Source organism: Bombina bombina, chromosome 6, assembly GCF_027579735.1.
Source record: "Bombina bombina isolate aBomBom1 chromosome 6, aBomBom1.pri, whole genome shotgun sequence".
Taxonomy (NCBI): Eukaryota; Metazoa; Chordata; class Amphibia; order Anura; family Bombinatoridae; genus Bombina; species Bombina bombina.
The window spans coordinates 877,419,043-877,563,221 of record NC_069504.1 but is presented as its reverse complement, the minus strand read 5'-3'; the positions used below and the strand labels follow the sequence as shown (position 1 = coordinate 877,563,221).

Genomic DNA, 144,179 nt, shown 5'->3' with positions numbered 1-144,179 from the left:
TCCTATATATATCTGTATATATCTATACCTATATCTAATCATATAGATATATAGGTATAGCTATATGTTGTGCCAAAAAAAACATCAGATATATGTAGAATTATTTATTTATGTATGTGAGAATATTGCGCAAGAGTGAATCACGAAAGTAAAAAAATAAATTGGGTGTTTATGAGTAATAAGCCAACAGCATCTGATGCTAGAAGCATTGCCATTACATGCAATAGCATTAGTATAAATATTGTGATTACAACTGTGTTGTATGAAAGGAGAATACAAAACTAAAGTAAACATTATCTGGATCTTGCACAAAACAAATGTGCTGAGTTAAGTGAGATCACATGTGAAGGGGGAAACAGAGAAAGGCTTCTGGCAAAAAGAAAAAACAAAAAAAACAAACAAAATGAAAAAATGTCACATGAGAAGTTATTGATGTAAAACAAACAAATCAGCAGGACAATGAGATGAGCCCAAAAGCAAAAACTACCCACAGCACTCAGAGGCTTCCAGTGCAGCCCCATAAATTCCTGTAGAACAGGAGAGAATTATTATTATTATTTTATACTTTATTTATAAAGCACCAACAAATTCTGCAGTGCAAAAGATAAAAGTATGGTGATGCAATATTTTTAAAGAGACAGGACAAAATGTATCTAACAAATACAGGAATAATTGAGGGCCCTATTCTCGTGGGAACTTACAATCTAGAAGGGTGAGAAACAGGAGGTGGGGACTGGGGATTGAAGGGTGAGAATGATGTTAGTACAGAGTTAGATGAGGACAATTATTAGGTAAGTAGAATTAATTTGTTACTGAGTTGGGTGGTGGTGAAAATGTAACTTTTTACCTCCAATGCAAATACCGTCTATATTACCCAATAAAGCACTTGCAGTGCCTCCCCTTATTTGTTGGTCCATAGTACCAGCTGTCCTTTGTCAAGTCTTGCAGACTGAATATTTGATACAGGTTATCTATAACTCTATAACTACCCTGTACTGCTGATGTATTTCCTACCACTATTAAATCCTATTATTCACAAGCAGTGGACTCATGAGACAACCATCTGGTAGAATTTTCCATTTAAACTTGGTTTTCTGGAAATACTTTTATATAAAATGATACATGCAAAATAATATAATGATATATTGAGCCCATTTAATATATTTTTGCCATATTTAGGAGTTATGTAGTTGGAGCTCTTAACTTAAAGGGACATGAAACCCAATTTTTCTCTCTCATGATTTAGAAAGAGCATGCAGTTTTAAACAACTTTCTAATTTACTTATATTATCTAATTTGCTGCATTCTCTTTATATCCTTTTCCGGAAAAGCATATCTAGATAGGCTCAGTAGTTGCTAATTGGTGGCTGCACATAGATGCCTCTTGTGATTGGCTCACTCGTGTGCATTGCTATTTCTTCAACAAAGAATAACTAAATAATGAAGCAACTTAGATAATAAAAGTAAATTGGAATGTTGTTTAAAATGGTATTCTCTACCTGAATCATGAAAGACAATTTTTGGGGTTAGTGTCCCTTCAACCTTAAAGGGTCAGTCTAGTCAAAATTAAACTTTCATGATTCCGATGGGACATGCGATTTTAAACAACTTTCCAATTTACTTTTTTTTCATCAAATGTGCTTTGTTCTCTTTGTATTTTTTATTGAAAGCTAAAGCTAGGTAGACTGATTGGCTAAAATGCAAGTCAAAAGAACTGAAATAAGGGGGCAGTCTGCAGTGGCTTAGATACAAGGTAATCACAGAGGTAAAAAAGTATATTAATATAATTGTGTTGGTTATGCAAAACTGGGGGATGGAGTAGACTGTCCGTTTAATTATTTTATAACAAATGTTTACACAAAAATATTTGATGTTTCCTGGCCAACAAAATCAATGACCAAGATGATGCAGTTGTGATATTTTATAATTATAGTCTTTCCATTGCCCCTAGAGAGACTGGACTGCCAAGGCCACATTGGCCTACCAGGATACCAGGTTATTTCCCGGTGTGCAACAGCAGCTGTGGCTAGAAAGCTACAGCTTAAATTGGGGATTAATGGATGCAATTGGGTTGTAGGGTGCCTATATAACAACAATCTGGCACTTTTTTAATACAAAACTAATATCATATAATTCTGAAAAAAATATTGGAGGAGGGAGTATCACAGTAATCTCCTTTGAGAAAAATGGGGCTTGTGCATTCTACTTACTCTACAAAAAATAGGGCAGGTCTCCATATTTTCCAGGGCTACTTTTCATTTCCAGTCCGGCCCTGTAGACTCCATTCCATAGAATACAGGGTCCTAACATAGGTACATTCTGCATATTGATTGGATTATCAGAGTGGGATCTTATTTCTATGTCTCAATACCCTCAGCAAGGACTTAAAGTGATTGTAAACCTTGTGTATACCACAATGCATATTTGTCACCCCATAACTAGCATATTTGCATGATTTTTATTTTATTTTTGACATTTATTTAAAAAATATAATACATTTTCTCACCTGTCAATCAATGATTCCCAAATTAAAAGAGGAATAGCACAGCGCCAAAGGGAAGAAGTATACACGCTCACTTCTAATATGAACAACAGCCTAACAATCTTGTTCTAAATAACAGTACACAAAATAGATTGAAGGAGCGCCTCAAGATGAGGCTTAAGTATACTCAGGAGAAGCTAAGGCCCCTAGTTATCAAGCCGTCAACCTCAAATACGCTGGAATTCCGCAGCGTATTTGTGACGAGGCTGATTCGCCTTAGTTATCAAGCCCTGCTGCCCAGCAAAAGTAGAATTTTGTGACGTAAGCTTCGATCCGCCCGGCAAAGTCTGACACAGATCGATTCTTACGTCACTCCAGATGTTCTGAACGCAAGTTCGGCACAATCTGACTACTTTTGCTAGTTATCAAATGGAGGCGGCGGATCCCATAGGAATCAATGGGAGTCTGACCATAGCGAAAGTTCATGTTCGCTGCTGCCCGATATCCCATTGATTCCTATGGGAGCTGTCTACACCTAACACCCTAACATGTACCCCGAGTCTAAACACCCCTAATCTGTCCCCCCCTACACCGCCGTAACTAAATAAATGTATTACCCCCTAAACCGCCACTCTAATAAACTTATTAACCCCTAAACCGCCGCTCCTAGACCCCGCCGCAACTATAATAAATGTATTACCCCCTAAACCGCCGCTCCCGGAGCCTACCGCCACTCTAATAAACTTATTAACCCCTAAACCGCCGCTCCTAGACCCCGCCGCAACTATAATAAATGTATTAACCCCTAAACCGCCGCTCCCGGAGCCCACCGCCACCTATATTATACCTAGTAACCCCTATCCTGCCCCCACTATACCGCCGCCACCTATAATAAATTTATTAACCCCTATCCTGCCGATCCCGGACCCCGCTGCAACTAAATAAATTGTTTAACCCCTAAACCACCGCTCCCGGACTCCGCCGCCACCTATATTAAACTTATTAACCCCTAATCTGCCCCCCCTACACCGTCGCCACTTATAATAAATTTATTAACCCCTATCCTGCCCCCCCTACACCGTCGCCACCTATAATAAATTTATTAACCCCTATCCTGCCCCCCCACACCATCGCCACCTATAATAAAATTATTAACCCCTAAACCTAAGTCTAACCCTAACCCTAACACCCCCCTAACTTAAATATTAATTAAATACATCTAAATAAATATTATTCTTATTAATTAAATTAATCCTATTTAAACCTAAATACTTACCTATAAAATAAACCCTAATATAGCTACAAAATAATGAATAATTATATTGTATCTATTTTAGGATTTATTTTTATTTTACAGGCAAATTTCAATTTATTTTAACTAGGTACAATAGCTATTAAATAGTTATTAACTATTTAATAGCTACCTAGTTAAAATAAAGAGAAATTTACCTGTAAAATAAATCCTAACCTAAGTTACAATTACACCTAACACTACACTATCATTAACTAAATTATTCCTATTTAAAACTAAATACTTACCTGTAAAATAAACCCTAAGATAGCTACAATGTAATTAATAATTACATTGTAGCTATTTTAGGATTTATATTTATTTTACAGGTAACTTTGTATTTATTTTAGCTAGTTAGAATAGTTATTAAATAGTTATTAACTATTTAATAACTACCTAGCTAAAAGAAATACAAAATTACCTGTAAAATAAATCCTAACCTAAGTTACAATTAAACCTAACACTACACTATCATTAAATTAATTAAATAAATTAGCTACAAATAACTACAATTAAATACAATTAAATAAACTAACTAAAGTACAAAAAATAAAAAAAAATAAGTTACAAAAAATAAAAAATAAAAAGTTACAAACATTTAAAAAATATTACAACAATTTTAAACTACTTACACCTAATCTAAGCCCCCTAATAAAATAACAAAGCCCCCCAAAATAAAAAAATGCCCTACCCTATTCTACATTAAAAAGTTAACAGATCTATTACCTTACCAGCCCTTAAAAGGGCCTTTTGCGGGGCATGCACCAAAGAAATCAGCTGAGCTCTTTTGCCTGTAAAATAAAAATACAACCCCCTCAACATTAAAACCCACCACCCACATACCCCTACTCTAATCCAAACCCCCCCTTAAATAAACCTAACACTACCCCCCTGAAGATCATCCTACCTTTAGCCGTCTTCAGCCAGCTGACCACCAATGGAACAGAAGAGGACATCCGCAGCGGCCGAAGTCATCATCCAAGGAGCGCTGAAGAAGTCTTCCATCCGATTGAAGTCATCATCCAAGGGGCGCTGAAGAGGTCTTCCATCCGATTGAAGTCATCATCCAGGCGCGTCTTCAATCTTCATCCATCCGGAGCGGAGCCATCTTCAGACGAGCCAACGCGGAGCCATCTTCTTCCACCGACGACTAGACGACGAATGAAGGTTCCTTTAAATGACGTCATCCAAGATGGTGTCCCTCGAATTCCGATTGGCTGATAGGATTCTATCAGCCAATCGGAATTAAGGTAGGAAAAATCTGATTGGCTGATTGAATCAGCCAATCAGATTGAAGTTCAATCCAATTGGCTGATCCAATCAGCCAATCAGATTGAGCTTGCATTCTATTATAGGGGGCAGTATAGGGGGGCAGGATAGGGGTTACTAGGTATAATGTAGGTGGCGGTGGGCTCCGGGAGCGGCGGTTTAGGGGTTAATACATTTATTATAGTTGTGGCGGGGTCTAGGAGTGGCGGTTTAGGGGTTAATAACTTTATTTAGTTGCGGGGGGCTCCAGGGGCGCCGGTATAGGGGCTAGAACAGTGTAGTTTAGTGTGAGTGCTTAGTGACAGCTTATCAATAAAGCTGTAGAAAAGCCGAAGAGCAGCGAGATCGGATGAGTGATAACTATCACAGTCCGCTGCTCATCGCCCCGTACTTGGTGCGCAACTTTTTGACAGCTTTTTTGATAACTTTGGCAAGATTTTTCAGGTCCGCGGCGGCGATGGTAGGCGAGCTTAGGCGGGCGTATTGGGCCGGGCAAAGGCAGGTAAGTAGACACGTTGATAACTAGAGGCCTAAGTGTCAAGTGACATAAAGTGACAATGTGAAAATGTGTTAAATACGACGGGAGTAAAGTATATAAGGAAAATATAATTAATGCTTAAAGAACAAATTGATGCAAATACGTACAAATAAATAAGTGAAATCAGAATAGCCAGTGGGGGTTAAGCCACAATAAAGGAATTGCAGATAAAATGCTGATATGAGGCAGATAAAAGAACAGAAAATATTAAAAATACATCAAATAGATACAGAAAACTTCAATGCTAAAAACAGATAGAGCAAGATTGGCCAATCTAGACAAGTCCCGAAAAAAGGTGCACAAATATTTAAGATGTAGATACAAAGAAGGGGGATGAATCCCAAGTGAAAAATATTTTTGCAAGTTCCCAATGAAGCGAGTCCAAGAGAGTGACGGGTCTGATGCGTCTGGATAAAAAAGGTTCTGTACAAAAACAAAAAGAACTTGGGCTGGTATGTCGTTAGCAGCAAACAGTCTACGCGTTTCAGCCTACCACAAGGCCTTTATTAGAAAAGACCTGTCAACTGACGCGCCGCTAGGGTATTAGACCGGACTGTCCAGTATTTCAGGTTACTGCCTGGTAATTTTATTTTTAAAAAACTGGACATAGCCTTAGGTAGTTAATGTGTTTGCTTTTGAAATATTTTAAATGTTTTTACTATTTAAGTTGCTTCAGCCGCATCCGGGCTAACCTACTACCCAGCAGAAGTAACCCAAGCCCATTAGCCCAGCCACTGGCACCCCTTCTAGCCCTAATGAGGAGTCACTCGTCTCGCTGATCCTGATGTGCAGTGCCCCTCAGCCTGCGCCATTGTTCTGTCGAGAACTCCAATTCATCGAGAACTCCAATATGACGTCACTTCCGGAAGCAGATTACACTAATTGCCTCCATTGCGCATGTGAGCGCGCACCCAAGATTTTTCATCTGAAAAGAGGCGGACCCTTGGGGAGAACTTATAGAATTCTCCAATAAAATTTAGTGCGCATGCAGAATTTTTTATGATGCTGAACAAAGCCAGACCCTTCAGAGGAACTTATCGAGTGCTCCAAGAACAGCTAGTGCGCATGCGCGCATTTTCTTAGAAACATGAAAACAGTAGGGAGCTGTGGGTTAGCGCTCTGCTAGACAGCAAAACTAACTGGTGTTTTGAGATAATATAAGGCTGATTGGCCTGTTAAAGTTGGGAGGGGTAGTGTACAATAGGGATTTATTAAGCACGTAAGTAAAAAACCCAGTATGTTTAGATATAAATTACTAATTTATTTTATGGTAAAATTGTTTAAAGATAAAATATCCACATAACCTAAAAACCCAGCGTTTAGACGTTGCGTATATACAAGAGACCCATTGGACGGGGTCTCGGGCCACCATGTTCCATCCCAGAGATTTCCCGATTCGCTTGTCCTCTACCTTCCATAAAAAGGCCAGGGGGGTTACTGTCTTAATTGGTAGGCATGTCTCCTATCTATCTTGAATCTGATCCTTCAGGCCGGTATATAATATGCGTCTGTCAGCTGGATAACATCTTGGTAACTCTGGTAGCTCTGTATTCTCCTAAAGTCAACCAAACCCGCTTCCTCAGCAACCTACTAAGTAAGGTGAGCCGACTTAAGCAAGGGCATGTCATTATAGGGGGAGATTGCAACCTGGTGTGGGACCCGAGCAGGGATAGGAAGTTACAGAGGGGGAACCCTCCTCATCGTGGGGAGGAGCACTACTCTCATCTCTTTAGAAATGTTGTCTCACAGCACTCGTACCATGACGTCTGGAGGGCCCTGCACCCTGATGTTGACGACTACGCTTGTTACTCACCCCCTACCCAGTCTTTCTCAAGAATCTATTATTTCTTCTGCCACTCAAGGACGTTGCAGACGGTGGCGGCAGCTAGGATCATACCTTGTGTATGGTCGGATCACGACGCAGTGATTGTAGACATCACCTTCTCTCCCTCTGGGGAGAGTGGACACTCCTGGCTCTTACCGGAGTGGCTCCTCGCGGACTCTCAGGTCCCTTTCTGGATACGAGAAATAAAGAGGTTCCTTAGCATAAATGACATGGGATCCATATCAGCACTAACTTTGTGGGCGACGCTTAAGGCCTATCTTCGCGGACTCTTTATGCAAAAGTCTTCGGAGACCAGAAAGCTCAAAGGGGCTAGCTTAGCCCAACTCTATCATGATTACACTATCTCCAGGAGTCAGCTTAGAGAGCCTAGATCGGACTCCCTGATAAGGAAAGTCCATGCTCTTAAAAAACAGATCAAGGCTTGCGAGCTCGAGAGGGTACAGAGAGGACTCTATTTTTTGAAACAGAGATACTACCACAAAGGGGACAGAGCGGATAGGCTCCTGGCCCACAAACTTCAACAGAGAACCCTACTAAGCAAGATAGCTTTTATCACAAGAGACAATAGAAAATTCTACTCCCCTAGTGATATAGGAGATGTTTTTGCCGACTATTACAGCGGTTTATATCAGATATCTGATGACCCCTGTTCTCACTTTGTGCCAGCGTCCGCTATCCCTGAGTTCCTTAACAAACTCCAACTGCCACGGGTTCCTGAAGACCTGATGGACCTTCTCGCTGCGCCCATCTCGGCGGAGGAGATTGAGACGGCGATTAAGAGCCTCAAGGCACACAAATCTCCAGGGCCAGACGGGTTTGATGCCATGTTCCATAAAAAATTTGTGGCTCAACTGTGTCCTATCCTTACCCGTGTGTTCAGTGAGGCCATGGTTGCTGGTAGGTTCCCCCAGGATTTCTTGGAGGCATCAATCATAACTATACCCAAGCCTGGGAAGAACCCTGAGTTCTGTGAGAGCTACCGCCCAATATCTCTCATAAATGGCGATGTAAAATTATACGGGAAAATTCTGGCCTCGAGGCTAAATAAAATCCTCCCGGTCTTGATCCACCCAGACCAGGTGGGATTCACTCCGGGACGCCAGGGCTCAGGCAACACTAGACGTCTATTGAATATTTTCTTTGAGACTGCTGCACTCGGGATCCCACTGGTTACCCTGTCGTTAGACGCTGAAAAAGCATTCGACAGGGTCCGGTGGGAGTACATGGTTGAGGTCTTGCGTTCTTTTGGGTTCCCTTGCGCTTTCATCACGGCGGTAACGGCCCTATACTCGGGCCCCTCTGCTAGAGTGAGAGTATTGGGGTTTGTATCTAGAGCTTTTAAGATCAAGAATGGCACGAGACAGGGGTGTCCTCTGTCGCCGCTTCTTTTTGCCCTGATGATGGAGCCTCTCGCGACCAGGCTCCGGGCGACCCCCTCTATCCAATCCCTGGTGCTACACAATATCCCGCAGGTACTAGTGCTATTTGCGGATGACTTGATGATATTCCTGGCTGAACCGGAGGAATCCCTTCCTGAATTATTCAAAATATTGGCAGAGTTTGCCAACCTGACGTATTATAAACTTAATTATACCAAGACATAGGCCTACGCTATAGGCTTATCTGAAACCACACTAGATACCTTGAGAGGATCTTACCCGTTCAAATGATCCATTGAGGGACTAAGGCACTTGGGGGTTGTGCTCTCCCATAATCCCAAACAAATTGTGACCGCAAATTATGGGTCCCTTCTCAGAGAGTTTCAGCAGACGGTTACTGGCTGGAGGGTCCCAGAGGTTTCGTGGACGGGGAGAGTCGCGGCTGTGAAAATGCTCTTGCTGCCAAAACTGATCTATTTCTTTAGTTGCCTTCCGGTTCCGGTCCCGGCGTATCTCCTCAACCACTTTCAGTCAATCTTTACGAAGTACGTACGGAAAGGACGTCACGTGAGGCTTCCATTGACCCAATTACAAAAACCAAAGAGGTGCGGGGGCATGTCTGTGCCAAATATCTCATTATACTACAAAGCTGCTATGCTCTCGCATATAGCTGCTTGGGGGGTGAGAGATTGCTCCTCTGGGTGGTTCCAAATAGAGCAGGGATCGCTGCCCGCTGGAGTAGACTTGGCCGATCTTATTTGGATCCCGGACCATGCAGAGGTGCTGAGCGGAATTCACAACCGCATAATCAAGACCTGCCTGAAACTCTGGAGGGAGCTGAGGTCACTCGACTCGGTCGCTCCGCACCCCTCCCCAATACACTCCATTAAGGCTCTATTATATTGCCTCCCTGACTCCCACTCCAGGAAATGGGAGGCCTTAGAGATCAGGCTATTGTCCGATCTGTACCGTGGAGATGTATTAGCTGTCCCCCCCTTCACTTACCCGACAGACAATTTCCCTAGAGAGTTACAGTTTGAATACCTTCATCTGGTCTCACTTCTCCTGTCCTGGGGATTTCCGAAATCGAACATGCGAGTCCTCACCAGGTGGGAGAGGAGATGGTTGGGGGGCAGACCTTTGAGAGGTTCCCTGTCGTTCCATTACAGAACTCTCCTTAACTCCCCTCACTTCATGAAAACTCAGTCTACAGAGGATTGGTAGAGGGATTTGGGGGTGGTGGCTCCAGATGGGAAGTGGCAGCGTGCTCTCCAGGATGTCATTGTGGCGGTTTGATGTTCTAACTTGTTTGAATTATATCTTAAAATCCTGCTTAGGTGGCATTGGGTCCCGACCAGGTTGCGTAGAATATACCCCTCCCGGTCAGCCGACTGCTGGAGGGGCTGCGCACAACGCGGTACACACCTGCACATCTGGTGGGAGTGTCCCAAACTGAGACACTTTGGGGCTCAAGTGGCGGAATTGCTCCAGAGGTTGGGTCTCATTGACACTCTCACTGGAGATTTGGCGCTCTTTCACTTTGGGCTGCAGAACCTCCCAAAATCATCCCGATTGCTAGGCGTTATTATTCTCCTGATGGCAAAACTTGTTATAGCCAGACAATGGGCGAAACATACCCCTGTCACGCTGACCCCAGTTCTGGAGTCCCTAGACTACATTAAAAAAATGGAAGAATACGCGTTGAGGGTTGAGGGTCGCTACGATTTCTACTGTTCTATTTGGTTTGCATGGGAGGAATATAGAAGGGCGAGAAATATCGGCAGTTCGGCGGGAGGCTGGGTTGAAACGTAGTCCCTAAGAATGAACTGGGTTGGTGGTGGCCCGACTACTCCTCTAACCTTGCTGGGAAATTCTCCTTTTTTTTTCTCTCTCTCTTCGTCCCTCCCTTTTTCCTCCCCCGAGCCCCACTTCCTAACAGTAGTTCTTCGGGTTATCTACCCCCTATTACCTCGATATCTCCATTAGATGTTTTACACTTTATAGTTCAAGATCCCACATCCTGTATGTCTTGGATGATGACATTTATGTAACACTTGGTTTCTGTTTTATATGACTCACAATGAGAAACTCTGATTCTAAGAATTCTGTCTTCCGCTGAGTACCAGTTACCAGATCCCATGAGTGGATCTACTTTACATTGTGGACGTTTGAATATTCTGTTATTTAACAAAACAATGAGCCATTACTAAGGTCAATACCATGTTCCCATTACTGTTCAAGTGTATACATGTTTGTATTAAGGAATTAATGTCATGTACTATTATTCGAGATATTGTCCTTCATACTGTGATTGTAACTCTGACTTTTTTTATTGCCTCAATAAAAATATTTAAAAAAAAATAAAAAAAAAATTATCCACATAATTAACATGTATAGTGCCGGCACTGTAAAATATAAAAAGCATATAAAAAAACATATATAAATATTCAACACATAGGTATTAAAAACATATAGAAGTGTTTGGGATGCGTATAATAACATGACACATAATGTGTAAACACCGGGCCCGTCTGCTTCTCACGAGCTTTACCCTCAGGCCGAGCTTGTTACAATATTAAGCTGCAAAACCACTGAGCACTCACAATATTTATTATCAATGATTGTTTATTTCTCGAAGCTACTTCGTTTTTGCAAATGTCCATGTGTTTTGAGCTAATTTTACTCAAATTACGCAAAATTACAATAAGGAAATCAAATACGGTGGATACTTGCTGTGTTTTTACTGTTTTACAATATGTTTTATTAAAATTGTATGAGAAGCAGATGGGCCCGGTGTTTACACGTTATGTGTCATGTTTCTAAGAAAATGCGCGCATGCGCACCAGCTGTTCTTGGAGCACTCGATATGTTCTTCTCAAGGGTCTGGCTTTTTTTAGCATCATAGAAAATTCCGCATACGCACTGGCTTTTATTGGAAAATTCGATAAGTTCTCCCCAAGGGTCCGTCTCTTTTCAGATGTAAAATCTCGGATGTGCGCTCGCATGTGCAATGGAGGCAACTAGTGTAATCTGCTGGCGGAGGTGACATCATATTGGAGTTCTTGATGAATTGGAGTTCTCGACAGAACACCGTGCGTACTGCCTGTGTGTGTCGGATGCCCGCTGTCACGTGATGTCACGACAGCGGGCTGCGCTAGTCTATGCTGCTGCTGATCCTGGGTGACTGTGAATTCACTCAGTCAGAGCCAGCAAGCAAGTGCAACTAGCAAGATAGGACCTACTGTCTGGGGTCCTGGGATCTTTAAATAGTGCCACTGCCAGCCATTGCCAATAATAAGCCATTGAATTAGTGTGTCAATTGAAGCAGGGAGATCTTAGAAGATAGATCAGACTCACTCAGTCTAAAAATACAATCAACACAATGAGGTATGTCGCAGTCTGAGACTCAGACAGTTCTTTTAAAAAAATGTTATATTTTATATCACCCTTCCTTCTTCACACCCACACAATATATATATATTTGGATCCCTTTGATATGTTCACATTCCTCTAAAACAGAATTCGGGAGAAATTGAGAAAATTCTGGAGAAATTATGTAAAAGTAGTTGTTGACTAGGCTCATAATTGCAATCAAAATAAAGCAGTAGGTTACAAGGGTTTCTGTATAAAAGTAATTGCTTCCCTTCTTTCTGGCAAGGATTTATTACTATATAGTTGGCCAACAGAAGGTCAACACTGCATATGGCTCACAAGGGGTTAACAATGGTTTGACAGGGATTTATATGTGTCTGAAAGAGGAAGTTAACACTACTCTGTATGTGTATATATTGCTACAATGTAAAGTAGTGAGTGTACAGTCTGTATAACTGTGTAAATTTCCTGTCCCCTCAAAATAACTCAACACACAACCATTAATGTCTAAACTGTTGGCAACAAAAGTGAGTACACCCCTAAGTGGAAATGTCTAAATTGGGCCTAAAGTGTCAATATTTTGTGTGGCAACCATTATTTACCAGCACTGCCTTAACCGTCTTGGACATGGAGTTCACCAGAGCTTCACAGGTTGCCACTGGAGTCCTCTTCCACTCCTCCATGATGATATTACAGAGCTGGTGGATGTTAGAGACCTTGGGCTCCCCCCACATTCTGTTTGAGGATGAACCACAAATGGACAAAAGGATTTAGGTCTGGAGACATGCTTGGCCAGTTCGTCAACTTTATCCTCAGCTTCTTTAGCAAGGCAGTGGTCGTCTTGGAAGTGTGTTTGGGGTCGTTATCATGTTGGAATACTGCCCTGTGGCCCAGTCTCCGAAGGGAGGGGAGCATGCTCTGCTTCAGTAAGTCACAGTACATGTTGGCATTCATGGTTTCCTCAATGAACTGTAGCTCCCAAGTGCCAACAGAACTCATGCAGGTCCAGACCATGACACTCCCACCACCATGCTTGACTGTAGGCAAGACACACTTGTCTTTGTACTCCTCACCTAATTGCCGCCACACACACTTGACACCATCTGAACCAAATACGTTTATCTTGGTCTCATTGGACCACAGGACATGGTTCCAGTAATCGATGTTCTTAGTCTGCTTGTCTTCAGCAAACTGTTTGCAGGCTTTCTTGTGCATCATCTTTAGAAGAGGCTTCCTTCTGGAACGACAGCCATGCAGACCAATTTGATGCAGTGTGCGGCGTATGGTCTGTGCACTGACAGGCTGACCCCCCACCCCTTCAACCTCTGCAGCAATGCTGGCAGTGCTCATACGTATATTTCCCAAAGACAACCTCTGGATATGACGCTGAGCATCTGCACTCAACTTCTTTGGTCTACCATGGCGAGGCCTGTTCTGAGTGGAACCTATCCTGTAAAACCGCTGTATGGTCTTGCCCAGTGTGCTGCAGCTCATTCTTGGCAATCTTCTTATAGCCTAGGCCATCTTTATGTAGAGCAACAATTCTTTTTTTCAGATCCTCAGAGAGTTCTTTGCCATGAGATACCATGCTGAACTTCCAGTGACCAGTATGAGAGAGTGTGAGAGCGATAACACCAAATTTAACACACCTGCTCCCAATTCACACCTGAAACCTTGTAACACTAACCAGTCACATGACACCGGGGAGGGAAAATAGCTAATTGGGCCCAATTTGGACATTTCCACTTAGGGGTTTACTCACTTTTGTTGCCAACAGCTTAGACATTAATGGCTATGTGTTGAGTTATTTTGAGGGGACAGCAAATTTACACTGCTATACAGGCTGTACACTCACTACTTTACATTGTAGCAAAGTGTAATTTCTTCAGTCTTGCCACATGAAAAGATATAATAAAATATTTACAAAAATGTGAGGGGTGTACTCACTTTTGTAAGATACTGTATATATATATAAATAATGCGTGTGCCTTTTTTTCTGCCACAAGACCCTACTGTGCTTTTAAACCTGTGCTGCGCCAACCACCGGTTATCTGTTTGGCTGTCCAGTATTTTTTTGAAGGACAAATGGCAACACTACGCATTACAAATGGGCTAATGCGATGCGGTCATAGGGAAAAAAAAATAGTGATTAGAGCAGGGACGGCGGATACACGGCACTGAATTGTATGCTACTTGGCTTATAATAAAAAATAGAAGATATTTATAATAAGACACTTACTTTAAGATGGAAGTTAGTAATATTTCTGTGTTTAGCATCACTTTAAGATAAACACTCAAAAGCTTTTTCAAATGGGGTTTCAAATGGGTTTGTCAATGGGTTTGCAAACCTAAACTACAGTTGTAAATGATTTTAAAACTTTTTCTCCAACATTGGTGTGTCCGGTCCACGGCGTCATCCTTACTTGTGGGATATTCTCTTCCCCAACAGGAAATGGCAAAGAGTCCCAGCAAAGCTGGTCCTAGGCTCCGCCCACCCCAGTCATTCTCTTTGCCGTTGCACAGGCAACATCTCCACGGAGATGGTTAAGAGTTTTTTTGGTGTTTAAATGTAGTTTTATTCTTCTATCAAGTGTTTGTTATTTTAAAATAGTGCTGGTATGTACTATTTACTCTGAAACAGAAAAGGATGAAGATTTCTGTTTGTAAGAGGAAGATGATTTTAGCAGGCAGTAACTAAAATCGATTGCTGTTTCCACACAGGACTGTTGAGATGAAGTAACTTCAGTTGGGGGAAACAGTTAGCAGTCTTTTCTGCTTAAGGTATGACTAGCCATATTTCTAACAAGATCATGTAATGCTGGAAGGCTGTCATTTCCCCTCATGGGGACCGGTAAGCCATTTTCTTAGTTAAACATAAAAGAATAAAGGGCTTCAAAAAGGGCTTAAAAACTGGTAGACATTTTTCTGGGCTAAAACAATTGCTTTACTAGGCATATTATGCAGATTCTAACTAATTATTGGTATTATAATCTTGGGGAACGTTTAGAAAAACGGCAGGCACTGTGTTGGACACCTTTTTCAGATGGGGGCCTTTCTAGTTATAGACAGAGCCTCATTCTGGGACTGTATAGGGGTTAAATGTAAAAACGGCTCCGGTTCCGTTAATTTAAGGGTTAAAGCTCTGAAATTTGGTGTGCAATACTTTTAATGCTTTAAGACACTGTGGTGAAATTTTGGTGAATTTTGAACAATTCCTTCATACTTTTTCACATATTCAGTAATAAAGTGTTTTCAGTTTGAAATTTAAAGTGACAGTAACGGTTTTATTTTAAAACGTTTTTTGTGCTTTGTTGACAAGTTTAAGCCTGTTTAACATGTCTGTACCATCAGATAAGCTATGTTCTATATGTATGAAAGCCAATGTGTCTCCCCATTTAAATTTATGTGATAATTGTGCCATAGTGTCCAAACAAAGTAAGGACAGTAATGCAACAGATAATGATATTGCCCAAGATGATTCCTCAAATGAGGGGAGTAAACATGATACTACATCATCCCCTACTGTGTCTACACCAGTTATGCCCACACAGGAGGCCCCTAGTACATCTAGCGCGCCAATACTTATTACCATGCAACAATTAACGGCTGTAATGGATAACTCCATAGCAAATCTTTTATCCAAAATGCCTACTTATCAGAGAAAGCGCGATTGCTCTGTTTTAAACACTGAAGAGCAAGAGGACGCTGATGATAACTGTTCTGACATACCCTCACACCAATCTCAAGGGGCCATGAGGGAGGTTTTGTCTGATGGAGAAATTTCAGATTCAGGAAAAATTTCTCATCAAGCTGAACCTGATGTTGTGACATTTAAATTTAAATTAGAACATCTCCGCGCACTGCTTAAGGAGGTGTTATCTACTCTGGATGATTGTGACAATTTGGTCATTCCAGAGAAATTATGTAAGATGGACAAGTTCCTAGAGGTTCCGGTGCCCCCCGACGCTTTTCCTATACCCAAGCGGGTGGCGGACATAGTAAATAAAGAGTGGGAAAGGCCCGGCATACCTTTTGTTCCCCCCCTATATTTAAGAAATTATTTCCTATAGCCGACCCCAGAAAGGACTTATGGCAGACAGTCCCCAAGGTCGAGGGGGCGGTTTCTACTCTAAACAAACGCACTACTATTCCTATCGAAGATAGTTGTGCTTTCAAAGATCCTATGGATAAGAAATTAGAGGGTTTGCTTAAAAAGATTTTTGTACAGCAAGGTTACCTTCTACAACCAATTTCATGCATTGTTCCTGTCACTACGGCAGCGTGTTTCTGGTTCGAGGAACTAGAAAAATCGCTCAGTAAAGAATCTTCGTATGAGGAGGTTATGGACAGAGTTCAAGCACTTAAATTGGCTAACTCTTTTGTTTTTTATGCAGCTTTGCAATTAGCTAGATTAGCGGCGAAAAATTCAGGGTTTGCTGTCGTGGCGCGCAGAGTGCTTTGGCTAAAGTCTTGGTCAGCGGATGTGTCTTCCAAGACAAAATTGCTTAACATTCCTTTCAAAGGTAAAACATTATTTGGACCTGATTTGAAAGAGATTATTTCAGACATCACTGGGGGAAAGGGCCACGCCCTCCCACAGGATAGGTCTTTTAAGGCTAATAATAAGCCTAATTTTCGTCCCTTTCGCAGAAACGGACCAGTCTCTAATTCTGTATCCTCTAAGCAAGAGGGTAATACTTCACAACCCAAACCAGCCTGGAAACCAATGCAAGGCTGGAACAAGGGTAAGCAGGCCAAGAAGCCTACCACTGCTACCAAAACAGCATGAAGGGATAGCCCCCGATCCGGGACCGGATCTAGTGGGGGGCAAACTTTCTCTCTTTGCTCAGGCTTGGGCAAGAGATGTTCAGGATCCTTGGGCGCTAGAAATAGTTTCTCAAGGTTATCTCCTGGAATTCAAGGAACTACCCCCAAGGGGAAGGTTCCACAGGTCTCAATTATCTTCAAACCAAATAAAGAGACAGGCATTCTTACATTGTGTAGAAGACCTGTTAAAGATGGGAGTGATACATCCAGTTCCAATAAGAGAACAAGGAATGGGATTTTATTCCAATCTGTTCATAGTTCCCAAAAAAGAGGGAACATTCAGACCAATTTTGGATCTAAAGATCCTAAACAAATTTCTCAGGGTACCATCTTTCAAAATGGAAACTATTTGAACGATCCTACCTACTATCCAGGAAAATCAATTTATGACTACCGTGGATTTAAAGGATGCGTACCTACATATTCCTATCCACAAGGAACATCATCAGTTCCTAAGGTTCGCTTTTCTGGACAAGCATTACCAGTTTGTGGCACTTCCATTTGGATTAGCCACTGCTCCAAGGATTTTCACAAAGGTACTAGGGTCCCTTCTAGCGGTTCTAAGACCAAGGGGCATCCTGATTCAAGCGTCGTCCCTGTCAAAAGCAAAGGCTCATACGGACATCGTCCTAGCCTTTCTCAGATCTCACGGATGGAAGGTGAACAAAGAAAAAAGTTCTCTGTCCCCGTCAACAAGAGTTCCCTTCTTGGGAACAATAATAGATTCCTTAGAAATGAGGATTTTTCTGACAGAGGTCAGAAAATCAAAACTTCTAAGCTCTTGTCAAGTACTTCATTCTGTTCCTCGTCCTTCCATAGCGCAGTGCATGGAAGTAATAGGATTGATGGTTGCAACAATGGACATAGTTCCTTTTGCACAAATTCATCTAAGACCATTACAACTGTGCATGCTCAGACAGTGGAATGGGGATTATACAGACTTGTCTCCGACGATTCAAGTAGATCAAAAGACCAGAGATTCACTCCGTTCGTGGCTGACCCTGGACAATCTGTCACAGGGAATGAGCTTCCGCAGACCAGAGTGGGTCATTGTCACGACCGACGCCAGCCTAGTGGGCTGGGGCGCGGTCTGGGAATCCCTGAAAGCTCAGGGTCTATGGTCTCGGGAAGAGTCTCTTCTCCCGATAAACATTCTGGAACTGAGAGCGATATTCAATGCTCTCAGAGCTTGGCCTCAACTAGCAAAGGCCAAATTCATAAGGTTTCAGTCAGACAACATGTCGACCGTTGCATATATCAATCATCGGGGGGAACAAGGACTTCCCTGGCGATGAAAGAAGTGACCAAGATAATTAAATGGGCGGAGGATCACTCCTGCCACTTGTCTGCGATCCACATCCCAGGAGTGGAAAATTGGGAAGCGGATTTTCTGAGTCGTCAGACATTCCATCCGGGGGAGTGGGAACTCCATCCGGAAATCTTTGCCCAAATAACTCAATTATGGGGCATTCCAGACATGGATCTGATGGCGTCTCGTCAGAACTTCAAGGTTCCTTGCTACGGGTCCAGATCCAGGGATCCCAAGGCGACCCTAGTAGATGCACTAGTAGCACCTTGGACCTTCAACCTAGCTTATGTATTCCCACCGTTTCCTCTCATCCCCAGGCTGGTAGCCAGGATCAATCAGGAGAGGGCCTCGGTGATCTTGATAGCTCCTGCGTGGCCACGCAGGACTTGGTATGCAGACCTGGTGAATATGTCATCAGCTCCACCATGGAAGCTACCTTTGAGACAGGACCTTCTTGTTCAGGGTCCATTCGAACATCCGAATCTGGTTTCCCTCCAACTGACGGCTTGGAGATTGAACGCTTGATTTTATCAAAGCGTGGGTTTTCAGATTCTGTAATAGATACTCTGATTCAGGCTAGAAAGCCTGTAACTAGAAAAATTTACCATAAAATATGGAAAAAATATATCTGTTGGTGTGAATCTAAAGGATTCCCATGGAACAAGATAAAAATTCCTAAGATTCTATCCTTTCTACAAGAAGGTTTGTAGAAAGGATTATCTGCAAGTTCTCTGAAGGGACAGATCTCTGCTTTATCTGTTTTACTTCACAAAAGACTGGCAGCTGTGCCAGATGTTCAAGCATTTGTTCAGGCTCTGGTTAGGATCAAGCCTGTTTACAGACCTTTGACTCCTCCCTGGAGTCTAAATCTAGTTCTTTCAGTTCTTCAAGGGGTTCCGTTTGAACCCTTACATTCCGTAGATATTAAGTTATTATCTTGGAAAGTTTTGTTTTTGGTTGCAATTTCTTCTGCTAGAAGAGTTTCAGAGTTATCTGCTCTGCAGTGTTCTCCGCCCTATCTGGTGTTCCATGCAGATAAGGTGGTTTTGCGTACTAAGCCTGGTTTTCTTCCGAAAGTTGTTTCCAACAAAAATATTAACCAGGAGATAGTTGTACCTTCTTTGTGTCCGAATCCAGTTTCAAAGAAGGAACGTTTGTTACACAATTTGGACGTAGTCCGTGCTCTAAAATTCTATTTAGAGGCTACTAAAGATTTCAGACAAACATCTTCCTTGTTTGTTGTTTATTCTGGTAAAAGGAGAGGTCAAAAAGCGACTTCTACCTCTCTTTCCTTTTGGCTTAAAAGCATTATCCGATTGGCTTATGAGACTGCCGGACGGCAGCCTCCTGAAAGAATCACAGCTCACTCCACTAGGGCTGTGGCTTCCACATGGGCCTTCAAGAACGAGGCTTCTGTTGACCAGATATGTAAGGCAGCGACTTGGTCTTCACTGCACACTTTTGCCAAATTTTACAAATTTGATACTTTTGCTTCTTCGGAAGCTATTTTTGGGAGAAAGGTTTTGCAAGCCGTGGTGCCTTCCATTTAGGTGACCTGATTTGCTCCCTCCCTTCATCCGTGTCCTAAAGCTTTGGTATTGGTTCCCACAAGTAAGGATGACGCCGTGGACCGGACACACCAATGTTGGAGAAAACAGAATTTATGCTTACCTGATAAATTACTTTCTCCAACGGTGTGTCCGGTCCACGGCCCGCCCTGGTTTTTTAATCAGGTCTGATGAATTATTTTCTCTAACTACAGTCACCACGGTATCATATGGTTTCTCCTATATATATTTCCTCCTGTCCGTCGGTCGAATGACTGGGGTGGGCGGAGCCTAGGAGGGATCATGTGACCAGCTTTGCTGGGACTCTTTGCCATTTCCTGTTGGGGAAGAGAATATCCCACAAGCAAGGATGACGCCGTGGACCGGACACACCGTTGGAGAAAGTAATTTATCAGGTAAGCATAAATTCTGTTTTTTTTGTGTGCAGATATTTTCCAATACAGTGATGTCAATTTTTTTTATTTATTTTTTTCATGATTTGGATAGAACATACAATTTGCTTCATTCTCTTTTTATCCTTTGCTGAAGAAACAGCATTGCACTACTGACAGGAAGCTGAACACATATAGTTAGCCAATCACAAGAGACAAATGTGTGCAGGCACCAATCAGCAGCTAGCTCCCACTAGTGTAGGATATGTGTGTATTCTTTTTCAACAAGGGATACCAAGAGAACAAAGCACATTTGAAAATAGAAGAGAATTTAAGTATCTAAAAATGAAATTCTCTATCTGAATCATGCAGGTTTAATTTTGCCTTTTCTATCCCTTAAAGGGACAGTCAACTCCAAAAAATGTATTGTTCAAAAAAGACAGATAATCCCTTTATTAGCCATTCTCCATTTTTGCACAGCCAACATGGTTATATTAAAGGGACGCTGAACCCAAATTTTTTCTTTCATGATTCAGCATGCAATTGTAAGCAACTTTCTAATGTACTCCTATTATAAATGTTCCTTCATTCTCTTGCTAACTTTATTTGAAAAGAAGGCATCTAAGCTTTTTTTTGGTTCAGACCTCTGGAAAGCACTTTTTTATTGGTGGATGAATTTATCCACCAATCAGCAAGGACAACCCAGGTTGTTCACCAAAAATGGGCCGGCATCTAAACTTATATTCTTGCATTTCAAATAAAGATACCAAGAGAATGAAGACAATTTGATAATAGGAGTAAATTAGAAAGTTGCTTAAAATGTCATGCTCTATCTGAATCCCAAAAGAAAAAATTTGGGTTCAGTGTCCCTTTAATATACGTTTTACCTCTGTGATTACCATGTATATAAGCCTCTTCTGACAGACCCCTTATCATATGGCTATTTATTTATTATCTATAGACTTGCATTTAAGCCAATTAGTGCTGTGTCGTGCACAACTCCACAGGAGAGAGCACAATGTTATCTATAGGGCCTACATGAATTAGCAGTCTCTTGTTGTGAAAAGCTAATAAAAAAGCATGTGATAAGAGGCTGTTTGTTGTGACTTAGAAACAGGCAGAGGTTTAAATGCTATAAAGTATATCAATATAACAAGGTTGGTTGTGCAAAGCTGGGGAATGGGTAATAAAGGCGTTATCTATCTTTAAAAAAAAAAAAGTTGAGACTAAAAAAGTGGATCTAAATATTTTTAATTCAGACATGTAGTTATTAGCTAAATAAATGCTGTATTTAATATCAGAATGCTTATACTTTTGTTACATAAAATAGACTGTATTCACTAAGACCACCATTTGTGGAGACAGATTCATAGCGCAAGATGTAAGAGATTTGATCACCTGTGTATTGCCGTGTGCCTTATATCCACATTATAAAAACATGAACCATAGGGACTCCAGGCTCAAACTAAGATTTTACCATTTAGTTTAAAAATCAGCATTTATTGGCCAGAAAGTAGTCCACAAATGCATCCTACGCATTTTGTGCGCCATTGTCAGGGTTTTCCCCTGTTGTGTTTGCCATTTTACTCACCTCTCTTTCTGACTATGGTGCATTGTGGGGGATGCTGCTCACTTCCTGCACTTCCTTTTATGGCCAGACTGGTGTGCATCATCCATGTGAGACAGGATGCAGTCTCAGAATTGTGATGTCATCACTTATTATTTAAAGGGCCTCTGTTCAGTATGCTTTGCCTTTGCGCTGTCTCAGACCTGTTTGTGAGAGTTCCTGTGTATTACCTGGCTGCCTGACGTCCTTCCTGGTTCCTGATCCCTGGCTTGTTCCTGACTCCGCTGTTTTCCTTGTTCCTGATTCCGGCTCGTCTGACTATTCGCTTTGGCTCCTGACTCGGCTCGTCTGACTACCAGCTCTGGTTTTGACTCCTGGCTTGTTATTTGACTTGTGGACTTTTTATTATTTTTTGCTATTAATAAAGGTGTGATTATTTTTGCACTTCTCGTCTCAGTCTTATTCCTGGCACCCTGACATTACGCAAAGGCCATGAATCCTGATGGTGCTTATAATCCACCTTTACCTGCCATAATTTCCAGGATGGATGAACAGGATCACCGCTTGGATCAATTTGCACTAGCCCTGCAAACCCTGCTGACTCGCACTGCACATTTGGACCAAAGTGTTCCGCAAGTTATGGCTGCTCCTGTTTCCGCTGCTGCACCTATGCCTACCAGGAGCATGTCCGGTTCTGCACCTCTACCTCAGCGATATGGAGGCGATCCTATTCAGTGCAGAGGGTTTTTGAACCAGGTGGGCATTTACTTTGAGATGTTACCTCAGGCGTTTCCCTCTGACAGAGCTAAGGTGGGATTTCTCTGACAAAGCTCTTGTCTGGGCTAATCCCTTGTGGGAGACTAATAAATCTGTGATTTCAAATTACCCTGAATTTGTGGCCTCCTTTCGAAGGGTATTTGATGTTACGGCTCGCTTCTCCTCTGCTGCTAAATGACTCATGTCCATTCAGCAAGGTACAAGATTTGTTGCTCAGTATGCTATTGAGTTCCGTACGCTTGCCACAGAGGTAGGTTGGAACAATGAAGCCCTTGTTGCCGCCTTCTTTCATGGGCTCTCTGATGCAATTAAAGACGAAGTTGCTGCCAGAGATTTACCAGAGGATCTCAAGGCATTGGTGTCTTTTTTGATCCTAATTGACATCAGACTCAGAGAGAGGCCCTCTTTCAAGGAGCGCTTGCGGAAGTCTAATGTTCCGTTATCTCCTACGTGTTCGTTCCCACCCATGCCTCCCTCTCCTCCCATGCCTCCTGGTCCCGAGTCACCAGGTACTGCTGAGCTGATGCAGCTGGGATTCACGCGTCTCTCCGTGGCGGAGAGGGCCTTTAGGAGGAGGGAGGGGCTCTGCCTCTATTGTGGGTTACAGGGTCACCTTTTGAAGTCTTTTCCTACACGGCCGGGAAAAGCTCACACCTAAGGTCCTGTCGGGGGCAGACCTTGGGTGGTTTATCCTCGTCCCCGGAACCGCTTAAGGAGAAACCTTTGGTCACGGTTGTCCTTTCCTGGGTGGACTCCTCCATAGTCACTCAGGCTCTTGTTGACTCCGGTGCTGCGGGCTATTTCATTGACAGTGCTTTTGTATCAAAGCACTCTATTCCTGTTTTGCCTCGGTCCGTACTGCTTGTTATTGAGGCCATTGATGGCAGGCCCCTTCAGCCCGCACTCGTTACTCACGAAACTGCTCTGTTGTCCATGGCTGTTGGGGCTCTCCATTTTGAAACCCTCCAGTTCCAGGTGATAAACTCTCCGCATTTTCTGGTTGTTCTGGGTTATCTCTGTCTCCAAAAGCACAATCCCAGTCTCGACTGGCGCAGGTCCAAAATTCTGTCGTGGTCCCCGCAATGTATTTCCACTTGTCATCGGAAACCAGTTAAAGTCTTGTGCACTTCTTCGGTATCTCAATTGCCAGAAGAGTACCGAGAATTCCTAGACGTGTTTGACAAGGTGTGTGCCGGTACGTTGACTCCTCACCGGTCTTACGATTGTGCCATAGACATGCAACCCAGAGCTATTCCTCCTCGGGGCCGGGTGTACCCTCTGTCTGTTGCAGAGAATTGTGCTATGGAGGAGTATGTTGCTGATGCTCTGTCGTGGGGGATCATCTGCAAATCCTGCTCTCCTGCAGGGGCTGGCTTCTTCTTTGTGAAGAAAAAGGGTGGCGAGTTAAGACCATGTATCGATTATAGGGGTCTTAATCGTCTTACCATTAAGAATGCTTACCTTATTCCGCTTATTACGGAACTCTTTGACCGCCTCAAGGGAGCTACAGTCTTTACTAAACTTGATTTGAGAGGAGCGTACAATCTCGTTAGGATTAAGAAGGGCCACAAATGGAAAACAGCATTTAACACCAGGAGCGGGCATTATGAGTATCTTGTAATGCCCTTTGGCCTATGTAATACTCCTGCTGTTTTTCAGGAATTTATTAATGATGTCCTACGAGATATGTTGCAACAGTGTGTTTTGGTGTACTTAGACGACATCCTCATACACTCACCCACACTTGAGGCTCATTGTTCTGATGTTACACGGGTTCTTCAGAGACTACGTGAGAACGGCCTGTTTTGTAAACTTGAGAAATGTGAGTTCCATCAGACTCAAATAACCTATGTTATCTCCGTTGCAGGGTTCTCCATGGATCTTGACAAGTTATCTGCAGTTCTGCAGTGGCCTCGCCCAGTGGGTCTTCGGTCTATTCAACGTTTTTTGGGGTTCGCCAATTACTATAGAAAGTTTATTAAAAACTTTTCTTCCTTGGTCAAACCTATCACAGACATGACCCGTAAAGAGAATGATCCACTACATTGGTCACCTACTGATATTAAGGCCTTTGATAGTCTTAAGACTGCCTTTGCTGCCGCTCCAGTTCTGGCTCATCATAACCCTGTCCTGCCTTTCATTCTTGAGGTTGATGCGTCTAAGACTGGAGTAGGTGCACTCTTGTCTCAACGTCCTACGCCTGACGGTTCCTTGCATCCGTGTGGTTTCTTCTCTAAGAAATTGTCTCCAGCGGAGTCCAATTATGAAATTGGCGACAGGGAATTACTGGCCATAATTTTGGCACTTAAGGAATGGAGGCATCTTCTCAAGGTTACTAGCGTGCAAGTGCTCATTCTTACTGACCACAAGAATTTAACTTATCTATCTGAAGCAAAACGTTTGTCGCCCTGACAGGCCAGATGGGCGCTATTTTTGTCTCGGTTTAATTATGTGGTCTCCTACCTGCCTGGTAGTAAGAATGTTAGAGCTGATGCCCTCTCTCGAGAATTTTCACCTCTGTCTAAGGAGGAGTCTGTACCTACTCCTGTTGTACCTCCTAACCATATTTTGGCTACCATACATACTAATTTGACTTCTCCCTTGGGGGAGGAGATCCTGGCTGCACAAACCAATGCACCTCCTGAGAAACTTAGTGGTAAGTGTTTTGTTCCTGAGAATCTTTGAACTAAACTTTTGCACACTTACCACTATCCTAAAGCCGCAGGTCACCCAGGCAAGAACCAAATGATTTGGTCTGTCACTCAACAATTCTGGTGGCCAGGTCTTCTGATCAGGTTCTGATGTTGCTGCGTATGTTGTGTCCTGCTCAGTTTGTGCACAGAATAAGACTCCTCAATGTCTTCCTGTGGGTCTTCTTCAACCTATTGCTAATGGTTAGTGTCCTTGGACACATCTTTCCATGGACTTCATTGTCGAGCTCCGTGTTTCCAATTGCAATACTGTTATCCCTATGGTGGTTGACCGTTTTTCTAAAATGTCACATTGCATTCCCTTGATGAAGCTGCCTACCGCTCAGGAGCTTGCTTCAATTTTTGCCCGGGAGGTCTTCCATTTATATGGGTTACCCAAGGAGATAGTGTCGGGCCGGGGTAGCCAGTTTGTCTCCAGATTTTGGCGTTCCTTTTGTGCTCAAATAGGGATCCAGCTTTCCTTCTCCTCGGCATATCACCCTCAATCCAATGGGGCTGCGGAACGGTCTAATCAAACTCTGGAACAGTTTCTCCATTGCTATGTCTCAGATCACCACAATAATTGGTCTGAACTGTTGCCTTGGGCAGAGTTTGCTTGTAATAGTGCTATTAATGCTTCCTGCAAGTTATCCCCGTTCATGGCGAATTATGGGTTTCAACCATCCTTGTTGCCCGATTCATTCATGTCTCAGGGTATTCCGGCTTTGGAGGAGCATCTCCGGCAACTCCGTTCCACGTGGGTGCAGATTCAGGATTGCCTTCATTGTTCTATGCAGCGCCAAAAGTTCCAGGCTGATCGTAAGCATATGCCCGCACCTTCCTACCAGGTTGGTGAGAGAGTTTGGCTGTCCTCCCGCAACTTGAACCTTCATGTGCCTTCCAATAAATTGGCTCCCCATTATGTTGGTCCTTTTCGAATTCTCAGACGGGTTAATCCTGTGGCCTACGCTCTTGACCTTCCTCCTGCTATGCGCATCTCCAATGTTTTTCATGTCTCCCTCTTGAAACCATTGGTTTGTAATCGGTTTACCACTGTGTTGCCTCGTCCCCATCCTATCTTTGTTGACAACCATGAGGAGTATGAGGTCAGCAGCATTATTGACTCTTGTATGTCCAGGGGCCGTGTACAGTATTTGGTTCACTGGAGGGGCTACGGTCCAGAGGAGCGTTCTTGGGTTCCCTCCTCTGATGTTCATGCTCCCGCCTTTCTCCGTGCCTTCCATGACTGTTTCCCCAATAAGCCTTTTGTCCTCCCGCGGGGGAGGGGTCGTTGAGGGGAGGGTACTGTCAGGGTTTTTCCCTGTTGTGTTTGCCATGTGCTGCTGGCAGCTATTTTACTCACCTCTCTTTCTGACTATGGTGCATTGTGGGGGATGCTGCTCACTTCCTGCACTTCCTTTTATGGCCAGACTGGTGTGCATCATCCATGTGAGACAGGATGCAGTCTCAGAATTGTGATGTCATCACTTATTATTTAAAGGGCCTCTGTTCAGTATGCTTTGCCTTTGCGCTGTCTCAGACCTGTTTGTGAGAGTTCCTGTGTATTACCTGGCTGCCTGACGTCCTTCCTGGTTCCTGATCCCTGGCTTGTTCCTGACTCTGCTGTTTTCCTTGTTCCTGATTCCGGCTCGTCTGACTATTCACTTTGGCTCCTGACTCGGCTCGTCTGACTACTCCTGGCTTGTTATTTGACTTGTGGACTTTTTATTATTTTTTCTATTAATTTAGGTGTGATTATTTTTGCACTTCTCGTCTCAGTCCTATTCCTGGCACCCTGACAGCCATAATAGCCCTGTGTCAGTGATCCAGGGTAGGCAATGTCTACATTATTACTAGTTCAGTTAGATACTTAAAGGGACAGTCTACACCAACATTTTTCTTATTTAAAAAGATGGATAATCCCTTTATTACCCATTCCCTGTTTTTGCATAACCAACACAGTTATATTAATATACTTTTTACCTCTGTGATTACCTTGTATCTAAGCTTTTGCAGACAGCCCACTTATGTAAGTGCCTTTGACAGACATGCAGTGTAGTCAATCAGTGAAGACTCCTAAATAACTTCACAGGAGTGAGCACAATGTTATCTATATGACACATGTGAACTAGCACAGTCTAACTGTGAAAAACTTTCAAAATGCTCAGAGCTAGGAGGTGATTTTCAACGGTTTAGAAATTAGTTTGAGCCTAGCTAGGTTTAGCTTTTCAAAAATACCACCAAGGGAACAAAGCAAATTTGATGATAAAAGTAAATTGGAAAGTTGTTTAAAATTGCATGCTCTATCTGAATCATTAAAGTTTAGTTTTGACTTTACTGTCCCTTTAATAGAAATCTTGCTAATTCAAAATGGCAACTTTCACAATTTGGTATACTATAAAGTATGCAATCCAACCACAACTAATAAAGGTATGTTTTTTTATTTTAATTTGACAATTTTTGCATTGATTTTAGTATTTGGGGAGGCAAGTTAGTGAGGTAAGTGTGTGGTAATGTGTTTCGCCCCTTTCACATTCTTATAACAAGCAAACAAATTGAATATCCAATGTTGAGAACTTGCAAACACTTTCTAATTTAGTGACTAATGATTATAATGCCACTTAAGAATGATTACTTTTATTCAGAGGTCACTTGACAAAATCCTTCAGAAGTAGTAATAAGTGGGTTATATGGTGACTTCATTTGCTAGCTGTAATACCTTTCATGGTGACAAAAATAAAAGTTTAGAGATATAAGGTACCAGAGGGTGATAACCAATGTTGTCTATTTTTTATACTCTCTTGTAGTCTCTTAAAGTGCCAGCGTTCTTTTCAGATTGTTCACTGTATAGTTGTGATGTAGATGGTCAAGTGGTCGCCATGGCAACTGGAGGTGTGGCTAGTCCTCCCACCATTAACCCATTCAGATCTCCCCTTCGTATCTCAGCTACGGATAACTGCATGCCATGGTAAGAGCAAGATCCACATTATTCGCAAAAATTTAATTATTTAAAGCACAGTTTCCAGTATCAATAAATCAAGATTTTTAAATAATGTCAAATAATTCACTGGTAATGTGGGGGAAATGGTGCTCATGCATATAACAATGATTGAAAACTAAAGAGTGGGGTAGCTAGAGAAAGCCAAGAATCCCCACAAAAAACGTATGCATTGTAAGCACTCTGGGCCCTGACTATAGGCAGTCGTATCCAAATAAAGGGAAAATAAAATATAACTTTTATTGATTTGTTTAAAATCCAAAATAACATACACATTAAAAGAATCCAGACACACACTTGATGAACCTATCAAGTGATCAAGGGGGGGAATAGATATGGGTAGAGCCTTAATATAATAAAGGTAATCCTCCCCTCTAATAAAAATTTAGAGATTGACCTCTCTAAAAAATATATACGATAGATGTTTTCTATCTCACTGCTATAAACCAATTGATAAGTATGTATGATAGCACACAATTGGTCTGGTAATGCTTTATACAAGTGTCTCTCAACTTGCTGTTTTCAAGGCAATAATTTAATCTAGGTACAACAAGGTTCAGACATAATCAATCACTACTGAGAGCTTAAATACCTGGGGCAAGATTACAAATGCGGCGTCTCCCGCAAAAGCCGGCGACGCCGATTTTTACAAGGTTTTGCAATCACATAAACCGCGCGGCATATAAATGCAGCGCGTATATTTCACCCATTTCCCGCAATTTTTACTCCCATAAGCTAACATAGAACAGCAATGCAAATCGGTATTACATATTCAGCGCAAGGACTTACGTGGCAAAAATTGAGAAATTTTACTCCATTTTCACCTCGCCAGACATAGGCAGGCGCAGCAAGCCTTGCACTGAATATGAGAGCACCGTAACTCCCGTAACTGCCTGAAAATATTAACTAACACCTAATGCATGCACAATATCTATCTACCTGTCAACCGCCAATCCCCACCGCAATAACTAAATAAATGTAATAACCTCTAATCCACCAACCCCCACATCACAATCTAACCTTATAAATGTATTAACCCCAAATCCGCAAACCTGTCGCGCCACTCTAACTGTTGCTAGGGACGCGGCACCTGCTGTCTGCTCGTTGCCTAGGGGGGAGTCAGCTCCTCTCTGCGTGCAGTGGTGATATCGCTGCACGCTTCCCCATTCAGAAGCCGGTCTGGAACTCCTGTGGCGCGAATCCGGCGACTATGTAAGTAACTTCAGTCCTACCTATCACTCCCCAAGTATAGGTGTTACTTACTGTTCTCCTGGGTGTTATTGATTCTTATGCTAGACTGTTATATTGTTGCTGACCCTTGATTGTCTGATCACTCTGCCTGTTAATGCTTTAACTGCTGGATTGATATACTGCTGGTGAACTCTGCTTGTCTGACCACTCTGCCTCTTAACCCCTATTGCTCTGGATTGCCTTACTGTTGCCAAACCCTGCCTGCCTGACCATCCTAGTGGTTTACCTCTGGACTGCCTTACTATTGCCAAACCCTGCCTGTCTGAGCATCCTAGTGGTTTGCCTCTGGAATGCCTTGCTGTTGCCAGGTCCTACCTATCCAACCTTTCCCTGAACTACCTTTCTCTGGTTTCCTGCCTGTTGCCGCCAAGGACTGTCCTGTCTGTGGTGAGTGCCACTTACCCTATCTTGCAAACCTTCTCTGCTCTGGGATATTCCCTATCATTCCGGTTCGATGCCAGGGTAACAAGACTACTGGCCGAGTTTGGTTTGATAGAGGTGTATCCCACGAGCATTACAAAACCCACCACAACGCAATATACATAATAAAATAATTAACAGCCAATAGGATTCGAGTAGCTCTCATCCTATTGGCTGATTTAAATTTTTCAGCCAATAGATATTCAAGGTACCCCATATTTAAATGCGTACCTTGAATTCACTATTCAGTGTTCGGTGGCGATTGTACGAAGAGGATCCTGCATGCTCCATGGCTCTGCGGTTGCCGGTCCTGCTCCGCGCTCATCTCCGCTCCGGCTTGGTCCTGGATGAAGAAGGAAGAGGTCCCCACTTGGGAGAAAATATCGGCCGCTTGGAAGAAGACTTCACCGCCTGGAACAGGACCTTCTCCGCTGGACTTCAGCAACGGTGAGTACCTTTTTGGGGGTTAGAGTTAGGAATTTTTTTTATTTTTTATTTTTTATATTAGGTTTTAATGGGCAATCGTAAAAGAGCTGAATGCCCTTTTACGAGCAGTAAAAGAGCTGAATGCCCTTTTAAGAGCAGTAAAAGAGCTGAATGCCCTTTTAAGGGCAGTGCCCATACAAATGCTCCTTTTAAATGCTCCTTTTAAATGCAAAAGAGCTTTTAAGGGCTATTGGTAGTTTAGCATTAGATTAGGGGGTGTTTTTATTTTAGGGGGGCTTTTTATTTTCATAGGGATTAGGTTTATTTTTTATTTTGGATAATTTTGTTTATTTTCTGTAATGTTAGACTTTTTTATTTTTGGTAATTTTAGATTAATTTATTTTAATTTAATCTTAGGTTTATTTTCTAAGTAATGTTAGGATTTTTTATTTTAAGTATAATTTAGTATTTTATTATTTTAAGTAATTTGGGGTTAATTTAGTGGGTGTTAGGTTAGGGGGCTTAGTAATTCAATTAGATATTTGCGTTGTGGGGGTTTGGCGAATTAGGGGTGAATAGGTTAATTAGGGTACTTGTGTTGTGGTGGTTTGGCGGATTAGGGGTTAATAGTTTTATTAGAATTATTGCATTGTGTGGGTTTGGCAGTTTAGGGGTTAATAGTTTTATTAGGATTATTGCATTGTGTGGGTTTGGCGGATTAGGGGTTAATAGATTTATACGGTTTGTTGCGATGTGGGTTAATGGCGGATTAGGGGTTAATGCATTTATTAGGTAGTTTGCGATGTTGGGGTTGGTGGATTTAGGGGTTAATATTTTTACTATGAAGATTGCAATGTGGGTGAATAGTGGATTAGGTGTTAATAGTTTAATTACTCATATTGCATTGTGGGATGTTGGTGGATTAGGGGTTAATAAATGTATTATTATTTGCGATCTGGGGGGATTGCGGATAAAGGGTTTTTTGCGTGTCGGGTTTATTTTTGGGAGGCGGGTTAGACTTTTACGGGAGTTATATGCGCCGGCAGTTTCTAACATGCTGTAAGTCACTGGCGATTCCAGAAATTTGTATTTACGCACATTTCTGGACATCGCTAGTTTATCCGACACCGTATATGTGATACACCGATGTACGAGGTGAAATTACGGGTGGCGCAGGTTTCAGCAGTTACGCTGAAGCCTGCGCTGCATATGTAATCTCGCCCCTGATGTCAGTGGAGGAGCAGGGCTGTACCGCAGTACAAGTGAATGTAAGACAAGGGATTGAGGTGACACACATTCTTTCCCCATAAGGATAAGAAAGGTTTAATTGAAGAGAAACAAATGGAAAGACAATCTGTGGAAAGAAGAGATATTTAAGCACATGCACGAAGCATGATGATATGCCTAAGTGAGGCTAACATGTTTAAATACGGCCTATCATAGCTTCTTCTGTATCAGGATGAAACCTAAGTGTTCTAGTTTAGATTGCAAGAGGTATAGGTCAAATGACCAAAATCAAACTCTATATTGTAGGTGTAGCATAATGGTTTTAATAAGAGTTAATAAAGAAATACCTTAAGTAATAGGTTTAGTATAACACTAAATCCATATCACAGTTTGGCCAGGGGAGCCCCAAGTCCGGCCTTAGGGGCAGATTTATTAAGCAGCGTATGCTGCTCATTCTGCGTGAGGAATCAGGATTTAAGAAGCAGCTACAGCGAATCATGTCCGCCTGCCGATTGCCGAAACAAAATTATCTAAAACCCCTGCCACCATCCACATCACAGACACTAAAAAAAGCTATATACCCCTAAACCAGACACCCCCACATCACCAACACTACCTAAACCTATTAAACCCTAAACCGCACCCCCCACATCACAGACACTAACTTAATTACTAATAAAGCTATTAACCCCTAAACCACCGTTCCCCGACATCGCCGACACTAACGAAACCAATTAATCTCTAAACCGCACCCCCCCACACATTGCCAAAACTAAGTAAACCTATTAACCCCTAAACCGCACCCCCCCCCCCACATTGCCAAAACTAAGTAAACCTATTAACCCCTAAACCGCAGTTCACAAACATCGCCAACACTAACTAAACCTATTAACCCCTCAACCACAGTTTACCGACATCGCCGACACTAGCTAAACCTATTAACCCCTAAACCGCCGGCCCCCACATTGCAACAACCTAAATTAAACTATATTAACCCTTAAACCTAACACCCCCTAACTTTAACATAATTAAAATAGACCTTAATTAAAGTTACAATTATTAACTAACTACCTATTTAAAAATAAATACAAACTTACCTGTGAAATAAAAATAAAACCTAAGCTGGCTACAATATTACTATTTACTAACTACCTAGTTATAATAAATAAAAACTTACCTGTGAAATAAAAATAAAACATAAGCTTACACTAATAAAACCTAACATTACTAAAAAATAAAAAACCTACCATTACTAAAAGTAAAAAAACCTAAGATTACTAAAAAATTAAAATTACAATTACAAAAAATAATAAACACTAAAATTACAAAAAATAAAAAAGACTGCCATTACAAAAAATAACAAACAAAATTATCCAAAGCAATAAAAATTATTCCTATTCTAATACCTTGTTAAAAAAAAAAAAAACACTCTTTTACTGCCCTTAAAAGGACATTCAGCTCTTTTACTGCCCTTAAAAGGGCATTCATCTCTTTTTTGGCCCAAAGCCCTAATCTAAAAAAAAAACACCCCAAAAAAAAACAAAAAACCTAACCCCAAAATTGGTACTCACAGTTGCTGAAGTCTGGCGAAAGATCTTCATCTCAGCAGCGAAGTATCTTTATCTAGGCGTCTCCTTCTACATCCATCCCGAGACCGGCATCTTCTTCATCCCTGCAGAGGCGGAGCGGTCGATGCACGGAGGCGGAGGTCCAGACAGAGGTCCATCGGTCCGACGTGGAGATCCTCTTCATGCGATCATCCGCCGCACACTGAGGATTCAATTAGGGCTTTGGGCCGGAAAAGAGTTGAATGCCCTTTTAAGGGCAATGCCCATACAAATGCCCTTTTCAGGGCAATGGGTAGATTAGTTTTTTTTTAGTTAGGTTTTTTTTATTTTGTGGGTTTGGGGGGTTGGGGGTTTGTAAAGGGGGTGTTTGTTTTTATTTGTTTGCAAAAGGCCCTTTTAAGGGCCCTTGGTAGTTTATTATAGATTAGGGATTTTTTATTTTGGGGTGGGTTTTTTTTTGTTTTGTTTTTAAGCGGGGTATTAGAATAGGAATAATTTTTATTATTTTGGATAATTTTTTTTTGTAATGGTAGTTTTAATTTTTTTTGTAATGTTAGGTTTTTTATTTTTGTAATGTTAGGTTTTTAATTTTTGTAATGTTAGGTTTTATTAGTGTAAGATTAGGTTTTATTTTTATTTCACAGGTAAGTTTGTATTTATTTTAACTAGGTAGTTTATAAATAATTGAAACTTTAATTTAGGTCTATTTTAATTATGTTAAAGTTAGGGGGTGTTAGGTTTAGGGGTTAATATAGTTAAATTTAGGTTGTTGCGATGTGGGGGCCGGCGGTTTAGGGGTTAATAAGTTTAGTTAGTGTTGGCGATGTGGCCGGTGTATGGCGGTTTTGGGGTTAATAGGTTTAGTTTGTGTCGGCAATGTTTGGGAACTGCAGTTTAGGGTTAATAGGTTTAGTTTGTGTTGGAAATGTCGGGGAACTGCGGTTTAGGGGTTAATAGGTTTAGTTAGTTTTGGCGATGTTTGGGAACGGCGGTTTAGGGGTTAATAGGTTTAGTTAGTGTCGGCGATGTTGGGGAGCTGCGATTTAGGGGTTAATACTTAGCTTTATTTAGTGATTTACTTAATGTCAGCGATGTCGGGGAACTACGGTTTAGGGGTTAATAGCTTTATTTAGTGATTTAGTTAGTATCGGCGATGTCGGGGAACTGCGGTTTAGATTAGATTAGAACAATGAAAAATTCCAAATATGAATAATGGATCCAAAAATTTGGAAACTGATTTATTTAGTTTTGGATTTTTTTGTGATTTTCCAACTCGGAAATTCGGATGCATTCGAATCTCCGAATTGGCCAAAATTCGTCCGGAAACTAAATTTGGCCGAAACGAAACACACATGTCTAATTATGGTCACCCATCTCCCGGTTATAACATAGCAGCCAGTTACCATTTTTTTCCAGGTTATTTTACCATAAATGCTTTGCCGTTATTACAAATTCGGATGATGAAAACCATTGTAGTGACCAAGTGCGCATGCACACAAAACGCGTCTGTGTCAGATCTAGACCGCACTTACCTGTGTTTGTTTTTAGATGGAGCTTCACCTCTTATGTTCTTAATTTTGGATAATAAATTTTGAAGATTTTTAAACTTTCTGTGAACTTTCCTTTGTCGAGTGCCAGTGCGCACTACTCTTTGGATACCTATCTTACCATAAATGCTTTGCCGTTATTACAAATTGGGATGATGAAAAACATTGCATTACACTGCTCTTTGAAAGGCAATAGCATAAAGGGACACTACCACCCCAAAATATTTTGGATTAATGTTAAGAGGCATTCAATTTTATTTTATTTTGCGTTTCTGTGTTTTCTATATTAAATAGAATTTGCTCTTTTGCTATTTAGAACATAACTGTTTATCAAGATATAGTAACAGATTTTTGGGAAAATGTTAATGAACACTAGACATGTATTAGTTTCAGATGAATGCAAAAATTGCATAATTTCTAATTTATTTTGCATTAGTCAGAAAAATGATGAACACAAAAGGCAAGGAAGGCTTTTCCGCAGATGAGAAAAACTTCAGATTTCACTATTAAATAATGATTTAGCAATGTATTTTTCAGTTGCTTAATTTCTGTTTCAGCCAATAAGATTATAAGCTTCACTTTTGTTCTTGGCCAATCCTGACCCCATAATTATTTAAAAAAAAAAATAATTATGCTTACCTTATAAATTTATTTATTTCCGGATATGGTGAGTCCACGGCTTGAGTAATTACTGTTGGGAATATCACTCCTGGCCAGCAGGAGGAGGCAAAGTATAACTCCCTTACCCACAACCCCCAGTTATTCGACCAAAGGGAAATGGTGAAAAATGAGTAACACAAGGTGTAGAGGTGCCTGAGGTTATAGTCAAAAGAACAACTGTCTTAAAATAAAGGGTGGGGCCGTGGACTCAATATATCCGGAAATAAATTTATTTATTTATTTATTTATAAAATATTTTACCAGGAAGGATACATTGAGATTTCTCTCGTTTCCAAGTATAAATTTAGCAGGGAAGCATACATTTTGTTTTTCTTTCCTAAGATATAGTGAGTCCACGGCTTGAGTAATTACTGTTGGGAACCAATACCCAAGCTAGAGGACATGGATAAATAGGGAGGGACAAGACAGGCAGTCCTAAACAGAAGGCACCACCACTTGAAGAACCTTTCTCCCAAAAGAAGCCTCAGCCGAGGCACAAATATCACATTTGTAAAATTTGGAAAAAATATGTAGAGAAGACCAAGTTGCAGCCTTTCAAATTTGTTCCACAGAAGCTTCATTTTTAAAAGCCCAAGAAGAGGAAACAGCTCTTGTGGAATGAGCCGTAATTCTCTCAGGAGGCTGCTGTCCAGCAGTCTCATATGCCAAACGAATTATACTTCGTAACCAAAAAGAAAGAGTAGTAGCAGTACCTTTCTAACCTTTATGTTTCCCAGAGAAACAGACAAAGAGGGCAGAGTACTGGGGAAAATACTTAGTCGCCTGTAAGTAGAATTTAAGAGCACGTACAACATCCAAATTGTGTAACTAATGTTTTGGAAGAAGAAGGATTAGGACACAGAGAGGTAGTCTACAAAGTGGGAGAGATGACATCTCCACTAGGTCTGTAAACCAGATCCTGCGAGGCCACGCAGGGGCTATTAGAATCACTGATGCCCTTTCCAGTTTAATACGAGCAATGACTCGTGGAAGGAGAACAAACGGAGGAAACAGGTATGCTAACCTGAAAACCGACGGAACCGCCACAGCATCTATCAGAAAGGGCTGCAGATTTCTTGACCTTGAACTGTACCTTGGAAGCTTGGCGTTCTGACGGGACGCCATCAGATCTAACTCTGGCACCCCCATTTGAGGACTAAGCGGGAAAACACCTCCGGATGGAGTTCCCACTCCCCGGGATAAAAAGTCTGTCTGCTCAGAAAATCCGCTTCCCAGTTGTATACTCCTGGAATTCGGATGGCAGATAGACAGCAATTGTGGGCCTCTGCTCACTGAAGAATCCGAGTAACCTCCTTCATGGCTAAGGAACTCTGAGTTCCTACCTGGTGATTGATGTAAGCTAAAGATGTTATGTTGTTTGACTGGAACCTGATAAACTGGGCTGAGTACAACTGAGGCCAAGCAATAAAGCATTGTAAATCGCCCTCAACTCCAAGATGTTGATGGGAAGAGCAGACTCCTCCTGTGTCCAAAGGCCCTGAGATTTTAACGAGTTCCAGACTGCTCCCAAGCCCAGCAGGCTGGTGTCCGTGGTCACGCTCACCCAGGAAGGTCTCCAAAAGCATGTGCCCTGAGACAGATGTTCCTGAGCAATCCACCATGGGAGAGAATCTCTTGACGACTGATCTAACTCTACTCTCTGAGATATATATGCATAGTCGCCATTCCATTGTCTGAGCATGCACAACTGGAGAGCTCTCAAATGGAATCGAGCAAAAGGAATGATGTCCATGGAAGCCACCATCAGACCGATTACCTCCATACATTGAACCACTGAAGGATGAGCACTAGCCTGAAGAGAGAGGCAAGAGGAAATGATTGTTTTTTTCCTGACCTCTGTCAGAAAAATCAATGGAGAATCTATTATGGTCCTTTTTTCCAGATTTACATTCCATCCGTGGGAACGAAGAAAAGGGTCCCACAGCAATTCCATGAGAACAGGTCACTGGGAGCCGCAAATGGAAGGGCCACAAACTGGAAATGTTTGTCCAGAAAGGCAAATCTCATGAATCTGTGATGGTCCCTGTGAATAGGAACATGAAGATACCCATCCTTTAGGTCTATGGTTGTCATGAACTGACCCTCTTGTACTAAAAGAAGAATGGAGCGTATAGTCTCAATCTTGAAGGATGGAACTGTGAGAAACTTGTTTAGACACTTCAAGTCTAGAATGGGACGGAAAGTTCCCTCTTTTTTGGGAACCACAAATAGGTTGGAGGAGAACCCGAGACCCTGTTCCTGCACTGGAACTGGAACTATCACTCCCAGGGAGGAAACATTTTGTATACATTTAAAGAACGCCTCTCTCTTTATCTGGTCTCTGGTCTGCAGATAATCTTGAGAGAAGGAATCTGCCTCTGGGAGGAAAAGTCTTGAATTCCACTTTGTAACCCTGGGATACTATGTCCACAGTCCAGGGATCTGGGACATCTCGTATCCAGGCTTGAGGGAACTGAGAAAGTCTGTCCCCCACCTGATCCGATCGCGGGAAAACCCTTCATGCTGATTTGGAACCAGCTGCGGGTTTCTTTGATTGTTTCCCCTTGTTTCAAGACTGATTGGGTTTCCAAGAAGACTTGCGCCTAGATTTAGAGTTCTGCATTAGGGGGTCCTAACGCTGGTTTTTACCGCCCGCTGGTATTTAGAGTCAGTCATGAAAGGGTCTAACGCTCACTTTCCAGCCGCGACTTTTCCATACCGCAGATCCCCCTACGCCAATTGCATATCCTATCTTTTCAATGGGATCTTTCTAACGCTGGTATTTAGAGTCTTGGCTGAAGTGAGCGTTAGAAATCTAACGACAAGACTCCAGCCGCAGAGAAAAGCCAGGAGTTAAGAGCTTTCTGGGCTAACGCCGGTTCATAAAGCTCTTAACTACTGTGCTCTAAAGTACACTAACACCCATAAACTACCTATGTACCCCTAAACCGAGGCCCCCCCCACATCGCCGCCACTCTATTTAATTTTTTTAACCCCTAATCTGCAGACCGCAAACTGCCGCCACCCCTAACATCGCCGACCCCTACATAATATTTATTAACCCCTAATCTGCCCCCCCAACGTCGCCGCTACCTACCTACCGCTACTATAATAAAGTTATTAACCCCTAATCTGCCTCACTGCCGCCTCAAAAACCCTATAATAAATAGTATTAACCCCTAATCTGCCCTCCCTAACATCGCCGACACCTAACTTCAAGTATTAACCCTTAATCTGCCGACCGGACCTCGCCGCTACTCTAATATATGTATTAACCCCTAAAGCTAAGTCTAACCCTAACACCCCCCTAAGTTAAATATAATTTTAATCTAACGAAATAAAATAAATCTTATTAAATAAATTATTCCTATTTAAAGCTAAATACTTACCTGTAAAATAAACCCTAATATAGCTACAATATAAATAATAATTATATTGTAGCTATTTTAGGATTAATATTTATTTTACAGGCAACTTTGTATTTATTTTAACCAGGTACAATAACTATTAAATAGTTAATAACTATTTAATAGTTACCTAGTTAAAATAATTACAAAATTACCTGTAAAATAAATCCTAACCTAAGTTACAATTAAACCTAACACTACTCTATCAATAAATAAATTAAATAAACTACCTACAATTATCTACAATTATATCAACTAAACTAAATTACAAAAACAAACACTAAATTACAAAAAAAACAAACACTAAATTACAAAAAATAAAAAAAGATTAAACTAATTACACCTACTCTAAGCCCCCTAAAAAAATAACAAAGCCCCCCAAAATAAAAAAAATGCCCTACCCTATTCTAAAATTAAAAATGTAAAGCTCTTTTACCTTACCAGCCCTTAAAAGGGCCTTTTGCGGGGCATGCTCCAAAGAAAACAGCTCTTTTGCCTGTAAAAAAAACATACAATACCCCTCCCCCAACATTACAACCCACCACCCACATACCCCTAATCTAACCCAAACCCCCCTTAAATAAACCTAACACTAAGCCCCTGAAGATCTCCCTACCTTGTCTTCACCACGCCGGGTATCACCGATCCATCCAGAAGAGGGTCCGAAGTCTTCATCCTATCCGGCAAGAAGAGCTCCTCCAGAGGGTCCAAAGTCTTCCTCCTATCCGGGCAGAAGAGGACATCCGGACCGGCAGACATCTTCATCCAGGCGGCATCTTCTATCTTCTTCCATCTGGCGCGGAGCGGGACCATCTTCAAGCAGCCGACGCGGAGCCATCCTTCTTCACCGGCGGACTAACGACGAATTAAGGTTCCTTTAAGGGACGTCATCCAAGATGGCGTCCCTCAAATTCCGATTGGCTGATAGGTTTCTATCAGCCAATCGGAATTATGGTAGGAAAAATCTGATTGGCTGATTGAATCAGCCAATCAGATTCAAGTTCAATCGGATTGGCTGATCCAATCAGCCCATCAGATTGAGCTCGCATTCTATTGGCTGATTGGAACAGCCAATAGAATGCGAGCTCAATCTGATTGGCTGATTGGATCAGCCAATTGGATTGAACTTGAATCTGATTGGCTGATTCAATCAGCCAATCAGATTTTTCCTACCTTAATTCCGATTGGCTGATAGAATCCATCTTGGATGACGTCCCTTAAAGGAACCTTCATTCGTCGTTAGTCCGTCGGTGAAGAAGGATGGCTCCGCATCGGCTGCTTGAAGATGGTCCCGCTCCGCGCCGGATGGAAGAAGATAGAAGATGCCGCCTGGATGAAGATGTCTGCCGGTCCAGATGACCTCTTCTGCCCGGATAGGAGGAAGACTTTGGACCCTCTGGAGGAGCTCTTCTTGCCGGATAAAATGAAGACTTCGGACCCTCTTCTGGACGGATCGGTGATACCCGGCGTGGTGAAGACAAGGTAGGGAGATCTTCAGGGGCTTAGTGTTTGGTTTATTTAAGGGGGGTTTGGGTTAGATTAGGGGTATGTGGGTGGTGGGTTGTAATGTTGGGGGGGGTATTGTATGTTTTTTTTTACAGGCAAAAGAGCTGTTTTCTTTGGGGCATGCCCCGCAAAAGGCCCTTTTAAGGGCTGGTAAGGTAAAAGAGCTTTAGAATTTTAATTTTAGAATAGGGTAGGGCATTTTTTTTATTTTGGGGGGCTTTGTTATTTTTTTAGGGGGCTTAGAGTAGGTGTAATTAGTTTAAAATTCATGTAATCTTTTTTTTATTTTTTGTAATTTAGTGTTTTTTTGTAATTTAGTGTTTGTTTGTTTTTATAATTTAGTTTAGTTGATATAATTGTAGATAATTGTAGGTAGTTTATTTAATTTATTTATTGATAGTGTAGTGTTAGGTTTAATTGTAACTTAGGTTAGGATTTATTTTACAGGTAATTTTGTAATTATTTTAACTAGGTAACTATTAAATAGTTATTAACTATTTAATAGCTATTGTACCTGGTTAAAATAAATACAAAGTTGCCTGTAAAATAAATATTAATCCTAAAATAGCTACAATATAATTATTATTTATATTGTAGCTATATTAGGGTTTATTTTACAGGTAAGTATTTAGCTTTAAATAGGAATAATTTATTTAATAAGATTTATTTTATTTTGTTAGATTAAAATTATATTTAATTTAGGGGGGTGTTAGGGTTAGGGTTGGACTTAGCTTTAGGGGTTAATACATTTATTAGAGTAGCGGTGAGGTCCGGTCGGCCGATTAGGGGTTAATAATTGTAGGTAGGTGGCGGTGACGTTGGGGGCAGCAGATTAGGGGTTAATAAATATAATATAGGGGTCGGCGGTGTTAGGGGCAGCAGATTAGGGGTACATAGGGATAACGTAGGTTGCGGCGGTGTAGATTAGGGGTTAAAAATAATATGCAGGGGTCAGCGATAGTGGGGTCGGCATATTAGGAGTTATTAAGTGCAAGGTTAGGGGTGTTTAGACTCGGGGTTCATGTTAGGGTGTTAGGTGCAGACATAGGAAGTGTTTCCCCATAGGAAACAATGGGGATGCGTTAGGAGCTGAACGCTGCTTTTTTGCAGGTGTTAGGGTTTTTTTCAGCTCAAACTGCCCCATTGTTTCCTATGGGGGAATCGTGCACGAGCACGTTATTGAAGCTGGCCGCGTCCGTAAGCACCACTGGTATTTAGAGTTGAAGTGGCGGTAAATTGTGCTCTATGCTCCCTTTTTGGAGCCTAACGCAGCCCTTCTGTTAACTCTAAATACCAGCAGTATTTAAAAGGTGCGGGGGGGGGGGGGGAAAGCACGCGTAGCTAACGCACCCCTTTGGCCACAGAACTCTAAATCTAGGCGATTGATTGTTCCTGTTTGGAAGAAGAAGGCAGGTTGCCATTGGAGACCTTGATGAACAGAAATCTTTTTTAAATAAGCCTCCAGCTTCTTGTCCTTTGGATCCTTAAAAGAGCAGCTATCCTGAATAGAAATAGTGGTTCTCTTAGCCAGAGTGGAAATGGCCCCTTCAAGTTTGGGTACAGTATACCAAGGGTCTTTAATGGAGTTCTCGACAGGAAACATTTTCTTAAAAATGGGAGATGGGGAAAAAGACACCCCTGGTTTCTCCCATTCCTGTGAGATAAACTCCCTAGCACGGTCCGGCACAGGAAAAACCTCCGAAGTGGAAGGTTCATCAAAGAAACTATTAAGTTTGCTAGATTTCTTAGGAGTGACAACGACAGGGGAATCAGAGGGGACAAAGGGGTAAAACCTCCTTTAACAATACATGAAGGTGTTCAAGCTTAAATCTGAAGGATACCACCTCAGTCTCAGAAGAAGGAATTATACTGTCTGAATCTGAGATTACACCTCAGAAAGAAAGTCCGATGTATCTTTCTCATCAGACTTATGAGAAAGGGCAACTTGGGAAGCAGAACTGAGACAGGTACCTTACTTTCTGAATTTCTAGATTTCCTTCTTGTGTTTTCCCTGTAATCTGGAATGGCAGCTAATGCCGCAGATGCCGCTGAAGATAACTGGGCAGAAATTTCTACTTTTAAATAAACTCCACTAGGAGTTATAGAGGAACCGCAGGGCACTGCATGTGACGCCATTGAGGCTTGGGACGTAGCAGGAGAGGTATTATTTTAACAGCATCTTACTGAGAGACATTAGGCTCAAAAAATTGATCGCTTTATTTAGCAATGGTTTTCTTGACACATGAAGAACAAAATTGCATAGGAGCTGCAATTTGTGCATCTAAACATAATAAGCATGAATTCATCAGAGCAGGCTCTTGCTCCATATCAGACATGTTGTGAAACAGTAAATAAACTAGTACAGATAAGTTTCGAAGATTTTAATATTCAATTAAAATAAGCTAAGGAAAAAAATACACTTTAAATTTTATCCCAAAATATGATCAATCCTCAGCTAAAAATTATGTGAGAAAAGTTAAGAAAAAAACATTTAATAAACATCAATAAACTTCTAAAATACCCCTCAGGCAACCCCACACCTCAATTACTGAGGTGCCTTACCGCTACCAATTAAGACCGGATAACCCAGAAATGGAGAAAAACTATTTTTTCCTCAGAAACGTTATGAAGTAAAGCCGGGAATGTGACTGCAAGGAATGACGTGGAATACGGCTATATCCCAAAACTTGCTTTGCGAAGGCAAAGAGAATGACTGAGGGTTGTGGGTAAGGAGTGATACTTAGCAGTTTAACTGTGGTGCTCTTTGCCTCCTCCTGCTGGCCAGGAGTAATATTCCCAACAGTAATTACTCAAGCTGTGGACTCACCATATCTTAGGAAAGAAATCTTTTTGTGTTACTGCTGCTGTCTTGTTGCAGTAGCCCAAGCACTACTTCTTATTCAAGCTGCTGCCCATTTGCTCCTCTACTGTTCTGAAGATGTTCCCTGTAGGTGAATAGATGCATGAATTATCGGACTAAATGGAAGATTTTTTTTTTTATGATGAATGATTCATGCAATTCAAATTTTCTTTCATAAGGCGGTGAGCGTTCACTAGCCATTACACCTGGTATTCAACTTCTGCCCCTAGTGACTAGGAGTTGAATCCAAATTGTAATGATTCATGGACTCTCACCTCCATAAAAGAAATGAATTTATCTGTAAGTAATACTATATATATATATATATATATATATATATATAGATATATATATATTATATATATATATATATATATATATATATATATATATATATAAATTAAAATGCTCTATTACTAAGTTGTGCAACTGGTCAGTTCCTGTGCTGCTCCACTTTAAAACAAAGCCTGTGATTGGAGCATACATATAAATGTATGCTGACCCTAGTTTTTGGTTTTATCTGGAGCAGCAAAGCACTACGTCTGATTGCATGAGTCTCATTATATGGTTAAAAGGATGTGAAACCCATTTTTTTCTCTTCATTATTCAGAAATAGCATACAATTTTAAATAACTTTGCAATTTACTTCATTTATCTAATTTGCTTCATTCTGTTTGTATCCTTTGTTGAATGCATACCTAGATAGGCTTACGATCAACAATGCACTACTGGGAGCTAGCTGCTGATTGGTGGCTCAACATATATAACTCTTACTATGGGCTCACCAGATGTATTCAGATATCTCCCAGTAGTGCATTGTTGCTCCTTCAACAAGAGGAAATAAGGGCCATTTATTTAAAAATAAAGCAATCTAATAAGTTCTTAAAATCAAATACCAGTCTGATGTAAATTTGCCTCCATGGGTCACACATTTGTTCAGAATTGTTACAAATGTACTCATAATCTATCATTTGTTTCCTTATACTGATAACATTTAGAGATGAATTCAATGGAAATTCGACATCTGGACTTTTTGTACTGAACCCAAGGTCAAAGTTATTTGATTCATCTTTAAAGCATTTGCACACTGACCTTTATTTTTTAAGTCTGCCTTCTACAGAATTTGGAATGACTTGGTTCTGTAAAAAGCCATTACAGTTTCCTGAGGATCACTATAGGAACCTCATAATTAATCTATCAGCACCTTAGTTTGTTCATGACCCCTCCCTAACTGTGCAGAATGTAGTTTATCTGATTAAACATATTATGACCCATTTAAAGTATTATTTGATTGTATAGTGTGGCACAATCTGTTTGTTTTATACAAATAAAAGATACAATGATCTATTATGATATTTTAATACAGCATATAGCTATAATAAACTAACGGCTAGATTACGAGTTGTGCGTTAGGGTAAAAAAGCAGCATTAACAGGTCCTAACGCTGCTTTTTTACGCCCGCTGGTATTACGAGTCTGGCAGGTTTAGGGGCACCGCATACTTCTTTGGCCCTACCGCAAAACAATTTACGGAGCATACTCTTCATCTGACAACTAAAACAGAATGAAGGGTACCTTAAGTGACGTCATCCAAGATAGCGTCCCTTAGATTCTGATTGGCTGATAGAATTCTATGCAATCAGCCAATAGGATTGAGCTTGCATTCTATTGGCTGATTGGAACAGCCATAGAATGCAATGCTCAATCCTATTGGCTGATTGGATCAGCCAATAGGATTGAACTTCAATCCTATTGGCTGATTACATCAGTCAATAGGATTTTTTCTACCTTAATTCCAATTGGCTGATAGAATTCTATCAGCCAATTGGAATCTAAGGGACGCCATCTTGGATGACGTCACTTAAAGGTACCTTCATTCTGTTTTAGTCGTCGGATGAAGAGGATGCTCCGCGTCGGATGTCTTAAAGATGGACCCGCTCCACGCCAGATGGATGAAGATAGAAGATGCCGTCTGGATGAAGACTTCTGCCCGTTCTGGAGGGATCACTTCGCCTGGCTTGGATGAAGACTTCTGCCCGTCTGGAGGACCACTTCGCCCGGCTTGGATGAAGACGTCTCCCGGTAAGTCGATCTTCAGGGGCTTAGTGTTAGGTTTTTTTAAGGGTGTATTGGGTGGGTTATATTTTTTAGATAAGGGTTTGGGCGGCAAAAGAGCTAGCTGCCCTTTTTAAGGGCAATGCCCATCCAAATGCCCTTTTCAGGGTAATGGGGAGCTTAGGTTTTTTTTAGATAGTATTTTATTTGGGGGGTTGTTTGTGTGGGTGGTGGGTTTTACTGTTGGGGGGGTTGTTTATATTATTTTTTTCAGGTAAAAGAGCTGATTACTTTGGGGCAATGCCCCGCAAAAGACCCTTTTAAGGGCTATTGATAGTTTAGTTTAGCCTAGGTTTTTTTTTATTTTGGGGGGCTTTTTTATTTTGATAGTGCTATTAGATTAGGTGTAATTAGTTTAAAGATCTGTAATTTGTTTTTTATTTTCTGTAATTTAGTGGGTTTTTTTGTACTTTAGCTAATTTAATTTAATTTAGCTAATTGTATTTAATGTAGGGAATTTATTTAATTGTAGTGTAGTGTTAGGTGTTAGTGTAACTTAGGTTATGTTTTATTTTACAGGTAAATTTGTATTTATTTTAAATAGGTAGTTATTAAATAGTTAATAACTATTTAATAACTATTCTACCTAGTTAAAATAAATCCTAAACTGGCTACAATGTAACTATTAGTTATATTGTAGCTAGCTTAGGGTTTATTTTATAGGTAAGTATTTAGTTTTAAATAGGAATAATTTAGTTAATGATAGGTATATTTATTTAGATTTATTTAAATTATATTTAAGTTAGGGGGTGTTAGGTTTAGGGTTAGACTTAGGTTTAGGGGTTAATAACTTTAATATAGTGTCGGCGACGTTGGGGGCGGCAGATTAGGGGTTAATAAATGTAGGTAGGTGGCGGCGATGTTAGGGACGGCAGATTAGGGGTTAATAATATTTAACTAATGTTTTCGAGGCGGGAGTGTGGCGTTTTAGGGGTTAATATGTTTATTATAGTGGCGGCGACGTTGAGGGTGGCAGATTAGGGGTTAATAAGTGTAGGTAGGTAGCGGCGACATTGGGGGTGGCAGATTAGGGGTTAATAAATATAATGTAGGTGACGGCTATGTTGGGGGCAGCAGATTAGGGGTTCATAAGCATAATGTAGGTGGCGGCGGTGTCCGGAGCGGCAGATTAGGGGTTAATAATATAATGTAGGTGTCGGCGATATTGGGGAAGGCAGATTAGAGGTTAATAAATAGTATGCAGGTGTCGGCGATGTTGGGGGCACCAGATTAGGTGTTCATAAGTATAATGTAGGTGGCGGCGGTGTCCGGAGCGGCAGATTAGGGGATAATAAGAATAATGTAGGTGTCGTCAGATTAGGGGTTAATAAGTGTAAGATTAGGGGTGTTTAGACTTGGGGTTCATGTTAGGGTGTTAGGTGTAGACATAACTTTTATTTCCCCATAGGAATCAATGGGGCTGCATTAAGGAGTTGTACGCTGCTTTTTTGCAGGTGTTAGACTTTTTTTCAGCCGGCTCTCCCCGTTGATTCCTATGGGGAAATCGTGCACGAGCACGTTACACCAGCTTACCGCTGACTTAAGCAGCGCTGGTATTGGAGTGCGGTAATGAGCGAAATTTTGCTCAACGCTCACTTCTTGTCTTTTAATGACGGGTTTCTGAAAACTCGCAATACCAGCGCTGTAGGTAAGTGAGCAGTGAGGGAAAACTGCTCGTTAGCACCGCACAGCCTCTAACGCAAAACTCGTAATCTAGGGTGTAACTGTTTTAAAATAGTTATAACATTTCTTGTGTTTAGCTAATCATAGGAAACATTTACCATTCCCTCCCTCTGTAGATCAGAGACAGATTATCCAGTCTTCTTTATAGTAACAACATGCAGTATAGGGATAGATTTACCGATTGGCCGCGAATGTGCAGGGGGCGGCATTGCACAAGTATTTAATGAGAAATGCTTGTGCAATGATAAATGCCGACAACACAGGCATATGCTGTTGGGCACTTATCAATATGCAGCGGACATGATCCGCTTCAGCGGATCATGTGCACCCGCATAATGATAAATCGGCCCCATAGTCTCAAGCACTGAGAACGTTATGTACTAATCCCACACTCACACACATACACACACATACAAAGAAACATACATACACACACACATGCATACACACACACATGCATACACATACTCACACCCTAACACATACATACACTCACACATGCATACAGATACACACACATACTCACACCCTAACACATACATACATACACACTCACACATACATACATACATATACACACACAAACATACACCTAAATACAAACACACACATACACACATACACACACACACATAAATACACACATGCACATACACACACAAACATACACCTAAATACAAACACACACATAGACACACATACATACAAAGAGACATACATACAAACACACACACATACATACACACAAATACACACATGCACATACATACAAACATACACCTAAATACACACACACATATACAAAGACACATACATACAAACACACACATACATACACGCAAAAACATGCATACACACAAAAACAAACATGCACATACACACACAAACATACACCTAAATACAATATATATATACGCACACACAAATACACACATTTTACATCTAATAGCACACACAGGATCCTGTAATTATTACATTGTGTTCTAACTCCAATTTCACTTATTGCAGGTACAATAATGACATTCCTGTTCCACTTGATCTACAAGTCTGTCCTGCAGAGTACTAAGCAGAAACCTTGCCAGGCAACCGCCATACCCGCTCCTGTCAAGCCTGCTGAGACTGCCTCTGATCACTCTTGTAACAGAAAGAAGAAGCCCGCAAAGAATAACGGCAAAAAACGCAAATGAAGTTGCTCTCTATATTACCTGGTGTTTAATAAACTACATTTAAGTTGTGATTTGAAAATTACTTTAATGGCGTACACCATGACACCGTAATGAGGGTCTCTGGGTAAAGATTAATGATATGTTCTCATGTTGGATCACACCAAACACATGGCTGCAGTGACACAAACTATGATTAAACACATAGCCAAATTTATGAGACCGAGGGTGTGGCTGTTTAAACTGCCCTTAGAACCGATTTTAAGTATACAAAACACATTGCAGAGGTGGTAATAATCCTCCCCCTTTTGATAAAGCAGAAATGCCAAGTGACTCTGACAGCAACAGGGACTAAGACCATTAAGGTGTCGCAAATTAAAGTGGGTTTCAGAATCATGTGGAAATATGCACTCAATCTGCTAGGTAACTATCGACATTTGACAATGTCCTAAAATGGACACTGTGTTGGATAAGAGTAACAGCATAAAAACATTGTAAAAATGAGTAAGTCACCCCGCTGTGAAATTCTCATGTCTTCTTGAGGAATATAACTACCCTTCTCTTTATGGATTCACCTCAAATGGAAAATAAGTAGAATATTCTTAAACAGTTCAGTTGGACAATGCCCAAATCCCAGCAGAGTACTACTCCCAAACTGGCCCTAGTATGTTGTGCTCAAAGGAATCCACTGAAACTGATCACAATTATCTTCTTGTAAGGTAATAAGGGATTTCATTTTTTTTAAGTCTGGAACCAGCCGCTGTCTTTACCAGAAATGAGCCAGAACACATAGGGTATTCAATAGAGAAGTCAGAAACCAGGCCAAAGTTCAGTATCAGTATAGTATATCCATCCAAACCAGGTACAACAGCAAAAGGAACAAGTAGAAGAATAGCCCATAATCCATATTCATGGGTGATCAAATAACAAGGGTGAGACTTGGAGAAAAAACTAGGACGTAAGCAGGAATCAAGACCAGGAACACAAAGCAATATCAAGAACTCAAGGATTTCTAGCAGAATAATAAAGCACTTGATGGAAGTCAGCAGAGGCCTTTAAACACCTCCCCCTATGCTTAGCTCTTCTCTCCATAACCAATCCCAGCATGAAAGCAAGTAAAGCACACCATGCGTTCTCAATCAAGGTAACCCATTGGCTTTTAGTGCAGCCCCGGATACAGTCTGCTCTCACAACCTTTGGCTTAGTACACCCCTGAATCTTCACTGCCAGTCTTCTCTCCGGTTTAGCGCAACTCCCAGGTATGTCCTGACACTTCCAAAGAGTATAACGCTATTCTACTTACTTATAGCACAACTCCCAGGTATGTCCTGACACTGCCAAACAGTATAACACTATTCTGCTGACTTATTTTCCCCTTCAGGCGAATCAATCAAGAGAAGGAGAGTTATATTCCTCAAGGAGACATCAACGCTATATGACCCAAGTATGTGGACACCTGACCATCACATCTATATGAGCTTGTTGAACATCCCATTCCAAAACCATGGGCATTAATATGGAGTTGCCCTCCTTTTCAGTATTTTCTTGATATTGTTATATTTACTTGTAAAGATTCTTTTTATAATTTTATTGTTATATTTTCAATTTATGCTGTCACGATCCGTTCATCGGCGTGTCACAGCGGCTCCCAGATCTCCTCTGTGTCCTTACCACATCACGTTGCCTAGTAATGTGATGTGGCCTCCCTGGGACACGCCCCCTTATGTCACTGCCTCCTCTCGTCACTGGCTTTAAAATGCCGGCGGGAGTTTTCTTCGGGGCGGGAGTTTTCTTCGGGGCACGTTTGTCAGAAGTTTTTCCTGTTTGTGGCTCTGTGAGTTTCTGCTCTCTACTTATATTTAAAACCTGTCTGCTGGATATTGACCCTTGCCTTGCCTGACTACTCTGCTGCCTAATCCTTTAACCTGTCTGCTGGATATCGACCCTTGCTTTGCCTGACCACTCTGCTGCCTTATCCTCAAACCTGCTTAAAGGGACATTGACCTTTGCTTTGCCTGACCACTCTGCTGCCTTATCCTCAAACCTGCTTAAAGGGACATTGACCATTGCTTTGCCTGACCACTCTGCTGCCTTATCCTTAAATCTGCTTAAAGGGACATTGACCATTGTCTTGCCTGACCACTCTGCTGCCTTATCCTCAAAATTGCTTAAAGGGACATTGACCATTGCTTTGCCTGACCACTCTAATGAATCATCCTCTGCCTGTTCAACATTGTTACTGACCTCTGCATTGCCTGACCACTCTAACAGATCATCCTCTGCCTATTCAACATTGGTACTGACCTCTGCATTGTCTGACCACTCTTACGGTATACCTTCAACCTGCATAAGTCTCTTTACCTTGTACTCCCCTCATCTCAGCAGAGACTGCTATGTGACCCTGCAACACCTGTAAGCACAATTATTGCATTTTAATCTTTCCTGAGTGGGTCACATCCTGGGTTCCTATCAGTGTGCTAGCGTGTGTTTATCTTATCACTCTAGCAGTTGGGAGTAAATCCTGGACTGATTCCTTACAGCTGATAGTACAAACGGGCCATAAATGGACCCCACTGAGTTATCCATGGCCGTGGCCCACCAGGGACAATTGCTTGGATCCCATGCTACACATTTGCAATACCGAGACTCCAAACTGGATCAGATAACTGCATTATTACAAAGCCTGGTTGCTCCAATACCATCCAATCCTACCTCTTTGGGTTCACCCCCTCCTTCAGTTCCTGCAACCCAGTCACAAGGGCTACTCTGCCCTAGGATACCTCTTCCTGACAAATATGATGGAAATCCAGAAGAGTGTAGGTTTTTTTTGAACCAATGCTGCCTTCAGTTTCACAACAGCCCTGCTCTGTTCACTACTCCCTCTTCTAGGATAACATTCCTTATATCCTTGATGAAAGGAAAAGCCCTGGCCTGGGTATCCCCTTTATTGGAAAATAATGATCCTATACTTCAGGATGTGGATTCCTTTCTGTCTGTATTTTCAAATGTCTTTGACAAACCTGCTGAAGCTTCCCTTTTAGACCTACTTCAGGTAAACCAACCTGTGGCTCAGTATGCAATTGAATTCCACACGCTTGCAGCCGAGACCTTTTGAAATCAGGGAGTTCTTAGAGCAGCTTTTTGTAAGGAACTTTCTGAACGTCTCAAAGATGAGCTGGTGCATAGGGATCTCCCAGAATCCCTAGAAGATTTGATTAATCTTTGTATCAGACTTGATGCCAGATACTGCAAATGACAACAAGAAAGAGAGAGAACTCGGAAGCCTTTAACTCGTTCATCATTTCGTCTTGCACCCCGTTTCTCCAACCCTGTGACTCCTGCTTCTTCCTCTACTGATCAAACAGAACCAATGGAAGTAGGTACCATAAAATTAACAGAAACTGAACACCTGAGAAGACGCTCACTTGGCCTATGTTTATACTGTGGCCTTAAGGGGCATTTGTTGAGGGATTGTCCTACCAGACCAGTAAAAGCCAGGGCTTAACTCCAGACCGAGGGACTGAGTTAAGCCAAATTGAATTCCCTTCCCTCAATAACAAGCTCTTTGTTCCAGTAACTCTTTATCTAGGAGATCGTAAACTTCATACTCAAGGTCTCATTGATTCTGGTGCCGGTGGGGTGTTCATAGATTCCACTTTTGTAACCACAAACAGCATTCCTCTTTGTTATAAAGCACGCTCTATCAAAGTCTCCACTGTCAGTGGTGATCCTTTGGGTTCCGGACTTATCCAGTTTTCTACCAAACCACTACTGTTTGCTGTTGGAATTCTTCATTCTGAAACAATCAGTTTTGATGTAATTTCGACTCTTCAATTCCCTATTATTTTGGGTCTCCCCTGGCTCCAGTTGCACAACCCTACGTTTTCGTGGACACAAGGCAAACTTACTTCTTGGGGTTCATCATGTCTGACCAATTGTCTTCATTAATCCATTAATGTACCAGTAACCATTGCTCTCACTTCTGATATCTCTGACTCCTTACCCACGTCTTACCAGGACCTTGTTGATGTTTTCTCCAAAAGAGAGGCAGAACGCCTTCCTCCACACTGTCCTTTTGATTGCCCCATTGATCTGCTCCCAGGAGCCCCTTTACCTCGTGGCAAAACATATCCTCTTTCAAGACCTGAGAATATAGCTCTGGAAGAATATATCAAGGATAATTTGGCTAGAGGGTTTATTAGACCCTCTTCTTCACCCGTAGGGGCTGGTTTCTTTTTTGTGGAAAATAAAGATGGAGGTCTTCGACCCTGTATTGATTTTAGAGGTTTAAATCAAATTACTGTTAAAAACAGGTACCCTTTACCTCTAATCCCCTAATTGTTCACTTGTCTTCAAGGATCCACGATTTTTACCAAACTGGATCTTTGTGGCGCATACAACCTCATTCGTATGCGCAAGGGAGACAAATGGAAAACTGCTTTTAACACCCGCTTTGGGCATTAGGAATATCTGGTCATGCCATTTGGGCTCTGCAATGAACCTGCAGTTTTCCAACATTTTGTGAATGAGATTTTTTTGGGATTATTTGAATGTCTTTGTCATCATATACCTTGACGATATCCTAATCTTTTCACAAAACTATCAAGATCATGTGTCCCACGTCAGGAAAGTACTTCAACGTCTGAGAGACAATAATCTGTTTGCTAAATTGGAAAAATGTTCCTTTCACCAGAAATCTGTACCCTTCCTGGGATATGTAATATCCAAGTCTGGTTTTGGAATGGATCCAACCAAACTCTCACCCATTTTTGAATGGCCGAGACCTGATTCTCTTAAAGCTCTACAATGATTCCTGGGCTTCGTGAGTTATTATAGGAAGCTTGTAAAAGATTTTGCAACCATTACGGCACCCCTTACTTCCCTCACTAGAAAGGGAAAAGCAAAGAGTGGTCTCCAGAGGCTATCAAAGCGTTTGATTCTCTTAAAAAGGCCTTTTCTTCAGCGCCTATTCTTCGTCATCAAAATCAGGATTTCTAATTAGTTCTTGAAGTGGATGCTTCTTCTGTAGCCGCTTGAGCAGTCCTTTCCCAACGTATACCGGAGACTGGAAAAATTAATCTCGTCGGTTGTAAACACTTTGGAACTACCATCTCTTTGTCTACTTCACATCACCCACAATCCAATGGTTAAACCGAGAGGGTAAACTAATGCTTGGAGACTTACCTTAGACATTATGTGGTTCATCACCACTCCAATTGGACTCATCTCCTACCTCTTGCAGAATTGGCTCATAACGCCCGCTACAACACCTCTCTCTTAAGACAAAGCATTTGATTCTCTTAAAAAGGCCTTTTCTTCAGCGCCTATTCTTCGTCATCAAAATCAGGATTTCTAATTAGTTCTTGAAGTGGATGCTTCTTCTGTAGCCGCTTGAGCAGTCCTTTCCCAACGTATACCGGAGACTGGAAAAATTCATCCCGTCGGTTGTAAACACTTTGGAACTACCATCTCTTTGTCTACTTCACATCACCCACAATCCAATGGTTAAACCGAAAGGGTAAACTAATGCTTGGAGACTTATCTTAGACATTATGTGGTTCATCACCACTCCAATTGGACTCATCTCCTACCTCTTGCAGAATTGGCTCATAACGCCCGCTACAACACCTCTCTCTTAAGACATCTCCCTTTCAAGCAGCCTTTGGCTTTCAACCCAGAACATTTCCTCTTTTCACCCAGTCTACTGAAAATCCTGCTGCTGATCTTTCTGCTCGTAAACTATTTCGTCATTGGCAAAAGATCCGCCTACTCCTCTCTAAAGCTTCTAACCGATATAAATTCTATGCTGATCTCAGACGGAAGAAGGCCCCCAAATACCATCCTGGGGATAAGGTTTGGATTTCAACACGTCATCTTTGTCTCAAGCAACCGTCTACTAAATTGGGACCTCACTATGTGGGTCCTTTCCGGAACTTGGGTCAAGTTTGCTCTACTGCTTATTGAGTTGCACTACCAAGAACTCTCAAAGCTCATCCTGTTTTCCACATTTCTCTTCTTAAGCCTGTCACTTCTAATAGGTATTCCAAGTCTAAGTCCAAACCTCCGCCTCTTCTCATTCATGGACAACCTGCATTTGAAGTTAGTCATATCTTGGACTCCAAACTTTGTGGCAAGATTCTATACTATCTCATCCATTGGAAGGGTTACCCAGTTACTGAACGGTCTTGGGAACCGGCCAGACAGGTTCATGCTGCTGCTTTGATTAAGGCATTTCACAAGGCTCATCCTTCTAAGCCAGGTCCTGTCCCATGGAGGGGTCCTTGAGGGGGGGGTGCTGTCACGATCCGTTCATCGCCGTGTCACCACGGCTCCTGGATCTCCTCTGTGTCCTTACCACATCACGTTGCCTAGTAATGTGATGCAGCCTTCCTGGGACACGCCCCCTTATGTCACTGCCTCCTCTCGTCACTGGCTTTAAAATACCGGCGGGAGTTTTCTTCGGGGGCCCGTTTGTCAGACGATTTTCCTATTCGTTGCTCTGTAAGTTTCTGCTCTCTACTTATATTTAAAACCTGTCTGCTGGATATCGACCCTTGCCTTGCCTGACTACTCTGCTGCCTAATCCTTTAACCTGTCTGCTGGATATCGACCCTTGCTTTGCCTGACCACTCTGCTGCCTTATCCTCAAACCTGCTTAAAGGGACATTGACCATTTCTTTGCCTGATCACTCTGCTGCCTTATCCTCAAACCCGCTTAAAGGCACATTGACCATTGCTTTGCCTGACCACTCTGCTGCCTTATCCTTAAAACTGCTTAAAGGGACATTGACCATTGCCTTGCCTGACCACTCTGCTGCCTTATCCTCAAACTTGCTTAAAGGGACATTAACCATTGCTTTGCCTGACCACTCTAATGGATCATCCTCTGCCTGTTCAACATTGTTACTGACCTCTGCATTGCCTGACCACTCTAACAGATCATCCTCTGCCTATTCAACATTGTTACTGACCTCTGCATTGTCTGACCACTCTTACGGTATACCCTCAACCTGCATAAATCTCTTTACCTTGTACTCCCCTCATCTCAGCAGAGACTGCTATGTGACCCTGCAACACCTGTGAGCACAATTATTGCCTTTTAATCTTTCCTGAGTGGGTCACGTCCTGGGTTCCTCTCAGTGTGTTAGCGTGTGTTTATCTTATCACTCTAGCAGTTGGGTTAAATCCTGGACTGATTCCTTACGGCTGATATATGTTATTATTTTGTAGATGATTTGGTATAACAATTCTTTTATTATTTGTATCATGATATTATGTTATGGACTTTGACCAAATATCAGTTTCTACAATGAGTAGATTTAAAAAAAAAAAAACAAAAAAAAAACAACAAGAACATATATGTACAGTATCCCACAAAAGTGAGTACACCTCTCACATTTTTGTAAATATTTTATTATATCTTTTCATGTGACAACACTGAAGAAATTACCCTTTGCTACAATGTAAATTAGTGAGTGTATAGCCTGTATAAATTTGCTGTCCCCTCAAAATAAGTCAACACACTGCCATTAATGTCTAAACCATTGGCAACAAAAGTGAGTACACCCCTAAGTGGAAATGTCCAAATTGGGCCAAATCAGCCATTTTCCCTTCCAGGTGTCATGTGACTCGGTAGTTAGTCTCAGGTGTAAATGGGGAGCAGGTGTGTTAAATTTGGTGTTATCGCTCTCACACTCTCTCATACTGGTTACTGGAAGTTCAACATGGCACCTCATGGCAAAGAACTCTCTGAGTATCTGAAAAAAAGAATTGTTGCTCTACATAAAGATGGTCTAGGCTATAGGAAGATTGACAAACCCTGAAACTGAGCTGCAGCACGGTGGGCAAGACCATACAGCGGTTTCACAGGATAGGTTCCGCTCAGAACAGGCCTCGCCATAGTCAACCAAAGAAGTTGAGTGCACGTGCTCAGCGTCATATCCAGAGGTTGTCTTTGAGAAATATACGTATGAGTGCTGCCAGCATTGCTGCAGAGGTTGAAGGGGTGGGAGGTCAGCCTGTCAGTGCTCAGACCATACGCCGCACACTGCCTCAAATTGGTCTGTATGGCTGTCATCCCAGAAGGCAGCCTCTTCTAAAGATTATGCACAAGAAAGCTCGCAAACAGGTTGCTGAAGACAAGCAGACTAGGGACATGGATTACTGGAACCATGTCCTGTGGTCCGATGAGACCAAGATAAACTTATTTGGTTCAGATGGTCTTAAGCGTGTGTGGCGGCAACCAGGTGAGGAGTACAAAGACAAGTGTGTCTTGCCTACAGTCAAGCATGGTGGTGGGAGTGCCATGGTCTGGGCCTACATGAGTGCTGCCAGTACTGAGCTAAAGTTCAATGAGGGAACCATGAATGCCAACATGTACTGTGATATACTGAAGCAGAGCATGATTCCCTCCCTTCAGAGACTGGGCCACAGGGCAGTATTCCAACACGATAATGACCCCAAACACACCTCCAAGACAACCACTGCCTTGTTAAAGGGTAAAGGTGATGGACTGGCCAAGCATGTCTCCAGACCTAACCTTATTGAGCATCTGTGGGGCATCCTCAAATGGAATGTGAGGGAGCGCAAGGTCTATAACATCCTCCAGCTCTGTGATGTTGTCATGGAGGAGTGGAAGAGGACTCCAGTGGCAACCTGTGAAGCTCTGGTGAATTCCATGCCCAAGAGGGTTAAGGCAGTGCTGGAAAATAATGGTGGCCACACAAAATATTGACACTTTGGGCCCAATTTGAAAATTTCCACTTAGGGGTGTACTCACTTTTGTTGCCAAAGGTTTAGACATTAATTGCTGTGTGTTGAGTTATTTTGAGGAGACAGCAAATTTACACTGTTATATAGGCTGTACACTCAATACTTTACATTGTAGCAAAGTGTCATTTCTTCAGTGTTGTCACATGAAAAGATATAATAAAATATTTACAAAAATGTGAGGGGTGTACTCACTTTTGTAAGATACTGTACATAAGAAGATCACAATTACAATTAAATAGATTGCTGAAATCATTTGGATTCAATCACAATGCTTTAGAAAAACCTAAAACCACCAATAATATCTAAAAATCATTGCAATATGTATTATTAATAATTTAAAAAGGAATTTGTTCTCTTATATTTTTTTAACTTTATTTGTGCTGTGTCCATAACTTCCTGTCACGAGGAGACTGGGGTTTCTACAGGAAGGTTTATATAGATTTATGTCATAACTCTTCTAGAGTAACTTGAACTGGTTAACTATTCAGATAATGCTAGAGAGGCAAAGTCTGTTTTGCTCATGCTCAGAAGTGGCAGAATGCAAATTCCAAACAATGTCTCCTCTACATGTGAAAGTGATCATTTTGCAATAAAACAAGTAAATTGTTTGCTGTTTGTTATACAATTTTTTTTTTATGTTAGCTTTGAGTTAACATATTTGTTTTTACTTAAGGAGCACTGTTTCATATTAATTTAATTTTCCAAAGGAATAGTAAAAAGGGCAATTTTGTTGGATGCAGAGAATTCATTCTCAAAGTAATAATCAAAAGTAATAAAAAAAATTTAAAAGTGCATTTTGAAAAAGAAATAGAATACAAATAAATGTTGAATATCTCCTGTTCTACAGGAGACTGTAGTTATACAATCAGAAATATATTACAGAGAATTAATTTCAAGCTAAGATTTTCGCAATAATAATAAAAAATAAATATTGGTCTATTGTACAATCTTTTGCACACTAAATATACACAGGATCATGTAAACTATTTGAACCTGTGAGCTTACATGGAGTTTTCTCTTTTTATATAGAGTAAATTTTGTTTACATATTTTATTAGCAGTTAGGCACTTAAAGGAACATTATAGTTTAACAATGTCATGCTCTAATTCGTTATTGATTCAATCAGCAGCGCTAGTGGCACAACTCAGCTTTGTAACTTACGCTGCTGACATGTGCAGTGGTTAAACACATAGCATTAAAGGGCCGCTAGCCTTAAAAAACATGCTCTTACTAATTAGCTGGCCCTTTAAATATAAAAGGTATATATATGAAATATATGTTTAATATCATCTAGAACTGTAACTTTCGCCTAGATTTAGAGTTTTGCGGCCAAAGGGGTGCGTTAGCTACGCGTCTTTTTTTTCTAGTGCTGCTTATAAACAACGCTGGTATTTAGAGTTCTCTGAAGGGCTGCGTTAGGCTCCAAAAAGGGAGCGTAAAGGCATATTTTCCGCCACTTCAACTCTCAATACCAGCATTGCTTACGGTAGCGAGTAGCTGGAAAAACGTGCTAGTGCACGATTCCCCAATAGGAAACAATGGGGCAGTTTGGGCTGAAAAAAATCCTAACACCTGCAAAAAAGCAGCGTTCAGCTCCTGACGTAGCCCCATTGTTTCCTATGGGGAATTACTCTCTAAGTCTGCACCTAACACCCTAACATGTACCCCGAGTCTAAACACCCCTAACCTTACACTTATTAACCCCTAATCTGCCACCCCCGCTATCGCTGACACCTGCATTACACAATTAACCCCTAATCTTCCGCTCCGGACACCGCCGCAACCCACATTATCCCTATGAACCCCTAATCTGCTGCCCCTAACATTGCCGACACCTATATTATATTTATTAACCCCTAATCTGCCGCCCCCAACGTCGCCGCTACCTTACCTACACTTATTAACCCCTAATCTGCCGACCGGACCTCGCCGCTACTCTAATAAATGTAGTAACCCCTAAAGCTAAGTCTAACCCTAACCCTAACACCCCCCTAAATTAAATATAATTTTAATCTAACGAAATAAATTAAATATTATTAACTAAAGTATTCCTATTTAAAACTAAATACTTACCTGTAAAATAAACCCTAATATAGCTACAATATAACGAATAATTATATTGTAGCTATTTTAGGATTTATATTTATTTTACAGGCAACTTTGTATTTATTTTAACTAGGTACAATAGCTATTAAATAGTTATTAACTATTTAATAGCTACCTAGTTAAAATAATTACAAAATTACCTGTAAAATAAATCCTAACCTAAGTTACAATTAAACCTAACACTACACTAGTAATAAATTAATTAAATAAATTACCTACAATTAAATAAACTAAACTAAATTACAAAAACAAACACTAAATTACAAAAAATAAAAAAAGATTACAAGAATTTTAAGCTAATTACACCTACTTTAAGCCCCCTAATAAAATAACAACGCCCCCCAAAATAAAAAAATTTCCCTACCCTAATCTAAATTAAAAAAGTTAACAGCTCTATTACCAGCCATTAAAAGGGCTTTTTGCGGGGCATGCCCCAAAGTAATCAGCTCTTTCGCCTGTAAAACAAAACACAATACCACCCCCCAACATTAAAACCCACCACCCACATACTCTAACCCAAACCCCCCTTAATTAAACCTAACACTACCCCCTGAAGATTTCCCTACCTTGAGTCGTCTTCACCCAACCGGGCCGAAGTCTTCATCCGATGGGGCAGAAGAGGACATCCAGACCGGCAGAAGTCTTCATCCTATCCGGGCAGAAGAGGACATCCGGACCGGCAGACATCTTCATCCAAGCGGCATCTTCTATCTTCATCCATCCGACGAGGAGCGGCTCCATCTTCAAGATCTCCGGCGCGGAACATCCTTCTTCCCCGACGACTACCCGACGAATGAAGGTTCCTTTAAGTGAAGTCATCCAAGATGGCGTCCCTCGAATTCCAATTGGCTGATAGGATTCTATCAGCCAATCGGAATTAAGGTAGGAAAAATCTGATTGGCTGATTGAAACAGCCAATCAGATTCAAGTTCAATCGGATTGGCAGATCCAATCAGCCAATCAGATTGATCTTGCATTCTATTGGCTGATCGGAACAGCCAATAGAATGTGAGCTCAATCTGATTGGCTGATTGGAGTGTTGGACTTTGGTTTACATAGAAAATATAAAGAAGCATGTATGTCTACAGAAAGTGATAAACTAAGTATATCTGATTTTCCTTGAAGCTCAACCTTTTCGATTGTAGTTTCAAAGAACAAAACCAGCCATTTCAAATACAAAAATAAACCAAAATGAACAATTTCTCATAATTTTATAGTCTGAAGCTGGTATAACTAGTTATTTGAGTGCAAAGAGAGAGGATTCAAATGCAGATGTATTAAACCACGTGCAAAATGTACTTACAAGAAGTGCATAAATAAAATGCCTTTAGTAATTGCTGTGTCCACAGGAAAATGCTAAACAAAGCAGAGGACAGCTGGAGATCATCTTTAGCACACAACAAGTGACTGCTTCAGGGATATCCGGAACCCCCACATAGCTGCCGTTATTTGAAAACACATTAAGGTAAAGACAATTTTACAGTACACTATCCCTTTAAGAATTACTACTCCTGTGAATGTAAAGCTGGTGTCTATATAATGAGATACAAATCTTCCGAAATACATGTGAGTAAAACTTACAAACTACATATGATTAAACGAGAACAACTGAACATAAATGTCACAGCTGTATATCTAAAGAGCAGGGAGGGGCAGCACAGGGCTTGTGGGCTTATGAAAAACGATGCCTTTCTGCAGTCTGGGGGGGGGGGTACATGGCATGATTCCTTAACGTACCCCTTGAGAAGAATTGCATCTTCTCCCTGCTGTTTGTCAAATGGATGTATGTGCACAGCCTAATCCTCTGCATTATGGAAAATATTGTGTGTCACAACATTTTGTATGAATGATGGAATTGATGTTCTCCATAGGTGAACCTCCAAAGACAATAATTACAAAATATGGTGGGTACTCACACTTCAAAGAGCTATAACTCAGCTATTAGTATAATGGCATTAGATACAAAGCCCCTTATCTACCCTGGAACACACTGGAACTCCAAAGATAATCATATGAGCTTTAATAAAAACAAGAGGGCATATACACAGACTGATAATCACAGGGTGTAGTTCCGAAGCAAATAATCACCGCTTTGCCAACAGTGCGCCTGGCATAGAATTCAGCGTGTTTTACTAACAGCAAAGATAGCAGTTATGCTAAAGAAACCTGCCCTGTAGTGATAAAATCACCTGTGAAGTCCAATAACATACACATCCTGATCCAACATACGTTTCGCCGAGGTAAGCCTCATATGAACACTGTTAAGAGCTTCAGGTTCCTAGTGGCCATTGCAACTTGCTACACCCCTCAATCATATGCTGCCTTATTTATCCATGATTCCAATCCACCCTGCAATCTCAGTTACCCTATGAACTTACCTTATAAAAAATACAGAGACATTTTGCTTGGCTAATTGTAAAAGGACAAAGTTCATTAACTAGTAAGCCAATCATTTGCCTTAATGGCAGACTTATGAGCAAACCTCTAAACAATCTGTTCAAACCATGTATTAAAGGGACAGTCTACAATATCATTTTAACTTTTTTAAACTATAGATAATCCCATTATTACCCATTAACCAACACAGTTATATTAATATACTTTTTACCTCTGTGATTACCTTATATCTAAGCATCTTCTGACAGGCCCCTGATCACATGACGTTTTATTTATTATCTATTAACTTGCATTTAGTACTGTGTTGTGCTAACTCTTAAATAACTCCTCGAGCGTGAACACAATGTTATCATGGCCCACATGAACTAGCAGTCTCCTGTTGTGAAAAGCAAATAAAAAAGCATGTGATAAGAGGCTGTCTGTAGTGGCTTAGAAACAGGCAGAAATTAATTTAGAGGTGTAGAGGTTATAAAGTATATTAATATAACAATGTTGGTTGTGCAAAGCTGGGGAATAGCTAGTAAAGGCGTTATTTATCTTTTTAAACAAAAACAATTTTAGTGTTGACTGTCCCTTTAACCATTTTATCAGCAATGAACTTGATCCTGGGACACACATAAATGTTGAGCCATTATTCCAACTTCAAGGTGCAGCAGCAACAGAGGAAACCCAAGGGTTAGCTGCTAGGTTATTACTGTTTGACATCATCCTTGGCACTGTACCCATGGGACCCCTCGGTCCCTTCTGTGCCAATGTGTAAAGCTGCAATTGTATTACTATTTGTCCACAACTTGCAGATCTCTGCTATCCTTCGTCATCTCATATGCTTAACACCTACAGTGGATATAAATTCTACACACCTTTATGAAATTGCAGGTTTTTGAAACGTAAAGACTTTGCAAATATCAAACGTATGTTTATGCTATCAGGGTGGGTTTTTTTTAATTTAAAATGTCTATGGATTTTTGTTTATTGGAAGATCACATTACAGATGTAAAAATATGGCATTCAACTTGTTGTTATTTCTGTTTTTCAAATTTTCAATTTCAAAAACCTGCAATTTCATAAGGGTGTGTAGATTTTTTATATCCACTGCGTATCTCAGCTACTCCCACTAATTTCATTCTACAAGCTTGACCAAAAGGCCTCCTACAGGCTTCATGATGTAACTACATACCTTAAGGGGGCATTGGTTGATTTACAACAAACGGACCAATTAGCTAACTCCATTTCCCCTATCTGTGCAGTAGTTGCTTTTCTAAATGCAGTCTCTTCTTTGCGATTCATCTGTGCATTTCATTCTACTAACACTAGAACGAAAACCCCTCTTCCCAGACCCTTTTGCTACCTGAACTAATTTTAACCTCTCATCAAGACAACAGTCACACAGCCCCCTCTTTATGGGGTCTGTTGCCTCTTACAGCTTTGCTTTTATATATAGGAATACAAAGCCTTAGCATAGGCCCCTCCCAGAGAGTCAGTCCACCTTGTTTGTGCATTGGTTTTAAGGGTGCTCCAGTTAGCTAGAGCCCACCCTTGTATCAGTACTCCTGCTGGATCATACTTCATTGTTTAAGATTATTTTTTAGGAGCTAGTAAGTCAGTAAAATGAAACCAAGCACGTGTTAGAATGTAACATGATAATTAGAGCCTGCATCTTTAGGTAAACTTGGAGTGGAGTTTGGCCTCACCATTGTATATGAAATGAATGTTTCACTTTTATGGGATAAAATATTTAAATGCCTATTTGTTAGAGTTTGTCTCCTGAGTTCCAACTAACTAATGCTTTTATTGCTCAATGATAATAAGTGCTACGGAATGTGTTCCCATGTAAAAGATATGTGAGTGCTGTCTACAATTTTTTCTTATTCTGTATCTTAATCATAAGGGTGATACAATAAACTATCAAAACACAAAAAGACAAACACAAATATACACACATGCACAAATATGTACACATACACACCGGACAAACATATACACACATGCACCATTATACATACACTCACATACATATACATACACATATACACACATATATGCACATGCATACACACAGCACCCTCATACATACACACACTCTACGTACACACACACACACATGCATATACACATAAACATATATATACACCACCAACACACGGACCCTTGTACATACACATACCACACATATATTTACATGTGTACACGCAAACACTCATACACATGCATATACACACACAACATGCAGACATACATACATACACATACTTATGCACACATACGCACACACATATATGTATAGTTTTTGTGTGTATATATATATATATATATATGCATGCACAAACACACACGACACACACATTTACATGCATATACACACACAACACACACTCATATACATGCATATATGCACACAACACACAGACACTCATTCATACACACGTATGCACACATATATACCTCACACACACACATATACAGTATATATATATATATATATATATATATATATATATATATATATATATATATATATATATATATATGCCCGGGCAAATATACATCCTCCAGTTGCACATCTGTTTCTCATTATAACTTCTGTCATTCTTTTTTGTGGATCTTCAGCTATCCCTTTTATCTGTTGTCTACTATTCTCCATCCCCCATTCTCTCTGTTTGTGAGTCTGTTTCTCTACATTTTTTTCTCCCACTTTTTAACCACACACTCCCAGCCTTCCCTCCTCCTCTCACCCTGTATGCACAGTCACTATTCCAGAAATCTACACTCACACACAGGCACAATCACTTTCCCAGCTGCCTGCACACACATTTGCCTTTGCAGCATCATGTCCCAGACACTTTTTCTTTGTCTTATGCTATATTTTGGGATCTGTTGGGCTCAGGATTCTAGTACACAAGATGCCAACAATACCTACACCAGGTAAGTGGAATGAATGGAATGTGTGTATATATATACTGTGTGTATATATATATATATATATATATATATATATATATATATATATATATATATATATATATATATATATAGTGTACGTATTATGTCTGTACTGTTTTCTCTTGTGTAATATATAAATACATCAGTGTATAAATGTAATTGGATGAGAAATAACATCCCCTACTTAAATGTACTGATATATTTCCTGGATTTTAATAGTACATAAAACATTGCAGTTCATTTCACTCAATGAACAGAGAGGACATAATGAAAGAATGAAGAAACCAGTGACAGATTAGGTCAAGGGCTAAATGTGTTTGTCTAATTTCATCACTGAACACACATTTATAGAAACTTTGTCCTTACCAATTGGACTGTTGTTGTGATCTATGTATACAAGGTTTTTAATAAATTTTAGTGTCAGTTGTGCAGGTAGAAATCCCCTAAGTCTATAAACTACATCTGTATACTTTCATTTCTTCATTTATGAGACCTCTGCATTGTATATATTTTATCTATATCCTTTCCGAACGTTAGCTCTGCAGGTCAATGTATAACAAAGACGTCTTCTTATCTTTAAGATATATATACATAAATATATATAAATATATATATATATATATATATATATATATATATATATATATACACACACATATATATATATATATATATATATATATATATATATATATATATATATATTAATTTAATAATATAAAATATGTAAACTAAAGCTGTATCTACAATATTTTGCAGACCTGAAAAAAGTATATACACACAATATATATATATATAGATAGATAGATAGATAGATAGATAGATAGATAGATAGATATTTACACATACACAACAGGACACGTATATGCAAATTGCTAGGTGTAACTATTGTGTATATACATATATTACGCTTATAAGAATGGAGAATAAATAAATCCATCCTAAATGAACATCTGCAATTGGTTATCACTCTGGGGTTCAGCTCATCTCAAGCCTCAGAATTCCGTACATATTTTGGTTTTGCTACAACATATTATTTCCCAGTGTCATATATAGATGGGGAGCAGGGGTTTGGGGAAGGATCAGGGGGATAATGATGACTATGAAAAAAGGGAGGGAAGAAAGAAGAATTTGAATGTGGAATTGTATTTAAGAATAAATGGACCCAAAAGAAATGGACAACTAAATACTTGCTAAAATGGAGAGATTAGGTAGATAGATGAATAGATAGAAAGTCAGTCAGTCAGACAGACAGACAGACAGACAGATAGATAGATAGATAGATAGATAGATAGATAGATAGATAGATAGAGAGACAGGCAGACAGATGATAGATGTATAGATATAGAGAGATGATAGATAGACAGACAGACAGACAGACAGACAGACAGACAGATAGATAGATAGATAGATAGATAGATAGATAGATAGATAGATAGATAGATAGATAGATAGATAGATAGATAGATAGATAGATAGACAGGCAGACAGATGATAGATGTATAGATATAGAGAGATGATAGATAGATAGATAGATAGATAAATAGATGATAGATAGATAAATAGATAGATAGAGATATATGCTACTTTTCTCTTCATTGCTACTATTACATATGATTACAGAGAACCCATTTAGGCCATAATTAACCTCTGGCAAATAAATCTGTTATACACAGCTAGCTGTGTGAGTATTCACAGAGAAGTCTTTATAAGCACTTTGAGCCTGTACACAAGTCACATTGATAGGAAAGCGTTTGGCTCTAAAACCCTTCCTATGGCTTTTTATGTGTGTCTGAAGTCTGGGCTTCAGTGTATATCTTCAAAATGGTCCGGAAATATGCCTGGAAAATATCCATCACATGTGGCTCTTGATGAAGTCTGCCAAATGTATAGGTGAACAGGACTCTCTGGGGTTTAATGATGGGTTCCAGGTGCATGGTCTTAGGAATCTTCTGTCTTGTCTCAAATGAGCAGTATCATTACACATGCTAAAGAGAGCTGATCTTTAGTATAAAAAAACTTAAAGTGACAATTGACTATTTTCTACAACTAGTTCTAAAGAAAGAAAACTAATACAATATAATAAAATAAAAAAAATCTTGATTAGGGATATAGATAGCTTCCACCTAAACATTGAACACAATTTAAATAGCCATACACATTTGAACCCATGTGTAATTGTCACACCTGAAAATGATCTTTGGCATCTAAGTTGGGGTGATAGTTCCCCTCTTACGAATATTAACTAAATTGGAAAAAACACATTGTCCCTATACATCAAGGAGTATGTAATTAATTTTCCTGTATCCCTTCAATATATACATTATATGTTGGTTAGGTATGTATTTATATTAAAGAGATATAAAACACTGATATTATAAATGTTTAATTGTTCCTAGTAAAAAAAACCATATACTTTTTACAATTTATTTTCCCCCTTTCCTGTAATTTATCTTTGAACATTGTGGGTTTTCTAATTCTGAGAACTAGAAGTGCACACTGTGGAATTCATAAGCCTGACCCTGTTTCATATCGATCTCTAGATGGCTTTAGCAGAGAAAAAGATAAGATACTGCAAAAGCAATACAGTTTTTGACAGAAAATGACAGGGACTATCTGTGTATTCTCCAGTAACAATACAGGACTAATTTCTGCAAATACGGCAAATGGTGCAGGGTGTTTAGCCACCAAAAACAATTGCAGCAAATAAGATGCTAATATATTAAGAATGTTTCTATACTTGTCAGGTATGTTACTTTATTGGAAGATTGTAGAAATGTCTGGTAATTACAAGGTATTTGATATCCCTTTAAAGTTACATGAAACCCATTTTTTTTATCAAAGCGTCAACTGAAAATACTCTTGAATCCTGCGTCGTATTTGTCGCGAGATTAAACCACCGTAGTTATCAAAGCGTCAAGATCGTCAAAAGTTGAAATTTGTGACATAATATACGCTCCCACAATCTCAATCCAACGCAGATCAATGCTTGCGTCAATACAGATGTTTTGAATTCAGATTCGACTCTATTTGACCCTTTTCCAAATTTATCAAACATTTAACAGGCATGCTCGCGTCTATTCCAATTTTGACGCAACACTTTTTGCACCAATTATGACGCAAACTCCTAAACAACCCACACACTAGTGAATTTTTCAACCACTTTTGATTGGAATATGCATAATCACATGATTTATGACATCAGCCAATCTGATTCAAATATACATTTTAAACTATCACTAACGAATAACGTATGTATATGTGAAATTAGTATTAAAGATAAACACTGATGCTGACATTAGGACACACAGTGTAATATTTTAGACAATGATTTTAAAATCACCTCTTTACTGTCATGCTATTTTCAGTGTATTTCTTCCTTCTCTTGAATTTCTTTTTCAGTAAGAAATGTCATCTTATATGCCAGCTCATTTTATAACACCTGTGAAGGGGTGGTTTTTAAAACTAGATTGCAATCAGAAGGGGTTACACAGGTACAGAGAGAAAACTGTCCCAGCTCTAAAAATATCCATTGATTGCAAATAAATACATATGATACTCTGATTACATGCTATATTCACAATTATTCATGCTCAGAATAATAATAAATGTACACTATTTACATATAGTGATATAAATAAACACAGAGATATGACAGACAACATTGTTTAGAACAAAAAAAAAGAACTTAGAGACATGTAAATATGTTTGCAAAAGATTTCTGATATAACACACACACACACACACAAATATATATATATATATATACATACAAGTATGTACAAATTCTAGCATTAATAATCATTTATAAAAAAAAACATGAGATAAAATACTTCTAGAAATACAAATACACATTCATTTATGTGAAAGTATCATATAACAAATAATTATAAAAATAACTTCTATGAGATATTGTTTTTTGAGATATAAATCTATCTATTTCTTGGACATTAACAGATGAAAAATAAAAGATTAGCTTTAGAGAAATGTGCTTGTTCATGGACAGTAATGAAATGGTATAAATAAAGTTGGGAAAAACCCGAATAACCGCAAGAGTTTTTTTTTATAAATAAGTGGATCGTATGTGGATCCGCGTCAGCTATGTCTGGCCAGCGTATTGACGCCGGCGAATGCACTGAGATTGACGCTTTGATAAATATCCCCCTTAGAGAGTACATTAAAAACAACAACTTTTTTTTTTTCAAACACATTATATGGATAAATTTATAAAGTCACCTACGTATAACAAAACCACTTCTCCAGCTATGGCCGATAAATATAGAGAGAGGAAAAATAAAAACACTCTAGAAACTGCAAGATTCTTTCTGTAAATGCAAATTCTTTACGACGAAATGAATATACTGACATGCAGGCTCTGGTTGAGAATATAGCGAGTGTCTTGACACCTAAGTTGGATATCCTCAAATCAGAAATTAAACAGGATATTTTAATATTAACTGATGAAGTCAGACAATTTTTTAAGAGACTTCAAGAGGCTGAACAGAGGATATCCGACTTAGAGGATAATAATGTGACATTCCAATCTAAACTTGAAACTAATAGCATCACTCTTCAAAAAATGCAGCTTAAGGTAGAAGATCTTGAGAATTATTCCCGCAGGAACAACATCAGGATAGTTGGGCTTCCCGAGAATAAAGCAAATGAAAATTGGACAGAATTTATTTAAACAACTTTAGTTAATCTCTTGGGTATTCCCATCACATATCCTACTATTGTGATGGAGCGGATACATAGACTAGGGGGACAATCAGTTAATACCAATAGGGAACAGAGAGCAAGACCGGTTATTGCCAAACTCCTTAATTTTCAAGATAAAGTTACCCTAATGCAATACTATGGGAAAGCACAACCTATCCTACTAGGAGGTGTGAAAATTTCTCTTTTTCAGGATTTCTCTTATGAGACATCCTTGAGGAGAAGGGAACTGTCTCCGTTATTTACAAAACTTATTAATCATGGAATTCAAGCCACTTAGTTTACCCAGCTAGATTAAGAGTTACAATTAATGGTCAAACAAGCTTTTTTGAGAATCTCAAGGATGCTGAGAAATGTATGATAGAAAATTAATTAGCATAAACTGTACATATGTAAGAAATATTCTATATGTATTTTCAGGGTTGGCGTTTTCTTAAACTTTATTAAAGAGGGGGTTCCCCCTTTGTTGCGTTTATGTAAAAAGTGGAAAAGAAGTTTAAGGGTTGGTTCCATGGTGAGGGGGTTTCTGATCTTTTTTCTTTTCTTTTTTTTTGGTGTGGTTTTATATACAGTTGTTCTCATAAGTTTACATACCCTGGCAGAATATATGATTTCTTGGCCATTTTTCAGAGAATATGAATGATAACACAAAAAAAACTTTCTTTCACTCATGGTTAGTGTTTGGCTGAAGCCAATTATTATCAAACAATCTTTTTAAATCATAATAACAGAAACTACCCAAATGACCCTGATCAAAAGTTTACATACCCTGGTGATTTTGGCCTGATAACATGCACTCAAGTTGACACAAAGGTGTTTTAATGGCTATTAAAGGTAACCATCCTCACCTGTGATCTGTTTGCTTGTTTTAGTGTGTGTGTATAAAAGGTCAATGAGTTTTGGACTCCTGCAGACCCTTGCATCGTTTCTGGATTCTGAGTCATGGGGAAAGCAAAAGAATTGTCAAAGGATCTGCGGGAAAAGGTAGTTGAACTGTATAAAACAGGAAAGGGATATAAAAACATATCAAAGGAATTGAGAATGCAAATCAGCAGTGTTCTAACTCTAATCAAGAACTGGAAAATGAGGGGTTCTGTTTTATAATATACTACATTCATCTTGCCATCAATTCTGACCAAATTTCCTGTGGCTTTGTAGCTCACACATCCCCAAAACATCAGTGATCCACCTCCGTGTTTCACAGTAGGAATGGTGTACCTTTTATCATAGGCCTTGTTGACTCCTCTCCAAATATAGCGTTTACGGTTGTGACCAAAAAGCTAAATTTTGGTCTCATCACTCCAAATGACTTTGTGCAAGAAGGTTTAACGCTTGTCTCTGAGCTGTTTGGCGTATTGTAAGCGGGATACTTTGGGGCATTTGCGTAGTAATGACTTTCTTCTGGCGACTCGACAATGCAGCCCATCTTTCTTCAAGTGCCTCCTTATTGTGCATCTTGAAACAGCCACACCACATGTTTTCAGAGAGTCCTATATTTCACCTGAAGTTATTTGTGGGTTTATCTTTGCATCCCAAACAATTTTCCTGGCAGTTGTGGCTGAAATTTTAGTTGGTCTACCTGACCGTGGTTTGGTTTCAACAGAACCGCTTATTTTCCACTTCTTGATTAGAGTTTGAACACTGCTGATTTGCATTCTAAATTCCTTGGATATCTTTCTATATCCCTTTCCTGTTTTATACAGTTCAACTACATTTTCCCGCAGATCCTTTAAAAATTCTTTTGCTTTCCCCATGACTCAGAATCCAGAAACGTCAGTGCAGCACTGGATGAAAGATGCAAGGGTCTGTCAGGAGTCCAGAAACTCATTGACCTTTTATACACACACACTAATTACAAGCAAACAGATCACAGGTGAGGATGGTTACCTTTAATAGCCATTCAAACCACTTTGTGTCAACTTGTGTGAATGTTATCAGGCCAAAATCACCAGGGTATGTAAACTTTTGAACAGGGTCATGTGGGTAGTTTCTGTTGTCATTATGATTTAAAAAAGAGTAAACACAGTTGAACTATATTTCCTCTCTCATCGTGAAATATTCCCCATCCTGTCCTCTTTGATCAACCTCTGACCTACGTCTCTACACTCCTGTTATCACTATGTCCCACTCCCGCCTCCAAGACTTTGCATGTGCTGCTCCTGTCCTCTGGAACTCTCTAACCTGCTTCATAAGACTGTCTCCAACTTTGTATAGCTTCAGACACTCCTTGAAAACTCACCTATTCAGAAAGGCTAATCATCTCTCCTCCATCCCTCATCCAAACCAAACTAATACATGTACATTAACTGTCTGACTCACTGCTGCAACTACAACCGATGTAACAAGCTACCCCAACCTTATGTCTCTGCACCCTTAACCTATAGACTGTGAGCTCTCCGGAGCAGGGCCCTCTTCCTCCTGTACTAGATTTGTTTAGTTTTGTTATGTTTTGTATTTTATCACAAATCTTTGTCATTGTATACCCCTATCATTGTACCCAGAGCTATGGAATTTGGCGGTGCATTACAAATAAATGATATTAATAATAATAAATGATAATAAATGGCTTCAGACAAACACTAACCATGAGTGAAAGAAACATTTTTGTGTTATCATTCATATTCTCTGAAAAATGGCCAAGAAATCATAAATTCTGCCAGAGTATGTAAACTTATGAGCACAACTGTACAAGGTTAGAATATAGTTGAATATCATAATTTAAACATAATATCTTGGAATATAGGAGGTGTCACTTCCCCTATCAAATGGAAAACAGTTCTTACACATCTTAAAAAATTAAAATGTGATGTAGCTTTTTTACAGGAAACCCACTTAAATTTAATTGAAACTTTAAATTGAAATCCTCTTGGGATAGAGAGGTAGTTTGCTTCCCCTGGTGAGAACAGGAAAGAGGAGTAGCTATCTTAAAAAGAAAAAAGATTATCAGATACTTCAGGTTTATACAGATCCTGAGGGCAGGTATCTTCTGTTAAAATTAAAAATAGCGAATCGTACTTACACGCTATGTAATATTTACGCCCCTAATATAATTAGTCCAGGTTTTTGGGATGCTGTTCAGGTAAAGATTCTACAATGTGTGGAAGGTTTTCTCTATATTGGAGGGGACTTCAATATGGCCCCTCAACACTTCTTAGATAGGCACAGAAAAACAGCCCCTCTGATTTAAACAAAAAGGGACACCTTAGAGACCAAACTGTTTAAAAAGATTTTTTTCAAATTTGGCAGTCAGGGACATCTGGAGGACACAGAACCCCGATGTTAGAGAATTCACATGTTTATCCAAAGCACATAAATTGCTATCTAGGATCGACCTGTTCTTGGTGGATGATAAAATAGTTAAATTGCAGGTCAATTATATATACATCCCATCGGTCTCTCAGACCATGCACCAATCTCCCTATTAGTTGGCACCTCTAACCGTGCTCCTACATTTAAAGTTTTTTTTCTCCAAAATACCTTTATACAGACATAAAATTCAAGGACTTCCTTAAAAGGAAGTTCAATTAATTTTTACAATTTAACGGTGAATATATAGCTAAACCACCAGTTTTTTGGGAAACGGCTAAGGCGGTATTAAGGGGGGAAATTATAGCATATACCTCAGTAGCACGAAAAAAATATATGAAGAGAGAACAGGAAGTTTTAAACTTTCTAACTAATTCATATAATCAATACCTGTTAGATAGATCTCCAGAAAATTGTTAGATTTACAGTAGAGCCAAAAAAGAAAGAGACACCTTCCTAATGCATAAAACAACACAATCTGAGATTAGGTCTCAAGCAAGTTTTACAAGCATGGGAATTAATCTGGGAAGTTATTAGCGTCATTAGTTAGAAATATTAATAAATCCCTGGTAATTGACAGAATTCAAAATAATGGAAAAATTGTAAGATCACTAGAAGAGGTGATGAAAGTTTTCTCTACATATTATAATAATTTATACGCTTGGCAAGAACCAAATATGCTACATAGAGATGAATTCTGGGGAAAGATTTAAAATCCTACTTTAATTAACTATGAAATTGAACTCTCCTATTACTGAAATTGAAATTAAAAAAGCCATTAAGAATTTATTAATGGATAAAGCACCGGGGCCGGATGAAATTCCAAATTAAGTTTACAAAATTTTAGTCCAAAACATTGTTCCATACCTGGAAAATCTTTTAAAAAAATTTTACATTGAGAATAATCCTATTCCATCCAATTTCTCTGCGTCTGACTACGTTAATCTTTTTTTTTTTTTTTTTAAATAATTTTTTATTGAGGTTTTTCGAGTTTTACAACAAAAAAGAAAAAATGTTTGTCACAAGTACAATAAATAGATATACAATAACTTTACAAGCGGGTATATCAACGGTCACATGTGAGTGCTTATTTTGTTCATGACATTATAATATATATATATATATATATAATATTCCAGTCTCTTTCAGTAAAGTGGTTCAATTATTAGACAAAGGCCAAACTTAATAAAGGAATTATTTATTATGCCAAAAATATTATGCACAATGCATTAATAATAAAAAGTTGTTACAAATAAAATTACACACGCAAACAGTGTTTTAAAATAAAAAGGAGAAAAACAGAATTGAATACTTTACTAGCTTCAAGATCTGCGCCAGGGGAATGGCAAGAAAATGATGGCTCCTTACTTCTGTACAGCAGCTCCCCTTGTAAGAATGACAATCTTATTGTTAAAAAAAAAGATTCTTAAACCTACTTCTCAGAGATCATGTTGCTTAACCACACCCTCCTGGGCGGGCTAAGAAACCCCACTGTCTTTACAACCTTCAATAGACTAAATTTCTTGCCTGAATTTATACAATCCATTATCATTCCTGCTAGGTAAGAAATTTCTATATTTACATATTTAGAACCTCTTAGTTTTATTGGGAGAACCAGTTTGATATCAAATATGCCATAGGTTGTCATATTTACCTGCCGTTAAGGTTATAACACTTTTAACCCACATATGTACATAATATACCAATGTCCTGTCAGTGACCTGGTCAGTTTTTGTAATGAAGGGCCTGTTTTGCATCATGCATTCTATTGACAGCTTAAGCCATAAACTTTATCCTGTGTATCTCTGTGACTAAGAGCTTCAGTGATTTTATGACTCAATGCATACACACTAACATTTGGTGGCTATTTAGGGGGTTCTGGCACTTCAAAGAAAATACAAACACAATTCTTCTTGAAAACAAATAACTGTTTTGAGTGCAAGCTCCACAAAGTTAACTCCTTAGCAGCTGAATCCTGAGATATTTGTGACACACATAATGTATGATAAACTGAAATAATATATATAGAGTATAATCACCACGTTGCCATAAGAAACATTTATAAGGTTATATATTCTAGTAATAGTGGGACAAGTGTGGTTTAGTTTATGTTTGTGACTACGTTAATCTTAAAACAAGGAAAGGACCCTTTAAAAAAAGAATCCTATAGACCTATAGCGCTCCTCAATTCTGATTATAAATTATTTACCTCTATCTTTGCTAGCCGTCTACAAATTCTTCTGCCAAATATCATTCATACAGATCAGGCGGGGTTCATGCATAAGAGAAATTCTGCTGCTAAGATAAGAGAGACATTTCTAACTATTGACTATCATTACTCTTTAAAGGGATCTTCTGAGGAGGGGAAAACAAGCTTGCAAGATCTAGCGATTATATCAATTGAAACTGAGAAAGCATTCAACTCCATCCACTACGACCACCTGATTTATTTTCTACTTAAATTCGGATTTAAACAAAATTTTGTTAGATTTATTCGTAACCTGTACAGTAACTCTACCACAAAATTAATAGTGAACAATGAGTTATCACTGGATATAATGCTCAATAGGAACACGCCAAGGATGCCCTCTATCTCCCTTCCTTTTTAACATCACGATCGAACCCCTGGCTATCATGATTAGGCAATATTGGGAGGGCATTAAAGTGGGACATAAAGAACTTAAGATAGCTTTATATGCAGACGACACCCTTTTATATATGTCTAATACCAAAATAAATATCCCAAGAGTACAACTGTTTATTGAGCAGTTTGGATCTTTTTCGGGCTATGAAGTTAATGCTTCTAAATCTGAAATTTTATGGATCAGGAAAAATAGAGAATCTATTGCGGAAATTCCTTTTAAAATAGCAACTAAGTGCTTTAAATATTTCGGTATTAACATATGCCTCCATCCAGAAAATCGGTACAAAATCGGTACAATCTTAATATTCTTCCTGTCCTCGACAGAGTCAAAGAATCTATGAAAAATTGGCAGAATTTTCCTCTTTCTATATCGGGTCGGATAGCTCTGTTTAAAATGGTTCTCTTACCAAAAATATTATATGTCCTGCAAAACACCCCAGTTCTTCTAAGAGGGAAATATTTGCGAGATTTAAATACCTCAATTTGCGGGTTTATTTGGCAAAAGTCAAAACCGAGAATCTCATTAAAAAAAACTATTCTTACTGAGAAAATTTGGTGGTTTGGTGCTTCCTGATATACGATCATATAACCTTGTTTCTTTGGCTCGGATAGTGATAGACTGGATTCTGAATTTAGATTATTTTACTGATAATGACCTAGAAATTAATATGACTTATCCATTCTCTCTGATATCCTTCATACACTGCGGATCTAATTTAATGCCTAAGAGAGTAAAAAAATTTAAATCAGTATATATGCCTATTTTAACTTGGCATAAGATCCTTGTAACTTTAGCAGTTAAGCCTAATATTTCTAAATTTCAAACTATTCTCGGAAATCCAGAATTTCAACAAGGCACTCAGGCAGCTGTGTTTCAGAGATGGAATAATTTAGGTTTAAACAAGATTTCTCAGCTGCTAGAAACAGAAATCCAGGCAGTTAAAACGTTCAATACCTTGAGTCGTGAATTTAATCTCCCAAATAAAGACTTCTTTGCATATTAACAAGTTAGGCATTATATCTCTAAGATAGTCGAGGAGCACGGTTGGAGGTGGCACTGGGGTAGGATTGAGGACTGGCTTATTCTAGCCAAAAATGGAATTTTGTCTATCGTGAATGGGTATCAACTGCTTATTTCCCAAGAAGGTGAATCCGACCTGAGAGAAATCTTTCAACAATGGAGTAATTTAATTCCCTTAGAAACAGTAAATACATGTTTGGTTCAAAGGTCCTTTTGTTTGATAACTCAAACTACACTGTCTTCAACTTGGACAGAAGCACATGTGAAGTTAGTATATAGAACTTATCATACCCCAGAGAAGGGGTGGAGATGGGGAAAACTATTCTTTCAGCTCATGTCCAAAGAGTTCTTACCAAAGGGCTAATCTGGTGCATATGATTTGGGAATGCCCTAAAATCTATCAACTCTGGCAGAAAATAATATACTGGGAAGTTAAGGCACTTAAGTTGCCCATGGAAAATATTTACCTCACACAAATAATTTTCCTTTGGAAAGGGACTCAAGAGGGTCCATACAAAACATTTATTAATTTGATTATTTTAGCAGTTAGATACCTGATCCTCAGGAAATGGAAGGAAACAATTACCCCCAATATTCTGGAAGTTAAGAATTATTTGAAGAAACAGTATATACTAGAACAGTATAACATAGACCTGAATAAGTTATTTATCTGAACGAGATATTTCTTAAAAAAAAATATTTATACTTTTTTTTAAGAAATGGTCCCCATTTATTAAAAGTTTTCCCTCTAATGAAATTGATTATCTCATCTACCCTTTTAGAAATACTGAAATAATTAAATTGGGGATTTGGTGAAAGGGTTCGGACCCTTTATTCCCCCCCCCCCCCACCAATGGAATTTGGAAGAAAGTTTTTTTTTATTATATATATATATATATATATATATATATATATATATATATATATATATATATATATATATATATATTATTTGATTTAAATTATTATGTTTTTCAAACAATATTGCATTATTAAGACACTCGAAGATTTGTTTATGTGTTGTTTTTTATTTTGAAAGCAATGTATGTAACATAATGTATCATTCAAATGCTTTTTCAGTAAGTTGTTTTTGGCTGTTGTTAAAATAAGTGGAAAATTAATAAAAAAAAAGATTTAAAACCCCCCCAGAAAAAACAACAACTTTCCAATTGAATTGAATTTTATTGTCAAATTTACATTGTTCTCTTGGTATACTTTGCTCAAAAGCAGGTAGGTACACTCAGGAGCATGTAGATGTCTGGAGCACTATATGGCAGCAGTTTTGTTAACAATTTTATATTTATAATCTGTAAGAACACTAGATGGCAGTAGTGTTTTCACAAACTGCTGCTCTACAGAGTTCCAGACGTGCACTGTGAACGCTTCCTATATAGGTATTCTTCTCAACAAAGAAGCAAGTTTGATAACAGAAATAAACTAGAAACTTGTATGCTCTATTTGAATCTTTTTTTGGGCTTTGTGACCCTTTAAGTTTTAGTTAAGTAGAACAATATAGCAAAACAGCACAATATTTGTATTTATAAAAGGTTCAAGGATTAATAAACAAATACTCATGGAACTTGACTTTGATGTATTACTGAAAGAAATGGTGACATTTCATTTGTTATATGATGCAGTCATGATGTGATATTAGGATCTCTAGCTCATTGTTATTACCCATTCAAATGTGTGAACTGTTCTTTGTCTAACAGGTTTAGAATGTCCTGTAAAAGGAAAACAAAAGATTAAAATATTAAATGGTATTCCAAATAAAAAATATATACCCTAATTTGTTATATATAATATAATTATAGCATATATTTTTTAATTACTGACTAGATTGGGCTAGATTATGAGTGGAGCACTATTTATTGCTCTTCCGTTTACTCCGTTTTTATGCGCATTGGGTATCGCTCATATTACAAGTTGAAAGTAAAAACTAACCCGATGCGAGCAAAAAGCTGAAGTTAGAATATCGCAACCGCGCTAACTTATTCCCTCATAGAACATGGAACAAGAAAAGTGGGGGGGAAAATTCACATTTTCTCAAGTACACTAAACCAACATGAAAATATGAATATTTCACATTCCAATGTTCTTCACATAGAAAAATATGTTCTATTTATTCATTTATACATATTTTGTTATATATATATATATATATATATATATATATATATATATATATATATACACACAATGGTATTTTGGTAACATTTATCTACACCTATATATATATATATATATATATACATACAGTATATAGGTATAGATATATTGACAGATATATATATAGAAATATCTATTTAAAAATACTTAGAACTCATACCCCTATGTGAAGAACACTGGAATGTGAAATATTTACAGTAAATACATAGTTAAACACTTGATTAAATATGAATATTGCATGATTATGATTTTACATGTTTTCATCAACTGTAAAGGGCTCCAATGCACTTCTATATATGTCTATATAAGTGTACACATGTATTTATGTGTTTATATGTGTATATATGTATAAATAAATATGTATAAATAAATACATATGTACACACTTATGTACAAATATCATATCTATACATACATATACATATTTAGACATGTTTGTATATGTATGTATCTCTTTGTTAAAGCCCCTTGAAGTCCTTTATTTTTTCTAACACCTGAGACCTCATTTCTTTGACCCTTATAACTTTTGTACGCAATATTTTTTTTAAATAGTTTTTATTACACAGTGTTATTATGAGTGTAACTGTACTTTTAAATGTATTTTTAATGTATTTTGTAACACTTTTTATTTGAACGTAACAGTTAACAAGAGCGCTGAAGTCGTGTTATCCCGATGCGGGTTAAATTAAATTGTGCTTAAGCGATCGCTTATACTTTCAACTTGATTTTGTAATAAAGTGCTTTTTTAATTTTTTTTTAATTGATGTTCATGTGTTAAATAAACCAACATTTTTATGTGAGAGTTGTTCCTATCAACCAATGTTTAAGACACCCAGATAAATACAGTCACTTCCTGTTAGTTACCTTAAAGGGACTTTAAACTGCTGGGCCCAACCGCAATAGCGTGGTAACTACTCATTATGATATTGTATATGCAGCTCTCTTCAATTTAATTCTCCTAATTTAATCCCCTAAAGTTGCCAAATGGTGAAGCTCTGCCTCTTCACACTGGTTGCCGCCATCAGGGCGTGAAAGGGGTTACTCCTGTCAGGAGCCCACTGGGCCACGGGGCCCCATGAGGCAAGCACATCTATTATTTTAAAAATGTTATTATTTTTTTAAAATGTAAATTTTGGCAGTCACCAGAGGGCACTTTAGCAGATCGTGGGAAAAGTCATTACAAGGTGTAAAATATTAGCATTTGAGAGGATTTCTGAGTGTGCACTAAACCACTATGCACAGTGTGAGACAGACTTGGCACTTCATTTTGTACAGTATGTGCCTGAGTCAGAGGGCAAATCACTTTCATTTGCAGAGGAGGTAGGACTTACTTTGTAAATGTTTTTTATTTCTTTGTGCACTTTCGGATTATAACTTCATTGTGGTAGTTGTATGGTGGGGTCAGGGGTCCATAAAAACCCATTTTTTTAGCAATATGCAGCAGTGTGTTTATGATTATTTGACAATGCTGTAGAAATTCTATATTTAAAACCATACAGAATTGTTTCCTCCTCAATACACAAATGGTAGGAGCTCTTTTGGCAGATATGATTTTTTGTATTTATTTATTTATTTATTTATATATATATATATATATTAATTACATTCCAGTCTACTGCCTCTTTATTCAAGAACTTTCCAGATGCCAGGAGGTATTTTAGCTAAGATTTTTACATCTGCATAAAATGTTATACTCTCAGGCATCTTATCAAGCCGTCAACTTACTTGCATTCGACGGCACCAATACGCTCGCCTAAGATCGCCTAACTTCGCTGCCGCGGACCTGAATACGTTCTCCAAAGTTACCAAAAAAGCTGTCAAAAAGCCACGCACCAAGTACGGCGCAATGAGCCATGGACTGTTGTTAACTGACAGTCATCGATCTCGCTGCTCTTCAGCTTTTTCACAGCTTTATTGGTATACTGTCACCAAACACCCACACTATACTACACTGTTTTACCCCTATCCCGCTGCTCACGGACCCCACCGCAACTAAATAAAGTTATTAACCCCTAAACAGCCGCTCCTGAAGCCCACCGCCACTCTAATAAACGTATTAACCCCTATCCTGCCACTCCTGAAGCCCACAGCCACTCTAATAAACGTATTAACCCCCTATCCTGTCGCTCCCGGAGCCCACCGCCACTCTAATAAACGTATTAACCCCTATCCTGCCACTCCAGGAGCCCACCGCCACTCTAATAAACGTATTAACCCCTATCCTGCCGCTCCCAGAGCCCACCGCCACTCTAATAAACGTATTAACCCCTATCCTGCCGCTCCCAGAGCCCAACGCCACCTACATTATGTTATTAACCCCTAATCTGACACCCCCTACACTGCCGCCACCGACATTATACTTATTAACCCCTTATCTGCCGTCCCCAACATCGCTGCCACTATATTAAATTCATTAACCCCTAAACCTAAGTCTAACCCTAACACCCCTAACTTAAATATAAATAAAATAAATCTAAATAAAACCTACTATTAATAGATAAAGAATTCCTATTTAAAACTAAATACTTAGCTATAAAATAAACCCTAAGCTAGCTACAATAAAACTAATAGTTACATAGTAGCTAGCTTAGACTTTATTTTTATTTTACAGGCAAGTTTATATTTATTTTAACTAGGTAGACTAGTTACTAAATAGTTATTAACTATTTAATAACTACCTAGCTAAAATAAATACAAAAGTACCTGTAAAATAAAACCTAACCTAAGTTACACTAACACCTAACACTACACTATAATTAAATAAATTAAATACAATTACCTAAATTAAATTAGCTAAAGTACAAAACAAACAAACACTAAATTACAGAAAATAATTAACAAATTACAGATATTTAAACTAATTACACCTAATCTAATAGCCCTATGAAAATAAAAAAAGCCCCCCCAAAATAATAAAAACCCCTAGCCTAAACTAAACTACCAATAGCCCTTAAAAGGGCCTTTTGCGGAGCAATGCCCCAAAGTAATCAGCTCTTTAACCTGTAAAAAAATATACAAACAACCCCCCCAACAGTAAAACACACAACCAACCCCCAAATAAAATACTAACTAAAAAAACCTAAGCTCCCCAATTGCCCTGAAAAAGGCATTTGGATGGGCATTGCCCTTAAAAGGGCAGTCAGCTCTTTTGCGGCCCAAAGCCCTAACCTAAAAATAAAACCCACCCAATACACCCTTAAAAAAACCCTAACACTAACCCCCTGAAGATCGACTTACTGTTCTGAAGACCAACCAGGCCGTAGTCCACAACGAAGCCGGGAGAAGTCTTCATCCAAGCTGGGCGAAGTGGTCCTCCAGACGGGCAGAAGTCTTCATCCAGATGGCATCTTCTATCTTATCCATCCAACGTGGAGCGGCTCCATCTTCAAGACATCCGACGCGGAGCATCCTCTTCCTTCCGACAACTACCGACGAATGAAGGTTCCTTTAAGTGACGTCATCCAAGATGGCGTCCCTTAGATTCTGATTGGCTGATAGAATTCTATCAGCCAATCGGAATTAAGATTGAAAAAATCCTATTGGCTGTTGCAATCAGCCAATAGGATTGAGCTTTCATCCTATTGGCAATGCCCATCCAAATTCCCTTTTCAGGGCAATGGGGAGCTTAGTTTTTTTAGTTAGGGTTTTATTTGGGGGGTTGGTTGTGTGGGTGGTGAGTTTTACTGTTGGGGGGTTGTTTGTATTTTTTTTTTAACAGGTAAAAGAGCTGATTACTTTGGGGCAATGCCCCACAAAAGGCCCTTTTAAGGGCCATTTGTAGTTTATTGTAGGCTAGGGTTTTTTTTATTTGGGGGGGAGCTTTTTTATTTTCATAGGGCCCTTAGATTAGGTGTAATTAGTTTAACGCTTTGATAATTTCTTTTTCTTAGTTAGTTTTTTGTAACTTTGTAATTTTTAAGTGTAGAATTAAATAATTTGAGTAGGGTTAGGTGTTTAAATATATAATATAGTTAATTTAATTTGTAGTTTAATGTAATTTTAGTATAATAGCTAGAATAGGTTAATTATTAGTTTAATATAGTTTAATGTAATTTAGTATAACAGGGTAGATTAATTATTAGTTTAATATAGTTTAATATAATTTTAGTATAACAGTTAGGGTAGATTAATTATTAGTTTAATATAGTTTAATCTAATTTAGTATAACAGTTAGGGTAGATTAATTATTAGTTTAATATAGTTTAATCTAATTTTAGTATAACAGTTAGGGTAGATTAATTATTAGTTTAATATAGTTTAATGTAATTTAGTATAACAGTTAGGGTAGATTAATTATTAGTTTAATATAGTTTAATGTAATTTAGTATAACAGTTAGGGTAGATTAATTATTAGTTTAATATAGTTTAATATAATTTTAGTATAATAGCTAGAATAGGTTAATTATTAGTTTAATATAGTTTAATGTAATTTAGTATAACAGTTAGGGTAGATTAATTATTAGTTTAATATAGTTTAATATAATTTTAGTATAACAGTTAGGGTAGATTAATTATTAGTTTAATATAGTTTAATGTAATTTAGTATAACAGTTAGGGTAGATTAATTATTAGTTTAATATAGTTTAATGTAATTTAGTATAACAGTTAGGGTAGATTAATTATTAGTTTAATATAGTTTAATATAATTTTAGTATAATAGCTAGAATAGGATAATTATTAGTTTAATATAGTTTAATGTAATTTAGTATAACAGTTAGGGTAGATTAATTATTAGTTTAATATAGTTTAATGTAATTTAGTATAACAGTTAGGGTAGATTAATTATTAGTTTAATATAATTTTAGTATAACAGTTAGGGTAGATTAAATTTTAGTTTAATATAGTTTAATGTAATTTAGTACAACAGTTAGGGTAGATTAATTATTAGTTTAATATAGTTTAATTAATTTAGTATAACAGTTAGGGTAGATTAATTATTAGTTTAATATAGTTTAATATAATTTTAGTATAACAGGGTAGATTAATTATTAGTTTAATATAGTTTAATGTAATTTAGTATAATAGTTAGGGTAGGTTAATTATTAGTTTTATATAGATAAATTTAAATCTAAAGATAAGTTGAAATTTATTATAAGATAGGGATGAGTTAATATTTAATGTACAGTTAGTGGGTTGTTAGGTTTAGGGATTAATAGGTTAATTTAGTTTATGGCGATGTGGGGGGCTGGCGGTTTAGGGGTTAATACATTTACTTAGTTGCGGTGGGCTCCGTGAGCGGCGGGATAGGGGTTAATACTTTTATGTAGGTGTTGGCGGTTTCGGGGCAGCAGATTAGGGGTTAATAAGTATAATGTAGGTGGCGGCGGTGTAGGGGCAGCAGATTAGGGGTGTTTAGACTCAGGGTACATGTTAGGGTGTTAGGTGTAAACTTAACTTTTATTCTCCCATAGGAATCAATGGGATATCGGGCAGCAGCAAACATAAGCTTTCGCTGCTTTCAGACTCCCATTGATTCCTATAGATTAAAAACCAGGTACGCTGGGCTGGAATAGTGCTGAGCATACCTGGTAGACATTTGTTAACTAGCAAAAGTAGTCAGATAGTGCAGAATTTGCATTTGGAACATCTGTAATGATGTAACCATCGATCTGTGTCAGACTGAGACCGGCGGATCGTATGTTACGTCACAAAATTCTACTTTTGCGGGACTGTAGGCTTTGATAACTAAGGCGAATCAAGCTCGCCACAATTATGCTGCAGAATTCCAGCGTATTTGTGGTTGACAGCTTGATAAGTAGATGCCTCAGGCTAAGATAGCTCAGTGTTTGAAATGAAACAGTCAATTGAATGTTTTTTATTGTTTTAAACGAAAGATAATCCCTTTATTACCCATTCCCCAGTTTTGCCCAGAAAACATGGTTATATTAATACACTTTTAACCTCTGTGATTACCTTGTTTCTAAGCATCTTCTGACTGCCCCCTGATCACATGACTATCTATTGACTTGCGTTTAAGCCAATTAGTGCTGTGTTGTTAGAACCCACGGGCGTCAGCACAATGTTATATATATGACTCACATGAATTAGCTTCCCCTTATGTGAAAATCAAATACAAAAGCATGTGATCATGGGACTGTCTTTAGTAGTGGTGCTCTTGGTTGGGGGAAATGGGGGGGGGGAACCCTAAACATATGTCAACCTTTTAAAAGTGCTTTTCTTCATCTACCCATTCTGACAGATCATTAATATACCATTCTGAATTAACAGAACTATTTTTGTTTGCACATTTACAAATATGATTCTTTAAAAAGTAATTTCTTAATTTTTTTATCATGCATGTCACACACTGTTGATTTAGGGGATAGCAATGTGCAGAAATGTTACCTCCTTTGAGTGTTTCTGTGGGTGTCTGTGTTTATGTCTTTGTGCTTTTGTTGGTGTCTCTATGAGTGTGTATGTATTTTTATTTCTGTGGGTCTCTCTGTAAGGGTGCGTATGTCTGTCTGTGCATTTTCTGTTGATGTCTCTGTTAGGGTGTGTGTATGTTTGTGCATTTTCTGTGCGTGTCTCTGTGAGGGGGTGTGTGTGTGTATGTATGTCTTTGTGTATTTTCTGTGGATGCCTCTGTGAGGGTGGGTGTGTATGTCTGTGTGTTTTCTGTGGATGTCTCTGTGAGGTTGTGTGCATATGTCTTTTTGTGTTTTCTGTGGATGTCTCTGTGAAGGTATGTGCGTATTTATTTGGGCATTTTCTGTGGGTGTCTCTGTGACGGTGTGTGTGTGTGTGTGTGTGAAGAAAAGGGTAGCCTTGAAGTCAAAGGGATAATAAAACAATCTTGAAGCTTTATTGGAAATATATATTAAAACACGCCAATGCCGTGTACAGAGTAAATCACAGGAACATCAGACCTACGCGTTTCGGCAGGTGCCGTAATCATAGATCTGATTTGTGCATAGTACATTGCTAGTTTAAATAATCAAATGTTCACAGCTATTGGTGGAAAGTGCTGAGAAAAAACACTCTCATTTAACCCTGTTAGAATCAGTATGTTATACAGAGATATTGTAATGTTATGATATAGACAAGCCTAAAGAGAAATTAGAGAATGTAATAGAGTGAATCTAAAACACCAAATAAGATGCAAAAATATGTTTAAACCTTGGTAGTTCATGAGTATGATACAAATATAGGTACATTTACTAACTTACTGGTGTTGGGCTAAATTAAACTAAACAATTTTGGTCGCTCAGGTACAAAAAAGATTTACCGCTAGATTTAGATTTGCTTTTTTTCCCCCACACATTTTAAATACCGCTGGTATTTAGAGTTCACAGAAGGGCTGCGTTAGGCTCCAAAAAGGGAGCGTAGAGCATAATTCACCGTCACTGCAACTCTCAATACCAGCGGTGCTTACGGACGCGGCCAACTTCAAAAACGTTATTAACCCCTAATCCGCCTCACTAACCCTATAATAAATAGTATTAACCCCTAATCTGCCCTCCCTAACATCACCGACACCTAACTTCAAGTATTAACCCCTAATCTGCCGACCGGACCTCACCGCTACTATAATAAAGTTATTAACCCCTAATCCGCCTCACTAACCCTATAATAAATAGTATTAACCCCTAATCTGCCCTCCCTAACATCACCGACACCTAACTTCAAGTATTAACCCCTAATCTGCTGACCGGACCTCACCGCTACTCTATTAAATTTATTAACCCCTAAAGCTAAGTCTAACCCTAACACCCCCCTAAGTTAAATATAATTTTTATCTAACAAAATAAATTAACTCTTATTAAATAAATCAATCCTAATTAAAGCTAAATACTTACCTGTAAAATAAACCCTAATATAGCTACAATATAAATTATAATTATATTGTAGCTATTTTAGGATTAATATTTATTTTACAGGCAACTTTGTATTTATTTTAACCAGGTACAATAGCTATTAAATAGTTAATAACTATTTAATAGCTACCTAGTTAAAATAATTACAAAATTACCTGTAAAATAAATCCTAACCTAAGTTACAATTAAACCTAACACTATATTATCAATAAATAAATTAAATAAAATACCTACAATTATCTACAATTAAACCTAACACTACACTATCAATAAATTAATTATATAAAATACCTACAAATAAATAGGTATTAAGGTAGGAAAAAATCTGATTGGCTGATGGAATCAGCCAATCAGATTCAAGTTCAATCCGATTGGCTGATCCAATCAGCCAATCAGATTGAGCTTGCATTCTATTGGCTGATCGAACAGCCAATAGAATGCAAGCTCAATCTGATTGGCTGATTCCATCAGCCAATCAGAATTTTCCTACCTTAATTCCGATTGGCTGATAGAATTCGAGGGACGCCATCTTAGATGACGTTATTTAAAGGAACCGTCATTCGGCGAGTAGGCATCGGTAGAAGAGGATGGATCCGCGTCGGCTGGAAGAAGATGGCTCCGCTCCGGATGGATGAAGATAGAAGATGCCGCTTGGATGAAGATGTCTACCGGTCCAGATGTCCTCTTCTGCCCGGATAGGATGAAGACTTCTTGCTCTCCGGATGTCTTCTTTTGGTCCATCGGTGCCCGGTTGGGTGAAGACGACTCAAGGTAGGGAGATCTTCAGGGGCTTAGTGTTAGGTTTATTTAAGGGGGGTTTGGGTTAGATTAGGGGTATGTGGGTGGTGGGTTGTAATGTTGGGGGTGTATTGTATTTTTTTTTTTACAGGCAAAAAAGCTGAATTCTTTGGGGCATGCCCCGCAAAAGGCCCTTTTAAGGGCTGGTAAGGTAATAGAGCTTTTCTATTTTTATTTTAGAATAGGGTAAGGCATTTTTTTTATTTTGGGGGGCTTTGTTATTTTATTAGGGGGCTTAGAGTAGGTGTAATTAGCTTAAAATTGTTGTAATATTTTTATAATGTTTGTAAATTATTTTTTTATTTTTTGTAACTTAGTTCTTTTTTTATTTTTTGTACTTTAGTTAGTTTATTTAATTGTATTTATTTGTAGGTATTTTATTTAATTAATTTATTGATAGTGTAGTGTTAGGTTTAATTGTAGATAATTGTAGGTATTTAATTTAATTTATTTATTGATAGTGTAGTGTTAGGTTTAATTGTAACTTAGGTTAGGATTTATTTTACAGGTAATTTTTTAAATTATTTTAACTAGGTAGCTATTAAATAGTTATTAACTATTTAATAGCTATTGTACCTGGTTAAAATAAATACAAAGTTGCCTGTAAAATAAATATTAATCCTAAAATAGCTACAATATAATTATAATTTATATTGTAGCTATATTAGGGTTTATTTTACAGGTAAGTATTTAGCTTTAATTAGGATTAATTTATTTAATAAGAGTTAATTTATTTCATTAGATAAAAATTATATTTAACTTAGGGGGGTGTTAGTGTTAGGGTTAGACTTAGCTTTAGGGGTTAATAAATTTAATAGAGTAGCGTTGAGGTCCGGTCGGCAGATTAGGGGTTAATACTTGAAGTTAGGTGTCGGTGATGTTAGGGAGGGCAGATTAGGGGTTAATACTATTTATTATAGGGTTAGTGAGGCGGATTAGGGGTTAATAACTTTATTATAGTAGCGGTGAGGTCCGGTCGGCAGGTTAGTTAGGTAGCGGCAACTTTGGGGGGGGCAGATTAGGGGTTAATAAATATTATGTAGGTGTCGGCGGTGTTAGGGGCAGCAGATTAGGGTTACATAGGGATAATGTAGGTTGCGGCGGTGTGCGGTCGGCAGATTAGGGGTTAAAAAATTTTATTAGAGTGGCGGCGATGTGGGGGGACCTCGGTTTAGGGGTACATAGGTAGTTTATGGGTGTTAGTGTACTTTAGAGCACAGTAGTTAAGAGCTTTATGAACCGGCGTTTGCACAGAAAGCTCTTAACTCCTGGCTTTTTCTCTGCGGCTGGAGTCTTGTCGTTAGAGTTCTAACGCTCACTTCAGCCAAGACTCTAAATACCAGCGTTAGAAAGATCCCATTGAAAAGATAGGATACGCAAATCGCGTAGGGGGATCTGCGGTATGGAAAAGTCACGGCTGGAAAGTGAGCGTTAGACCCTTTCCTGACTGACTCTAAATACCAGCGGACGGCCAAAACCAGCGTTAGGAGCCCCTAACGCTGGTTTTGACGGCTAACGCAGAACTCTAAATCTAGCGGTTAGTGTAGCAAAAAACATAAATAGTATCTAAATGCTAATCTGAGGGAAAGGAGGTACAAATAAGAGAGAGGTATGTGTCAGGGTTTTATCCTGACTTGTTTGCCATGTGCTGCTGGCAGCCATTTTACTCACCTCTTTTGCTGACTTTGGTCCATTCTGGGAGATGTTGCTCACTTCCTGTACTTCCTTTTATGGCCAGACTAGTTTACATCATCCATGTGAGACAGGATGCAGTCTCAGAATTGTGATGTCATCACTTATTATTTTAAGGGCCTTTGTTCAGTATGCTTTGCCCTTGCGTTGTCTTAGACCTGTTTGTGAGAGCTCCTGTGTATTACCTGGCTGTCTGACGTCCCTCCTGGTTCCTGATCCCTGGCTTGTTCCTGACTCTGCTGTTCTCCTTGTTCCTGATTTCGGCTCGTCTGACTATTTGCTTTGGCTCCTGACTCGGCTCATCTGACTACCAGCTCTAGTTTTGACTCCTGGCTTGTTATTTGACTTGTGGACTTTTTATTATTTTTTGCTATTAATAAAGGTGTGATTATTTTTGCACTTCTCGTCTCAGTCTGATTCCTGGCACCCTGACAGTATGAGAGTATAAATCTGTTGTATTATGGAAGGATAATCTAATAAAATAAGAGGGAAGTCAGCAAGTGGCGTATATTAAGAGCCTACATATGGCTCTCTGGCCTGTAAAAGATCAATCCCATAAATTGTAAAAGTAAAGTAAAAAAAAAAAAACTTTCATGATTTAAATATGGCATGTAATTTTAAACAACTTTCCAATTGACTTTTATTACCAATTTTGCTTTGTTCTCTTGGTATTCTTAGTTGAAAGCTAAATCTGGGAGGTTCATATGCTGATTTCTTAGACCTTGAAGACTGCCTCTAATCTGAAAGAATTTTGACAGTTTTTCACCACTAGAGGGCGTTAGTTCATGTGTTTCATATAGATAACATTGAGCTCAGGTACGTGATTGGCTAAAAATGCAAGTCTGTCAAAAGAACTGAAATAAGGGGCAGTTTGCAGAGGCTTAGCTACAAGGTAATTACAGAGGTAAAAAGTATATTAATATAACCGTGTTGGTTATGCAAAATTGGGGAATGGGTAATAAAGGGATTATCTACCTTTTTAAATAACAAATATTCTGGTGTTTACTGTCCCTTTAAGTACCAGGAGCATTGTTGTTAAATAGAAACCATTTATTAAAACATTTACAAAGACATAACAGTAACAAATTCTATTTCCGTTTTAGAATGTAGAATATATTCTTGATGAAAACTTAAGAGGTCACAGGCAGTTCTGTGGCACGTTTAGAAGTTAGAAGCTATTTAGAGTTGAATGGAAAATTAAAAAAACAATAGGAACGGTATGAGACTGCACTGAAATAAGATCACGAATTGTATTTAAATATTACAAATATTTCTATTCAATCATTAAAACAAACAGGAATACAACATTTTGTATTTTGTGGAATATAAATTACTTTATAAAAACTGCACTATAACATACTATACACTATAAAAGTTATATTACCATAGTTGTTACTCCTCTGACACATGTATCGTATGGAATTTATACTCATGATGTCTCATGGTCAATATAATTAAACACATATTGTAATTACAGGCCTGTGTTCTTATGCGGAGGAGATATTACTGGAGATGCAGGGTACATAGCAAGTGAAGGCTTTCCAAATTACTACCCACACAACAAAAAGTGTGTCTGGAGCATCACGGTAAGCATATAAATGTCTATGTGTACGTGCATTTAATAGGGAGCAGACAGGGGAAAAGAGATATACAAATATATAGTGAGATATACAAACAGACAGATAGATGGACGGACGGACTGACAGACAGATAGATATTTAGATTGATAGAGCAAAAGAGAAATCAAATGATATGTATATATTAAAGATAATAAGAGACATATGTATATATATATTTATATATATTTGTTACGCATCAACTACTGCGATCTACTTCGAAATAGCCTTCCCAAGCACTGCCTCTCCTCCCTCCAATCTATTATGAATGCTTCAGGTAGACTCACCCACCTAAGTCACCAATCAGCTGCTCCGCTCTGCCAGTCTCTACACTGGCACCCCATACACTTTAGAATACAATTCAAAGTATTGACCCTAACCTATAAAGCACTCAACAATCTTGCTCTCAACTATATTTCCTCTATCATATTCAAATATTCCCTGACACATCCTCCGATCTACGTCTCTCCACTCCCATTATCTCTACCTCCCTCTCTCTCCTACTAGACTTTGCACGCACTGCTCCTGTCCTCTGGAACTCTCTACTCCACTCCATCAGATCTTCAACCTTGTATAGCTTCAGGCATTCTTTAAAAACACAACTATTTAAAGAGGCCATCTCTTCCCTGCTTTTCATCCAAACCAAAATAAATCTTAAAGTGCTTTGACACACTGTTGTTACTACAATCTATGTGACAAGCAACCCCAAATCTTATGTCTCTGCACTCTCAACCTGTAGACTGTAAGCTTTTCGGAGCAGGGCCCTCTTCCTCCTGTACTAGATCGTTATAGTCTGTTATGTTTTTGTACTTTATTACAAACTCTTGTCATTTAATACCCATATCTCTGTACCCAGCCCTACGGAATTTTGCAGCGCTTTTGTCACTTTATGTATGTATTTACATTTTTTGTGCTTACTTTTAAAATCATACAATTTATGGAGGCTCTCTCACACATATGACACACACATACAGAGGGTTTTATGTTTTAGATATCCGGGATAGTTATATATTATGCCCCTTCTCAATTGGATTTGCATTACAAATTTGTGTCTGTGTTATATCCTTGTCCCACTACCTTTGTAACACATTGGCTTTGTGATAATAATTATTATCTGACTACTCCTTTCACTCTGATAGTTAATTAACATTACTAGCCCCAATAGAGACAGCAGGCACTATCTATTGCAGGTAATGTTAGGGTGAAGGTGTGTCCCATTCAGCCTCTAGGAATGTGCAGATAGAATTCATAAAGTTGCGCTCACAATACACTGCACCAGTAACAGTAGACTGACACTCGCTTCTACTCTAGACATAACATGTAGATATGACATTGGTGGTAAGCTTTCTGTGATCACTGTTAAGCAAGCGCTCATTGGTATTTCCACTGCTAACAGTAAGTTGCCACTGTTTGTGCAATCATGTAACTGCTATCTACCCTCTAGTACATAATAGTTATGGGCATTCTGCTAATAGATACTAGGTTGTGATAACTACATATAAGACTATGTGTTATTATCTATTATTCACATCTGGATCCATTGTTTTAAATTATTTGTTTGTTTGTATTTAACATTGCATCAATGTTATTTTAGAATAGTTTTAGATTGTATATGTATGTTTTTTCACTTGTTTTGTAATTAAGTGTAAACCTTAGGGTTGCTATGACAACTGCTTTGGCGTTTTTTTCACTAGGGGGAGGGGCCTATATGGTATTTAAGTTGGATTTTCACTTGTATTTGTTGGTCTGATGAAGGGGTGCAGCCCCGAAACGTCACTGGAATAAAGAACACTTTTTGAAGTCAAGCCCAGTGAGTGCTGTTTCCTTCTACATATATTTGAAATTTTACTCAGCACCCTGACAAGTGTATCCTGTTTGTGAGAGTGCACTTGTTTCTCTGTTTCTTTCTCTTTCTCTCGCTCTCTCTTTTTCTTTCTCTCTCTCTCTCTCTCTCTCTCTCTCTCTCTCTCTCTCTCTCTCTCTCTCTCTCTTTCTCTCTTTCTCTCTCTTTTTCTTTCTCTCTCTCTCTTTTTCTTTCTTTCTTTCTCTCTCTCTCTTTTTCTCTCTCTCTCTCTCTTTCTCTTTCTTTCTTTCTTTCTTTCTTTCTTTCTTTCTCTCTTTCTTTCTTTCTTTCTTTCTTTCTTTCTTTCTTTCTCTCTCTCTCTTTTTCTTTCTCTCTCTCTCTTTTTCTTTCTTTCTTTCTTTCTTTCTTTCTCTCTCTTTCTTTCTTTCTTTCTTTCTTTCTCTCTCTCTCACACACACACACTTAGTAGAGAGTAAATCCGTACACACTGGATTTTCAAATTCAAACAGTAGTTTATTTTAGTGTGATGTTTTGGGATATATGTCCCTTCCTTAGACAAAACAAAACACTAAAATAAACTACTGTTTGCCTTTTAAAATAAAATCCAGTAAGTGCTGATTTACTCTCTACTAAGTGAAAACAGCCGTTTGGATCCTGACACCCAGGTAGCTGCATATGAGAAGTATGGGTACAGACTCCCAGAACTAATATATATATATATATATATATATATATATATATATACAGTATTTATATATATATATATATATATATATATATATATTATTATTATTATTATTATTATCGGTTATTTGTAGAGCTCCAGCAGATTCCGCAGCGCTATAATATATATATATCAGAAATATAGAAAAGAGTAGGGAAAATCAAGTAAGAAATAAAGTGTACATAATAATAAATAGGAAAGAGATTTTAATTGACAGCCAGATAACACCAGAGAGGGGCATTAGGGCTTAATTAGAATGAATAGAGAAAAAGACATAAAGGATAAATCAGAAAGACAGGGAATCAGTGCAAAATTACAGAGTAATGGTAGTGAGCTTGATAGGATGAGAATGGAGTAACAGCATACACAGAAAATTAAAAATTTAAATGACAGCTCGCCATGTCTTCTTTGTGTTTCAGGTCCCTGATGGACATGTGGTGATGCTAACATTCCGTGTTCTTGACATGGAATCAGACCCCAGCTGCCGCTATGATTATCTTAGCATATACAACGGGCACAGCCGAACTGCCCAGCAATTAGCACGTGTCTGTGGAACTTTCCGTCCTGGAGCCCTAATGTCAACTGGCTCACAAATGATGCTAGAGATGGTAACAGACGAGGAAACAGGGGGGCGGGGCTTTCTGGCCTGGTACAGCGCTGTCTCTACTCAAGTCAGTGGTGAGGCTTCACAGAATTTTTTGCAACAGTGAGACAATAAACAAGAGCTAAAACGCTCAATATATCTGTTTATGACCTAAAAAACTGGAAGAGAACTATAACTAACTCCCTCATGCAACAGGGTGACATGGAAAGAAGGGTTCTTTGAGTAAATCCATAATTCTGCAGTTAGTCATAGACTGAATAGAGCTATGAGTCTGTCTTCCTCCTCAGTGCCAAGAATATTTGTGTCTTTCTCCCCGTTTCTAAGAACATTTATGCCCCCCCCCATACATAACACTCAGTGGTAACTTACAGTAATAATAGGAAATGTTATTTTGCACCAAATGCAAATGTTTATATGTCAATTTAAAGATAATTTCATGCTGAATTCAATACACAAAACAGAATACAAATATATGCAGTACAAAAAAAAGTTACGCTTACTTTAATCTAAAAAAGAAACACAAGTGTGATTCAGTTAAGAAGCGGATGTTAAGAACAAATCCTACTGGCCAATCACAGTCCTTGTTCTGGGGGCCAATCAAATGACAGTAACTGCAATACATCTTGTGAGAAGTTGAGGAAAGTCAGTTTTGCTGTTTGTTCTGTAGAAGAAAGAACGTTAGCGGTGTAAGTGAAGCGTAATTGTAGATTGTGTGAATATTGTTAGTATTTCTTTAAATTTAACATGTAGATAATAAGTACAGCAATGGCACCAAATTAAAGAATTGATTGGTCACCCACGAAAAGGACCACGATTGTTTTATAACATGAATCGGGTCTTTCTTATGCTGAATTTGCAAGGAAAGTAGGTGGGTCAGTCAGTGACAACATCTGGTGTATGAAAGTGCTGTTTACGTTATCAGGAAACAAAGTCACTGAAAAACAAACCAGGATAAAGCCAAAAAAGTGCACAAAAGCAACTGATGACAGAATAATAAAAATATTGTATCTTAAGGACAGAAAAATCTCATCTGAGGCTATCAAAGCTGAATTGTGTTCAACTGGTGTTTGTGTCAGTTCAAGAATGGTAAGAAGCAGACTATCAAATATGGGACTAAGAGGTAGGATTCCGAGAAAAAATCCATATCTGAATCTACAGCAGTGCAAGAAACGACTACAGTGGGCAAAACCATGCAAAAAATGTTTCCTCTTCAATACACATTGGATGGACAGGCGATCAGTGGAAGCAAGTTATTTGGAGTGACGAATGTAAGATATCCTCATTTGGTAGTGATGGCCGAAAATACGTGAAACGTAGAGTAGGAGAAGAGCTACATCCTGACTGTATGGAGGCCAATGTAAAGCAACCAACAAGCATTATGATTTGGTCATGTATGGCACAAAATGGTGTTGGCAGCCTTCATGTAATCGACGGCACACTGAATGCAAGAAAATACATTGACACCATTCTGGAACCAAACCTGCTACCTTCCATAAGGGATCTCTTTCCCAAAAATGCACCATTTCTATTTCAGCAGGATTCAGCTCCCTGCCACAAAGCAAAAATATGCAATCAGTGGTTCACAGCAAAGTCCATTCCATTGTTGATCTGGCCAGGAAACAGCCCTGACCTGAACCCGATAGAAAATTTGTGGCACAATTTGAAAAGCCTTGTACGAATGAGGCGTCCATCAAATAAAAGGCAATTAAGGCTATAATTGCTTCCTGGCACCACATAATAATGAAGGCAGAGCTTCAAACACTTGTTGGCTCAATGAGGCGTCATTGTGATGCAGTTTTAAGGAATAAAGGCTACCCTACTAAATACTGATAGTGCATTGAAACCATAAGTGCATTATGGTATATTCAGCATGATTGCAGTATTCCCTGCATAACTTTTTTTGTACTGCATATAATTTGCATTCTGTTTTTTGTATTGAATTCAGCATTAAATTGTCTTTAAAATGACATATAAACATTTGCATTTGGTGCAAAATAACATTTCCTATAAGCCTGCAAAGTTGGAAAACATGAACATTTCAAAAAAGTGTCCACAATTTTTGCCACCATTGTATATGCCTCATGTTATTGGTTCACCCGGTGTGTTTATGTAACTCCCAGAAGTCCATTGCTGCTTCTTCATCAAAGGATACCAGAAGATTTAAGCAAATTAGATAATAGAAAATTGGAAAGTTGTTTAAAATTACATGCTCTATCTGAATCACAAAAATATTGGGTTAAATTTCTCTGTATGCCAGCTAATGCTATTGTATATGCCCTAATGAGAGACCAATATGGATGCATGAACCCTGCACATGCTATTGTCCCAGAAATATGCCTAAGTGACACCTAATAGTAGATGTGTTGCCCTGTAATCCTCAACATAACAGCTACTTTCCCAAGTGAGACCTCAGATCAGATGTATGATGCCTGTAGCCAGAGGTGTTGTTCCTCTATGTGTAGGCATAATAAGAGTGCTGGGTTTTACTGCCACATCTACACTGCAGCCGGGCAATTAAATGAATGGAGAGGCAGAATACATAGTGGTTGAAGTAGGGACAGCATCAGTAGTTATAGAAGAACAATAGATTAGATGCAAGTGTCATATGGTGTTCCTCTGATATTTTGGGCCCTGGTGCATTTTTTCCCTGCTGCACCCCCTGTCATTTGCCCCTGCCTCTTCCTGCATGGTGACAGAAGAGGGCAATTACTACTGAAATGTGACAAACAGGAAGGGGCACATCCCCCTAAAAAGTGTCAGTCTGTCCCTCAGTAATGAGTGATTAGTCTACATGAAGGGAAAACATGAATAATTTGATTAATCTTACAATTAATGTGCTGTTCTGTCTTGTTTTGTTTCAGAGAGTCAGTTTTGTGGAGGAAAACTTGAAAAGCCCCAGGGAAGTCTGAGCACCCCAAACTGGCCTGAAAATAATTATCCAAGTGGTATAAGTTGTTCCTGGCATATTGTAGCCCCAAAGGATAAGGTGAGAAGTGCTGACCATATGGAATAAAAATGGCTGTGTGAGATGCCCTCCTAGGGCAGTTATCTTGTGATATAAATTTTATGCAAGACATTTATTATATCAGTAATTTATAGAACCCCCTTTATGGCAGGCACTTTGAATATACAGCTGTATCCAGGGCCAGCAAACCAATCCACCATATAATGTGACACACTATTTGGCAATTAGTCTCCAGATCACAATATGGGTATAGTACAAAAAGGGAGTAAGATATGAATTTAATTCTAAATCAATAAATCAGCGGGTTCAAAAAAATTATATAAATATAAACATAAATCTTCTAATAAGGCTCAAATCTTGCTCAAATATTTTAAAATTAATTTTGTTAGCACGATGTGGATTTATGGACTCATAATGTGACCTCTCTTTCTTTCCTGTAAGGTAATCGAGTTAGCGTTTGATAAATTTGATGTCGAAGGAGACAGCTACTGTCGATATGATTACGTAGCTGTTTTTAATGGAGGAGAAACAGACAACAACCAATTAATTGGAAAATATTGTGGTGATTCTGCACCCAAGTAAGTTATTTGCTACCTTCTTTTTTAACAGTTGTAACAAATTAAACAGCATTCTATTCCAAATGCAAACTCCCAGGGTAACTGCATTAAAAGCAAGACTGAATTAAAGGGACAGTCTAGACCCAATACTTATTCTTTATCACTTATTGTTACATAACAGGCAAGCATCTTGCAATGGGTTCCACATCTATAAGCTTGTAAGAAGTACATAAAAACTTTTAAATAATCATCATTTGTTAGCAGCCGAAAATGGCGACCAAGCTCTGCCCACAGCTTTCTTCTTGTATGGCAGTTTAGCAGTGCATGTTTAATATTTTTGAGTTAGCAATTTAAAATAGCACATGCACAAATCAGCATGTGAGAGTAGGAAAACTTATTTAAAGGTAAGGTAAAGTTAACCACATTCGTTAACGACCTCTTCAAGTTTATCTACAATAAGCCCTAGTTTCATTCATCGTTTTTTATATATGTTATTACATAACTTAGATTACTACCTTATAAGTAGCAGACGACAACTATTTTTCCTCCGCCCACCATTTTTGAATACTTGATTGACACTCGACATATATAGTGTCCTCTAATTATCGTTTTCCCCCCCGGGGGGGTCAGCCCATCCACTAATACGTCACATGAGTCCTGAGCGCATGCGTCCGATTTGAATCATCTTACCTCCTCACCGTGCTTGTTCATGAGACACGCATGCTCCGTGTGACTTATCTTTCAATTCTGCTGAAAATATCAGCTTACACATCGATCGCGGTCCAAGTGAATATTTTGGATCATTGAATACTATGTATCGAGCGAAAGTTGCGCATGTGCAGATGAAATTTTATTCGTCCACGCGCAATTAGCCGACGTAGAGAGCGGGTGGGACAGCTCTCTAAGATGAAACACGGAAGTAGCAGCTGGGAGGATTTGGCAAGGAAACGGTAGACAAAATAAAAATGATATATCATCAAAAGTGTAGCCTTGACCGTGAAATAAAGTTAGCGACTGCATTTTAATAATATAGAAGAAAGAATTGGGCTTTTCAAAGACACAAAACTTTACCTTTACTTTAAGAGTCGATAGGAGAAATAACATACCAAAATATACGCACAATAGGTGGGCGAAGCTTGGCCGCCAGTTTCAGCTCCTAACAAACAATGTTGAATATTTAAATATTTCATGTACTTCTTACAAGCTTATAGATGTGGGACCAGTTGCAGGATGCTTCTCCGGTATGTAACAATAAGTAATTATTAAAATGATGTTTTGGGTCTAGACTGTCCCTTTAAACTTTCATTATTTAAATAAAACATGTAGTTCTAACTAGACGTTTCAAGTTACTTCTATTATCAAACGTATTATGTTTGCTTGGCATATTTTCTGAAAAGCATACCTAGATAGACTAATGAGTCAATCAACTATTAGTCATGGTATGTCATATGTTCCCCAGTGATTAGTTTGTAGGTTTTAACCCCTTCAGCACCAGTAAATTTAGAGAAAACTTGCCCAAAGTGCTGGAGAATTTTTAGCATTTTTGCTATAACTCAATTTAAATAGAAACAAAGACTTTGGTTTTCTGGTTTGCCTATAAAACTATATATATATATTTCTTAGCATAAACAAAGCTTTCAGATGATGACAGTTTCAACTAGCTATTTATTCACAGAAATTACCCAAAAATGTAAAAGAAATAATAATAAAAAATAAATAAAGTGATGATAATAATAATAATAATAATAATAATAATAAATATATATATATATATATATATATATATATATATATATATATATATATATATATATATATATATATATATATATATATATATAAATTATCACATTCCACAAAAACTTGTAGCTTTCTGACTGTAGAAAAAAAATCATAATTCATAACAATCGTAATTGTTTATTCGCATCCTCTGATTCAACTAAGACCAAATGTATATATATTTGTTATTATTATTATTGACCATTTTAAGGTCTTTTTCTGCAGCTACAATATGTCTAAAATGATGCAATGGGCTAGCTCTTATTTTGGTATTGCAGAATTGGCCAATTTCTCATAATTAACCCCCAAAATTATGTATATATTTTTCTAAAGAAGACAGTTGTTTTCAAAGTGTGAGGTGGACCTCTCCAGGGGGGCAATACAGCATATAAGTGCAGGCGCGGGAACAATGACACTTTGTACTGTTCTATGGAAATTTCAAGCAGATGCTGACTTTGGCAAAACATAGAACAGTTTTAAGAGCCGCGACAATGACACTTGCCATGTCATGGTGGAATAGGGTAAAGGGATGGGATGTAGGTGGAAGAAAATCACTGAGGTCTTAATCGTTAAGAAAACTCTGTTATATTTGTTGTGTTGATCAGTAACTTACATTTAATACAGAAGTGCTAACTGAAACGTGAGTGAAGCACTCTCGATTGAGCAGAACTAGCCCTTGAACTGTGTGTAAACCCTGGATTAGATGTAAACTCCCAAATTAAAACTAGTAATAAATATTAAAAAAATTATTAAAGAGAAAAAAAAGTATAATTGGGGGGGGCACTGTCTGTAAATTTCATCAGAGGGGAAGCCCACCGCCTAAGACTTTGAAAACCTCTGATCTAGGCCCATATTGTTATATTTGATGCCACTATTTGGCCACCAAATATGATTATATAAAACAAAATCATTAACTTTTTCACAAACTTTGGGTTTCTCACTGAAATTATTTACGCACAACTACTGCAGTCATAAGACAAATGGTTGTAAAAGCTTCTCTGGGGTCCCCTTTGTTCAGAAACAGCAGACATGCATGGCTTTGACATTGTTTTTTGAGAATTAGAAGGCTGCTGATTGCAGCTGTGAACCATACTTCTGAAATTTCCGTCAGTTAAGGGGTTAATCAGGTAGCTTGTAAGGCTAATTTTAGCTCTATTGCAGAGATTACCCTCCCACTCCCTGATCCCTAACTGCTAGTAATATATTAACTTTTTTGTTGTTGTTTATTTCTTTGTTTTCTGTAGTGTAACAACCCCCTTACCCACCCCCCTCTAAGATCCCTTTGTTCTCTTGGTATCCTTTGTTGAAAAAGAATGTGTACATATCCTACACTAGTGGGAGCTAGCTGCTGATTGGTGCATGCACAAATTTGTCTCTTGTGATTGGCTAGCTAGACGTGCTCAGATAGCTCCCAGCAGTACAATGCTTAAACAAAGGATTACAAGAGAATGAAGCAAATTTGATAATAGAAGCAAATTGGAAAGTTGTTTTAAATTGCATGTTCTATCTGAACCCTAAAAGAAAAATTTGGGGTTTCATGGCCCCTTAAACAGAAGTGTTTTTTTGTTTTTGTTTTTTGTTTGTTTTAATAAAATCCAGTATACAGTTAATTGTTAAACTGTCTTTTAATTACTGGTGTATCAGTAGTTATTAAGCCAGGTTACCTAGAACATACCTCCCAGCGATCCTGCATGCTGTGAGATTGTCACAGATTGGGAGGTATGTATCGCCATCTCGTTTTAAGGGACTGGATGAGCCTGCCTGAGCCCCACAAAGACACACTCATGGAACTCCCAAACACACACAGGACCTCCCGAATACATCAAAGGATCCACCCATGCCCCTGCCAAACCACACGTATACTGCCCGTACCACAGATTAATGGTGGGGCACTTCCCACAAGCTTTTAACCTCCCACATTTTGTAATTAATGAGGAGGTAAGACCTAGATTATGGCCAAGGGTCACATCTCTCTAAGGCCTTGTTTCCATTGCTGTCGTAAACTAGTGGTAACAATATGTATTTCCATTAAAGTCTATGACTTTGCAGTTTGGTTACCTTTGGTCTAAACTGCAGTGGTTTTAATATAATATTAATTAACAGTTTCAAAAATAATCCAGTGATATGAAGTGTTCATATAGTTGCTCTATACCCCAGTAATTATTTTGTAATTCTGTAAAGGGTTTTTAAATGTTTGTTGTTGTGGGGCCTGTATCTGTAAATTGATCACTCTACAAAGAAAAAAACACAGGTTTCATCTAATGCCAAAGCTGAACTCCTTCCAGTTCATTCTATGGTTTTGAATTATTGACATAATTGCAAATACTATTCTTTGCCAAACCCAAGTTCCTCAGAAGTGAATTCCACTACTAAAAGGATGATCCTTAAATGTTTTCTTCATTGGTGGTATTGTTTTGTGCAGTTATTTGTATAGAAGTATTAAGGAAGATGCCTACTGAATAAACATAGCCCTGTGGGAAAAGTTAAATGTGACTAAACGGACATTAAACTCAAAATATTATTTTCCATAAAGAGTCAAATTACAAACGGCGCACTAAATATGTTTTTCACTTGCTTGCTAATACCGCTAAAAGTAACCTTTTAAGGGTTAGGATAAACAGGCACATTTATTTGATACTGTTCAATATACTAGATTCAGAATAAGTCCTTTTTCACTGTAGAATATGGCCTAGATAACAAATGGAACAATATTTTTTTATCGCTCATGAGCGCTAACGGCGATCAAGGTAAAAAATTAGTGTTCCCAGGTTAGCAATGTTGGCCGCGCTAAATCTTCTCTGCTAAATCTCTTTACCATGAGCTTCTAATATCAATTTGAATGCTAATTGTAGCGCAGTCCAGCGACAGGATGTGAGATAATAAAGTTATAGAATAAGTACCTAAATATGTTTTGATAAATTGTAATTATTGGGTAATAAAGGAAATTTGATCATTATATGTACTTACTTAATTTCTAATTCTACTGATGTCTCTTGAGCAGATATTGATGGACATTGAAGCTTTCATAGAGCCTGTAATTCTGTATTTCTGTGACCTAAAGCAACATAGTCACACTAAATACTGATTAAAGGGGCATTACTGCAATTCTATATGTTTAACTTGTGCTGCTGATTGACTTACTGACTGTGTTGTTCAAAACCAACAGTTCTCTGCGTCTCCCAGTCTTTGTTTAATAGCAAAGGGGTTAAACACATACATTTGTAGAGTCAGTAGTATTAAAATTACTAAGGAATTAGATCATGTTATTTTTACAATGTTTCTTTAAGTAATTCAAGAAGAATTATAAAGTGGTGAAGGGTTTAACTCAAATGGAGCACTCTCCATCCCCCCCAAATAACCCTTTCATGACAATCTTTTTTTGAGTTTAAAGGGCCATAAAAAAAAAAAAAACTTGTGTGATTCAGACGTAGGGAACACTTTAAAAAACATTCAGATTTACTGCTATAATCACATTTACTTCATTATTTTAGTATCTTCTGTTGAAATTTAGCCCCTTTCCCTTAAAAGCATACTGAGGTAGTGTCAGAAGTTTGCATGTTAATTAAACAGTATATGACAGCTCTGTTTGCAACAATGTTTATAACAATATTATACATTTAGGCCTTTAATTACAAATGGAGCTAAAAATATTTGTGCTATTGTAAATTAGCATCGCAAAAGCACAAACAATAGCACTTTCTATTTTTTATCACTCAAGCGATAGTTTAGGGGATGCTAATATCTGCATGTTGGATTGTGTGGGTGGGCTAAATTCTTTACATAAAATAATAATAATAATAAGGGAGTGTGCAGCAAAATTCAAGTCTGATATTGCTCGAGTGCAAAGCTTAAAGGGACAGTCTACTTGAAAATTGATGTTTTTTAAAAATATAGATAATCCCTTTTCTACCCATTCCCCAGTTCTACATAACCAACATAGTTACATTTATATACTTTTTACCTCTATGATTACCTGTATCTAAGCCCCTGCAAACTGACCCTTATATCCCCCTTAGCTCAGTGCTTTTTTTACAATCTTTAGCTAATTAGTGCTGGTTCTTGCATAACCATTATCATTGTCCATGGGAGTGATAACAATGTTATCTATAAGGAACACATGAACTAGCACTGTCCAGCTGTATTGAAAGATTGTAAAAAGCACTGAGATAAGGGTAGACTGCAGGAACTTAGAAACAGGCAAACTTAGAGGTTATAAAGTATGTTAATATAACAATGTTGGTGATGCAAAGCTGGGGAATGGGTAGTAAAGGCTTTATCTATCTTTTTAAATAATAACAAGTAGACTGTCCCTTTCAGTATATTGGAAAAATTGTTTTTCCCTCAATGCGTTTATAATGACTTGCTATACCAGCTGCAGAGCATAAAATGTATGAGAAATTGACACCAGAACCATCAAAATGAGTTGAGCTTGCAGGGAAATCAAATCTCTTTATATTATCACTTTCTATGCACACAAATGCTTCCTTATCTTATCTCCGTTTGTATAGGAACTTACAAACTTACAGAGAACAATTGGAAATTACCATTTTATTACTTACTGGGAGTGTAGTTTCTACTGTTGGCTATGTTTACACAGCTTTTTTATACCCTATACTTAAAGGGACATAATACCCAAATGTTGAAGCACTTTAAAGTGATTCAGTATAACCATAAAAAGTTGACTAGACACTATCACCTGAACATCTCTATGTAAAAAAGGAAGATATTTTACCTCAACATTTTCACAGTAGCCACATCCCATTGTAAATGTACTTTAAACTACCAATCAGAAAGCTAGTCCCAGGACTTTCAAGGGAACGCGCATCTGCCATGTGCAGGCACAGTTATGTTATTTACCAGTCATGTTAATTGAAATCTCATGAGATCACAGCAAAGCAAAGTTTGACATCCGCAATGATGAAGCTGATTGACTGTCTTATTTTTTTTTTTTTTTACATGCAGCTGACATTACCTACAGGATAACTATTCACACAGCACTTACTGTTGTGAGATAAAGAAATGTTGAGGTGAAATATCTTCCTTTTTTACATAGACATGTTCAGGTGATATTCTCTTGTCTGTTTGTTTTTAATCCCAACTATAATAATGCATCACTTTCAAATGATTTAGCATATGTTTTTTATGTCTCTTTAAGTATAAATACTTTTAGTATAGGTAGAGATACCACAGGCAAAATGCTGATATAAAGATAAAAGAACTGTTTGTAAACAGTTTAATACTCTCCAGCAGGTAAAATGGAACACTGGGAACAAATTAAAGGGGAGAAATAAATAGGGTAGACTGTTCCTTTAAGGTGTGCTAAGCCCATGGTACGCAAGTTGGTAAGTTCTTCATGAAAATCTTTGCTATACTATTAACCCCTTAACGACCAGTGTCAAACCCTGTACAACGAGTGGGTCAGTGCAGAAATAGACTTGCAGAGTGACTGATACAAAGAGAGACACACTGTGTCCCTCTGCATCGGGTAGTGGTGGTGCTGATTGTTGGTGGTGTGGGAGGGTTAGGAGGGAGGCAGGTGTGCGGCCTGGAGGGGGAGGGAGGGGTGGGAATGGTGGGACCGTTACACTACAGCAAAATTCAATGCTGAGAGTTGGAGGGAGAAGGAGGGAGAAGAATGGAGGGGGTAGGGGGGGAATAGAGGGTAGAGGAAAAGATCTTGGAGGGGGAGGTGGGGTAAATGAGGGGGGCAGCTACACTTCAGAAAAAAATGTTGTTGATTTTTTTATTTTTATTATTATTAAATAAAAAATAAAAATGATAGAAAACTGGGTACTGGCAGACAGCTGCCAGTACCTAAAATGCCCAAAATTAGTTAGAGGGGGGGAGGGTTAGAAAGCTTTTTTGGGAGGGTTCAGGGAAGTGAGAAGGAACGGGGGTAATCATACACTGAAGAAAGTAATAATAATAATTTTAAAAAGGTCTAAAACGGCATACTGGCAGACTGTCTGCCAGTACCTAAGATGGGGGTGACCAGTGGGGGGGGGAGGTGAGGGAGGGAAGAGAGCTGTTAGACAGGGATCAGGTAGGGATCAGGGGTGGGAAGTGTCAGGACAGAGAGTAATCTCTACACTAAAGCTAAAATTAATTTACAAGCTACCGGATTAACCCCTTTACTGCTGAGAATAATAAAAGTGTGGTGCGCAGCTGCAATTAGCAGCCTTCTAATTACCAAAAAGCAATGGCAAACCCATATATGTCTGCTATTTCTGGACAAAGGGGATCTGTGAGAAGTTTTTACAATCATTTGTGCTATGATTGCGCAATAATTTCAGTGAGAAACCTAAAGATTTTTTTATTTGATCGAATTTGGAGGTGAAATGGTGGCATGAAATATACCAAAATGGGCCTAGATCAATACCTTGAATTGTCAACTAAAAAAACAATTATAGTTTTAAAAGGGAAATTAAAAAAGGCTCTATTTCTGTTTAAATGGAGTGATGGAAAAAATGCTTAAAATGCTCCGGTCTTTTGGGGAAGTTTTAGGGGTAGATTAACAGTCGAGCAGACATGACTCGCTGTCAGCATTTAACATTGCATAATCAATTCTGGTCACATGCTTGTGCAATGCCGCCCCCTGCTCACTGACGGCCAATCGGCCCCTAGCAGGAGCTGTCAATCATCCCAATCGGATCGGATCAGGATGATTTCAGTCCGCCCCCTGGCCATGCGATGGGGCTCTGAAGCAGCATCTGCTGCTTAATGAAAGAAGCCCATAGTCTGAAATGCCCTTAAGGGGTTAATATTAATGAGAGTTGATGCTGAGAGGCGTGCGGTGTGTCTGGCAACAACCGTGGAACCGGCTAAGAGACCGGAAATGACACCGGTCTAACTGATTTCAAGTTCATCCCACCTGGAAAACAGAGTGCCGTAGCAGTGGCGAAACCAAGCCACAAATCCAAATCCAGAGTACAAGTAGTAAGCAGGCACTGCAACAAGGGTTTCTTTTTTTAAAATAAAAAGTATCCTTTATTGAAAAAACAAGGTTAAAAAGATTTTAACCAGCTACAAACGCTGGATGACACGCTAGAAAAGACAATGGCAGGAGTGTATGAGAGACACTATTAGCTGTCTGACTAGTTTCGCGTCCCTCTTGGACGCTTATTCATAGACTAATTTGTGATGGGAGGAAGGCTGCTTAAGAAGGGGAACTTTAAATTCAATTGGCTGTTTGCTAAGAATGGTTTAATCAGCCACAGCCATCTATTTGTTAACCCTTAGTAAGAAGACCTTTCTCTTGATACATCACAAAGTACAAAGTTAAAAACAAAGTTAATGAACCTTATTGCATTTTAAATTTACAATTATATACATTGATGTAAATATAGAAAAAAAATGGTTACATGATATTGATGGAGGAAGCAAAATCCAAAACATGAACTTAGACAGAAATGGAAAATATTGAAAAAAATGTATAATAATAAATAAAAAATAAATGAATGAAAAAATGAATAAATGAATGAATGAGAAAATGAAAAAGTAACATAATAATGATTATGAAATGAATAAATATACAAGTGAGTTAGAAAATAAAAGATGAAAAAGGAATACATAAGGAAAAAATTAATTAACTAACCAGCAGGTAAGTAAAAATGTCTTTGGAAAACTATTAACCCTATCTAGACCACAATTGAAGACATTAGGTGTGAATGATAAACCATGTACAAAAAAGCAAAAAAGCAAATATATACTGGCTGGCATATATATGGGCATATATATAATACAGTGAACAAAGTGGGATAAACTAAGAGAATGGAATCAGTTATCAATAAAATAATTGATATCACATTCACGGTTCATCCCTAATGGTGACTGAGTTTTAAGTTTCAACATCCAGAACAGTTCCTTTTTCTCTAAGATTTTAAATTTTTTACCCCCTCTAATGGATGTAGTAGCAATATCTATGATGTTAATACTCATGTTAGCTATATTTGTCATGTGATAACCATTAAAATGATTGGCCACTGCTGAGTCCTTATTGTAATTTTTAACATCTCTGGTGTGTTCATTGAATCTTTTGCGAGCCTCTCTGGAAGTTTGACCTGTGTATTGTAATTGACATAGGTTGCAAGTGATAAGATAAACCACAAAAGTGGTGCAACAGTTAGCATAAAGCTCCATAGTATATTCATTTCCTGTGCTGTGACTATAAAACTTGTCACCTTCATTGATATGTGTACACACACAGTTGCGTCTTCCACATTTGTAGTTGCCCCTATGTTGCAACCAATTTTGTTTGCTTACATCAGTTTTCATGACCAAACTTGGTGATATGGCTTGACCTAAGGTTTTACATTTTTTGGGAACATATTTAATGTTCTTTATATGTGGTTTAAGTGTGTCATTCCCTAAGAGGACATGGGAGTGTTTTTTCATGATTTTAACAATTTCATTATACTGTTTTGAATAGGCCGTGGTGAACACTACTGCATCTTTAAAGTTGGATTTCTCTTTCTTACTCAAATCAGGTTTTTTATAAGCACTGTTGTGAGTACTTATACTTTTTCGACACTTTTCAAGGGAGTTGATGTTATAACCCCTACACACTAATCTGTCTTTTAATTCCAGGGATTGAGACTCATATATTGCATCAGATTTCGTATTTCTACGAATCCTTATAAATTGTCCCCTAGGTATTTCCCTAATGACATGTGTGGGGTGTTGTGAGGTGGCATGTAAGATTGTATTACCAGCTGTCTCTTTGCGATATGTGCTGGTAACAATTGTATTATCAGTGATTTGAAGTGTCAAATCTAAATAGTTGACCTTATTGTTGTTAAATATCCCAGTAAATTTAAGATTAAATGCATTTCCATTTATATATTCAATAAATGTGTTGAAATCTATCTCATTAAGCGGCTTTTTTACAATGACCAACAGGTCATCAATATAGCGTACATATATAAGGATGTTTTCTAACCAAGGGTTATGTATACAATAGATATGTGACAACTCCCACCATGAGACATACAAATTTGCAAATGTGGGGGCAAATTTTGCCCCATGGCAGTGCCACATATCTGATTGTAGAATACCCCATCAAACCAAAAATAATTGTGAGATAAAAGGAATCGCAGTACATCTCCTACATATTGAATGGTTGAATCTGTTAAATTCATTCCTCGATTTAGAAAAAATTGCACAGCCTGTACCCCTAATTCTTGAGGGATACAGGTATAAAGAGAGCATACATCAATAACTGCCCATGTATAGTCTTCCTTCCATTGCATAGTGTCCAGTATATCAATGAGCTGGGCACTGTCCCTCAGATAGGATAGCTGTTTTTTGGCTATAGGTTGTAGAACCTCATCCAACCATGCCCCCAATGGCTCAAATAAGGACCCCACCCAGGAGACAATAGGTCTGCCTGGAGGGGAGAGGGGGTCCTTATGAACCTTGGGGACATGGTAAAAAATTGTAGTAAGAGGGTGATCTGGAATTAAATTCGAGAGATCCCCTTCTTTGAAGATACCCAGAGTGATTCCTTCCTTAACTAAATTTTCCAATTTCTTCTTGTAAGAGAAAATGGGATTTCCTGGAAGGCGTTTATACACTTCAGTATCATTCAATTGTTTATAAGCCTCAATGAAGTAAGCCTCTTTGTCTTGAATGACAATGCTGCCTCCCTTGTCCGCATTTTTAATGACAATGTTAGAATTGTCCTGTAGAGATTTTAATGCTCTCTTTTCTCTATAAGACAGATTATGGGAGGCAGCATTGTCATTTTTCTTCATTTCCAATTCAAAAATGTCATCCTGAACCATTTTATGATATGCATTGATGATAGCACCTCTATATTGTTTAGGATAAAAGTCAGACTTTGTCCTCTTTGGGCGCACCAATTTGTTTGATGAAATGTGCTCATTGTCACCACTGTAAAGATCAGTAAGGGTGACAAGAGCTTGGGCGTCAGATATGTGGCACTGCCATGGGGGCAAAATTTGCCCCCACATTTGCAAATTTGTATGTCTCATGGTGGGAGTTGTCACATATCTATTGTATACATAACCCTTGGTTAGAAAACATCCTTATATATGTACGCTATATTGATGACCTGTTGGTCATTGTAAAAAAGCCGCTTAATGAGATAGATTTCAACACATTTATTGAATATATAAATGGAAATGCATTTAATCTTAAATTTACTGGGATATTTAACAACAATAAGGTCAACTATTTAGATTTGACACTTCAAATCACTGATAATACAATTGTTACCAGCACATATCGCAAAGAGACAGCTGGTAATACAATCTTACATGCCACCTCACAACACCCCACACATGTCATTAGGGCAATACCTAGGGGACAATTTATAGGGATTCGTAGAAATACGAAATCTGATGCAATATATGAGTCTCAATCCCTGGAATTAAAAGACAGATTAGTGTGTAGGGGTTATAACATCAACTCCCTTGAAAAGTGTCGAAAAAGTATAAGTACTCACAACAGTGCTTATATAAAACCTGATTTGAGTAAGAAAGAGAAATCCAACTTTAAAGATGCAGTAGTGTTCACCACGGCCTATTCAAAACAGTATAATGAAATTGTTAAAATCATGAAAAAACACTCCCATGTCCTCTTAGGGGATGACACACTTAAACCACATATAAAGAATATTAAATATGTTCCCAAAAAATGTAAAACCTTAGGTCAAGCCATATCACCAAGTTTGGTCATGAAAACTGATGTAAGCAAACAAAATTGGTTGCAACATAGGGGCAACTACAAATGTGGAAGACGCAACTGTTTAATGTGTACACATATCAATGAAGGTGACAAGTTTTATAGTCACAGCACAGGAAATGAATATACTATGGAGCTTTATGCTAACTGTTGCACCACTTTTGTGGTTTATCTTATCACTTGCAACCTATGTCAATTACAATACACAGGTCAAACTTCCAGAGAGGCTTGCAAAAGATTCAATGAACACACCAGAGATGTTAAAAATTACAATAAGGACTCAGCAGTGGCCAATCATTTTAATGGTTATCACATGACAAATATAGCTAACATGAGTATTAACATCATAGATATTGCTACTACATCCATTAGAAGGGGTAATACATTTAAAATCTTAGAGAAAAAGGAACTGTTCTGGATGTTGAAACTTAAAACTCAGTCACCATTAGGGATGAACCGTGAATGTGATATCAATTATTTTATTGATAACTGATTCCATTCTCTTAGTTTATCCCACTTTGTTCACTGCATTATATATATGCCCATATATATGCCAGTATATATTTGCTTTTTTGCTTTTTTGCACATGGTTTATCATTCACACCTAGGGGGGTAGTTATCAAGCCGTCAACCTCAAATACGCTGGAATTCCGCAGCGTATTTGTGGCGAGGCTGATACGCCTTAGTTATCAAAGGCTCGAGACCGGCAAAAGTAGAATTTTGTGACGTAAGCATCGATCCGCCGGACTCCGTCCGACACAGATCGATTCTTACGTCACTCCAGATGTTCCGCACACAAGTGCGGCACATTCTCACTACTTTTGCTAGTTATCAAAAAACTAGCAGGTACGCTCGGCACTTTTACGGCCCAGCGTACCTGGTTTTCAATCCGCCACCCCTGGAGGCGGCGGATCCCATAGGAATCAATGGGAGTCTGACCATAGCGAAAGTACAAGTTCGCTGCTGACAGACATCCCATTGATTCCTATGGGAGCTGTCTACACCTAACACCCTAACATGTACCCCGAGTCTAAACACCGCTAATCTGACCCCCCCTACATCGCCGCAACTAAATAAAGTTATTACCCCCTAAACCGCCGCTCCCGGAGCCCACCGCAAGCTACTCTATACATATTAACCCCTAAACCGCCGCTCCCGGAGCCCACCGCAACTATAATAAATGTATTAACCCCTAAACCGCCGCTCCCTGAACCCGCCACAACCTATATTAAATGTATTAACCCCTATCCTGCCCCCCCTACACCGTCGCCACCTATAATAAATTTATTAACCCCTATCCTGCCCCCCACTACGCCGCCGCCACTGTAATAAAATTATTAACCCCTAAACCTAAGTCTAACCCTAACCCTAACGCCCCCCTAACTTAAATATTAATTAAATAAATCTAAATAAATTAACTCTTATTAACTAAATGAATCCTATTTAAAACTAAATACTTACCTTTAAAATAAACCCTAATATAGCTACAATATAAATAATAATTATATTCTAGCTATCTTAGGATTTATATTTATTTTACAGGTAACTTTCAATTTATTTTAACCATGTACAATAACTATTAAATAGTTATTAACTATTTAATAGCTTACCTAGCTAAAATAAAGAGAAATGTACCTGTGAAATAAATCCTAACCTAAGTTACAATTACACCTAACACTACACTATACTTTAATAAATTATTCCTATTTAAAAATAAATACTTACCTGTAAAATAAACCCTAAGATAGCTACAATATAATTAATAATTATATTATAGCTATCTTAGGATTTATATTTATTTTACAGGTAACTTTGTATTTATTTTAGCTAGTTAGAATAGTTATTAAATAGTTATTAACTATTTAATAACTACCTAGCTAAATGAAATACAAAATTACCTGTAAAATAAATCCTAACCTAAGTTACAATTAAACCTAATACTACACTATCATTAAATTAACTAAATAAACTACCTACAAATAACTACAATTAAATACAATTACATAAACTAACTAAAGTACAAAAAATAAAAAAAGCTAAGTTACAAAAAATAAAAAAATAAGTTACAAACATGTTAAAAATATTACAACAATTTTAAGCTACTTACACCTAATCTAAGCCCCCTAATAAAATAACAAACCCCCCCAAAATAAAAAAAATCCCTACCCTATTCTAAATTAAATAAATTTCAAAGCTCTTTTACCTTACCAGCCCTTAAAAGGGCCATTTGTGGGGGCATGCCCCAAAAAGTTCAGCTCTTTTGCCTGTAAAAGAAAAATACAACCCCCCCCCAACATTAAAACCCACCACCCACATACCCCTAATCTAACCCAAACCCCCCTTACAAAAACCTAACACTAATCCCCTGAAGATCATCCTACCTTGAGTCGTCTTCACTTAGCCGAGCCACCGATGGAACTGAAGAGGACATCCGGAGCGGAAGAAGTTAATCCTCCAAGCGGCGCTGAAGAAATCTTCCATCCGATGAAGTCATCATCCAGGCGGCGCTGAAGAAGTCTTCGATCCGGCCGATGTCATCTTCAAAGAGGCGCTGAAGAGGTCTTCTATCCGGGCGAAGTCATCTTCCAAGCCGGGTCTTGAATCTTCCTTCCCCCGACGCGGAACCACCTTCTTCACCGACGGACTACGACGAATGACGGCTCCTTTAAGGGACGTCATCCAAGATGGCGTCCCCTCAATTCCGATTGGCTGATAGGATTCTATCAGCCAATTGGAATTAAGGTAGGAAAAATCTGATTGGCTGATGGAATCAGCCAATCAGATTGAGCTCGCATTCTATTGGCTGTTCCGATCAGCCAATAGAATGCGAGCTCAATCTGATTGGCTGATTGGATCAGCCAATCGGATTGAACTTGAATCTGATTGGCTGATTCCATCAGCCAATCAGATTTTCCTACCTTAATTCCGAATGGCTGATAGAATCCTATCAGCCAATCGGAATTGAGGGGACACCATCTTGGATGACGTCCCTTAAAGGAGCCGTCATTTGTCGTAGTCCGTCGGTGAAGAAGGTGGTTCCGCGTCGGCGGAAGGAAGATTCAAGACCCGGCTTGGAAGATGACTTTGCCCGGATAGAAGACCTCTTCAGCGCCTCTTTGAAGATGACATCGGCCGGATCGAAGACTTTTCTTCAGCGCCGCCTGGATGATGACTTCATCGGATGGAAGATTTCTTCAGCGCCGCTTGGAGGATTAACTTCTTCCGCTCCGGATGTCCTCTTCAGTTCCATCGGTGGCTCGGCTGAGTGAAGACGACTCAAGGTAGGATGATCTTCAGGGGATTAGTGTTAGGTTTTTGTAAGGGGGGTTTGGGTTAGATTAGGGGTATGTGGGTGGTGGGTTTTAATGTTGGGGGGGGGGTTGTATTTTTCTTTTACAGGCAAAAGAGCTGTTTTCTTTGGGGCATGCCCCCACAAATGGCCCTTTTAAGGGCCGGTAAGGTAAAAGAGCTTTGAAATTTATTTAATTTAGAATAGGGTGGGGCATTTTTTTATTTTTGAGGGGTTTGTTATTTTATTAGGGGGCTTAGATTAGGTGTAAGTAGCTTAAAATTGTTGTAATATTTTTAACATGTTTGTAACTTATTTTTTTATTTTTTGTAACTTAGCTTTTTTTATTTTTTGTACTTTAGTTAGTTTATGCAATTGTATTTAATTGTAGTTATTTGTAGGTAGTTTATTTAATTAATTTAATGATAGTGTACAATTATGTTTAATTGTAAATTAAGTTAGGATTTATTTTACAGGTAATTTTCTATTTCTTTTAGCTAGGTAGTTATTAAATAGTTAATAACTATTTAATAACTATTCTAACTAGCTAAAATAAATACAAAGTTACCTGTAAAATAAATATAAATCCTAAGATAGCTATAATATAATTATTAATTATATTGTAGCTATCTTAGGGTTTATTTTACAGGTAAGTATTTATTTTTAAATAGGAATAATTTATTAAAGTATAGTGTAGTGTTAGGTGTAATTGTAACTTAGGTTAGGATTTATTTCACAGGTACATTTCTCTTTATTTTAGCTAGGTAAGCTATTAAATAGTTAATAACTATTTAATAGTTATTGTACATGGCTAAAATAAATTGAAAGTTACCTGTAAAATAAATATAAATCCTAAGATAGCTAGAATATAATTATTATTTATATTGTAGCTATATTAGGGTTTATTTTAAAGGTAAGTATTTAGTTTTAAATAGGATTCATTTAGTTAATAAGAGTTAATTTATTTAGATTTATTTAATTAATATTTAAGTTAGGGGGGCGTTAGGGTTAGGGTTAGACTTAGGTTTAGGGGTTAATAATTTTATTACAGTGGCGGTGGCGTAGGGGGGGCAGGATAGGGGTTAATAGGTTTAATATAGGTTGCAGCGGGTTCATGGAGCGGCGGTTTAGGGGTTAAACTATTTATTTAGTTGCGGAGAGGTGCGGGATCAGCAGGATAGGGGTTAATAATTTTATAATAGAGGGCGACGGTGTAGGGGGGGCAGGATAGGGGTTACTAGGTATACTGTAGGTGGCAGCGGTGTCCGGGAGCGGCGGTTTAGGGGTTAATACATTTATAAGAGTTGCGGCAGGGTCTAGGAGCGGCGGTTTAGGGGTTAATACATTTATAAGAGTTGCGGCGGGGTCTAGGAGCGGCGGTTTAGGGGTTAGTAACTTTATTTAGTTGCGGGGGGCTCCGGGGGCGCCGGTATAGGGGGTAGAACAGTGCAGTTTAGTGTGAGTGCTTAGTGACAGGCTAGCAATAAAGCTGGGAAAAAGCCGAAGGGCAGCGAGATCGGATGAGTGATAACTGTCACAGTCCGCTGCTCATCGCCCCGCGGCTTTTTGACAGCTTTATTTGATCATTTAGGCGGGCGTATTGGGCCGGCGAAGTCAGAAAAGTAGACGGCTTGATAACTACCCCCCCCCTAATGTCTTCAATTGTGGTCTAGATAGGGTTAATAGTTTTCAAAAGACATTTTTACTTACCTGCTGGTTAGTTAATTAATTTTTTCCTTATGTATTCCTTTTTCATCTTTTATTTTCTAACTCACTTGTATATTTATTCATTTCATAATCATTATTATGTTACTTTTTCATTTTCTCATTCATTCATTTATTCATTTTTTCATTCATTTATTTTTTATTTATTATTATCATTTTTTTCAATATTTTCCATTTCTGTCTAAGTTCATGTTTTGGATTTTGCTTCCTCCATCAATATCATGTAACCATTTTTATATTTACATCAATGTATATAATTGTAAATTTAAAATGCAATGAGGTTCATTAACTTTGTTTTTAACTTTGTACTTTGTGATGTATCAAGAGAAAGGTCTTCTTACTAAGGGTTAACAAATAGATGGCTGTGGCTGATTAAACCATTCTTAGCAAACAGCCAATTGAATTTAAAGTTCCCCTTCTTAAGCAGCCTTCCTCCCATCACAAATTAGTCTATGAATAAGCGTCCAAGAGGGACGCGAAACTAGTCAGACAGCTAATAGTGTCTTCTCATACACTCCTGCCATTGTCTTTTCTAGCGTGTCATCCAGCGTTTGTAGCTGGTTAAAATCTTTTTAACCTTGTTTTTTCAATAAAGGATACTTTTTATTTTAAAAAAAGAAACCCTCGTTGCAGTGCCTGCTTACTACTTGCACTCTGGGTTAATATTAATGGTTTACTTAAAATTTTACAGTGCTTTGTTGGATTGCTCTAGAGCTAAACACTTTACTTAAAATGTATATGTTTACAACTCTAAGGTACAGTGCAGGGAAACCTGGCTGTCTAGGATGGGCTTTTTCCATTGTGGGAGACACCCCTTTAATGTATGCCAATAGTGCATAACAAGAGATAAGTTTAGATCTACAACTAACGGAAATATTTACAAAATCCGCTATAGGCTAGACTGATGCTTTTAAGGGGACATGATAACCAAATGTTGAAGTACTTGAAACTGATGCAGCATAGCTGTAAATAGCTGACTAGAAAATATCACCTGAACATCTCTGTAAAAAAGGAAGATATTTTACCTCAAATTTCCTAAGTATTCATCACCCTCCACAGTAAAGAAACTTTGAGCAGCTAGTCAGGATGCTTGTCCCAGGACAAGCTAGAGAGTGTGCCTCTGTCATGTGCAGGCACCATCATGTTATTTTCCTATTCAGTTTAAGTAAGTTCTATGAGATCACAGCAAAGGCAAAGCATTGCCTCAGCACTGCTGATGCTGATTGGCTATTTTTTTTTTCCAACTTGCAGCTGGACAGCAGCTGAAGTATAACTGTTTGCACAGCACTTACTCTGGTGAGCTGAAGAAATTTTGAGGTAAAATATCTTAATTTTTTACATAGAGATGCTCAGGTGTTATTTTTTTTGTCAGCTTTTTACAATTATGTTGCATCAATTACAAGTGATTTAGCAAATGAGTATTGTGTCCCTTTAATATGTAATATACCTGATCACATGCGAATCATGTGGCAGACAGTACACAGGGTGCACCAGTAGGGATCTAAATGAAAGAATATGTGAACATGTATCCTCAGATAAGAAAGTCCCCCCCAATATAAAAAAAACTCCAGTCAACATCATGAAATGAAAAGTGCTTTAAGCTTTCAAGCAATTAATTTTATAAAACCAAATAAGAGAGGTGACTGCTATAGATAATTGCTAGATAAAGTGGTCCAATGTATTTTAAAACTTGATAATAAGGCACCTTTGGTCAGAAATCTACAATGGGATTTAGATATATCAGGGCTCATGAGTTAAATAATATTGTGCCATCAAATAACTAGTGTCCCTTTAAAAATGACGACCCTCCTCAGGCATGTATTGCTACATACTAGTAATTAGGGAGAAGAAGCCTTTTGTAACATTGCCCGGAATATTTGAAACACTTTACTTAAAAGGGACATGATACCCGAAATATTGAAACACTTGAAAGTGCTGCAGCATAGTTGTAAAAAGCTGACTAGAAAATATCACCTGAACATCTCTATGTAAAAAAGTAAGATATTTTACCTCAAAATGTCATAAGTATTCACACCCCATTGTAAAGGACTTTAAGGAGCAAATCAGTATGCCTACAGTTCATGAACTTTGCACTGCTGATGCTGATTGGCTGCTGTTCATTTCTTCCTTCTTTTTTTTTAACCTGCAGCTGGGCAGGAACTGAAAGATAACTTTTTACATAGCGCTTACTCTGGTGAGCTGAGGAAATTGTGAGGTAAAATATCTTCCTTTTTTACATAGAGGTATCCAGGTGATAATTTCCTGTTAGCTTTTTACAGTTATGCTGCATCACTTTCAAGTGATTTAGCATATGAGTATTATGTCCCTTTAACACGTGTAATACAAGTACAATAAGCATGCGCTAATAGTGATTTAGCATATAAGTATTATGTCCCTTTAACACGCTAATAGTGCTCCCTTCACTATTCATTGAAAGTATGGGGCGAACTTAAAAAGTTTTGGCCATGTTAAAATATTTAACCATCCACTTGTACCCGATTGTGCTTTATTCTTTTGTGCAAGGTTGTGCAAAACATAATGCACCCTAGGCTATTAATCATGCTCCACTTGTAATCCAGGCAGCCCTTAGTGCTCAAGACACATGACCACTCCACACCCTACATCACTATGCTCTCATCGTTAAGATACTCTCTTTCTGAATCATGAAACCTTAATGTCTCACCATTTTTCTTTAAATGTCTATTTGAGGATTCAAAGGTCAGCTAGATATAAGGGGATCCATGTGGTAATATCACTCACTTGAGAGCTTTGGTGATACATAGAAGAGGCACTAAACATTACACAAAAGAAATGCTACAAGAAAAGACAAGCAGCACAGAAACAAATGTGAGAGACGTACAAGCTGCTACACATCCCATATCCATAACAGTAATTACCAGGAAGTATGTAAGTTAAAAGGACATGTAACCCAAAATTATTCTTTCATAATTAAGAAACAACATGTGATTTGAATCAACTTTTCAATTTACTTCTATTATCTAATTTGCTTCATTCTCTTGGTATCCTTAGTTGAAAAGCATACCTAAGTAGGCTCAGGAGCAGCAATGCATTTCTATGAGCTAGCTGCTGATTGGTTGGTGCACATAAATGCCTCTTTTCATTGCTTCATCAGATGTTTTCAGCTAGTTAACAAGTAGGACATAGCATAAGAGAATGAACCAAATTTGATAATAAAGTAAATTAGAAATCGCATGAAAACAATTGGGTTTCATGTTCCTTTAATTGTTTTTTTGGTGCTCCATTTATACATTAACTTTGCACCTATGTATTAACCTATATGTTTTTCACACATTTAATTTTACCATTTTTTTCTTTAAGGTCTATTTACTCAGGTGCCAATGAGATGCTGGTTCAGTTTGTGTCTGATCTCAGTGTCACAGCTGATGGATTTGCCGCATCCTACAGGATGAAAGAAATCTCAGAAGTGCCAAAGAAAATCCCAGGTTCAAAACCCACTTCAAGCAGTGTACCAGAAAGTAAAAGTCCTCCAAAAACCAAACCATTACTTAAACCAACACCTAAACCAACAGCTAAACCAACACTCAAACCAAAACCTACAGCTAAAGTGACAGCCAAACCTACTACAAAACCCAAGCCTACTAAAGTGGCAAAAACCACAGCAGTACCCAAAACCAAAGAAACTGCTTTACCACCTATTTCAAAGAGCCCACGTGCTGGTAAGGTTTTAATTATTTGTAGTATTCTTAGGGACATCACTAAAAATTATTACTGCTTGCTGGGACCTCCATTTTTTGTGTGAGCAGTTTGGTGCCCCACCATCTGCATGCTGTGTGCTCCATGGCCTTTAAACATTTTTGATACATCCCTCTGCTAAGGAAGTTCCTCACTGGGCCAGATTAAAGATGCTACATATGGAATTATAGGTAACATTTCCCATAAATCATACATGAAATCATTTACTTAAAGGGACACTAAACCCAATTTTTTTTATTTCATGATTCAAATAGAGCATGTGATTTTAAGCAACTTTCTAATTTACTCCTATTAACAATTCTTCTTCGTTCTCTTGCTATCTTTATTTGAAAAGAAGGCATCTAAGTTAAGGAGCCAGCCAATTTTTGATTCAGTACACTCGACAGCACTTGTTTAATGGTGGGTGCATTTAGCCATCAATCAGCAAGTTGCTTAAAATTGCATGCTCTATCTGAATCATGAAAGAAAAAAATTGGGTTCAGTGTCCCTTTAAAAGATTAGAACATAGTATAGTAGTATTCCCATTTGGAGACTTAAGCTCATGCATTACCCCCAAGATCACCAGGTAAGATGTGAAAGACCTCAAATGAGGCAAATTAATATATATGAAGGTAATGTATCCTATATATGGCTCACATAGAGTTAACATTGCTCTATGTGTGCAGGCTATGGTTTAATACTGCTTTAGATGTTGCTAATAAGGGTTTAATAATGATTTATATGTGACTGACAAGGGGTTAATCTGTATGGGAGTAAGTACTGCTTTCTATATAATTGCTCAGTTGTGTGAAATTTATACAAGGCAAATGGGTGGGCAGACGGAAACTTAAAGTGAAGGTAAACTTTGGTGAATGTAAGCCCGTTTTTTTAAAATACTATTAAAAACGGGCACTTTCATTCATCAAAGTTTACAAAGCAGCCGTTTTGTTAAAAAAATTACCTTTTTTTCTTTTCACAGCCAGAGCAGCTTCCCCCACCTAGAGATCCTCTATTCACACGTCAGCAATGACTAATCCTGCTTCCTCCAATCACAGCTTTCCCCTCAGGGTAGTCATTGCCTGAGGCCATACTGTAATTGAAGGAAGCAGGATTAGTCATTTCTGACGTGTGAATAGAGGATCTTTAGGTGGGGGAAGCTGCTCTGGCTGTGAAAAGAAAAAAAAGGTAATTTTTTTTAACAAAACAGCTGCTTTGTAAACTTTGATGAATGAAAGTTCCCGTTTTTAATAGTATTTTAAAAAAACGGGCTTTCATTCACCAAAATTTACCTTCACTTTAATAAGCCACAGACTCTAAAGTTTGCTAATTTCAACACATTTACTTTTTGGAACACTTCCAGCTATGCTGCGAGGAAAATGAAGGATTTAAGAGGATACAAAATTGTCATAATAATAATAATGATCTCAGTAATGTTTACTAATGAACATGGCTGTAAAATGATGAATTGCACTTGTTCATTAAATTCCCCTTTGACCATTTACATTTTTATGTCCTTTAGGATCCTCTTCACCTGCAAAGTGTCCTGAAAAGTGCAGGAAGACCGGAACGCTAAGCAATCACTACTGTGCAAATCAGTTCGGTAAGAATAACCCTTACGTTGTCTTGTAACCATTTTCTAGTCCCTTTAATCAAGGATGGTTACTTAAAGGGGCATTATACTCAAAAATTGTATAGTGTATATGAAAGAGCAGCAGTAAAACATGTTACAATAGTTTGCATCCCAAATGATAAGAAAAGTTGGAAAAATATATACTGAAATGAGTAACAAATGCATGATGTATACTTAAGTATTTATTACAGATGGGCTAATAGGGGCACCTTTCACAGCTCTGCAGAAGCCCTCACAAGCAGTGCAAAGAAAAAAATGTTTTCAACAGCAGCATCCTAAGATAGCAGGACCCAGTAGACATAGGGGTCCATTTATTAAGCAGCGGATGCGGTTTCAGAGCCCTATCGTTTAAGGTCCGCCTAAGACTGAAGTTAAGAAGCAGCAGTCATAAGACCACTGCTCCTTAACGTCTCGGTGGTGGACTGAAATAATCCCGATCCGATTGGGATGATTGATGGCCCCTGCTAGCGGAAGATTATCCGCCAGTGAGCAGGGGGAGGCATTTCACAAGCATTTTACCAGAAATGCATGTGCAATGATAAATGCAGACAGCGTATGCTGTCAGAATTTAGCGAGGTCGAGTGGACATGATTCACTACAGCAAATCATGTCCCCTCGCCTCTTAATAATTCTACCCCTAAGTCTAGTGGTGATGGAAGGAAGGATTCAAAATCACCTTCGCTTGATCTGAGACACTTTTGGAGGCATTGCCATAGCCGTAGTCACTATAAACAGCGTGAGAGGCTGCATTCTTTACCAAGCAGATAGAGCCCAAATTCTGCCCAGTGTTTGGCAGCAGAAGCTATAGCTAGGTTTCCATCCCCACAAGGCTAGATTACGAGTGGAGTGTTATTTATCGCTCCCGCTAGGGTGTTCACTCCACTAGTAGTAAGCTTTTTGCGCACGTATTACAAGTTGAAAGTAAAATGTTTTCACACGAGTGCTAACGTGACGCGCACAAAAAGCCAGACTTAGAGTATCATGACCGTGTTAACGTGTTCCCCCATAGACTTCAATGGAGCGTGAAAAGTGGGGGAAAAAACACTCAACAAGCCATGCAAACCCAATCACGTTTAACCAAGTGCTCTAACACGAAATTAATATTTCACATTCCAATGTTCTTTACATAGAATATGTTCTATTTATTCATAAATGCATATTTATATACACACACACACACACACATATATATATATATATATATATATATATATATATATGATTTGGTAATATATATATATATATATATATAAAAATATCTATTTAAAAATATTTAGAACATATTACCCTATATGAAGAACTTTGCAGTTTTTTTTCTCTTATCTTTGAGCTCTTATAACTATTTTATGCATCTTTGTGATAATTTTTATTAGATAGTGTTATTATGAGTGTGACTGTACTTTTAAATATAATTTTGATGTGTATTGTGCACGTTTTTATTTGAGTGTAACAGTTAACCAGAGTACTAAAGTCACGCTACACTGTTAAATTCATCAATATCGCTTGAGCAAATGCGTTTACTTTCAACCTGTAATACGCGTGCTACTTTGACTAGCACAAAGAGCCACAATAAACCCCCTGTCAGCATACCAAGTCTAAGTTGAGATTGGCATTAACCCCATCTTTCACTGACCCAAGTATTAACCAGTAAAATCCACAACCAGGATCTTATACTCTCAGTATCAGCTGGACTGGGGAAGCAGAAGGTATGGATAGTCTCCCAAACAACAAGTTAGCCGTACATTTCACAGCAGCCCTCTGACAATTTCATCTAATACCATGATCATGCCAGACTATAATGGACAGTGACACTTTTATCTGTGTTTGAATAAGAGTTTGAGATCCTTCGCCAATAGTCCAGTTTATAAAAAAAACACTTTCTGAATAGGTCATTTTGGATTTAATTAATTCAGCAGCATGATCCCTGGAAAACCCCTTCTGATGTATTTTGACAAGGCATATTTCTCACTAAAAGATCAACATGAGCACAAGGGCTCAGTCTTAAATTAGAGGGTAGCAAGTGAAGTTGCAATTTGTTGAAGCATTTCTTTAAAGATGATTTCTTTAGGTGATTAAATCTCTTTAGACTTCTAAAAGAGGTGATAAGGACAAAGGGAATACAAGAATGGCTGGGATATGTATAAGGTTATCCTGAGAATAAATTAAGCTTAGACTTGAAAAGGAGATATTTGCAGACTCTAAGGACCTTCATCCATTAAAATCAAAAGTAGCGAGGAAAGCTAAGATATGATACATTTATTTTGCTTAGATTTTGTGCATTTTACATGTTAATAAACATAATTTATTGGTTTAATTAAAGGGACAGTTTACCCAAAACTGTTTTCCCCTTCAATTTGTTCTCAATGATCCATTTTACCTGCTGGAGTGTATTAAATTATTTACAAGTAGATAGTTTATCCTTATTTCGGCATTTGAAATAGCTGATTTAACCTGTGGTATCCCCACCTATACTGGAGTCTAGGCTATTGACAAGCTATGTAAACACAGACAGCAGAAGAAATTACACTCCTGGTGGTGTGTAGAAGAGATAACTAATGAAATTATAATTTTCCATTGTTCTCTCTAAGTATTGGGCTTTGGTTTACAAACAGATATGATATAAGTAAGCAAGTGTGTGTAAACAAAGTGATAACAAAATGACTAGCTCAACCCATTGTAATAGGCTGTGGTTTCAAAGCACAAAATGAGCAATTTCATATAACAAATAAATCTGAAAATGCAATTTCTCCTTCATTCTATAGTCTGCAGCTGGTATAAAAAGTTATTGGTAATACATTAAGGGAAAAGCAATTTTACAGTGTACTGTCCCTTTAAAACAAAAACAAAAAAACTATAGTTCAATTCACTTTGTGAAACTTTTATTTGAAAGTTTCTCACAATTCAAACACAGTCGTCAGAATGTTAATTTATAAAGGCAGTTTAGCCTACTAACTTATTTGCAGTTTAACCTATTAAAAAATTTAATTATAAAATTATACAAAATGATATGGAATTGGTAATTGAACACATAATAAATAAATTAATTTATATTATTGGTTGCGTGAGATAAAGATATTTACATTTAGTATCTATTTTTTCAGATGTGTGATTTGTAATTAGAATTTGTAATTAATGGTGATTTTCCAACCTCCTTCCTTTGTTTTTTTTCAGTGGTTACAGGGACAGTGAAGTCTGTGGTCAAAGGCGATATCGAGAACACAGTTCTAGCAAATATCAACATCATCAACACATACAAGGTTGGGGACCTCACGATTCAGCAAGCAGGAAAGAGTATGGCCATCAAAATCATTAATGAATGTCCAAAGTGTCCCATTCTAAAGAGAGGTAAATAAACATATCTAAGCATAAAATGATAAAACAACAAAAAATATTATGAGGTGATTCCATTAAAATACTGATATGAACACTGTGTAAATACAAGCTGCAAACCTGTACAACATGCAATGCCTCTGAAATATTGAATGATACGGTCAACATTAATGAATATTAGCAGGGGGTTATGCTGCTATTTTTGCCACTCTTTACTACAAATGCCACTTGTTGTGAAGCAGTGAAAAATTTCGGTTTGTCCGAATCTTTAAGAATGAATTTTGCGTCTGCTGCACTATTTGGTATTAATTTTTTCATTAAACTTATGCAAATGTTCCTTTGCTACACAAGAAAAAGTTCACCTGTAGCGTTCTACTTACCTCTAGCGAGCTGGAGAGCCGCCATAATCCTGACAATTTGCACAGAGTCCTGGGCTGTGCTAATAGGTGGCTTAGCAAGGCAGATTCAAGGGATTGCGCTAAAGGACATTCTCCTTTAATGCAGGCTCCCGGATCCTTCATGCTAAGCCTCCGACTAGCGCAAGCCAGGCGCTGTGCAGAAGGGATTAGCGCAGCTCTCCAGGTCACGAGAGGTAATTAAGTATTTAAACCTTAAAGGTAATTTAAAAGAAACTAATGAATACTCACAAATTTTGTCAGTATTTCTTTGTCTTCTTTAAATTTAGTTGTTGCATTAATTCGGATATTTGTTTAGTAAAAACGCAACAAAAAGCCGCGTTTTTGCTACAAATTCACAATCGTAACAAAATAAATGCACAATGCTACTTTTTAATTAGTTTATTAAGTATTTAATTGTGCAATCCCCATTATATTCTCATGTAAACTGTTTAGTTCAGTTCAAGGTAAGCTGATTAAATCTTCTCTGCTTTGTTACTATATAAACAACTCTGAAATCGCTGACTGCAGCACATTAAACGTAACTGGTTAAAGCTCACCACTGATATTTATCTAATATATGGAGTTGAGAGAATAATATTATGCAGTTACTTGTTGATTATATGTTATGCACAATTTATAAAGTTCACGCACTCTGAAAAATGATCCTCTGTCTGAATTTCTCCTTTCTCTCTCCTCTTTCACCTTGGAAACAATAAAAATAATTTTTCTCTTCATTATTTCTTTATCTGTGTAAACTCCATGGGTCCATTTATTAAGCAGCTGATGCTGGTTCGGAGGTCCATCGTTTCACGCTCGCTTGAAATGGAAGTTAAGGAGCAGCGGTCATAAGTTCGCTGCTTCTTCACCGGTCCGCCACCTTTTATGTGACGGATTGAAATCTTTCCAATCCGATCAGGATGATTGACAGCCCCTGCTAGCGGCCGGTTGGCCATCAGTGAGAAGGGGGCGGCATTGCACAAGCATTTCACCAGAATTGCTTGTGCAATGTAAAATATGGACAGCGTATGCTATAGCGAATCATGTCCGCTCGACATTTAATAAGTCTCCCCCCCTTCTCTTTTTCTGTGTGTGTGTATATAAAATATTACACCTTGTATAATAGTGTAATACTGGCATAAGCAACCTGTAGAACCTTTATACTCTGTATACTCATGCTGAATATTTTACTTCTAGGTTCCAGCTATCTATTTATGGGAGCAGTGGATGAGGAAGGACGCGGCAGGATTATAGGAGACAGTTTTGTTGTTACTTACAAAGCAGCTCAGCACCAAATGCTAACAAGTATCGGCAAAAGACCTTGTTAGGAGTTTCTATTCATTAAACTCTCTTTTCTACTCTGTAAAGGCCAGTAATGCTTACAATATGTCACAACTATTCCCCACTTTAATAAAGAATATTGTTCATTTCTTGGCAAACGTTTTTATACTGGGAATTAAATGTGTCTAACAACATAAAAATACAGTGTTTTGCATTCTGTCTTACAGCTGTTACATTCAGCAAATTGTAAATTACTTTATATCATTCCAAGACAAACAGGATTACTTTAGAGACCACCCTGGAGTCATTTGATGATCATCAAACTACTTTAGAATCAGGCTTGTAAAGTCATCAGCTAAGGTAAAAAAATCTTCAGAATGATTAGCAGATGCCCTTACTAATTACTTCACAATCATGAACAGCCAGTGAATGTCTCTAGAGCCATCTCATTTAAATATTTCGGCCTGTGGGCATAAATCAGAATAGCTTCTGATGACTAGTCTGGATTCATCGATAACTTTAGAATGACTCCAGGAACATCATCCTTTTTGACGATGGATACCTTAGTTTGGTTTCTATTTTCTAACAATCTTACTCATATTTTCAACTTTTACTGTTCCTCTGCCTCATTTTTTTTTCTCTTACTTTATTACTTCACTTTCTGGTTATGACTCAATTAAATGACAATGTTACCTTGTTTTAAAGTTGGCTTAATTTCAGTAGCGGGCACTGGTGCAAAAAATGTTTTGGACCCCAATAGTACTTAGTAGTAAGCAATAGTAATAATATACATGCTGCTCTGTATAATGATTTTGAGGATAGATAGATGTATTAGATGATAATGTCTATGTATAGACTGACTATGGTTATTATTTTAACAATATCTCTAATAAGCCCAATAAGGGACAGATGTAGAGGTGTTAGACTTATAAAATCTGCAGTATTCACTTCTGATTCAAAGAATTTAAAAAGTTATAATTACAGTAAATTCTGTCAAAATAAGAAATAAAATACATTGCAAACATTTTACTACACACAATTAAACATTTTATATTATAATTACACATTGTTTTATGTCCCTCTAATAATAACTGTGTATTTCTTTCATAAGGTGGTGAGAGTCCACTAGCCATTACATTTGGGATTCAACTCCTGGCCACTAGGAGAAGGCACAGATACCCAACATTCCAAGAGCTTTTAATCCCACCCACCTATCTGGTATCTCAGTCTTATCTTTGCTTCCACATGAGAAGGTTAAGAATAGGGGTCCTCTAGATTCTTCATTGACAGGGGTTCTCAGACTGTCTGGAGAACCATTTTTATCCCTCATAGAGCCAGGAATAGAAGAGAGGGGAGTATGGAGTACTGGGTAGTGACAAAAAAAATATCTTGCAAATAGTCACAAGCCTGCCACAAGTGTCCCTTAGCATCTCCCTGTTGGGTCGGCCTTCCATAGGTGCCATGGGGAATTGTCCCTTATCCTCCTCCTGTTGGATCATTGTTCTCCTTTGTGATATCCTCTGTTGTTGCCTGCACAGCACTGGATTGGTTCTCTACTGGAAGCAGCCTTCTCTGCAGTTGGTAAGCACGGTAGAGTGGGTGCATATTAGGTAAGGCACTCAAATAGCCCACAGGCTATTAGAAGGTACATACAAATATGTATATCATAGCCAGGGGACATTTGTCTAGTCATAGACCTAAACATCATCTTTAATCATTTTTATTATTAGCACAAAACATACGTATAGTTTAATGTTTATGTAGACTTGTGTGGACATATTATGAGGCTCTCTTCTATGTTATTTTCCCTTTTTATTTATATATTTTGGCTGGTAAAACGTTTAAACAATTTAGACTTTTTAAACGGATATGAAACATAAAAAGATATTTTGTGATTCAGACAGAGCATACAATTTTAATAAAGTTTCCAATTTACTTCTATTATCAAATTTGCTTCTTTCCCATGGTATTCATTGTTGAAGAGATACCTAGGTAGGTGTCTAGAGAACTACATGGCAGGGAATAGTAAAATTCTTGCAAAACTGCTGCCATATAGTGCTCCAGACACATGCTCTTGAGCTTACATCACTGCATTTCAACAAAAGATACCAAGAGAACGAAGAAAATGTGCTAATAGAAGTTAATTAGTTAGTTGTTTAAAATTATAAGCTCTATCTGAATTAGAAGTCCATTTAAAAGACAAAAAACTATTTGGGCAACCCTCTAGCTTATTTATTCTTCTTTCTGGTCCAAAATACAGTTAAAAAAACAACAGCTTTTACCTTAGCTTCTTAGTTGAAGAACTTCATCATAAGGCTTACTTGGAGGTGGGTAATTTTCTACCCAAAACTCATTCCAGCCCATTCTTCTAGATTAGTCTCCACTTCTTGGGTTGTATTAATGAAGTTTCTGTAGAACAGATTTCTGAGACAGGTTTTGACAGGAAAGTCCTACATACTTCAGTGTTTGGTAAATAGGTGGCTGCTTTAGTTTTTCCAACCCATTTTCTTGTGAACTCCCCAGCTTGGGTAATGGCTCCCAAATGCAATGGCTCGTGGACACTCACCACCTTAAAGAAAACAAAATGTATGCTTACCTGATAAATTAATTTCTTTCCTGGTGGTGAGAGTTTACCCTGCGTTGTCGTTTCCTCCTTTTCTTGACTATACGTTAGACTGAGATTCCATAGAGGTGGGAAGGATTAAAAGCTCTTGGAATGTTTGGAATCTTTGCTTCCTTCTAGGGCCAGGTGTTGAATCCCAGGTGGTGTAATGGCTTAGGGACTCTCAACACCATGAAATAAATTAATTTATCAGGCAAGTATAATTTTATTTTTACTGTAATTAATATAACTCACCATTAGGTGAAAGTACATTGCACTAAAGTGAATTTGTTCCAAATTTTAAACATAGTTTAATTGAGCACTTGTCGACAACAAAATAAAAGTGAACGTAAAAATAAAACAAAGACAACAAAAGCAGTTTAAAATGTCAGTTTTAAACTGTAGGTTTAGCACCAATAACTTGAATGAGACGTGAAAAAGGGAAGGGACAGGTGGAAGGGAAGTGGATAAGAAGAGACGAAGAAACTCATCTTTTAGTCCACTCATTATACAAAAACATAAATATACCCAACTGCAGAAAACATGTTTTATCATACATATAGAAGAGCTTTATTTTACATGGAAAAAAAAAGGTTAAAAGCTGTTTATTTTGATTTTGACGCTAATAGGGAATACAACTTGGACTTGAGGCCTTATTGCTCACATGGGTGGGTGGTATGACATGCCCCACAAGCATAAATATATATATATATATATATATATATATATATATATATATATATATATATATATATATAATTCTTTTTCAAAACAATAATGTCCATTTTGCAAAAAGCAAAAACAACCAAACAACCAAACATAAAAATAAAGACTATGATACGATAAAAACATCCTCTTTCTCTCAATGTTAATAAGCAGATACCTCATTGTACATGAGTCAAAACAATAGCAAACACACATCTGTCAGGCCCAAGGTGCTCTGAGCTGTGCTAACCTTACCTGTGGGACAGGAGTCAGGGGCCACACTATAGCATAGTTACCAACAATCCCTGATTTCCAGGGACAGTACCTGGATATTGTTGTATGTCCCTGGGTTTTTTTTGTTTATGGAAATGTCCCCTCCAGGAGATTTGGAGGGCTTCAGCTGAGCTGGGGCATGTGTGACACAACTTAATGTGGAGTAGCTGTTGTTGAGGCTGTGCGTGCAGCAAGTACTCTGTTTAATCACTCAGAGCAGGTCTAGGCAGGGACTTATTGCTGCACCTTCTCTGAGTGATCAATGCTTAAACTGCCACAAATCAGAAGAAAAAAACACTTAAAAACAGCTCCTCTACACTAGGTAAGGAGCTGTGCTGGTTTGTTGTAAAAGAAAAGGGAATTACTTAGCTGCTACTATAGATACTTTATTGTGTGCATTATTTAGTTTGAGAGTAATCTACATATTTTAGCACTCTGTATCGTCTGCATCTCACTGACTTTAGCATGAGTTTTTAACATACACCACTTCTTACACACAGTGCAAAAATATAAAAATTTCTGTCAGAGTAAATAATACAAAAATCCATATTCCCCCAACAGCTCACCCAGTCCAGTCCTGTGCATAAGTAAGATCAGCTGCACTGAGTGTTATCCGTGTCTCTCTTCCTGTTTATAGTAATTTGCCATGCTGCAGCCAGCCCCTCCCCTGTGCCTCTGCCCTCAGAGCGTCATTAGGAGTCCAGAATAACTTAGGAAGCATTTCTGCTGGCTACTAGGATAGTGGATCTAAGGTAGTTTTGTGTCACTTCAGTTCTGTGTGTCTTTAAGCCTTGGACTCAGCTGAGCCTTGAAATAGTGTAATATATAAGAGCAGGACAGTTAAAAATAATTGATTAGGAGATGGTTTATGTTTTATTATAACTTTACTGCAATAGTGCAAGAATGATCCTATTTTTATGGTCTTTTGGAAGAATGAATGACTGTTAATAGTAAAAGTTTTGTAAATATATGTGCACATGTATTATTTGTTTAAATTAGACACTAATACATTTTTACTAGTGATGTAGACTGTTTTCTATATACTGGTACCAATTCTAAAGTAAATACATTTTTTCTATTCTTTAACATTTTTAAAAGTCTGTCCTTTCCTTGGATGGGAGATGACTGTATTTGCAATAGCGTTTTTTTCCATTCAGTGCTTGGTAATTCCTATGGAGATCCTGGCATTTTTGCTTCTGGCCTGTTCTTTTGGTTCTGATCATGGCGTGTTTCCTGGCTATGTTTAATCCCTGCCTGTACTGTGAATAAAGGCCTGATTATTTGACTAAAGACCCTTGGAGCTGAATACTCCTGCTGAAATTCCCTTTTGCTGTTCCTGACTGCAAATTTGGTATTGACCTGTTACCCGACTATCCTTTTGGCTTTCCCAAGTCTGCTTGTTTACGCTGCTGTCTACCAGAAGCGGTTTCAAGTTGAGATCTGCTCAGAGCCAGCAATGCACCTTCTGCAGAAGTGGTGCCAGTCTTCAACCAGGTATTAATAATCTGCTTTTCATGTTAAAACCATGAGGAGGATTCAGTTATGCATTTTATAGCAAATTTTAGCATTCGCTTTACTTAAAACACAAGCATGCTTAAGATTAGGCATCAGTGCACAAGCTGAAAATTATAACTTTAGGAACCATACTTAAAGACACATTAATACATGCCCTGGCCATATGTCTAGCTAAACATTGGCGAATTTGTTAATCTACAAGAAAGGTGTCTGTGTGCATATATATATCTATCGATATCTACCTATCTAAATATCAAAAATAGATAGATAGATAGATAGAGAGAGATAGATAGATGGATAGATAATTTTTAAATTTGTCTTGATAATTATTCATTAAATTTGCTCACCAGCAAAGTTTGGACACATGAATAATAAAATAATGTTGATTGTTCCTTACTAATATGAAACTAAAGAGAGGGCTAGATTATATGTGGCACACTAATTTTAGTGGTCACACAATATAAGAATATAACGGGCACTTTAATTTGCACTCGTAAAACAAGTTGAAAGAAAACGAAAGAGCGCAATTGCATTTAACGCACACCGGGTTAGAGTGACTGAAGATAAATACAAAGTTCCCTTATATAACAGAGAGAAAGTACACCATAGCACTGTAAAAATAGAGATTAAAGGACATCAAATGACAGAGGATAAGAGATATATTAAATGTAAATGTGAATTAAAACAAAGTTGTATTTAATCTGAAACAGATATGCAACATTAAAACAGACAATTGTTTAAGTGTAGCATCCAGTTAAAAACAGATAAGAACAAATAACATACAAAAGTAAAAATCATACAGGGTAAAAGTCCATATCAGAATAGGGGATTGTGAATCCAACAGGTTTAACCTTAACAGGTTTTCGGCAAAATGCTGGAGAAAAGGAAATCCCAAATCAAAAGACATGCAAGAACCATAATTAAGGTATATAAGTCTTACTTACACCGGGAGTTGGTTCATGGCTTCCCATTAGCAAACAGGCATGTTGTCCGTTGTGCTTGCTTATTTAAAATCGCTCCTTGGCAGTATTCTGATCAGTGATTCCAGCCTCCACTGTACCTGTAGGACTACGGATGCCCGGATGGGACAATAGCAACAGGAATAGCTCGTCTGCCCTATTCTGATATAGACTTTTAACCTGTATGATTTTAACTTATGTATGTTATTTGTTTTTATCTGTTTTTAACTGGATGATACACTTAAACAATTGTCTGTTTTAATGTTGCATATTTGTTTCAGATTAAATACAACTTTGTTTTAATTCAAATTTACATTTAATATATCTCTTATCCTCTGCCATTTGATGTCCTTTAAGCTGTATTTTTACAGCGCTATGGTGTACTTTCTCTCTGTTATATGAGGGAACTTTTTATTTATCTGCATTTTAAGGTATAGGAATCCTCTGTTTTCACTGTTAGCTTTGTGACATCTTTTTCTGCACTGATATCTCATTCCCACTTTGTCTAGAGCAACTGAAGACCTTGCTTAAAGGGCAAGGGCTAAAAATAAAAGTTGCACCAAACACAACAAATACATTAAAATATACTGTTACACATATCATGATCTGATATAAATTATTCACATAAATATAAAAAAATATCTATTTATAAGGGTTCAAAGGCATATGGTATATGTCCATGTATTTGACTGCAAAGGGCTATAATATATATTAATGTATGTCTAAATAATAATTTCATAATTATATTTAATGTTTTACTGTGCATTTACTGTAAATATTTCACATTAAAATGTTCTTCACGTACAGGAATATGTTATTTTATATTGTAAATACATATATCTACATATATTTATATACCTATACCTGTATATTCCTATAATTATTATCAGGTAGATTACAAGTTATGCGCGATATAGGGAATTTAATGAACGCAACAAAAGTTGCATTATTTGACCCCTTATAGCGCAGCCATTACAAGTTTTCAAACAGCCGGCTTGTGCGTGCGATATGGTTGCGTTGAGCACACAATACAAGCGAAGTTTTGACGTGCTCATGCACGCTTTCCCCATAGACATCAATGGGGAGATGGTGTCAGTAAAAAAACCTAAAACCTGCGATCGCGGATTGAAAAGCTCCATAGCGCAGCCCCATTGATGTCTATGGGGAAAAAAAGATATGTTTAAACCTAACACCCTAACATAAACTTCACGTCTAAACACCCCTAATCTACCGCCCCCAACATTGCCGGCTCCTACATAAACTTATTAACCCCTAATCTGCCACTCCCGATATCGCTGCCACCTAAATAAAGCTATTAACCCCTAATCTGACGCTCCCAATATCGCCACCACTATACTAAAGTTATTAACCCCTATTACCCTGCACCCCAACATCGACCACACTATAATAAATATATTAACCCCTATTCTGCCGCTCCCTGGCATCGCCACCACTAAATAAAGTTATTAACCCCTAAACCTTTGGCCTCCCACATCACTACCACTAAATAAATCTATTAACCCCTAAACCACCAGCCCCCACATTGCAACAACCTAAATTAAACTATATTAACCCCTAAACCTAACCGTAACCCTAACCCTAACGTAACCCTAACACCCCCTAACTTTAACATAATTAAAATAGAGCTAAATTAAAGTTACACTTATTAACTAAATAATATCTATTTAAATCTAAATACATACTTACATGTGAAATAAAACCTAATATATCTACAATAACTAATAGTTATATTGTAGCTAGCTTAGGTTTTATTTTTATTTCACAGGTAAGTTTGTATTTATTTTAACTAGGTAGACTAGTTAGTAAATAGTTATTAACTATTTAATAACTACCTAGTTAAAATAAATACAAACTTACCTGTGAAATAAAACCTAAGCTGCTTTACACTAAAACCTAACATTACAAAAAATAAAAAACAAAATTATCCAAAACAATAAAAATTATTCCTATTCTAATACCCTGTGTACAAAAAAAACCCACCCCAAAATAGAAAAGCCTAATCTATATAAAACTACCAAGGGCCCTTAAAAGGGCCTTTTGTGGGCCCTTAAAAAGGCCTTTGTAGGGCATTGCCCTAAAGTTAACAGCTCTTTTGCTACAAAACAATACAAACACCCCCTAACAGTATTCAAACTCCCACCCCCCAAACCCACAAAATACAAATAAAGTAAAACCTATTCTACCCATTGCCCTAAAAAGGGTATTTGTATGGGCATTGCCCTTAAAAGGGCATTCCACTCTTTTTCTTGCACTTAAAATCGAAATAAAAACATTACACAAAATAAAAAACGAATTATCAAAAATAATAAAAATTATTCCTATTCTAATACTCATTTAAAAAAAAAAAAACACCCCAAAATAAAAAAACCTAATCTAGAATAAACTACCAATAGCCCTTAAAAGGGCCTTTTGTAGCTCATTGCCCTAAGTTAAACAGCTCTTTTACCTGAAAAAAAATTACAAAGACCCCGTAACATTACAAACCCCCACCCCCTCCAAACCCATAAAATAAAAAAACTATCTAAAAAAAACTTAAGCTACCCATTGCTCTGATTTGAACAGCCAATAGGATTTCAGTAGCTCTCATCCTATTGGCTGATTTGAATTTCCAAAATCAAATTAACCAATAGGAATGCAAGGTACGCCATTTTGAATAGCATACCTTGCATTGAAGATTCAGTATACGGGCGACCGTATGAAGAGGAAGCTCCGCACCGGATGTCTACAGGATGGACCTGCTCCGCACCGCCGGGATGAAGATAGAAGATGCCGCTGGGATGAAGATAGAAGATGCCACCTGGATGAAAATGGAGCCGACGGGATGAAGATCATTCAAGCGGGACTTCAGCAACTGTAAGTGGATCGTCGGGGGTTAGTGTTAGGATTTTTTTAGGGTTTTTTGGGTGTTTTTTTTTTTTAGTTTAGGGTTTGGGCTATTCCTAAAAGAGCTAAATGCCCTTTTCAGGGCAATGGGTAGCTTAGGTTTTTGTTAGAGTTAGGTTTTTTTTTATTTTGGGGGTTGGTTGGGTGGTGGGTTTTACTGTTGGGGGTCTTTGTATTTTTTACAGGTAAAAGAGCTGTTTAACTTAGGGCAATGCCATACAAAAGGCACTTTTAAGGGCTATTGGTTTTTTTATATTTTGGGGGAGCTTTTTTATTTTTATAGGGCTACTAGATTAGGTGTAATTCTTTTTTATTTTCGATAATTTCATTTGTTATTTTTTGTAATTTAGTGTTTGTTATTTTTTGTAATTTAGTCTTTTTTATTTTTTGTAATTAGATAGTTTGTAATTTTTAGAGTAGTGCTAGGATTTTTTTAATGTGTATTTTAGTTTTATTTAATTGGTAGTTAGTTTAATTTTAGTTTAATAGTTATATTAGTTTAATTGTTAGCTTCAACTTAGTTTTTTTTAATTTAAGATAGGTAAATTGTAATTTTAATATAAAATTAGGGGAGTGTTAGGTTTAGGGGTTACTAGTTTAAATTAGTTTATTGCGATGTGGGGGGCTTTCGGTTTTGGGGTTAATAGGTTTATTATAGTTGCGGCGGAATTAGGGGTTAATAACTTTAGTATAGTAGGGGTGATGTGGGCGGACGGCAGATTAGGGGTTAATAACTTTAATATAGTATTTGTGATGCGGGATGGCCTCAGTTTAAGGGTTAATAGGTAGTTTATAGGTGTTTAGTGTACTTTGTAACACTTTAGTTATGAGCTTTTCGTAACAGTTTTGTAGCGTAAAACTCATAACTACTGCTTTTAGATTGTGAAACGGATCTTGTTATTATAGGCTGTAACTCAAGCTTTTTAGCCTCACCACAAAACACGTAATGGCAGTGCTATGGAAGTCCCATGAAAAAACGTAATTTTTACGTGTGCGGGACAGACGGTGCGTTACAGGCTAAAAAGCTTGCGGTACAGCTATACCGACAAGACTTGTAATGGCAGCGGTGCTAATTTAACGCTGAAATTACCATTTTTTTCAGCGTTAAAACACGAACGCACAACTCGTAATCTAGGTGTATTTTATAATTATTAACAATTATTAGATACTGTAAAAAATACTAAATAATCCATATAATATATATATATATATATATATAATAGAATCTATAATCATTTTTAATAATTATTATTAATATTTTTTTAATATTTTATATGTAATATTTGAATAATGCGCCTTAACCCCTTAACGACCAAGGACGTACCTGGTACGTCCTCAGGGGTTTCAAGCCGTGGAAGCGATCATGATTGCTTCCAGCCTCTTTCAGGGAATTGCAGCGATGCCTCGATAATGAGGCATCGTGCAATACCCTTTCCTAAGCAACCGATGCAGAGAAGGCCACGCTGTGGCCCTCTCTGCATCGGCCAGCGATAGTGTCAATCGTTAGTGGCGTGGGAGGGCATGGAGGGAGGTGGGTGGCTTATCGCTGGAGGAGGCAGGAGAAGAGCGGGAAGGGGGCGTTAAAGGGGGCGGGAGCGGGTGGGACCGCTACGCCACCCTACTTTGCGACAATGAGTGGGAAGGAGGGGGAAGGAGGAGAGGGGGATCCTATGTGGGATCCATGTTTGTAAAGGGATCTTGGAGGGGGGTTTGCTAATGAGGAAGGGTAGCTACACTAAGGAATTATTATTTTTTTTTATTTTTTTTTAAATACAATAATTTAGAGAAAACTAGGTACTGACAGACAGCTGCCAGTACCTAAGATGTTGGCAAATAGGTAGATGGGGGAGGGTTAGAGAGCTGTTTGGGGGGGGCTCAGGGAGGTTGGGTGGTAAGGGGGGATCCTACACTGCAGAAAATATATAATACAAAATAAAATAAAAAACCCTTTTATTTTTATACTGGCAAACTTTCTGCCAGTACTTAAGATGGGGGTGACCTTTGGGGGGTTGGGGAGGGAAGAGAACAGTTTGAGAGGGGTCAGGGAGAGATCAGGGGGTGGAATGTGTCAGGTGGGAGGCTGATCTCTTCACTAAAGCTAAAATTAACCCTACAAGCTACCTAATTAACCCTTTCACTGCTGGGCATAAAACAAGTGTGGTGCGTAGCAGCATTTAGTGGCCTTCATAATTACCAAAAAGCAATGCCAAAGCCATATATATCTGCTATTTCTGAACATCGGGGATCACAGAGAAGCATTTACTACCATTTATGCCATAATTGCACAAGCTGTTTGTAAATAATTGTTAATGTTTGTAAACCTAAAGTTTGTGAAAAAGTAAACAATTTTTTTTATTTGATCGTATTTTGCGGTGAAATGGTGGCATGAAATATACCAAAATGGACCTAGATCAATATTTTGGGTTTTCTACTAAAACAATATATACATGTGAAGGGTTATTCAGGGATTCCTGACAGATATCAGTGTTACAATGTAACTATCGCTAATTTTGAAAAAGAAAATGGTTTGGAAATAGCAAAGTGCTACTTGTACTTATTGCCCTATAACTTGCAAAGAACATGTTAACATTGGGTATTTCTAAACTCAGCACAAAATTTAGAAACTATTTAGCATGGGTGTTTTTTTTTGGTGGTTGTAGATGTGTAACAGATTTTGGGGATCAAAGTTATAAAAAGTGTGTGTTTTTTTCCATTCTTTCATCATATTTTATAAAACAAATTATAGTAAATTATAAGATATGATGAAAATAATGGTATCTTTAGAAAGTCCATTTAATGGCGAGAAGAACTATATATAATATGTGTGGGTACAGTAAATGAGTAAGAGGAAAATTACAGCTAAACACAAACACTGCAGCATTGTAAAAACAGCCCTTGTCCTTAACGGTAAGAACATTTAAAAAAGGTCTGTCACTAAGGTGTTAAGGGGACCATACACAATTCAAGATATAGAGCAAAAACTTGCTCCCAATAGATCCTTCCACCAAAACACCAAGAGGAACAACTTGCAGTGTGCTGGGGAGTAGGGTGTCCTAAAGCAGCAATTACAAACCACAGCAAACAAAAAGCTAGAACCTTTGCAAAGCTCAGTATTAGGAGAAAGGAAGAAATAATTAATCTTGGGACCACATATTCATCATAGCTGAATTAGGGAATCAGAATACTTTTATAGCAGCTTACCTGTAGGTAAAGGATGCCATTGACCAATTTGATTGACCACTCCCTTTGTTCAGTCTTGATTTTACCACTCCTTTTATTAAGTCCAAGATATTCCTGGATTTGTTGGTCCCAAATTCAAGGTCATTAAAGATCCTCCCCTCTGTTTTTCTAGGTTCCCTACATCTCTGACTCTAAGTCAATGAACATTATCACCTTGCTGTATCCCCCTCCTCCATATGTAAGTGTGTGCTGCTCTGTACATAAGAACCATTTCTAAAATTCCTTGTTTGTAGCATTTCAAGTATCCACCAGAACATCAACTCCTACTTTCCTTCTAAACAATTCACATAAAGCAAACTTGCAATAACAGATCTACACTACCTGCTAAATGCATCATTGAGAAAAATGTATTAAAAACCCTCTTGAAAGCCAATTTTAACATAAATGTGCCAGAATGCATTAATTTCAACAATTCTACCTAAAGGAGTCCTGGCAACCCCATTTTTCTATTTTTCCATTTCGCTAATCAAGGCTCCTAAAAATCAAACAGAGTAACTGCTGTCAGATCTTTAGCAGTTAGTCAGAACTGTTTCCCTATGCATATATCAGCCGCTTACCATTCAATCCTGTACTTGGCAAGCCCAGACAACGTTTTGGCAGGTATGAATTTAAAGAATGAACAACTGTCTCCCAGAATTACAATAACAGATGTAAACAGTTGTGCAATGGCATTTTTATAGACTAAACATTCTAACATTAGATTTCAGTGCAATTTTAAAAAGAATGTTCCATAAAAAAAATGATATAACTTTTAATTTAAAAAAACATTAGTCATTAAGATTTATAGGGACATAAAAGAGCACAAATAAAATGCTCTAATGTCCTAAAGTACTTTCGGATAGATTACGAGTTTTGCGTTAAGGTGAAAAAGCAGCGTTAACAGGTCCTAACGCTGCTTTTTCACTACCGCTGCTATTACGAGTCTTGCAGGTTTAGGGGCACCGCACACATTTTTTTGGCCTTACCGCAAAACGACTTATGTAAACCTAGTAAATCCTTTTTTCTATGGGACTTCCATAGCGCCGGTATTAGGAGTCTGTCCTGGGAGGCCAAAAAGTGAGCGGTACACCCTCTACCTCCAACGCATTCTAAAGGCAGTAGTTAAGAGTTTTATGGTACAACGCTGTAGCATAAAACGCATAACTAAAGTGCTAAAAAGTACACTAACACCCATAAACTACCTATTAACCCCTAAACCGCGGCCCTCCCGCATCACAAACACTATAATAAAAATTTTAACCCCTAATCTGCCGCTCCGGACATCACCGCCACTAGAATAAACATATAACCCCTAAACCGCCGCACTCCCGCCTCGCAAACACTAGTTAAATATTATTAACCCCTAATCTGCCACCCCTAACATCGCCGCCACCTACATTATACTTATTAACCCCTAATCTGCCGACCCCAACGTCGCCGCCACTATATTAAATGTATTAATCCCTAAACCTAAGTCTAACCCTAACCCTAACACCCCGTAACTTAAATTTAATTTAAATAAATCTAAAGAGAATTACTATCATTAACTAAATTATTCCTTTTTAAAACTAAATACTTACCTATAAAATAAACCCTAAGCTAGCTACAATATAACTAATAGTTACATTGTAGCTAGCTTAGGGTTTATTTTTATTTTACAGGCAAGTTTGTATTTATTTTAACTACGTAGAATAGTTATTAAATAGTTATTAACTATTTAATAACTACCTAGCTAAAATAAATACAAATTGACCTGTAAAATAAAACCTAACCTAAGTTACAATAACACCTAACACTACACTACAATTAAATAAATTAACTAAATTAAATACAATTAAATAAATTAACTAAATTAAATACAATTAAATAAATTAAATTAGCTAAATCACAAAAAAACAAACACTATAACAGAAAATAAAAAACAAATTACAGATCTTTAAACTAATTACACCTAATCTAATAGCCCTATCAAAATAAAAAAGCCCCCCCAAAATAAAAAAAACCCTAGGCTAAACTAAACTATCAATAGCCCTTAAAAGGGTCTTTTGCAGGGCATTGCCGAAAAGTAATCAGTTCTTTTACCTGTAAAAAAAAAATTACAAACCCCCCTCTTTTGCAGGCCCAAAGCCCTAACCTAAAAAATAAACGCACCCAATACACCCTTAAAAAAATCCTAACACTAACCCCCGAAGATTCACTTACCGGGAGAAGTCTTCATCCAAGCGGCAAGATGTCTTCAACGACGCCGGCAGAAGTGGTCCTACAGACGGGCGGAAGTCTTCATCCAGATGGCATCTTCTATCTTCATCCTTCTGGCACGGAGCAGGTCCATCTTCAAGACATCTGACACGGAGCATCCTCTTCAAACAACGGCTTCTTCGTAATGAATATCTCTTTAAGTGATGTCATCCAAGATGGTGTCCCTTAGATTCCGATTGGCTAATAGAATTCTATCAGCCAATCGGAATTAAGGTAGAAAAAATCCTATTGGTTGATGCAATCAGCCAATAGGATTGAGCTGGCATTCTATTGGCTGTTCCAATCAGCCAATGGAATGCAAGCTCAATCCTATTGGCTGATTGGATCAGCCACTAGGATTAAAGTTCAATCATATTGGCTGATCCAATCAGCCAATAGGATTTTTTATACCTTAATTCCGATTGGCTGATAGAATTCTATCAGCCAATTGGAATCTAAGGGACGCCATCTTGGATGACGTCACTTAAAGAGATGAGATATTCATTATGAAGAAGCTGTCGTTTGAAGAGGATGCTCCGTGTCGGATTTCTTGAAGATGGACCAGCTCCGTGCCGGAAGGATTAAGATAGAAGATGCCGTCTGGATGAAGACTTCTGCCTGCTTCGTTGAAGACATCTTGCCACTTGGATGAAGACTTCTCCCGGTAAGTGAATCTTCGGGGGTTAGTGTTAGGTTTTTTTAAGGGTGTATTGGGTGGGTTTATTTTTTAGGTTAGGGCTTTGGGCCTGCAAAAGAGTTAAATGCCCTGCCTTTTCAGGGCAATGGGGAGCTTAGGTTTTTTTAGTTAGTATTTTATTTGGGGGGTTGGTGGTTGGTTGTGTGGGTAGTGGGTTTTACTGTTGGTGGGGTTGTTTGTATTTTTTTTTACAGGTAAAAGAGCTGATTACTTTGGGGCAATGCCCCGCAAAAGGCCCTTTTAAGGGCTGTTTATAGTTTAGTTTAGGCTAGGTTTTAGTTTAGTTTAGGCTAGGTTTTTTTTTTGATAGGGCTATTAGATTAGGTGTAATTAGTTCAAAGATCTGCAATTTGTTTTTTATTTTCTGTAATTTATTGTTTGTTTTTTTGTGATTTAGCTAATTTAATGTATTTAATTGTATTTAATTTATTTAATTGTATTTAATTTAGTTAATTTATTTAATTGTAGTGTAGTGTTAGGTGTTATTGTAACCTATGTTAGGTTTTATTTTACAGGTCAATTTGTATTTATTTTAGCTAGGTAGTTAGTAAATAGTTAATAACTATTTACTAACTAGTCTACCTAGTTAAAATAAATACAAACTTGCCTGTAAAATAAAAATAAACCCTAAGCTAGCTACAATGTAACTATTAGTTATATTGAAGCTAACAGGGATTATTTTATAGCTAAGTATTTAGTTTTAAATAGGAATAATTTAGTTAATGATAGTAATTTTATTTAGATTTATTTTAATTATAGTTAAGCTAGGGGGTGTTAGGGTTAGACTTAGATTTAGGGGTTAATACATTTAATATAGTGGCAGCAACGTTGGGGCGGCAGATTAGGGGTTAATAAGTGTAGGTAGGTTGCGGCGACATTGGGGGCTGCAGATTAGGGGTTAATAAATATAATGTAGGTGTCGGCAACGTTGGGGCAGCAGATTAGGGGTTAATAAGAATAATGTAGGTGTAGGCGATGTCGGGGGCAGCAGATTAGGGGTTAATAAGTGTAAGATTAGGGGTGTTTAGACTCAGGGTTCATGTTAGGGTGTTAGGTGTAAACATAACTTTAGTTTCCCCATAGGAATCAATGGGGCTGCGTTACTGAGTTTTACGCTGCTTTTTGGCAGGTGTTAGACTTTTTCTCAGCCGGCTCTCCCCATTGATGTCTATGGGGAAATCGTGCACGAGCATGTACGACCAGCTCATCGCTGACTTAAGCAGCTCTGGTATTGGAGTGCGGTATGGAGCACAATTTTGCTCTACGCTCACTTCTTGCCTTTTAACGCCGGGTTTGTAAAAACCTGTAATACCAGCACTGCAGGTAAGTGAGCGGTGAGAAAAAAATGCTCGTTAGCACCGCACAGCTCCTAACGCAAAACTCGTAATCTGGCTGTTTATTTTTGCACAATTATTTGAAAAAAAAAATGATAATGAGAAAAATCCACGTTCTATAAAACAGTCCACTTTTACATATGCACAAAAAAAACCCAAAAAAACTAGGAAATAGTGAGACACGACCTGAGAAAAGATACAGCTTTTATGAATTCTTAATGATTTGCTGTCAAAAAGGCACATGTGTCTGATTCTTTATAATTGTATATAAATTGTGACATACGAATACAAATCTAATTTTACAAATACAATTTTTTTGTTATGGAAATACAATTTAATTTTTAGAATACACATCTTTAATTACAAACACAACTATTTGTTTTGGAAGTACAATTTTGTTTTTGGAATTACACTTCAAGTATGTGTCAAAACTAAGGATGGGCAAATGCGGCGAAAGTGCAATTCACTTGGTAGAATCGAATCTTGAATAAAAATCCATTAAAATACAGTAATCAAATGCTATTTCTAGTTTTTGAATGTTACTTTCCATTTTGAATGTTCATAATAATATTGAATATCCAGATTCAAAATTTCAACTGTAATATTTGATTTAACAAATACTAATTAGAAGTTCAATAGTTCATGTGGTAGGGAACTTAGTAAATTGATACATAATAGATACAAATATATTGATTCAAATTTTTTATTTTGAATATTGCATAATTTGAATATTACATTTAAAGATAGCCTGATAAATACTATTACAGATATATTGATAACAATTTTTCTATTTAGGATATTGCATAATTGGAATATTACATTTAAAGACAGCATGAGAAATACTATTACAGATATATTGCTAACAATTTTTCTATTTAGGATATTGCATATTTCGAATATTACATTTAAAGAAAGCTTTAGAAATATTGTTACAAATATATCGATTTGAATTTTTCTAGTTAGAATGTTGCATAATTTGATTCCAATTATGCAGTTTTTGAATTAGAAAACCATATTGCAGTGTTTGAAGAGAGGCAGTGGGCACTTTAAGAAACAATATTTTCACAGGAGAATAAGGGATATATTTATTATAGTACGGACGGACATGATACGATATAGTGGATCATGTCCGCCGCACATCGATAAATGCAGACAGCATACTCTGTCGGCATTTATCATTGCACCAGCAGTTCTTGTGAACTGCTGGTGCAATACCGCCCCGTGCAGATTTGCGGCCAATCGGCCACTAGCAGGTGGTGTCACTTAACCCGATCGTATTCAATCAGGTTGATTTCTGTCCGCTGCCTGAGAGCAGGCAGACAGGTTATGGAGCAGCGGTCTTTAGATACGGAGCTTGATAAATTGACCCCTAAGACTCAATTTGTAAAAAGATGATTCCCTTCTTTCCATTGTGAGGTCTTATACCCCTGTCATTAGTATGTGATTTCTATAAAAATGGTAATCACCTACCTAATGTATTAATGATATATTGGGAAGTGGTGATAGGACACAACACACACACAAACACAATATTCCTTATACAAAAGGGAAGATTACATATTTTCAAATGAGGGGTCTCATGCCCTTTTAGATAGCAGGTGATTGCCATAGATATGTCAATCACCTATAAACTAGGTGGCTTTTACTGTGGCCTTACCTATAAAATGGAACCTAGCACCCCAAAATAAGCAGTACAATAGGACAAGTGATCACTCTTTTGTAAAATGAAAGGGCCTTAGTTCAAAGGAGGTGACGGCTATCAGCTTGCACCTGATTAGCGCTTGCTGATTGGTAGCTAAATGTAGCCACCAATCTGCAAGTGCTACCCAGGTTCTGAACCAAAAATGGGCCGGCTCCTAACCTTACATTTTGCTTTTTCAAATAAAGATAACAAGAGAACGAAGAAAAATTGATAATAGGAGTAAATTAGAAAGTTGTTTAAAATGGCATGCTCTATCTGAATCATGAAAGAAAAAAATGTGGGTTTAGTGTCCCTTTAAAGCATAGAATAGAGCTTGAAAGGAGGCAAAAAATAAAAATACAGTAACAGAATTGAGGAATACCTGGCATACACATACAATTATTTTCCTGTATTATACAGAATAATAAGTTATAATAGTAAAAAAGGGGGTGCTCAATAAAAAAAAAAAAAAAATTTTAAAAATTCATATAACCCCATATGTAAGGAGATAATGTACAATGTTTTAAATATACAAACCAAAATAAAAATATACACATAAAACTATTCTATTATTATTATAATTTATTTGTATAGCGACGCAGAATTCCGTAGAGCTGGATACAAATATAGGGGTATACAATGACAAGGATTTGTGATAAAATACAAAACATAACAAACTAAACAAATCTGGTACAGGAGGAAGAGGGCCGTGCTCCAGAGAGCTCACAGTCTACAGGTTGAGTGAGCAGAGACATAAGGTTTGTGGTAGCTTGTCACATGGATTGTAGTTGCAGCAGTGAGTCAGGCATTCTATTAATTAATTACACCTGCAGAGGTGCAAGGGCACACTAATGAGACAGATTTTAATGATATTTGAACTAGAGCACAGGTTACTAACCTGCTCTCATCCATCAGCTGCTTAATTCATCTGTGCTCTAGTTCATATATCCTAAAACTTCAGCCAGTTGGTTTGCCTTAATGCGTGGAGTTGAAAAGCATTGTTCTAAGCAGCATTTCTGTAATACCCTAAAGAAATAGTAGTCTTGGTTGCTATGATAACTCTCATGAAACAAGTGTTTCTAAAGTTTTATAAACGCTAATTGTCTAAAAGTCAAACAAATTAATGCACAAAAAATATGTATATTCAATCCCTGTGCTGTTCCGTTTCAAATGGGCAATATCTAAGTTTAATTCTCCACATGATAAACACAAAGGCAAAACAAAACAGGAAAATAAAGTGTATTTTGGGTTGCCAGCTGTCTTCCACAAAAATACTAGACAACTCGTGACTGGTCACAAGTGGTTGGTGAAGGTCCCACGATAACCCTATCATAAATAGGGCAAGATTTATCATGAGGCAAATGCCTTGATCGGTTGCAGCCTCATGTATTTGAATCTGTAAATGATATTTCTGAAGCAGCAGTTTAAACGACTGCTTCAT

At 38.1% G+C, this 144,179-nt stretch overlaps 2 protein-coding genes across 2 annotated transcripts in view; both read left to right on the top strand.

Annotated features, from left to right (window-relative positions):
• Positions 1–49,555, top strand: part of ZMYND15 (zinc finger MYND-type containing 15) — a 167,072-nt gene extending 117,517 nt beyond the window's left edge. Inside the window, exons 13-15 of the mRNA XM_053719566.1 lie at positions 28,094–28,254; positions 47,962–48,012; positions 49,498–49,555. Of these exons, the coding sequence (XP_053575541.1) occupies positions 28,094–28,254; positions 47,962–48,012; positions 49,498–49,555 (270 nt within the window). The remainder of the gene's footprint in view (positions 1–28,093; positions 28,255–47,961; positions 48,013–49,497) is intronic.
• Positions 49,556–64,087: 14,532 nt separating this feature from the next.
• PCOLCE (procollagen C-endopeptidase enhancer) lies at positions 64,088–124,811 on the top strand. Its single transcript, XM_053718357.1, has 9 exons — positions 64,088–64,313; positions 89,972–90,080; positions 93,058–93,316; positions 96,104–96,228; positions 96,649–96,785; positions 117,601–117,959; positions 119,495–119,575; positions 122,777–122,950; positions 124,528–124,811. Exons 1-9 carry the CDS (start codon positions 64,129–64,131, stop codon positions 124,656–124,658), a joined length of 1,560 nt encoding a protein of 519 aa, XP_053574332.1. The 5' UTR covers positions 64,088–64,128; the 3' UTR covers positions 124,659–124,811.
• Positions 124,812–144,179: the final 19,368 nt, after the last annotated feature.

What these genes read in the sequence shown, in the direction of transcription:
- PCOLCE (XM_053718357.1), top strand. Translation starts at nt 64,129, where the DNA reads ATGCACAGTCACTATTCCAGAAATCTACACTCACACACAGGCACAATC. An exon ending in TTGTAGCCCCAAAGGATAAG is followed by an intron (nt 96,229 to 96,648) that starts GTGAGAAGTGCT and finishes CTTTCCTGTAAG; the next exon opens with GTAATCGAGTTAGCGTTTGA. An exon ending in TGTGGTGATTCTGCACCCAA is followed by an intron (nt 96,786 to 117,600) that starts GTAAGTTATTTG and finishes TTTTTCTTTAAG; the next exon opens with GTCTATTTACTCAGGTGCCA.